Source organism: Hirundo rustica, chromosome Z (assembly GCF_015227805.2).
Source record: "Hirundo rustica isolate bHirRus1 chromosome Z, bHirRus1.pri.v3, whole genome shotgun sequence".
Lineage (NCBI taxonomy): Eukaryota > Metazoa > Chordata > Aves > Passeriformes > Hirundinidae > Hirundo > Hirundo rustica.
In genome coordinates, this window is record NC_053488.1 from 16,814,170 (window position 1) to 16,958,348 (window position 144,179).

The 144,179-nt window shown below is 39.0% G+C and overlaps 3 protein-coding genes across 3 annotated transcripts; 2 read left to right on the forward strand and 1 right to left on the reverse strand.

Annotated features, from left to right (window-relative positions):
* The first annotated feature begins 5,873 nt into the window (after nt 1-5,873).
* On the forward strand, nt 5,874-25,585 carry PRKAA1 (protein kinase AMP-activated catalytic subunit alpha 1). The gene is made up of 9 exons (XM_040090041.2): nt 5,874-6,073; nt 11,657-11,798; nt 13,989-14,082; nt 15,762-15,906; nt 17,565-17,652; nt 18,523-18,747; nt 21,873-22,359; nt 22,735-22,861; nt 24,780-25,585. The coding sequence occupies exons 1-9, from the start codon at nt 5,941-5,943 to the stop codon at nt 25,022-25,024; spliced, it is 1,686 nt and encodes a 561-aa protein (XP_039945975.1). The 5' UTR covers nt 5,874-5,940; the 3' UTR covers nt 25,025-25,585.
* A 3,224-nt stretch (nt 25,586-28,809) lies between these two features.
* On the forward strand, nt 28,810-80,201 carry TTC33 (tetratricopeptide repeat domain 33). Its single transcript, XM_040090886.1, has 5 exons — nt 28,810-28,885; nt 29,043-29,271; nt 60,887-60,968; nt 68,144-68,275; nt 76,901-80,201. Exons 2-5 carry the CDS (start codon nt 29,051-29,053, stop codon nt 77,249-77,251), a joined length of 786 nt encoding a protein of 261 aa, XP_039946820.1. The 5' UTR covers nt 28,810-28,885; nt 29,043-29,050; the 3' UTR covers nt 77,252-80,201.
* Nucleotides 80,202-84,995: 4,794 nt separating this feature from the next.
* Nucleotides 84,996-94,058, reverse strand: PTGER4 (prostaglandin E receptor 4). Its single transcript, XM_040090304.1, has 2 exons — nt 93,177-94,058; nt 84,996-85,800 (listed from the first exon to the last, which is right to left on the reverse strand). Exons 1-2 carry the CDS (start codon nt 94,005-94,007, stop codon nt 85,207-85,209), a joined length of 1,425 nt encoding a protein of 474 aa, XP_039946238.1. The 5' UTR covers nt 94,008-94,058; the 3' UTR covers nt 84,996-85,206.
* Nucleotides 94,059-144,179: the final 50,121 nt, after the last annotated feature.

Sequence of the window (144,179 nt, forward strand, 5' to 3'; positions counted from 1 at the left end):
TTGCTGCTCTTGTGTAGCATTTAACAAATAGACTACTGGCTCTAGATTCAACTGGTCCATTTGAGAAAGTCAGAATGTAAGTGGTAGTGATGCTCTTAAAATACACTCTGCACAGTACTGGCTGTGTATTGCCAGGACTAAGGAGTGCCCCCTGGAATGTGGTTTTTGGTGATTGGGCAACACTTAGATGTAAGGAGGAAATAATTGTAAATGTGTCCTCTGAGAACAAACTCAAGACCATTATAAAAACAGGTCAGCAGGGTTCTAAGGAAGGGCTTTTTGAGTGATTGTACAGTTGGATGGTGTTAATGGCATGTATTCTGGCTATGGGTGGGAGTGAAAGCCTCTGCTTGCCAAGTCAGGTGATCTTTCTCTAGCATGGGATTTTGCTCTAAGCAGTCCGTTTGACGTGCAGTCGTGATAAAACATTGTAAGGCCAAGTGCTTGCTGCTGTTACCTATTAGCTTCTCATGAATTCTGCTCCTGAAAAATGAACATTTGCATAAAAAGCAACACACCGTGGTAACAATGATTGAAACTTCCTGTGACTTGGAGTAACTGAAACCATTTATTTCAAGGAGAATTTTACTTGCAGCAAGAATGAATTTTATGGACAAGAATTAAATTCTTGGTGAGGGGCAGGAAATCAGGTTTTTTTGTGGTGTTTTTTGGGGTTTTTTTTTTTGTCCTGTTCAGAAAGGATTCTGTACTTCATGTGTCAGTTATATTTGCACTGTACAGGAAATAGATTTTGATGCACTTCTGTTCTTTGGTACTGTGTTAAACATTGACAGGCTGCTTTGCTGGTTGCTTAGTGTATAATCTTTTTTTGAGATCTTGTTAAACATTTTAACTCAAGGGTTATCAATTGAACCTCTGCATAATGCTCACTGTATACTTTATGTATACAGAAGTATTGCCATAGCCAGTGTATAATGTATAATTTTTGCATCCTTCAGACTGATAGATGGTGTAGTCCAAATTACATCAGAAATTACATTTCCTATTGTTCAGTGTACAAGTCTCACTTTTTAGAAGTGTATCAGATGAAGGTGTCTTAAAGGCAGGGAGATGTTCAAGTGACTACAGTGGTGAAAGTTTGATTGCCTTTGGTAAAAGATCCTTGTATGGTGATGTAATTACGTCCCCAAATGCCTCCCCCTGCCCCCTCACCAAAACTGCCCTTGAACTTACCAGAAACACTGTCCTAACCGAGGAGAATGACATGAGATAGTAAGTCATCCCCTCATAGCCTAGGAATTTACTTGCCTGAAACAGCCTGGCAGGAACAATATGGTTTTCCAGTTATTACTGCCTTGGATTGCAGCCAAGATGGAAGCTGGTTGAGGACTGAAGACAGTCATCTTGCAACCCTATAAGCAGTGGTCCTAAGTGAGGACCTTTGAGCTCCCTGACACAACAACAGGCTGTATGAGCATCTCCCTGCAGGAGAGTTCAGCAATTCTTAGCTTGAAGGAGCTAGTCAAGGGGACCGACTGCCCTCAGAGCAGAACAAAGTTGGCAGATCTTGAAATGTGCATTCCACAGGGAGCAAGAGCTCTCAATCCCCATCTGTAAGAAATCAGGAAAGGAAAGCCAACAGCATGGCTGAGTCAAGACCTGCTCACCAAACTGAAGGGCAGTAAGGAAATGCACAGAAGCAGGAAGAGATATCCTAGAAAGAGCATAGGGACATTGCTCAGTGGTGACAGGATAGGGCTGGGAAGGCCAAGGTGAGACTAAAGGTGAACCTGGCAAGGGATGCAAAGAAGAAGAGGAAGGGCTTCTGTAGGCATGTGAGCCATAAGGGAAAGTCAAAGTGTAACTTCCCCCATCAGTGTTATAGTAGGATTGAGTGCACCCTCAGAGAATTTGCAGGAGGCACATATCTGAGTGGTGAGGTTGACATGTTCAAGGGGACAGGATGCCATGCAGGACATGGACAAGATCAAGCGGGCTCGTGTGAATTTCAAGATGCTCAGCAAGGCCGAGTGCAAGGTCCTGTACTCATATTAAGGCAAATCCCAACCGAGAGATAAAGGGATTGAGAGATTCTCTGTGAAGAAGGATTGACAGTAATTCTCAGCTTCTCTTCCGAGATTCAGGTGGTTTTAGGGTCTTTTGGCCTTCTGCAAAGCCCTGAGCCAGACGCAAAAGATGGAGTCTTCAGGTTCTGATTTTCAAGTTTGCATGCTCTGTTTATTGTTTCTTATCTTACAATTTTCTCAGTGCCCAACTAAGATCTGTGCAGCTGCTCAGGCATCTGACAACTCCTCCTCACTGGGCTGTGGTGTTATCGTTTATACTAATGGTTACGTGTTCTTTATTAATCATTATTTGCCAATACCTATCACTTATACTAAACAGGTCATCCCTACTTTGACCCAATCTCCTTAAACTACTTTGTGCCACCATCACTACAGAAAATGGAGTGAAGCAAGAAGAAAGAAGCAGCAAGAGACAACACTCAAAATCCTCCATCTTGCTCCCATCCACTTCCATACTAAAAACCCAAACCCACTGTTTTTCACCCTGTGATAAGCTAAACTACTATCTTTCACACTCTTGTGGCTTGCAATCCATCTTGCAGTGCAGGAAGCCTTTCCCATGGACTGGGATCAAAGCCAGTGTCCTTCTGGGCTCTGTGCCAGGGTCCCAGACCCCCCTGTCCAGGTCCCAGACCTTCCAGGGTAGCCAAAGGAATGCCCTGGACTGCAACAGGTAATGGTGCTTGAAAAGCTGGATATGAGCCACCAATGTGCACTTGCAGCCCAGAAACCAGAAAGCCAACCACATCCAGAGCAAGGTGGCCAGCAGGTCAAGCGAGGTGATTCTACCTCTCTATCCTCCTGTCTACAGAGAGACTTCACCCCAGAGCACTGCATTCAGCTCGGGGGTTCCCAGAATGGGAAACCAGATGTGGTTCTGTTGGACCGAGCCCTGATAAGGGCCACAAAGAAGATTCAGGGGGCCGCAGCACCTCTCCTATGAACCCAGAGAGTTGGAATTGTCCAGGCTGGAGAACAGAAGGCTCCAGGAAGCCATTCAATGCTTGTAGGAGACTTGGAAGTAAATGGGGACCTATTAGTAGGGCCTGCAGTTTTAGGACAAGGAGTAATGGTTTTAAACTAGAGGAGAGTTGATTCAGGCTATGTAGAAAGAAGAAGTCTTTTTCTATGAGGCTGCTGAGACATTGGAACAGGTTGCCCAGAAAAACTATAGTACTCCCAATCCCTGGGAATGTTTCAGGAGAGATTGGCCTGAGCTCTGAGCAAACTGGTCTAGTTGAAGATGTTCTGGTGATGCAGGGCAAGCTGGATTAGAGGATCTTTACACTTGCCTTCCAACCAAAACTATTCTGTGATTCTGTGATTTCTGCACTGTCTTCAACTTGGAAGCTAGAAACAGCAGAAGAGATACATTTTGTTGTCATGATCAGGGTAACAGCTTGAGTTAAAGCCAAGAATAGCTTGTAATACTTTGGTATTAAGACAACTAATGAGCTCTCAGACATACCAAATAATTTTTCCCTTTTCAGATAGCTATGGCTTAATCAATGCTTTTTTTTCCCCCCCATTGTGATGGTCAACTCATAATTTCCTCCTCATACCACAAAGAATGTTTCCGAAAGATAAAAGTAATGCTTTTTGCGTCACAAAAGATTACTTGCCTATTTTTCTTTTCCTGATGTTAAATTGCTATCCAATCCCACCCTGAAATTTGATAGCCTGACAATAAATACTTCTCCCCAGAATCCCATATCATTAACTATGCTAGTTTGTATATTCTGATTTGTGTGTGTGTTTCCTACTTGTGATGCACAAGATTTCTATTGCCAAAGATCTAACACTAGGGCAAATATTTTTTATAATTACACTTCAAGCATGAAAAACGAGGCCCACTCCTCAAAATTTTAAGAGTTTAATAAGGAATAGTAAGGGACAGATCAATTGAGCAAAAGTAACAGCGCTGGATGTGTGGCAGCAGCCAGGGGAACATCCAATTCTTTAGCTAACAGTCCTTTATACTGTTGTATTTACATTACTTCCCCAAATGACTTTGCACATTTCTTGGAGTCTGTTTACCACATCTCTGCCTCAGGTTTCAACAGTCCACAGCTACAGTCTCCAAGGGTCCGTCAGGGGGACAGTCCTGGGTGTGGTCTTCTGATGCGACTTTAGATTTGGTATTCTTTTATGGTATCTTGTTCTCTGCCTGGATTATTTTATATATTTTCCAAGAGCAGTCATCTTGTGATATATCTTTTGCAAGCATTCTTACATCTTGTAATCTTGCTTCATGCACAATTTTAGTTATACTGCTCACAAAAGCAATTACAATTTGCATTATATCTACAAAAGCAGTTTCAATTTATAATAATTTGCAAAAGCAAATACATAACACTGAAAGCAAACTGTTAAATAGCAGATTGCAACAAAAACTTGTACAACTCCATTGTAAGGTAGTGTAATGTTACTACTGTAGTATAGCAGGATGCTCTAGAGTGGGGTATAACCACTAAAATTTTGTCTTGTTGGCAAAAGTTATCAGAGGTGTATGGAGGAGGGGTGTCATGCTGTTTTTGGTGTTGAAGAATGCTAAGAGCAGCCTGACTCAACTATTCAAAGCATTAAACATCCTGAGGATGTGAAAAACAATTGTTTCCTGCCAGAAATTTGCACTGATGAGGATGTGGCAAAGTTCCTGAGAAAGGAACTCACAAATGACAATGCTAATAACTGAAGTAAAGCTGCTGTGCTAAAAGCTGCTGAGCTGACACAGATGACCTAGAAACACCTGGCTGACAATCACTTTATATATGAGCTTTATGTACTATAAGAGCTCAGTCACACTTTTAAATGGACACACTTCTGACACATCTCTTCCCTTTCCAGAGTGAGTGTATGAAGATTTCTCCCCTGAGTGGGAACAACCCTCAAGGTTACTTCCCTATGAAATTTTTTATGCCATTACCATAGAGGAATTTCTTAAAATATACAATTTTTGCATAGACCAGAATTTCTGTTTTCCAACTGTTAAATTAATGACTATAACATAAGTAACATTGAAGGCTCTCTGAATTGGACTTAGGACCATTACTAGAGTAAAATTGTCCATTTCTTGTGGTCTGATGTATTTATCTAACTGCAAACACATTCGGGGACTGTATGTAGGGTAGGCAAGAGAAACCATTTTGGATTGAGTCATTCACTTAATCTGGAGTACTAGGGAAAGGAAGTGAGGGAATGGGAGTTGCCGATAACCTTCCTCTTCAATTGATGATACTTCATTTGAAAATACCCACCCAACAGTCCCACTTTCTCCGGGTTTGTGTATTTCTTCCAACATGGAGTTGGAATGCGATTAAAAAAAAAAAAAAATCCAGTTACAGTCGACAATAAAATAAGTATGGTCTTCGGTATATAGAAAATACAAAATGCATGGAATGGAAGGCAGTTTAGTGGCCTAAATGCAGGGTGAATGAGAGGCGTGAGTGGCTTGCAAGGCAAGCCAGAGGGCAGGATACGTGATCAAGGTATACGTAAAGTTAAAGAGACTCCTACTTTTCTTCGTATTCCCGTATCACAGAGTCTGGATGTGGGAAGAGGAACTGAGGAGAACACATGGATTTAATTTACATGGTTATTGGAAATACAGACTTCGGAGGTCTGGTCTATGAGTGCAGCCTCCCCGCAAGACTGCCGCCCCGAACAAGCAGCCCCATTCGCGCCGCCATCTCGCAGCTCTGCAGCCCGGCAGGACCCGTTCTCCCCCGGGCGCCAGTGGGCCGGGCCGGCCTCCCCCGGGCGCCGCAATGGTTCGTCCTACGGCAGGGCTGGAGGGCGGTCAGCGCGCCGTTCGCTTCCGGGTTCGGGTGCGGGCGGGCGCTCTGTGGTTGCTCCTCCCCGCCGGCGCTCTGGCCCGGGCCGGGCGGGAGCTATGCGCAGGCTCGGACCTTGCCTCAAGATGGCGGCAGTGGCGGATAAACAGAAGCATGAGCACGGGCGGGTGAAGATCGGGCACTACATCTTGGGGGATACGTTGGGCGTCGGCACCTTCGGGAAAGTCAAGGGTGAGTGGCGGGAACGGGGCTGCGGGGCGTTCGGGGGCTCGTCAGCGGGGCCCCGGCGCCGTGAGCGCCGCTCGGTGCGGGGCTTGCACGGGCTGAGTTGCCGGGGTGGGACTTGAGCGGTCCCGCGGCGGGAAGCAGCGGCTGGGGCAGAAGCAGCTTCCTCATCTGTGCTTGCGGAAGTAACCGCTGGGAGCTGAATGCTGCGTTTGTTTAGGAAAACTCTTGAGCACGTAACGAAAGTAGGGAGTCTAAATTCTCGAGCTTCTTATATTGCAGTTTGATGATCGGGTACAAACTCTCCATGCCCTTGTAAGGAAGGCAAGATTTCTCTCTTCAGAGAAATACGCCTAGAAAGGTGGGTCTGGGATTGTTGGATTAGTTGGTAACACAGCTGATGTGCAGATGCGGAAAAAACTTCATGTTTAATCTGCTCGATCAGTGGTTAACAAAGTGGTTTTTTCAGCTCAGATTTAAAAAAAAATATATAGTGTAGGGCTACAGATCCTATACTGCTTATTTGAAGGCTGGTAAAAATAGGGTAGAAGTTAAACTTCCCCATGGTGCTGTTCGCCATAGATGGCAGGATTGTGAATTAGTTTACACTGTTCCTGCTATGTTGTTGTCAGAACTTCAAATATTGGGGCAAGCAAATAAAAAACATCGTTTCTCAAATGAGTAGAGCTAGGCTTAGGCTGTATTCCTCATAAGATTTTTGTTTGTTTGTTTGTTTTGTTAATTTAGCAGGTGCATAAAAAACACATATTTTTTTCCCCCAGTGTAGATAATCCATTGTATGTGTTCTGCACAATCTCTTTTAACTATTGACATGTTCTGAAAAAAATACTAATGTCTAGAAAATAGGATGATATTTTGCTCTAGGAAAGCAGTAAAAAATATTTTGAGAGCAGACCCCTTCGAGTCTCTTTTTCAAAGGAAGCTTAGAAAAGGACAGCCCCAGCCATTTGGGAGAAGTGACCTCCACATATGGCCGCTGGGGTACCATTCTTTTCTGTGGTAACTTAGTACTTCCTTGAGGAGGCGGGGCGGGGTGGGGTGGGGGGGAAGTAATGCAGCAGGCTAGCATTGAGTTCTCTTTCCTCATGGAGGGACTGCATAGTTGAGGGATGGGGTCAAAGATGTGATTGTTTTGTGTTTTTTTTTTTTTTTTTACCCAGCATGCCACAGAAGACTAAGGTTGGCATACCATCAATGTTCTAGTATGATCCTAAATTTAGGAGAGCACTGTTGCACTACTGCTTTTCTTGTCCCTATATGATTGTTACTATGTTACTTTTTTCTTGTTTCAGCTGTGCTTAATAAAGAACCTTTTATCTATGAAGCACTGGTTTTCCTCCTGAGCACACATTTTCTTCATTTAATACCAGAGCTCTAGTTGTTTTCCTGTTTTCATAATTTACTTCTCTGGTGATACGGTTTCATCAACTGACATAAAGTGAAAAACATGTGTTCATTTCTTAAAATTCATTAGGATTTACACTGAGCTCACGTAATGTAGGGGGTCCGGCATATGGCTTTTTAAAAGTAAATGTTTTATTCTAATAGTGGTGGCAGCCTGAAAAAATCAAACTGGAAAATCAGTGCTTTATTTGATAATTGTGAAAGGTTTCCTGCTGTTGCTGTCAGATGAATTCACACTGCTGGTAGTTGTCACTGGTGTGATTTTGTCCGGATAATAATTTTCACCTGGCTGTACCATTCTGAATTAATTCTGAGTGACTTGCTTTACATGACTGTGCCTCAGATGGGCAGTTGCAGAGATGGCTGTTCTTAACCCCCATCTAGGCAAAGCAAAAATGCCACTAGAATGAAAAGCTGAGGTGGAAGAATACTGAATCTAAGCCAGTTATATTAGACACATTAATATTCGGGCTTCACTGGGATTCAGTGTAAAACACCTATCCCTATTTTTGTCAACTGTTTTTTAAGCACTGCTGATGTCTTGTTATCTGCTGAAGCTAGTTGCTTTTATTTCCAGATAGTTTTGTTTTAAAGTTATCTTTCATAAAAGAAAGAGTACTTGGGCTTCCTGTGGTCCATACTGAGAACATGAAGGATATTACTTAAGGCTCTAAATATACAATAATTGTTCCAGCTCTCTAGATCTAGGTTATCAACAGTGTTCTGTATAGACTGCAAACCAAGTGGTCTCGGTCAAGGCAGCAGTCACAGACCTTGAAATGAGCACTGCAGATCAGTATGGTATCTAATGTTGCACAACAAGATGGCTTCGCACAGCATGAGCTATTGTTCTTTAGGGATTTTTTCCCATGTTAGTGAAAAGGTTTGTTTAGCACATATTCTTAAAGACTGCTTCCCTCTGAGCTTTGGATTGGCTTTTTGGCCCGCTGTGAATTTTTTCATTAAACGCAATATAGCCTTCAGAATTTTTTTCCTCCGAAAACTTAATGACTTATACCTGTGTTTCATGAGTATGTTGTATTTTGTCTGCATGGCCTCATAATCAGTTTTTTTCCAATTGAAGAACTGTTGAACAACATAGAGACTCTTCTACCTGCACTTCAACAATTAAAAATAAGTTGCTGCTGCTTTGAGACTCTGTCACTGTCATGAAAATCTTGGTGATGTGCAAAGCCACAGTGAAGCCTGAAGACAATTCTCAGAAAAAAAAAGTATATATAAGAATATACTAGGTCTGTTAAAGGATTTTTTTTTCCAGAGATTGTTTTGAAGGACTAATAGCTAGTTGAGGATTAGAGTGTGTACCTGCCTTTTATAGGTAAAACTTCCATCAAGTGGTAATGCAGAGTGGCTTTCAGGAAGGTAACACTGGCTGCTTGTGTTTCTACATGATGTTATCATCTGGGGTGACACTTTCACTTCTGTCCTAATGTTGAATTCAGAAGTGTCAGCAGTCTGTTACCAGCTAGTACCTACTGTTTTACTGGTAACAGATACCTTGAACTGTATCCAGGAAACTTGTATCTTAAAAGGCTAGATTTGTTATAATTTCAAATTGCATTAAAGGACGGCAAACATTTCTGAAGAAAATAGAGGTTGAGTTTGAATTGTCTTAAGCAAGAGAATAGGCTTTTTGGGATCTTTCTGCACTGGCACCTAACCACAGTATGTTTTCATCGCCATAATTTATTCAGAGCTGGTAGAGTTGAAGAAGCAGAAAATCTTGTTTTCTCCCAGTTACTGAATAAAATAAAGGCTTGAGGCTTACAGCCTTGAAGGCTGTGACAGCTAGAATTGGTTTCAGTCAACTGCAAATGTTACTGTTTAATTACTTTGAAAGAAAAAAATTGTCTTGAAAGCTCTTTTCTTATGTGCCTTGCATATTGAACACAGATTGTAGCTAATGAATTACTTTCTAATGTTTTTCTGAGTGCTAATGGCATTCTACTCTAAGAGCGACAAATCAGAAATGAAATAAAGCAGCTTAAAAATGACATTTTATGACCCAGTGCATATTATCAGAACTGTATATTTATATTCTAAGCTGTGGACTTGGTCAAATATGTTTGTTACTTACTGTATTAAACACCTTCTTGAATGTACTTTGTACAGCAAAAGAAGATGCAGATTCATGTGTTTGACCAAAAGATTTTTGCTTGGTTTCTAACAAGTTGTTTCTTACTAACAAAAACAAATGTTACATTTTAACTTACAGATTAAATTGGCTTTTTTTTAAAAAAAAAAAATTTACTTTTTTTTTTTTTTCCCCCAAATACTCCTGGACTACATGTGTTCCCATTATGGATGAGTAAAGACTTTACAATTAAAATAGTTGCTTTTCTAATTTTTATAATTTTTTGATTCTTTACTCCTGAGGGTTTGAACATAGGTGATATAACTTGTTTGGTCCCTTTAAAACTTCAGTCACACTTGAAGAAAATAAAGGGAATGTGATTACTTTAATTGTAGGTCTGGTTCATAGCAAATAATTCTCATGAATTTCTAGGCACTCACCTGTCACTGCTTTGTGGTCTCTAGAACTTGCTGTGGATTTAAGCATTGTCCTGCATTCCTCAGTCCTGCAAACACACCTGCCCAGAACTTTTTTTATTGTGGCCATTGTTAGGTAATGGCCCCTCTGAATCAGGGGATATCTTTTCATCCTACTCAGAGCTCTTCTGTTTTTTCAGGTACATATGTCAATGCAGCTTAGAGATGGTTCCGGGTCTTGGTTTAGTTCTCTACGGGAATTCAGACTGCTTAATTTTATAGGTGGCTGTCTTCTTATAAGAATAAGCTTGCAGATGCTTATCATTATCTTTGGTCTCTGTCCTAAGAACTTCTCACTTGCATTGGGTTTTAGCTCGATATAGAGGCAGAAGGCAGCAGGAAGGTCTTTTGTGGTGGAATAAGATTTACAGATTGATGGGTGTTGGTTTATTCTATCCAGATTGTCTGTTGAACACAGAAAGATTTTTGTGGATTACTTCTGTTTAATCACAGCTTCCCATGGTAATATTTAAACAAAACTTTATTTAAATTCTTAAATTAGGGTAGGCACTCGAATGAGTATTGTATTTAGCACAGTTGTGTTACAAATGTCTATTCACATAGACAAGGATGAGCCATGTGGGTGTTTGAGGAATCTGGTTTATCTTTGGAAGGTAGGAATCAGGGTGGCAAATGAGTGGTATTATTATAATCACTGCATGTGGCAGTCAGCAGTCATGCAGATGGGGAAGCCTTCTAGTAAAAGAAATACTTAGCTTCTTGGTGTTCCATCTGTGACTGTATTTTGGGTATGAGAAAAATATTGTGATGGACTTTGCTCTGACTATGCCAAATAGCATTTGCAAAGTTAAGGACTTTAAGAGAGGTAACTGGCTGTAAAATAGTTTACACTTTTTAGATCCTCTGTTTAAAGAACAGTGAAACTGTCCTTAGTTTCTTTTCCACTTCTAGGAATGCATTAGGTTGCACGTTTGCATTGTTTTTCATTGTTTCTGTTCTGGGTTTTTTTGTGCATTTCTCTTCGCATTTGCCACTTATTTAAACAGAATAAAGTTCTAATGTTACCTGCACAGACTGTGGAGCTGTCAGACTGCTCCAAGGACAGACATTTTTATTAGTAAATCGATGAGGTACTTACACTGGTAATTCAGAGCAATTGCTAAAGCAGGCTTCTTGAGGGAGCGATAGGAGAGTGTTCCTTGCAGATGAAATAAAAGAGATACAGGAAAACATGTTTGAGTGGGTTGCTAAGTGAAAAAACTTGGCATGACTTACACAGGGAGAGGAAAATGCTCTCTCTAATGAGCAAGGATGGCAGGGTTTGGGCATATGCTTTTCTTTTTTCTTTTTTTTTTTTTTTTTAACCAATATTGCAAAAAATGTTATGCTGCAAGACTTCTGCCAGTTAGGTTTAAGGAATTTCTTACTTATATGCATCTTCTAATGATAGAATTGAGGGAGAAATTGGAGTAGGCCTGAAGAAATTCCATGCCCTCTGGTTTTCAACCTCCCCAAAGATAATGGGAATATGTGGAATGCTAGTGTCTTAACTTTGATACATTCAAACAGGAGAAATAATGTCTTAACTGGGCAATTGAAAACCTTGACTAAATACTTCCTTGTTTCTTGCAGTTGGAAAACATGAGTTAACTGGGCATAAAGTCGCCGTGAAGATCCTGAATCGACAGAAGATTCGCAGCCTTGATGTTGTAGGCAAAATCCGCAGGGAGATTCAGAACCTCAAACTCTTCAGGCATCCTCATATAATTAAGCTGTAAGTTTGCTTACTGTAATCAAACTTACTTAGGCAGCAATCTCTTTTTGCTCTCACTGATCTAAAATACATTTAAAGGGCAATACTGCAAACAGTATCTTGTCAGAAAAGTAACTAGCTTCAAAATATGCAACTGTGCCCTCCGTAATGTGTTTTCACAAAGCTGATTGTTCCTGCAGGCTGGAGAGTTTCTATTAGATCTTTGCCTAGACATTCTTTGTACAGGTGTATGAAAGGTAATGTCATGACAGGTATTTCTGGTATCAGTCATCTCTAAGTTTAGTGGCTACTTAATTTTTCTTTTTCTGTTTATATTGGAATTTTTTTTTTTTTTTTTTTTTTTTTTTTTTTTTTTTTTTTTTTTTTTGCTGCTTGGAAAATGAGAATTAAGTGTAAAGAGTAAAGAACAAGAGTCGGGTCAAGTAAAGGTCTTTTCTATAGTGAGTTATTGTATCTTTTCAAAGTGTTTTTAGTCATGTGCTCATCAGTGATACATGTTTTTTAAATGTAGGTGTTGCTCTGCAAGATTTTTTCTGAATTAAGGATGTACGGTTTGATAAATGTGATTGCTGTTTCAGAAATGTTCAGTGTAGCAGCTACCCTTTGTCTAATGTGGTATTTAAAATGTGCCTGATTACATCTCTTAGTTGATCAACAGTTCATCAGTGGATTTCAGAGTACAACTGTGTCCCAGAGTAGACCACTCATGTCTCACCTGTGGTAATAAATTATAAGTAACATTGATTTTCTTCTGACTCTAATTTCCTGTTAAGATAATCTGCACTTCCAGAGTGTGCATGACTTCCGCTGTCTTAGTCATGATGTGGGTGGGTTTATATTGTTCACAATCTTGTCTAAAGTTTTCGGAAGACCATTGAGATGATTTGTCAGCAAAATTTCTAGTGTTTTCAGTTAATCTGTGAATAAGTCCAAAGGGCATACCTGTAGCCAGAACAGAATAGGAAGTGTCAGTGTACCAAGCGACATACCAGGATGAGTAAGCAGTGTGTGCTTGTGGTGTTGCTAAACTGAAGACAGTTTAGCAGATTTCAGATGACAGTTTCTTAGGTATTCACAGGGAGAAGTTGCTCTTTTGTATGTGGAATGCTGTAAAGGGAGCAAATTAAGGAATTTTTAGGTAAGGATATGGAGAAAAAATCAAAATCTCTTAAATTGTGATTTTTGTCCTTTAACTTGTTATTTCAAAGTTTCAAAGCTAGGGTTTTTAAAATTTAATTGAAGTAGAATGATAAAAATATCATAACCAGAGATCAATCATCTTAAATACTAATATTCATAATTATTTAGAGGAATTTTGTCCTAGTCTGGAAGTACACTTTTTCATTTATGGCAAATGAATTTTTTTGCATGTTTATGTCAAAAAGTGTGTCTTTTTCAACACTGGGAAAATAATTTTGAAGTCCTTTTTCACTGCATTGAGTTGTTGATGAGGCAGCACTGTAAACAATCTTACGGAAATCAGTTGTACTGATGCCTGAGGAAGGCTGACCTGAAACACAGACTGGACAGAGCTAGAGAATAAAGTAGGTATTTATTGAAAGGCCTCTAGGATACACCTTGGACAGGACAGGAGCCTGACCAGGGTTATACCCAGGGTGGTCTTAAAATGGTCACAAAATGGCTGGCCAGTCATGAGGTCTTACATTTTTGTAAGTCTGGTCCATTTGCATATTGGGGTTTAATTGTCCAATTACAGCTTCAGGTTGTGAGGTCCCATCCTTCTTGTTCCTCCCTTCATTCTACCATTGTTTATGCTTTTGGGTCTGAAAGTTGTCCTTGGTCTTCAACAGGAAAAGACTTTATTTTGTCTACCTACTCTGTGAAGAGAGCTTACTGACACTTAGTATGAGGCTCAGAACTACGCCCCTAGGCACAGAATCTGAAAAACGTGAAAGTTAAAACTTAAGGCATCATTACCTCTGAAAGAATAAGGACTGATATTCCTGATAGGGATTACAAATTTCCTGCTAGTCTTTGCAATGGTGGCATTGCACAGTGAAAGGAGGGTAAAAAACTTATGAAAAATATTGTAATTCCAATAGCTGTAGATTGATTGATAACTATTTTAAAGTGTATTTTTTATCTGATTATTTATACAACTTCAGTTTTAACTGTATGTAACTAGTGTTTTACTGAGTGTGTAGACTAATAGGTATTTTTTCTTATCAGGTACCAGGTCATCAGTACACCCACTGACATTTTCATGGTGATGGAATATGTTTCAGGAGGAGAACTGTTTGATTATATCTGTAAAAATGGAAGGGTAAGAAGTAGTCTGGCTCTGCAAATCAGCGACTTGCGTTCTGTTATTGCATTTGCAACATTCGCTATGTCACCCTACACTGAGGGATCGGACTTTTGAGTATCTTTGTCAGAATGATACAACTAAAAGTCTACTTTTCTCAAAAAAAAAGCTATGGTTAGTGTAGCACAGGATTTATGATTAGAGTGTCACAGGATTTCTATGAGCAGAAGGAATGTACTATAATTTATAAGTAATGTAGTACAGAATTTTTACACAACCTAACTTGGGATATCTATTCACCTAGACCCTCTGTAGGTGTGGTGAAATCTTAATACATATTTTACTGTAGCCATATAACAATCACAATCTACCCTTGAAAATCACAGGGACAAACACAAGTCACTCAGTCCTCAGAAGAAGCAGAGGATGGTGGAGGTGTCTGTGGCCACCAAGGAGTCATGGGTTTCATTCCCATTTAGGATTCATAACTGTTTGATATTGAAGACACGGCTCTGGCCGCTGTTGCAGTTCCATATGCCATGACAGAGTCATCCATGGCTCTGTGCCTGGAAACTAAAGGCTGGTAAGGAAGCAGATAATCAGCCTGGCACCGAGGAATCTTGAGGCTGGCAGGAAGGGGAAGAGGAAAACTGGTGCGTCTGTTTGCTTCACAGGACCTCCAGGGCCTGATAGTGAGGCAGAGGACATGAACACTTGACCTGGATGGTCACAGAATGCCTGCTTGCCTCATAAAGTGGCATTAATTAAGCTAACCACATTATCAGGGGCTGGGAGAAAGGGGTACTGGTTACACCTTGTTAAATGTGGGTGTGTTTTCTTGTATTCAGTTTTCATTTTGCTGCTATCAATTAAAATATATTTTATGACTGTGGGTTTTTTTTTTTCTGAAAGTACAGATGGTTATATGTTAACACATTTCAAATCTTTTTGTGTGAGTTTGTCATAGCATTCTTCCTTTCTACTAATCTGTTAATTTACAATGACTGGGTATAAACCAAGTGAATATGTTCAGTTGGAATAGCTGAAAACTGTTTCTTTAGTAAATCTCATGATTGGAAAGCTACCATTGTGCCCTTATTAGTGTCTTTTGCTCTTAGAACGGGTTGTATGAATGATTTGAAGTAACTTTTTACAGACTACTTAGAATATATAGGACACTTCAGTTGCTGCGGCAAACTGGTGTGGATTACAGGTCTTTGTAGGAAATGCCCGCCTAAGTCTGCTGTTTGGGGCCAGCTGCTGATAGCATAAATAGCATCTGAAATTTATAATTTCTGTGCTGCATTTCAGCACCTTTTGCCAGCTTAAATCTTGCGCTGTGCTTAAACATCAAAGTTGATAATTCAAGTTAGACAAAGTTAAATGTTTGAGTGCTAATGTTTCTAGTTAGTATGTAATATTTGCCAAACCCAATTTCAAAAGTGTGATCAAGAACTTTCAGTGACTTTCTAAGTGTGTATGTTTTGTTTTAGTCACTTTAGAGCTGTGATACAAACAAAATGATGTAAGATAGGAAGCCGCTTATTACAAGTTCTGATAATCTGCTGTATAAAGTATCAAATGATAAGTAGAATTGATAAGTTTAGGTTGTGGGAAAGTTTCCTCTGGCTAGTAAAAATGAAAACCAAGTTAACTTCCGCTGTCTCTTAATTATTTAAAATCTTTGTCTGTTTTAGCTTGATGAGAAGGAAAGCAGACGTCTGTTTCAGCAAATCCTTTCTGGTGTGGATTACTGTCACAGGCACATGGTAGTACATAGAGATCTGAAGCCTGAAAATGTGCTTCTTGATGCACACATGAATGCCAAGATAGCTGACTTTGGTAAGTAGTGCTTTATTTTTCTATCGGATCACGCTTCTGGTGTTAGATCCTGTTAGTAGTAATAGGAAATATTAAATAAAGTATGTATACTATAATATCCTGGTGTTGGGCTACAACAGAAGAACATGAAGAAAATAGATGTAAAGCAAAATAATGTTTTTGCGCATTTATTGAACTTGTTTTCCTCTCAAGCTTTCTTGCTTTTTTTTGAGGTATTTTCTGCGACTGGCTGAAATTGTGAACTGATTTGTTTGGTTCCCCTTATTATTTTCTTTCATTTAAAATGCTAGGCTGACTTAGTTTCTGATCCTTCTTCTTCAAAACTCCCTCCGTCTGTTTAACCATCCATAAAATGTAGATGCTTAGCTCTCTTGGAAGAACAGTGCAGGGGCAATTAATCATCTTTAAGAAGCTACAGTGCTATAGAAAAATACACTAGTCCTCCTGATGTGTTTCTGCCAGCTGTTCATAACACAGCTGCAGAGAAGCCTTGAAGCTAGTTCTTGGAATCATCTGAGTCAGGAAATCTCACCACATATGCATAGTAAGGTATCCATGGTATCCACACTGCTGTGACATGACAGATCTGTTGCAGACATATTGGATAATACCTGCTTATGTAAGTCTCCAGTGAAAGGTGTTGGGTAATGCTGAGTATTCTAAGTGTGTTTTAAAAGTATGGTGTTCAGCTGTGTGGGCCCTGGGAATCATATTGGCTTCTCATGTGAAGAAAATTATTTGGGTGAAATGGCTCACATGGTGAAGAAATGAAGTCCAGTAAATTACAAATATATCTTTCTATAACTTAGTGTCAGCAAAACTGTAGCACTCAGTTAATCACGAGTGGTGTATTAAACAAGAGTTTAATGAAAGCTTTTGTATGTTATGATATGAAGGCTAGCCAAGCTGTACTCTTTCCTCTCTGCATTCTCTGCTGAACCATAAAAAGGCCTAAGTCCTTCCTGGAGACTGAGTTCTTTGGCTTACGGTAGTCTTGATCATGCCTCACTGAGGAAACTAGAACAAATTTTCTACAGCTGTTAGACTGAGGGCTGGTGAATGCAGGCCTAGTTCTAAAGCATGCTTCTGTTGCTTACAGAGTACCTGAAAAGCAAACTACTAAACTGCAGTGATGCAGGAACCAGGTGTGTAGTGTAGGAGTGTGAATTCTGGTAAAGTCATGTTTACTCCTCTGTTCCTTTGTTCTGTGTAATCTCTAACAGTATTTTAGGGAGTTCTGTGCTAGAATTTCCCACTTTGGCATTTTAGAAGCAAATTGGGGTTTTAGTACTTTATTGTTAATGACCAAAATCCTATCTTGATGTACTGCTTCATCTCCCTTACAGCAACTTTCTTCTCTGTCATGCCTGTGTCATCCACATTTAACTGTTCTAATCTAGGAATGAATATGTTCTCAAGTATCTCTAGGTTGTGGGCAGTAATGGATTGATGTTACTCAGATTTCTGGTAAAATATATGGAGGATTGTGTGGCATGCTCATATAAAAATTCCATAATTCCCAACAATGTTATTTCTTAACTGGAATAAATTTGTTAATTTTCTAATTTGAATCACTAGTGGTTTGTTCTAGGTGGTGTATGCAGTGTGAAATAATTTTGCTCCCTGAATTTTTAGTAGTTACTCTTATACACTTTCAGGTCTATCAAATATGATGTCAGATGGAGAATTTTTAAGAACAAGCTGTGGTTCCCCTAACTATGCTGCACCAGAAGTAATTTCTGGAAGGTAGTTTCTTTTATATTGGATACATGTATGCATGTACTTCAGTCATGTTGCTGCTTGATTCTAAAGGGTAGAAAACTAGTTCAGTTGACAAGCTTGATGCTGAGAAACTGAGGGCTGTTAGTTGTATTGATAATTTTTTAAATCTTTAAAGCCAGCTGTGAACTAGCTTTGAATAGAGGTGATGTCTAATGCCCCAAATGCATTGTGTATGCTCTGCTTGAATTGCTTTAAAAGTCTTACCTACAGCTCAGATCTTGGAAGCTGATACGCAGAGTTTCAGCCAGAGTCTGCTGTGAAGTTGAGTAGCAGTGAAATACCTCCTGCAGAGTAGATACTCAGTCTGGAAGTAACTTCCCTTTTTGCAAACTATGATTGTCAAATCTGCTTACAGCTACCTCCCCTAATATTGCCCCTTGTTAATTGGAGGCCAGGTGTCTTTTACTCTGGCAGTGGCACAGAATACGTGACACGTTCTGCTATATGGACTTGTCTTAAACTTTTCAGCCACAGTTTGGGGGATAGCTGTCTTAGCACAGATTCCTCTAAAACATTGATAACAATATATAACGTGGGCTTTCTTAGTAGTAAGTAGATGCATGTTTTTTTCAGTTTGCCATTGTGTGAGATTGCACTGTGGATTACTGTTACGCTTTAGAGAGGAAGAACTGTACTTGTGCCCTGTTATATATTAGAAAGGGCAGAGTACTGAAGTTCAAGGGAGGCATGGCATAGAACTGAAATGGTGTAGTGCTTGCAAAATCAGTTGTCCCAAGTTCACATGCTTTTAATTACTGTGATACAATGGGAAAATAAGAGAAAACATATTTAAATGTATTAAACACAAATCACTAATAGTTATTTTTTTCACAGGTTATATGCAGGTCCAGAAGTAGATATTTGGAGCAGTGGGGTTATTCTCTATGCTTTGTTATGTGGAACGCTTCCATTTGATGATGATCATGTGCCAACCCTTTTTAAGAAGATATGTGATGGTATCTTTTATACCCCTCAGTACCTGAATCCATCTGTAATTAGTCTTTTGAAGCACATGCTGCAAGTGGATCCAATGAAGAGAGCAACAATCAGAGACATTAGGTAAAACACTTGCTGATGTCTGATCACACAATGCTGGAATTACAATAGTGCAAATATGCAGAACAAAGAAGTTATTCATACAGCTTGTCCATGTTTTCTAGACTGAGATGAAAAATGCAGCTTCTGATGGCTTGGTTTTAGCTCTGATAGTGCTGATCTCCAGTGGACAGTGAAGTATCTATTTGAAATCATAGTAAAACAAATTATTTATATGTGGAAATTATGAGACACTTTAGCTTTGACTGCCATAGCAAAGCTGTTTACTTGCATAATGGTTTGAAAAAATTACGCTATATAGACTTCTCTGTGGGAAGAAAATTGTCTTTGCTGTTAGGAACCAGTGCTCTCTACTGTAAATGTCTGAGGAAGCTCTTTAATCTTTAACTACTGCTTTTATTTGTATTTCTTCAGGCTCTGAAAAGTCATTTGTTAAGACTTTGAATATTCTGCATGTAAGGAAATGATTTCTAGCTTCAGAGCACTGGTGTAAATTTGTGTGTGAATGGTAATTACTTCACTGAGTACTGATAAGTTAAAGTTTGTAAGTAGAGAGAGGCTTCATGGGCTCCAGATTCCAAGAGATGATTCTGGAGAAGTTAATTGTATTGACAGATGTGCACTGGTTCAAATTTTAAAAAAGGTAGCTGAGAGAAATGTACTTTATGCAGCAGCTTAATTTTCTTCACAAGGAGCTCTAAGGAAAGAATGGTGCTGTACTACCATAATGAAAATGCTGCTCCTTTTAGAGTTGTAAGTTTGGAAATCAGCAGTGTTCATTTTCTCAGTGGAACAAAAAATGTGGCACACTTACCCCTCACTACTTTATTACAATGGGAAGTACTTACTTGCAGAGATGAAAGCACTGTGAGAACTAAGTGCTGTGAAAGTTGTGTGGTTGGGAACTTATCTCACCTCTATTGTGTTAAATAGTGTGTAGAAAAGAAGTGATGTGAAACAGATGTTGAAAACGTTGGTTACAGAACACAGATGGAATTTGAATCTGAACAGCTCTGTCCTATTATCCATGTGACATGTCACCTCACAGATTAAAGGACAAACTGAGTTTAATTGCATGCCTTAGTTCTTCTAGGGTTTGTATGTATGTGCATGCAGGGGGAAAGGACTGGTGCCATGAACAGTAACAATATTCATCTGGGTTCAGTCACCCCCAGCTATGGCTGAGCCTTTGTTGTGGCATTTTTCTGCTTCCTAATTGATCTGCTCAACACATTTGTGCTGAGGTACAGTGTTCTTAGGATCACTGAGTTCTCACACTGAGTAGAGCTTAATGCACTGTGCTGGTTTGGGTTTGAATAGAGTTGAATTTTTCCACAGTAACTGTTTTGAATTTGTACGGAAAATAGTCTTGATAACAGGTGGATATTGTAGTTACTGGAGAGCAGGACTTGCACAGAGCCAACATCATTTCTGCTTCTTACACTGTCCCAACAGAGCAGGATGGGGATGCAGAAGGACTTGTGAGGAGACACTGCTGGAGCATTGTCTTACCCCAGCTGACCACAGGCATATTCCATACTGTATGGGGTCATACCCTGCAGTAGAAATAAGATGAAGGCTGATGGGGCTTGTCTGCTGGTCATCAGACATTTTGTGATGAGCAGTTGTTTTTATCTGCATTACTTGTCTTTCTTGGGTTTCCTTGTTACCTCTCTTGTGTTTTTGGACTTATTTTTTCCTTAGAATTTTTTGAAAAGAAATTTCTAATTATTGAACTGTTTATTTCTCAACCCTCAAGTTTTTTGCACTTCTACTCTTCCGACTCTGCCTCTCATCCCGCTGGAGAGGACAAAGCAAGTAGCTGTGTGGTGCTTGGTTGCTGGCTGGGGTTAAACCATAGCAGTCCTGTTTGACACCCAGCGTGAGGCTTGAAGGTGTTGAGATAATAACAGATTTGAGCAGAACATATTGGATAAGATAATTAAAAATGGTTAATTATAATGGTTATTGGTCAAAGTATTGATTTGTCTGTTCTCAATATTGATTTATGTAATCTCTTCCATGTTACTTTTTTTGAACATGTTGAAGATTTGGGTTGATTTTTGTTTTTTTTTTTCTATTTGCTGTGCTCTGTAGTGCTTAGTGACTTTTTTTAAATTAGAACATTGGCCTTGAGCTTAATCTGCTATTTAGGCTCTGTACTGAAGCTGTTACTGTCCATTGGGTACCATCTCAGGGAGACAATTAACAATTACACATCTTTGTCCAAGGGTTTTTTCTGTGGAGCAAATCACATTTGCTTCACTACATTCTTTTGTGATGTTTTCTCCCTCATTACCATAATTTCAGTATCTTGAACATCCTTGGGCAGTCCAAATATTTCTTAGGAGCATAATTTAGGCTTTTTGGAAAATTAACAAGCTACTTTGAAACATTTCCTAGGCCTCACAGCAGTATGGTTACAGGTCCTAAGGCACATGGGAGAAAATGTGCAGGTAGGACATGACAGAAATGGCATTTCATCATGAAGTGATAGAATGTTTGAAAGAAAGATGCTGTTAAAAGGAGGCCTGGCTTATAACACCGTGCTGCGACCTGGCCTGTTCCTATTGAACACTGCTCAATACTAATCAGCACCCTCAAGGAGAAGAGGGGTCTGGGTCTGAAAACTTATCAAAAGGCATTTTGGCTAAGTCAAACTCAGCTTTCAACTATATCAGTTGCTCCTATAACTAAAAACAAACAACCAAAGCAAAAGTAACCTCGTTTGGTCAGGAGTGAAGAAGCTTCTAGGAGGGAATAGGAGAGGGAATTAGAAGGATCAGCCCTCTGCAACAGAACAGTCACAAGAACAGAAGGAGGAAGGGACTGAAATAATAAATGAGAAAGTAACCACCTGATTCCTATCCTGAAGCAATTTGTGAGATAGCAAAAACATTTTCTTTCAGTTTCCTGCAAAATCTCTAATTAAATATTGTGCAGGCAGTAATTACTTTATGTTCTGTTTTATTGTCTGTGCTACAAGTACAGACTGGCAACCATTCGTCTTTCTTCTAGAACAGACTAAAGTTAATTTTATATTTAAAGGAATTTGCCGGTAAAAATGTTTTCTTTACTTACATATACTCAGATTTTATTTTTTTTTTTTTTTTAATGTTTAAATCTAGGGAACATGAGTGGTTCAAACAGGATCTTCCAAAATACTTGTTTCCTGAAGATCCATCATATAGCTCTACCATGATTGATGATGAAGCCTTAAAAGAAGTGTGTGAGAAGTTCGAATGCACTGAAGAGGAAGTGCTAAGCTGTCTGTACAGCCGAAATCATCAGGACCCTCTAGCAGTTGCTTATCACCTCATTATAGATAACAGAAGAATAATGAACGAGGCCAAAGACTTCTACTTGGCGACAAGTCCACCGGATTCTTTTCTGGATGATCACCACCTGTCTCGCCCTCATCCTGAACGAGTGCCATTCTTAGTAGCTGAAGCACCACGTCCTCGCCACACCCTGGATGAGCTGAATCCACAGAAGTCAAAACACCAGGGTGTAAGACGGGCAAAATGGCATTTGGGAATACGGAGTCAGAGTCGACCAAATGATATCATGGCTGAAGTTTGTCGAGCAATTAAACAACTGGATTATGAATGGAAGGTAACAATGTAGAGGACCTTTACAGCAAACAGCAATACATTTTGGGTTGAGCTGGGTAGTTACATAGCCTAGACATCTGAAACTGTTTCCATGTTCTGTCATTAATCTCATGTGCCTGTGCTGTCTGTGTTTGCTGTGCCAGAAGGGTTTTGGGGGTGGATGGTACATGCTGACAGGAAAAAAGTTGTGCGAAAGTTTTCTCTTGGGCCTGTGGGAATATATTTCTCTTGTCTATAAAAGCTCCCAACAACCCTCAAATCCAACAGGTAATGAAATCTGAAATCACTTGATAAATACTAGTGAGTTGAAAGGACAGAAACAATATGCAGTGGTTTTCAAGCAGTGGTTATCTGACTCAAATCTCTTTCATACTAGGTTGTAAATCCATATTACCTGCGTGTTCGGAGGAAGAATCCGGTAACAAGTGCATATTCCAAAATGAGTCTTCAGCTGTATCAGGTGGACAGCAGAACATACCTACTGGACTTCCGTAGTATTGATGGTATGTGAAGAATTACTTAGTTGAGTTGTATGGGGAAACATTCTACTTGCAAACGTGTCTTTATATACTTATTTAGAAGTGAAGTAAGTGTTGCCCTTTTTTATTTTAAACCAATCTAACCTATGTGTTTCCTTATTCCTTCCTGGACTAGTATTCCTGTGATATGTGCTTAGCTGCTGTATCCCTTTAATAATTGTTTTCTTGCTATATGAGCTCCATTTTATGTCTGCATCAGAACTAATACCAGTAGTGCAAAAGGGGACAGGAATGTTGGAGGTGAGATTGGGACCAACTTAAACTGCCTTTGGAGCCTCACCCCAAATTTAAACATTAATTTAGATCTGAAGTAAGCATGTGAACAGTGTTTTCTAGTGAAGATAAAGCATGACATCTAGGCATTTAAATTTGACTGGGACTGTACCTCGCATACTGGGTCTGACTGAGATGGAGTTAATTTTCTTCCAAACAGTCTACATGGTGCTGTCTTGGATGTGTGACTAAAGCAGTATTGATAGCACACAAGTGTTGCTGAGCAGCACTGGCATAGTATCCAGCTTTTCTTTTTCCACACTGTAGTGTTGGGAAGAGAGCAGCAGTTCTGCAGAGCTGAGCCAGATTGAACAAAGGGATGTTCAGTGCCATATTATGCCTAGCATAGAAAGGGGTTTTGTTGAAGGAAACCTTGAGACTGGTTGGGCATCAGTCTGCTTTGGAGATAGTGAGTGGTTACCTTTGCATGACTTCCCCCCGCCCCCGCCATGTATTTCTACCCATGATTTTTCTCACTTTTGCCCTTCCAGTTTCCTTCCCCTTTGCAAGGCAAAGTTAACCCACCCGTTCTACTAGTAGCTAAAATTTGAGGTAGGAATTCTATGCTTACAGGAACTAAAATCTTGAAAGCATTTAGTTTAACGCGCAGAAAATATATTTTATGGAGTGACAGTAACACAGGATACAGAGTCTGGTTAGATTAAGTGAACAGAGGAGCTAATAGAGACTGAACACAATGCTTGTTTATGGGCATAGTAGACTAAAGGAAAATTACCTACAGCCATTGGTGTAGATGACATGGAAAACATTGCATGGAAAAAAGGCATATTTTCTTTTGGATTGCTTAGAGATGTGCGGCTGGAGGAGGGCAACCTGCTACAATCTTGGTTTCCCCTTTTGAGGAAATACAACTCGAGGGCACAGATTTGTTATATCTCTTCCAATAGTTAAACTGATTTGACATTCCTTCTCTCTGCCGTGGTTAACTGTTCTCTGTTCCTCTTAACAATTTGTAAATTAAAGTAACTTTGTATGAACAGGAGAGATGCCTTTTCACTCGTTTCTCCTGAAATAATTTTTCAGGAGCAAGCTTAGAGCCAAGTTAATGTTCAGTATTTAGAATAAGAATAGAGATACTTCAGCAGAACACTACTATTAAGGTGAAACTATTTTTTCCTCATACTAAAGTGAAGCATAAGTTGCTGTAGCCTGAACTTACAGCATTCTATGGTGAAAAACTTTCAAAAGAGAAAAATAAATGAATGCAGATGCTAACAAGTATAATGTGCTAATGAATTATCATAAAATACAAATATTAAAAATGTATAAATACCCCAAAGATAACAAAAATAGAATAAAAATATAGAAGGTGATAGGAAAAAAATCTACAAACTGCTATTGAACTTAATCTTATGATGCTGACCTATTTTTGTTTTGAGTAACCTAAATTAGCATAAGAACATTTGCTGTTGTGCTATGTATACAAGCTTTTATTTTATATCAAATACAGTTAGAAAAAGCTGTTTATTGATTAATCAAGATTTTAAAAGACAAAATCTAGAAGTGTGAGAAGGGGAAGATACTTGCTCTTCCTAGAACTGATTTGATACTGATACCAAATTTTCCTCTTCTCTTCTCCTGTTCTCAGATGAAATTACTGAAGCGAAGTCTGGGACTGCAACTCCACAGAGATCAGGTTCTGTGAGCAACTACAGATCTTGTCAAAAAGATTCAGATGCTGATGCTCAAGGAAAATCTGCAGATACATCCCTTACCTCATCAGTGAACTCTTCGCTTGACTCGTCCACAGCTGATGTAACTCCAAGACCAGGGAGTCATACGATAGAGTTTTTTGAGATGTGTGCAAATCTTATTAAAATTCTTGCACAGTAATTTTGAAGATGGGCTTATTTCTTTTACAGCAATAAGCATGTCTAAATCATAGTCAGATGCTTCCAATTATAATCAAGTGAAATTAACTAAGGCGCTGAAAAAGCTAGCCACAAAATGCAATTTGCACGGGGATTAAAATTATTATGAGCAGTTAACATATATTATTTTGAAGCTGGAGTGAATTCTGATTGCCTGCTGTCCAATAACATAACACAGGTACAGGAAATAACATGCCCTTTGGATAGTGTTTGTAATGTTTTACCTTGAGTCCAAAATAGGCTGCCTATAACATTTCAGCTAGATGGACCTCCTTGGTTTTCGCTGGTTATGCATATATCTGAAGCACTGTAAGTTAACATACACATACTAGTTCAGTGATCTCAGTATGACTTGTTGGTCACCCTCCACAATTGTGACTCAGAACTTTCAGCATCTCTTAACGTTAATGTGTTAAAACTGCTATGTTTCTTCCCCCTTATTTGACAGAAAATAATAAAGAATGCTTTGATGCGTTACAATGTACTACCTTTTTCAAAAAGTGTTATTAAATGCATGCAAATCCAGCCAGCTGGAAATGTGTGTAGGTACTCTGTAATGAGCTGAGGGTGAAAATTCTTTGGACAGTGAGTAGCATGACTGAGTCCATAACAGTGGCAGAAGACTTCATGCTTAGAAGGTGTGGCATCCCATGGGCTATACCAAAATGTTTCTTTGTGGAGAAACTGTGAGGAAGCTCCTCATCTGTGCATGTTTTCCTAATGTGGTAGCAGCACACCAGCTCCCCACTGCTACTGTAGGCCGAGAATCCTTTTCCTTAGGAACATGTCCCTATAGATAAGAGCAGAGCTTGAGGGCTGTTTTCATGCTATTCCAGAATCTGACATTTACAGGTTTTTAACATATATATTAATACTTTGATACATCTCGTTATGACGTTAACTCAGCATACACTATTCAGTATGAAGTGAAAACTACATACATAGGTTTCAAGTTTTTCCCAGGCGACCTTTATAGAAAACTTTGTTATTTAATGTAACTAAATTAAGCAGTCTTAAGTTTTCAGCTGAGGATTGAAAACTGATCATAACAGCTTGAGTACTGGAGCTTTTAACAGTAGATTGCAGTTACCCATAATAAAAGTCCTTCTGCATTTATATAGCGTTTCAGGAAAAAAAATGAACTTCATATGTTCAAATCACAGGTAATACTTGCATGAAGACTTTTATTCTCTTTAGACTGGATACAATTAGCCATGGTTCCATTTTCATCTGGCACTTAGTAGACATAAACAGTCATAAAATACTTAGTTTTGCATTCAAGACTTAACGCTTGCTTGAAAATAAAATTATACATAGTTTCAAAGGTTCCTCCCCCAGGAGGAGGCTGGAACTCGAGGCATTACTTTGAACAGTGAGGCCTGAATTCTTCACATGGATGACAATTCTTGCGAATATCTGAGATTTTATTCATGGGAAAGTGCTGGCTACATCCTGGCCAGCTGGCTGCAGCCCAGAAATTGACATGCATAGAATCTGAAGAAACAAGGCTGCTTTAAAGCCCCTGAACTGCTGTAACTGTTCTGAACTGGGTGATTGTGAAGTCTGTCTAATAGGTGGGTATAAGTTACAACTTCATTTCTTTATCCTCATCTGTCACAGACAGTCCCTGTAGGGACATTGGCTGTATCACTGTACCATAAAATGGAAGATTTTCCAAAGTGGAAGTTGGTATCAGAAGTTGAAACCCAAAACTTTAAGATGCTAATGTGAGGGACCAGCTGCAAAAAAGTCCTGTCTTTAGTCTTGTAAAAATTGGTTCTGATGTACTGAATAAATCAATGTGTTCGTTTTTGTTACCCTTTATTTTGGAATTATTAAGTATTGCACTTGTATAACACTATGAATGCACAGGTTTTTAAATTGTACTAATTCCTCATCTAGAATTGGTTTGGGATCACCTGCATCTATTAAGATATTTATAAATACTATCTGCTCCTTGTAACGCTGACAAGACTTGTAAGATGTAAAGATGCAAAATAGTTCTTAATTTTATATACCTTTTCGGCCCTCTTATGCTTTAAGACAGCCCTGGTTTGTCCTTAGTTTTGGTATAAGGAGGTTAAAGCAAGTTTCTGTCAGAAGTGTACAATATATGTAGTTGTAAATAAAAGTACATTTTTATGGTAGATCAGTTTTGATGGCCAAAGGTTTTCTGATTGATTTGAGATTTTTATAGGGAGGGGTAGAAAGGGACACTAACCACTGAGTTGAACCCAGTTGCCTATTGTGTGACTTTCCTATGCTTTGTAGATCTTGCTGTTGAAATTGCTTTCTTCACATATTCCTACTGATGTTGCAGACCTTTAGCCTTGCACTAGAAGCTGCCAATAGGCTGAGAAGTTAAACTTCACTAAGAGAGCTGCCAGAGTTGTAAGGCAGCGTATGCAGATACACAAACTGGTAAAATGTGTTACTCTGTGTTCCCAAGCTTACTCCTGTTGGAGTACAATGAGGTACCTTGTCTTTAAATTGTAATTTTTTCAGTAACATGGCTGAACCTGGGCTGTCCACATGTAATATAATTCACTACGTAATGGATAAAAATTCATCTTGGTGGTGCAATATGAAGAAAAAACCCCCTTCATGTTTGTCTTGATATGAGTGTTTAAATACAAACTTTGAGCTAAATTGTATTTTACCAGTTGATTACCATTGTAAGATATGAAGTTCTGTTCTTTAACAAAGATGTGCCTACTTCCTGTTAATTTCTTTTGACGAAGCTGAATGGCAAGATTGCTTGTTTCTAACTGTGTAACTTTTTAAACTTTCAAAACTAAAAACTAATTAAACATGAAATACTGAACCATCTTGATTGAAACTGTGTGCTTGCTGTTTTCTAGTGTTATATGTAAGGGGACAAGAACTGTTACACATGTTTTAAAAACAACAGAAGCTATTACAATTATAGAAAAAGCAGCAAAATGACAAAAATGACTGCGGGTTTCCCAGCTGGACAGGCTGGTGCACCAGCTGTGTTCACCTGATCCGACTGACTTTTCCCCTCGATGTGAACGTGCTGCAGAAAAGGAATTTGAGACGGAACAAACTCTGACCACATCTTTTGTACCCATGTGGTGATGCGTCTCATCTCTTACCTTCACTCATCTTTTCCTTTGCACCACCGATGGGGCTTTTCTCTTGGTAATGGTCTCTACAAGTAGGGAGCAGTTTTAAACCCTGCCTGCCTGCCTTCTCTTTTGTTGAGTCTTTTGGTTTGGTTTGGGTGGTGGGTGTTTTTTTTGGTTTTTTTTTTTTTTTTTTTTTTTTTTTCTCTTCTCCCTGCTCTTGTTGTTTTGGTGTTTCGTTTTTGTTTCTTGCGTCTTTTAGTTGTGGGGAGTTTTTCCCGTTTAGAGGAAAAACCCATCCTTGTGAGCCTCGGTCACTTCTTACGGGACCTCCCGGCCGGAGCCGCCTCTCCGTGGCGGGCGGCTGCTCTGCCAGGGCGCAGTCGCTACACGCGGGGGACATTCCCGGCGTCCCGCACCTGCCCCTCCCCGTGTGACACTCGAGCACCACGGGCGGTGGCACTGCCAGGGCCGGGTGTTTTGTCCTCTCCGCCCTTGCTCCCGCTGTTCGCCGCTGCCTCACTCCGCACAGTACCGGGGGGGGGCCCGCAACCAGCCGGCCCTGCCTCCCGACGCCCGGCCGAACTACGCCTCCCGGCTGGCCCTGTCGCCACCGCCCTCGCTCCTTCCGGCTCCAGCCCGGTTCCTGCGGGGCCGCCCCGCCTTTCCGCTTCCTGCCGCGGGCCGAGGCTGAACCGGCGCTTCCAGCTGGGAGGGGTGGCCTGCGACAGCCCTAGGTACCGCCGCGGGCGTCAGGGCTGTGCGTGCCTCGGCGGCCGCGTTTTGTGCGGGGGAGTGCCGCTCTGTATTAATACTTTAGCTTCGGGATGAGTGAGGCCTGATTTTCCTGCTGTGTACTTAATTACCTAACTACTTAAAATGCATTCTTCCTAGTTCTCCAGATGGCTTCTTTTGGGTGGAAGAGAAAGATTGGTGAGAAAGTCTCAAAAGCTACTTCTCAGCAGTTCGAAGCAGAAGCTGCGGATGACAAGGATCTGGGTGACGATGATGATGCTAACTGGGTGCTTGCAGCTAAGAGAAGAAAGGAAATTCTCTTAGAAGATTGTGTAAGGAAAAGTAAGGAGCTCAAGGATGAAGGTGCAAATTTGGCTGAAAATATGAGGTAATAATGTTGTCTTACTCTTTCCCTTGACTGAAAAGCTGCTACATGGTATTTTAATCCCTTCTCTAAACACTAGTAATTTGCTAGTATCTGCATTGGTAGTTTTCATAACTTGAAAAGCGATAATTTCTTCTGCCTTTACTGTCTGGTGGTAAGTAAGTTTTTGCCTTTGGTGGTGTTGTCAGCTGTGAAACAAAGTATATATTCCATCTTATATTTTCACGTTCTCATAACAACAACAACAAAGATTATAGAAGTCAAGAGATGGAAAACTGGATCTGAAAGCTGAAAGGGTAAATAGGATGCAGCGTGATAAGCCATACCATAAGAAATTCTTTAGCCACTCTTAAAAATGTGTCTTTTTTCCCTTACTGAGAGTAAGCCTCATTGCTTGTGCACAGTGCCCAGGCAAATACTGTCAAGCAGCGAATGCCTTGTTAATCTGTCTAGTGCTTTAGTCAGGTACAGAGAGCTGTTGCAAGTGCCTCCTGAGTATTGGGAGTTTGGCAGTTCTGGAAAGATAATGCAAAAGTGGTTCCATTGTCTTCTTATACTTCAAGTAGGAAATCCTTTTGGAGTATAGTTGTGTTGGAAGAGGGAGAGGTGGACTATAAATTGTATATTAATGACATAATTTGGCCAGATCTTCACTGAAGGGGAAGAAGCAGTTCTGAGAGTAGTCCCCTTAAAATCTTCAAAATTCTTTGACATAGGAATTTTTATCCTTTCTTTACTTTTAAGAGCATCTTAGCTTTATTGTCCCAGATCAGAGGTATTATTTTCTTGGTAGAAATATTACCAAGATGTCAGTAGGTGTTCCTGTGCTGTTAAACTTTTTGCCTTAAGAAATGTCATGCTAAAAAAGGGTTCCCTGGAAAATGTGGAAGAGAGAACAACTTTGAAGTTTAAAGCAGGCAAGTTTATATATCATAATAAGCATATTGTGTGCATGGTTGGGTCTGATTTTAAAAAAATGTAATGAATAAATACAAATTCTCTTTGAGAAAAGGCCTACTTTCAAATATTTAGATACAATTCCCTCTTCTAGCTGGTCACTGAAATAGTGACACAGTTCAGTGAGTGACTTCAGTTGATTCGTGTTCCTGAGGCCTGTAATTTCTGAATAAAATTTTGAAGCCTTTTAAGGTTGAGTTCAAATTAAAACTGAGTTAAACTTAATAAGTTTTAAGCATCCTGCCATTGTATTAATCATTAGATTTAATGCAGTAGTTGCATAAGTGGGTTACGTTAATATTAATAGTTGAAAACAGAGAATGCGCAGATTTATATTCAGTTAACATCTCTGTTTTCAACACCAGAAATAAATCAAAGATTGGTCTACAGAAAGGTAGGTATATCCATTCTGTCCTTTTAGGAATATAGAGATTGCTAAATATTTTTATCTAATATTGTATCGCTAAACCATCCCATACTTACATATATTAAACAGATTTTTTTTTCTGTTTTCTGTTATAATATGCTTTCCTTGTATTTTGCTTTGGAGGTTATATATTTTTTCTCTATGTTATTTTTTCATTTTTTAATGTATTTTTTAAAATGCAGTAAGTGTCTTGAACAGTGGCAAATGTTTCGTTGTTGGTGTGGCTTCGGGCAGGGACATAGTGAACAGCAGATAATTTTTGATGCTTTTAATATCTTCACTTGGTCTTACAAACTGAGTTGTCCATTACCTGTCGGTTGGAAAACAATACATAAGCTCCACCATAAGTAGCAAAGTATTTTTTGTGAATTTAGGGAGAACTCTTTCTCATCAGAAGTGCTTAAAAGAACTACTGAGAAACTCTGAATGGCTTACAACAGGTACGTTAAAGGTAACATTCAAATCTGAGGTTCAACGGAAGTTCTCACTTGACCTTATAGTTTCCATCAGTTATTCCAGCACACTGTGCAGTTCAGGCAGTGATGGTGATATGGTGCTGTTGGAGTACATAATTTTCAGACAGATTTTCTCTTAAAAAAAAAAAAATCACATAGTTTTCACTCTCTCTGCAAAGTGGTTGCTGTGGTTGTTTTAAGGCCTGTGTGGTCTATTTCTTGAATATATATTTGTTCATCATAAGCAGACTCATATAAATAATAAAATACTTAAGGTGAATTGCTTCCTGAAATATCAATGTGGGAACAGTTAAAGAAAGATCTGAGTTGGATTGTGTAGTATTCTAGATGAAAAGCAAAGATCTAGTGCTAGAAAGTAACAAAGGCTGGTTCTTGGTTGATGTTACTTGTGGAGTGAAGGAGATCCTATAAGAAAAACTCAAGAAGATGGAGGGGGGCTAAATAAAAGAAAGAATGGGAAATAATAAATTCAGCTTAATTTCTTAGGGTAGAGAGACTCTGAGGTAATGTGCATGGCAGAAATTAATATGATGAATTTTATAAGCAGGCCCACTAAGCTAAAATAGTCATTACCATGTTTATGCTTTATTAGTGTACTTAGCTTATACTTTTGGTGATGGTGTTACAAACCCCACCACGGTGTTTGTTAGTCTCTGTGTGCACTGTAAGTCTGTGTGGATGAATGAGACCTCACTGTTTGTTTGGTGTTTGTAAGGTGGGGTCTCAGTGCATCTCTAGGGGAGCGAATAATGAATGAGCTGCTCAGGCAACAGAATTTATGTAGCCTGTGTTATTTGCTTGTTGTCAAAGTTGGGAATGGTGTGGTGAGATTGTTTGGGAGGTGGTGGCCCTCTGTGGATTTTCAGCTTTTGTGGAACTGTTTGAGGGGTATTTGTACCTCCTGTAATGTTTAATGAGCCTGATAAGCCAACACAGACACACAGAAGAAGAACAGTGATGAAGATGTCAGTTTCTGATCCATAATTTGCGGGGGTTTTTTTGTGGGCTTGGGAAGAAAGATTAGGAGTCTACCAGAAAAAGGTGTTAAACTAAGTTGATTGTCACAGTGTTAACTGTGAAAATCACTGTTAAGGAGACTCTGACATTGAGATTTGATAAGTAGGCAGTGTTGAAGATGGCTTGTAAATGGGTGATCTTGTCAGAGCAGAGAAAAGGCAGATGTATGTAAGAAGTATCACATTTGTATGCTATTTTGATGTGTGAGAAGGAGCAGTAAAACAAATATGTACCAACATACCTACAGTCTTTTGGGAGCAGGCACGTGGTGCTATTCTTTGGGCTGTCATGTGCAGGGCAAGGAGGTAGCCTTTGATGATCCCTGTGGATTGTGTCCAAGCAGGATACCACAGGGTATTCTGTGATTTCTGTGGACAGAGTGTTGTCTATTGATGAAAAGTATGGGGAATGTTCTCAAGGAGAATTTTTTCTGCTTCTGGGAAGCTTAAAATACAGGTGGATTATCCGTCTTGAGACACCAAGTATGGATGAGCCCACCTACACTGCAGTTAAAAAAAAAAGACAACTGAAAGCAAAGCCTAAACGCAGCAACCCCAGCCCATTTTTTTTTTTTTTGTGTTGATAGTCCTATACTGTTTTAAATCCAGCATAAATTCCCACATTCAGTGTTAGTATTTTGAGCACACAGTTTGCCATTACAGTATTATTTGACTGGGAGGAAGGTAAGCCTTGGGCTCTGGCCACGCAGTTAGAAATGGTTGAGGTGCAGGTAAACAGTGGAGTATAGTTTCCTTAAATACATGGCATGTGAGTGCTAAAAGGAGGAAGAAAAACTGTCAGACTTGTGTCCTCAATATAACTGAATTTCCTGTCCATGCAGAAGCTCTGCAGTCATCCCTGTGCTTGTTTTCAAACCTTCAACTTCTTTAGCTGCCCAGTAAGTGGCGATAGAGCTCTTCTCAATGTGCACTGAAGAGGTACAGGATTTCTGTTGGAAGTAGAGGCTGGCAGGTTTAAATTCTCAATGATCTGCATTTATTTTTTTTCAGTTTTGCCAGATACAAGTTAATACTGCTTTCGCTGATGATGTTTATTGCACTAAAAAAGAGTAAAAATTTCCATCCTGATTGGGAAGATCATTTTTTCAACTGGAACACTCCTACATTAGAGGTTCCCCTGTATTAAAAAAAAAATTCTTTCACTTTGTCACTTGGTGTCTAGATTAGACTGATTAATAATATTTTACTTTTTATTTCCCTTAGCTTTTGCAATAGCAAATTAAACAAGGACATGTCAAAGCGTGGTGACTAGACCAGGTAGCAGGCCAATTTTCACGAAACTTTGCTTTTCTAGAGAGATTAATTTTTTAGAGTTGTTTAATTTTCTAATCTATTGAAAAGAACTGAACTTTTCAGAGGGGTCATTTTTTCCACATTTTAGCAGTTGAGACTTTTTTCTCTGATGTGAATTGCCAGCATGAGTCCCAGATATGTAGTTTGTGATTCTTTAGCTATATACGCTGTAATTGGGTTTGTTTTCTCACTAGACATTGTAGGTTGTCAGATGAGGCACACATCTTTAAAAAATATGCTCAGTGTAGTGGTAAGTCAAGCATTTACTGAAAAAATACTTCCATCAGGTGGAGCAGATTTTAACAGTTGTGTTTATTCCATTTACCCATGTGTTTTAGGTTTAGGTTATGTTTAATACTTGATTAAAAATGAGTTCTGAAAGTAATAAAACTGTTTTCAGATTGTATTGCTAATACATTTTGATGCAACTAAAATGTCAAAAGATAGACATAATTGTGTTGAAATTGCTTTTCAAGTATCAGTCAATAAAACTGATATTAGTTACATAATACAGTGTTAATAAAGAGGTTTCCCAGAAGATCCCGGCAGCTGTCTTTGGCAAAAACATTTCTTCAGTTTAATCAGCTGAGTTGTGTTGTAGAGTAGCCTAGAAAAAATAGGGTGTGTTAGAGAGAAGAGGAATCCAGTTGGGAGCAGGTGGCATTTGTTTCAGGTTTTCTCCCCTAAACTCAAGAGCAGTTCTTTCCGATGAAGAGGAAATCATGAAGAAGTGAGTAAGAGTCCTGTGTGGATATATAGGAAGCTTCTGACAAAATCCAGATGTAAAATGGAAATTTACAAGAGTGAAGGAGTTGTGTGAGCCAGTCAGACCATAGAGACTCTGGGTATGGAAGGGCAGGGATGAAGTTAGGAAAGCCAGAGCCCATATGGAGTTGAATCTGAGAAGGGATGTGAAGGGCAGCTAGAAGAAGGGCTTGTACAGGTACATCAGCAACAACAGAAAAACAAGGAAAAATATGGGTCTTCTGTTGAATCAGGTGGAGAATCTAGTGATGAAAGATGCAGAACAGGTACTCGCTGTCTCTTTGCTTTGGTTTTTACTGGTAGGTGTTGCCTTCAGGAACCCCAGGTCCAACTGACCAGAGGGAAAGTCTGGCTCAAGGAAGACTTATCCTTTGTGAGTCAGACTGAAATGTTTACATAAACCTGATGAACCTGATGTATAGAAGTTCATGGTACCTGATGATGTCTGTCCCAGAGTGCTGCAGGAGCTGGCTGATGTCATCAAAAGAATCTTTAACTTTACTTGAAAGGTTTTGACAGCAGGGCATGGTTTATGAGAGCTCACAGACTGATGGTGTGGATTTTCCATCCTTGTTGATAACGCTGGACAGGAGCCTGAGCAATCTCCTTTAGCTGACCCTGCTTTGAGCAGCTGGTTCGACAAGATGATCTCTAGAGTTTCATTCCAATCTGGCCTTTTTGTAAGTATATCCCATTAAAACTCCAGGTACATTTAGAATACAGAAGGTAGTTCCTGTGACTTTTTAAATTTTGATTCAGTAGTACAGGTATCTTTGGTGAAATACTTTGGGTGCAGAAACAAACCTGCTCTGCCTTTTTACCATCTCTGCTAACTGATCTCTTTTAAAGCAAAGATGTTTTTTAAAAGTTACAAGGATCGAGTCAGTAGATAATCTGCGAGTATGACTTTTTGGTGTCTGGCTCCAAGAATAAAGTCTAGAAGTTCTGTTAGGCTGCTGGTATAGTATTGTGGCAATGGTGGCTCTTTTCTGTGAGTAATCTGAAGGCCCTACACGGTTTGGATTTTTATGATGAAGTGTAGGAGAAATTGATGGAAAATGTTTATAATGAAACATGTAATGTGCAGTACATATTCATGCCTGCTGTTTGTTGCAGGCTGCAAAAAACTGTTTAGTATCAGTTTGGATGTAATTTGCATACATTATACATATAATTAGCTATTATATATAATGCTTATGTCCTTCAGAGTGAATTACCAATACCAGTGTTCTGCAAACAAAATGGAAAGTTTTAGTATCAGTAATTATTTGATTAGCATGAGAGTTTTCTTGGCTCACTCATGCAAAAAATACAGAGAACATAAGCAGATTTCACACTGTAACCAAAATTACACAGTGTAAATAGGGGCTTTATTAAAACTGTCATGAGTTCTAGTCAAAGTACCTGATCACTTTTAAAAGTTTTTCAGTGTTTAGCATTACTGTCTATTTTGTGTCTCTATAAAACTTCCTGTTACACTTTCTTGGGGAATGCTCTGCACATCCTGCGCTCACTGAGGAAGGAGACAGAGGGTGTGTAAGCTGCAACTCCTGGGTGCAGAGCACATGAGCTGAAACAGAAAAGACTGAACAGGTATGGACTTCATACCTTTGTTTTTTGGAGAAAGCATGTTACTGCTTCTCCCTGATTAGTCAGAACATATGGATTGTTTTTCAGGCCTCATAACCATTCTACAGAATTTAAAAAGGGCGGAGAGTATTTTGCAGTATTTAAAACCCCCCTGTAAGCTGTTGTGTGAAGTAACACATTAGTTTTTTTCTTGGTGATGCATCTAGCTGGCTCTTTTTATTGAGAAGTTAGTTCTTTGCAGACTGCTTAAGTAGTTATTCGTGTTTAAGTTGTAATTTATCTTTAGCTATTTTCTTTTCATTCTGGGAAACATTATTTTCCAACAGCTGGTTATTATTTGGCAAAGCAGGAGGTCAGTTATGAAATTGTTATTAATTTAGTGCAGATTTTTCTGAGAGTGAGTGCGAGAATTGTAGATTATTTAAGCTGTACCCAGAGTTTGAATAGTTTTGAGTGTATATTTTTGTTGGAATTGTTGTTCCTTGAGGTTATTGAAATGTGACACCATATGAGCCATATGTATTTGAATGTGTGCATATTTCTATATGTATGTATTCGTAAATAGAAGCAGAAGGAGGATCCATACGCCATCTGTAGACTGTGGAACCATTTATATATGACCTTTATATATATTATATATAAAAATATATATATAATATACATATTTTTTTATATATATGTTTTTATATTTATATTTTTCTTCAGAGAAAGCATAATTTAATTAGTGCCTCTTTATCATCATGTATAATTTAGGCAATTATTGTTGTCAGCCAAGAATCAGTATTCATTCAAGGTCTCTTGGGAGTGTGAGGAGAAAGAGGTATAGCCTGTGAGGTGACTGCAGTCCTCCTGTTAACACCTCAGGTTAGGTATCTAAACTTGGGTGACGGAGTGAGAGGAATTGGGTCTAGTAATGCTTTTTCGGAGGTGAAGGAAGGGTGGTTTGTGTTACCTGCCTTTATGTCTAGAGGGTCTCTTCCTTCTGTGCATTAAATATAATTTACAAAATTGTATATGTATGTCCTATGCAGTGGGGTTTTTTTAAATAAACTCTTTGAAAATATGTCTGTTTACTTGACATCTCCCCTCAAATTTAAATATGTAGAGAATATTACTGGAACCAAAGAAGCATTTAAAAAAATGATTGTTTCATCAGTATGTATTAATTTTTAAATGTATATGTTAATATCTCTATCTATAGTATTCATGCCTTTTTTCCTATCCTTTTTCTATATATGAAGTTACTGGAAACTAATGAATACTTGCCTCAGATTTTTATAGGCAAGGATATATAGGATATAATCAGTAGTTTCTAAATTTTTCATTACAACATTGCTCCTCTTGTTTTTTGTCCCATTCCTGGCACGCTTTCCAGACAACTTTTGTTTATGACCTAGTGGGACAGTTGCATCTAATCCCAGAACACCTCTGTGGTACTTCTTAACGATATAACATAGTGGATTGCAAAGAAATAACATAAAAATAGAAATATTGAGATCACATGACTTTTATTTTCATTAGTCATTACGGTAATATTTTGCATTTAATTTTTATCACTATCGTAGCTGTGCTTGAAAAATTAAAATATGTGAAGGCACATGGGCTGGCATGATTCTATACATTGTAAAGTATACAAAGTTGGAGTAATTAATTCTACCATTTTTTACTTAATTTTTCTGGCAGTCTGATTTTCCTTGAATCCGGTGTGTATATGCCACCAGTCTTTTGAGATATTTTCCCACCTGAACATTCACAACCTTCTGCTGCATATGAGGGACCATGAGTATATGTAGCAGAGTGCTAGTGGTGCATTTTTTTTTCTTCTCACAAGTTCTGTGTTGAGGTGAAGTGCTTCAGTGTGAATTTCTCTCACTGTTGGCTTGATTTCTGAAACTGTCCTCATTCCTCTTCTGTTCCTTGTTACTGTGATAAACTGCCTGAGATATAGAAAGTCTTTTAAAATAGGTGACATGGTGGCAGTATTGCCAGCACTACTGCCATCCTGCAAAAACCAAGTTCTTCTAGCAGATCTGTATTTGTGGATGACAACTAGAGGTTCATGTGAATTCTTGGATGCAAGAATTTAGGTTAAAGAACATGCTTGAGCTTAGAGATTTTGCCTGTTACTTCAGTTAAGAATTCTAATGGTGCAGCTTTTAAATGTAGGCAATTCTGTTATTTATATGCCTAGTATAATACAATTTAGCAAAACCTAGTAATTTACATTAATAATCTTAAGTTCTTCTCTGTAAAACCCCCAGTTTTTATAGAGAAATACAAACTGGGGCCTTTTCCCATGTCCTTTGTAGGATCCCTTGTGTTAATGATACTGTGTATTACAACATGGATACTGTAAAATGTGATCATATATATTTTTTTTTTAAGTGACAGTTTTGTTTTGCTTTTTTGTCCAGATCTCGTGTTAAATACATCTAGTTCCTTTTACTTGAATAATGAAACCTTTGTATTTAGAAATATTTTTTTTTCATAATATTATTTCTCTTCATAGGGGAAGCATCAGGGAAAAATATTAGGTGGTTTCCTAATTTAATAACTTTGGTCATTTGCTCTTTAAGTCTAGTTATTGTTGCTGACAAAGATAATATCCTCCTCCACTGTTGTTGTTTTAACTGTCTCTGTCATTCATGGAATTTAATTTTGAAATAGTAATTTAGTGTCCCTTGCTTAATCCTTTCTGAACATGATGTGTACCTGTTGTCTTTATCCTCCAAAATTAAAATGTCCTAATTTTAAGGGATTGTAATTGCCCATTTGGTTCAGTGTTTTCCTGCAGAAGCAGGATATAGCAGTGTACTTTGTTAGAAGGTTTTGGTTCCTATATATGTGTCAGCTTGCCTGCTAGTTCCCTAAATGGTTCTCTAAATCCATATCTTGTGGCATATTGTGAAAGTATCCTTAAACTGAAAAGGATGCTTGGCAGTAAAGACTTAGAATAAAAACTCTGTCTAAACATCTTGTTCAGCCAAGCCTTTTGAAGGGTTAACCCAGACAGCAAATGGGGAAGTTTGAAAGTGGTGCATTCTCAGTTTACATTGTAGAAATATTTGATATTGTAGGACTGATGCTTGTTATTGAGTTGACTTTATAACATTAACTACTACCACAAGAGTAACTGCTTGGAAGGGTCCTGTTTAGTAACATGTGGTCATCAAATTTATATGAACTTAATTTATTGTGTATCTTGACTTCCTCTATTGGTTTTTGTCCCACTGATTTATTTATGTGGCAGTTAACAATGCATTAATTTTGTAGACATTTGTTAAATTGTGTCAGGGCTGAGTTAACTGAAAGCAAGGGCTGGTGTGTGTATTCTCCCTACCTATTTTTGTTTGGAAGTACCTGGTCAAAGATTGCAGTTCTGTCAATGGGTAAACTGATTTGAGTTGGGGGTTAGTGTGACTCGCTTCTGCTGCCCTTTAATTTCCACTGCTTTGCCATGGTCCTGGTTTTTTTGTTTTTACCCTGGGGGAAGCCAACTCAAAGTGCGAGTTAGTCACAGCGCTGCAGAGGAAGCCTGGCTGGAAAATAGGCTCTTTCTGGTTGCTGCTTCTGATCTGGTTCACAAATGTTTTTGACAAAATAGCCAGAAAAATGGGAGTGAGTGGCCAAACAACAGGGGAAGAGGAGAGAAGTTAATTCATTTATGCTATATTGTTGTCTAGTTGTTGCCTGTGTTATGCTACTGTATTGCCAGCATATAAAATTTGAAATGGTTATCTGTGAATTTGTTTACACTTATAGTTGTTTCAAACTTTTAAAATAATCATCTCTTTTCAAATGAGTCTTATTGTCTCACTTACATTGCTAGACTGTAAACAAACTACTTCTAATTAGTTCATAGGGACTTTACTAGCAGTTATTTTCTCCATTTTTAGCAGTACGAACTAAAGTACGCTTTTTTTTGATGGGGGGTGGGTGCAGGGAGAGTCTTAACACAACAAAAAATGTTAAAATATGTTGACAAATACTTTTGGTAAATCATCTGACCCATATGAAATGGGTGATAGACATTGTACATTTTTCTTGGTTAGGGTCTTTTGGGTGACCAGTACATATGTCCTGGACTCAAGGATAAGACTCAGTATTTACAGTATCATTCTCAATTTTGTGCTGTTGTGTTTAAATATAAATGAAATTCAGATGTTTTAGACAGGAACCATATGAATGCTATCCAGTACACTCGTACCATATAGTGAAAGTGATAATACAAGCCACCTCTCTTTCTTTTTGTGCCTTTTGAAAAACAGTCACAGAAATTTTATTTTTATGAAGAAGTTTGATATTTTGCATTCAGTTAAACCTGTTAGGCTGCCATTCTTAGTGTGAATTGGATATATTTTCATGCTAGTCTCTGGAGTTTTACTAGCTCTAGCAACTAAAAGACAAATATTAAAGCAATGTTTTGTCTTTGACCTCTCAGCTGGTAATAGAAATCCAGTGTAGTAGGCCATGCATGGCTTAAGCTTTTTGTCTTCTACAAAAGTTAGGAAATTACATTTAAACAAAATGCAGTTCATAGGAGTGGTGTTTCTTTCAGCTACAGTCTTTGGATAAGAGATCTTGGCAGTGAATAATGCATTGTATTCAGCTGGCTCCACCGTCCTATTTTTACTGTTGAAAATAGGAGACACCTGTTAAATATGTTGAATAGCATAAACTTACTGAAAGGAGTCGGGAGCCTGGACTTCTCTGTAGTAAGCTGTATTTGTCTGGAAGATTTGATACAAACACTTCTTTTCCTGGGAATTGGCTCTTGTGACGATAAATTCACCCTCAGTGAATTTGGATGTTGACATAGATGTTTTTGTATTGGTTTTGTTCTAAGCTGTGAGTGAAAGTCATTTGTTCGTCAGAAGGTTAACCTTTCCTGGTGTTGTTCACATAATTTATTTTCCTGGACATATTTGAAGTACTGTATATTTTAAAATAGATTTGTCATTCAGTTATGTATTTCAGCTTCCAATCCTCAAGGAACATTTCTGATTTGAATTTGATTAATATTTGTTTACTGAGACCTCAGAAAGGACTTAAATAGGGGCTTGATAAAGAAAAGGTGTACATAAAGCATTCTAGGGGGTAGGATCACATGCTGAGATTGAAATGAAAATTTTCCAGTCCAGAAAATAAACCTTGTTTTATTCAGCCCCTGTTATATCATCCTTCTGTTACTGTCAGATTAGAATGTCTTTTTGCAGAACTCTGAGTATGAAGATGATAGGATGCTGTTTGCTAAAAGGCATTTTTAAATAATGCATTGCGTTTCCTTAGTATCACAATTGCTGTTTTGTTTGGCAAAGTAATTCTCCAGTGTAGTTCCAGTGTAACACTCTCCAGTGTTACAATGGAGAATTGCACTGGGAAGCTGCCTGGTGTTTTAAAACAAACAGTTGGACAGGTCCAGCAGTTTGTAATAACCTTGATTAGGCTGTTGATTCACTTCAAGGAGCAAAAGCTTTTATGCTGGTGCAAAGCAGGGACGAGAAGGTAAACTGAGGTAGGTGAAGAGAATGCAGAACAACATTTAAGGACTTACCAGAAAGTTGCAGAGTCACTGGAAGATGCTTAGCTATCTTGGTTTGAAAGACAGGTATCTGCTAGGGAGGGGTGGGGCCTCTCTAGGAATGTGGAATTCCAATCCCCTCCCTCTAAGTTATTATAATTCAGAAGATTAAAAAGGCTTTTCAGGCAGAGCTATGGGGAAAGGAATATCAGTTCTTTATTAGTAAGTATAACAAGGCAAACAAACAACAGCAACTGCAGTGTTAATAATAAACAGAACCAGGAACCTCGAGGGGCTTTGTTTCACAAAGACTGGGGCAGTCTGATCCCTTGGGATTCTGAGAGCACCAAGCTGGAATGGTGGAAACTCCCCAGCTGGTGACTGGAATGGCAGGATGTCCCCGGCAGGCAGGAGGAATGTCCTGGCAAAGTGAGCAGTGCTGGAGAAGCCACGACTCCCGGGCAGGGCTGGCCCAGCTCCAGCAGGGCAGGCAAAGGGGCTCAGAATTCCTGGGCACGTGAGCAGACGATGGTAGATTTCCCAGGACCAGACTTTCTGTTGATAGTGGGCTCCTCCCACAGCAAGCAGCAGCCTGGCTGTCCTCTCTGATGCTGAGAGCAAGAAGGAGCCCCCAGCTCCCCCAGCCCTGTCTATTGAGGTTCGTTGCTCTCTGGGTCAAATATTGGCTAGCTCCAGACCCCGGTGCGTTACCCCAATAATGGACTTAAGGTAAAAGACAGAGGCGCTCTTTTTCTTCCTCAGGACCACAGTCCCACAGGTTTATTGTAGAACTCCCAGTCCAGGAGAAAAAGAAAGAGGAGGAAATTTTTTTCAAGGGGATTTTTAAACCTGAGGGGGAGAGAGGCAGGGAGAAGAACCACAACCAATGGGAAACAACTTGGGGGGGGGCGGGGGGGGGAATAGGGAGGGACCAACCAGAGGATACCAACACCAAAACTTAGAGGGGGTATAGAACATACCATGTACAAAATATATCAAAACTATTTTTGTGTGCAAATATGATAAACCAACCAGTGCAATCTAATAACAGAAATTAACTATTTAGTGCACTACAACATCTCACCCTATTTTTGTTAGAATAAAGTTAAAAGAAAGGCATTGGGCCTATTTTGATCCAGAATATGAATTTGTCCACCACTTGTGATTTGCGGGCAAGTTAGTCTGCTCTTGGTCCTCAAATTCTCCATGGTTGACTTCTAAGGTAGTAGGGATAAAACTGTTAAGGGCTTTTAAAATTAAATGATGTAGAACTCTGAATGCTAACACAATTAAAAACAAAACAACAAAAAGTAACAGAATTGTTTTAACTATTGAAGTCCACCACCCCGAGAGTCCCCAGCATTTGAACAGTCTGCTGAACTTCAAATTCTTCAGAATGCTTCAAATTCTTGGCACTTGTGTCCGTGCAGTAGCAGGAGGAAGTCTATGGCTGCCGATTTTGGAGTGTGGCCTGCCTGGTAATTTCCTCATCCTCTAGGATGGAGCTGATGGTGGTGGATGTCAAGTTTGCCTGTTTGACTACCCGACACTCTAGTTGGCCCAATTCACCTAGAGCTTTGGCTGCTGCAACCCATGAAAGGAAGAGAGACACAGCAGTTCTTTTTGACTTGGCCCAGTGAAAAATTTCTGAATTACAGTTTGGGTCCAAATTGTTAATGCTTTGCTTATGAATTTTGTTGGCCAGATTGTTTTCTCAAATCCATTTGCCAATCAAGGTTTTGTTGGGTGCCAACAGGGACAATTGCCTGATGGTACGTGGCCCTCCTAAAATCCGGGATGGGATTCCTGCCCATGCTTGATCTCCACAAATTAGGAACAGACTCCTGGGGAGGCTTTTGGGATGTGAATGGGATGGATTGTCTGCTGTAACACGGTTTAGAATATTATACCACCCTTTGGCAGTGAACTCTTCTTGATATTGCAGTATGTTGTGAAAGGCTTTAGTATTAGACAGTGGGGTAAAGATAAAGTGAACGCAATATGGTGCTGGAGAGGAACCTAACAGCTCTAATTCTTGGGGTTCGTGAGCTGCTCTGGGCAGCTTTGGTAGGCACTCTTCTAAGGGATTCCTAATCATTACAGCTCGCCGATGACGGACTTTATTTGGATATGTGTTGTGCGATTTGGGACTTGTGTTACGTATACTTGTGTCAAAACTGACTGGATACTCTCCAGCTTACAGGGGAATCCTACCAGGCAGGGTAGGGTCTCTTAGGGTCTCATGCTGCTGCAGTGGACAGGCATATATTTTCTTGTTGGAGTGTCTGTGCCAGAATTACCCAGATGTTTTGGCGTGGTTGAGGGACAATCCACACAGCAGGCAGACTGCTCAGCATGAACAGGATGATAACTTGGACAGGGCTCATCGTGAGGTTGAGTGGGAGGTAGGGGTTTTTTTCTCTTAAAGGAAAAACAAATATGTTTAAAGCATATTAAAAGTCAAAGATCTGCTGGAATTAACTAGATCTTAGGCAGAGTTTTCTCCCTTTTTCCAGCAGTGTCTTCTTTTTGAAGCAACAGCTGCTTTCTTCTCAGTGTCTTTTGCTGGTGATGGATATTTGGGGACAAAAGGTTTTACCCACTTCTGGGCTGTCCAGCGTGGGCCTGAAGGGGTGGATACACATGCGTAGCAATGTCCCCAGGTCACAAGCTCATAGGGACCTTTGATCCCCCAGGTTTCTGGTTCCCGAATTAGAACTGGTGGATGCTGTGAAAACTTAAACTGACTACTGCTGTTAAAGTGACATACCACCCGAGGACTCAAATTTTCAAATGATCAATTCAAAAAATTGATTATGAACAGGGCTTTGCTGAGTTTTTGTTGTGGTGACATCCCCACTGTGGAACTGCTCTGCCTAGCCAGGACCTGTTTGAGTGTCTGGTGGGCACGCTCAACCACAGATTGACCTGTGGGGGAGTGGGGGATGCCTGTTGTATGCTCCACTCCCCATTGCTGGACAAACTCTAGGAATTGCTTGCTTTTGTATGCTGGGTCGTTGTCAGTTTTAATTTTCCTAGGGATCCCCAGTACTGAAAAGGCTTACACAAGATGCCATTTGGCCTGTGCAGCCATTTCCCCTGTGTGAGCAGAGGCATAAACCGCATTTAAGGAAGTGTCAATGCTTACATGCACATATTTAAGGCGACTGAAACTGGGAATGTGTGTGATGTCTGTCTGCCACCCTTCACAGCTCTCAAGCCCTTGGGGGTTAACCCCCATACCTAGTGATGGCATGGCTTGGACCTGGCAATTAGGGCAGGTGGCCACGATGGCTCGAGCCTGACCCTGTGTTAGCTGGAACTGACGCATCAGGCCGGCACATTTTGATGGTATTGCTGGTGGCTTAGCTTTGCCTGCTGAAAAACATCTAGAAGGAGTGCCATTTCTGCTGGGGCTGCAAGGGAATCTGCCTTGTGATTACCTTCTGAGATCTTGCCTGGCAAATTGGTATGGGACCTTATGTGCATCACTTAAAATGGTCGCTCTCGATGCGAAACTAAATAAATTAGTTTTGAGACCAGCTTGAAGAGAAATGTCTTTGAGAAGTGCCTGCTCTGCCCTGGATACTACTCCTGCCACGTAGGCTGAATCGGTGACCAAATTAATTGGCTCTGAGAATTTCTCAAAGGCTCTCATGAGTGCGGCCAGTTCAGCGACTTGGGGCAATCTCTCCACAAACTCCACATCAGCTTCCCAATGCTGAGTTTGGGGATTCCTCCAAGTCATCACCGACTTGTGGGACACTCCGAATGCATCAGTGAACACTGTGAGAGCTTTGAGCGGCCTACGACTCCTTTTCTCACGAGGAATGAGGTGGAACTCCTCATTGGATAATTTGTGTGACGAGGCATGCACTGATATTTGTCCACTGTAGCTGTCCAGGGATAACTGGAGGTTGGCATTCCCCTGGAGCAGACACTCAAACATCTCTTTGGTCAGCCTCTCAGGAGAGTTCCTTCCCTCCCTAGAAAGCTTGACCAAGAGGTGAATACACACAAAGTCACAACCAGCCAGCTCATGCAGTCTCAACCTGGCTTTTTGGATTAGATTTTTGGATTAGGCTCTTGTGGCCTTGTGATGTTCTTGGATCGTTGGTGGGAGAGAAAAACCCACTCTGTTATTAAGAGCAAATCTCTATGCCCTTCGATCCATTGGAATGTCAAACCATGCAAATGTGGCAACTTTCCCAAAACAAAGAATTTGAAAGGCAGCTTGGGCTGATAACAGTGAGCCTGCCTCTCGGTCAAAGCTTTTTTTGTGCTTTTTTGATTGTGGTTTTTGCCTCTGGGGTCAGTTCTCTGGGAGAGATCAGCTCTCTCTCCCCCCTCAATAAATTGTTGAGGGGATCTAGGTCCTTGTTGGTGAGACCTAGCCAGGGCCTGACCTAGTTCAAAGACCCTCACAAGGAGTGGAGATCTGCTAGGGTTTTGGGATCACTCTTGATTTCCAATTTTTATGGAACAGCGGTCCACACAGTGATCTCCAAGCCCAGGTACTTCCAAGGTGGCATCCTTTGAACTTTGTCTTCCTGCAGTTGGAATCCAGCAGAGGTTAAAACTTTAATCACTAGGTCAAGTGTGTGTTGGAGTATAGTGTCATCAGGGGCACACACAAGCACATCATCCATGTCATGGAGAATAATGGCTTCCCTTCTTTTGGCACGCACTGGGGACAGCAATGAAGCCACGTACCACTGGCAGATGGAGGGACTGCATTTCATCCCTTGAGGCAAAATCTTCCAGTGGTAGCGTTTCACTGGGGCTTCTCGATTAATGGTAGGAACTGAGAATGCAAACCATGGGGCATCTGAGTGTAGTGGAATTTGGAAGAAACAGTCCTTGATGTCTAGGACAACCAATTTCGAGGGAGCATTGTTGGGGAAGGCATCCCTGGTTGGAGTGACCCCATGTCCTCAATTACTTTGTTTATTTCCTGGAGGTTATGGAGGAGCCTCCACTTATCCTTCCCTGGCATCTTTATTACAAAGATTGAGGGATTCCAAGGACTGGTTGTCTCTTCTATGTGACCTTTGGTCAATTGCTCCTCTACAAGCTCTTCGAGTGCCTTCAGCTTTTCCTTACCGAGTGGCCACTGATTTACCCAGACTGGGGTGTCATCCAGCCACGTTAACTTTTGGGTAGGGTGCTCCACAGTGGCTGCCTTTAAAAATCCTGGGGGGTTTTAGGGATAACTAATTTGACCCCCCACTGGGACATGGTGCCTCTCCCCCACAAGGGAGCCTTATAATCGATGACAAATGGACGGACACTGGCCAATTTTCAATCTGGCCCCTCAACTTGCACAATACTTATTGAGATTTTCGCCAATTGGAGCCCTCCTATATCTTGCAGTTTGTCAGCTACAGGTTGCAATTCCCGATGTGATGGCCACATTTTTTTGGGTATAACTGTAAGATCTGATCCGGTGTCAGGTAAGCCTTCTACATGGAGATGGTCTGTCCCATGGGTCAGGTTGTATCCCATAATGGGTTTGTCCTTGCCAACCACTTCTGCCCAGTAGACATCAGGTGTTTTGTCCTCTACTGGGACTCCCGCTGGAGTGGGAATGGCCTGGGCAATGATTTGGCCAAATAGAAGGGTGGTTGAGGGTAACGTGCCAGGCGAATGAGTTTAGGCATGTTTCCCTTAATGGTAATGGGAGTGATCTCAATCTCCACAGGTGTGTGTGCTGTGTCCCCAGGAACAAAATACTCAGTCCAGTCCTGTGTGATATACCGTTAAATCTCGTTATTCCTCTGGCAAGTCCACTTCAATGACTGTCCAGTGGGCAGGTCTGAAAAGCCTCTGTAGTTCGAAGCTTAAAATGCCCAAGAGGCTATTAAGCTTTGTCAGACAAGCATTCCTTATTTTTGTCTTTTTGCTGCCCCGCACCCAGCTTCCTTTCCTCCCCCTTTTTTGTTAAGAGAGAGTCTTTTTCCACAGTGGAGCCCGCTGCATTTATGTCATGGTGCAGCATGGGCTCATCCTCTGGTCCTAGTTTTTTTGATTGTTGGTAGTTCCATCTTTCTGATTTTTTTTCTTCTTCTGCTGGCTTTGGGGACAGTCCTTGGCAAAGTGTCCAGGCTTTTTACACTGGAAGCAGATGATGTGTTGAAGTTGTCGTGGTGACCTTTTTTGCCGCTTTATTTCTGGTGTTGCAGCTGCTACAGTCTTTGGGTTGGTTGATCCAGGCTTTCCCTCTGGTGTGCTGAACAGTTCTGCTTTCTTGATACATGCTTCAATTATTTGTGGCAGTGTGGGTGAAGGGTCAATAGGCAATCCTAGGATCACTCTGCGGCAGGCTTCGTCGGCATTCCTCTGAGCCATCTCCTTAATTAATTCTGCCTGTGCCATTGGGTCTTGTACTTGTTTTTCTATTTGTGCTCGAAGCCAGTTGACAAACTGCAAGAAATTTTCTGAGGCACAGTATTTAATAATGACATAACTACCAGTTATGTCAGTTGTTGGTAATTGGTTAAAAACCTTTTCTGCAATACTACAGATTTTATCTAGAATGAATTTTGATAATACTCAAGTTTGGTCCTCAGGGTTAGCCCACTGCCCCTCACTGCATAGATGTTCATAAGTGATATCACTGCCTTCTATATCCTTTGCACCCTGGGTGCTTTGTTTAAGCTCTTCTAGGAGTCCCCTCAAAGACCTTTTCCAGGTGTTTTCCCAGAGATCCAACTCTGAGGAGATACCTCATATATTTGAGATCTGTTTGTACTAATTCAGCAGATGTTAAAGTAGCTCTCATCATACCCTTAAAGATCTCAGTATATCAGCCAAATTGTATTTGGTTCTTGCACAATTCCTTCATATCTTTTTGAGAGAAAGGCTGATAACTTCTAATTGTTTTTCTTTTACCAGTATATGTGACAGGGGCAGCTATGGGTGTTGTTTCTTTTTCTTGGTTTTGATCTTTAGGGCTTTCTGAACTGGTTCCGGTTCCATGGGAATTGTCTGGGGGCTCACCTTTTCCCCCAACCCTCTCCCCCAGCCCCACTCCCCCCTTGGGAACCCGCCGGGGTCCCGCCCCCATGGGAACCATTGGGACCATCCTGCTGCCCACCAGCCCCACCCCATCAGCCCTGGGCCCACCCCCATCCCCCCGTTGGCCCTAGCCCCGGCCCCACCCCCGTGGGAAGTGTTGGGACCATCGCCCCCCCTGCCATCCCCACCCCCATCAGCCTCGGCCCCACCCCATGGGAACTGGGTGGGGGAGCATGGGAAACAGGAAGGGGGGTGGAGCTGTCTGGAGAGGTGGAGCAACAGTGGGAACTATGATTGCAGCCTCTGGAGGCAGGGTTGCAGTATGATGTCATGCAGGGCGGGAACATGGGGGAGAGGGGGGTGGTGTTCGGGGAGAGGAAGGGGTTGTGGGACCGGAAAGTGCTGGGGAGGGGACAAGTGGGAGAAAGGGATTGTGGAAAGGAGAAGGGTAGGATGGATGGTCTGCCGCATGGCTGCCGCCATTATTAGTCCTGGCCATACGGCCGCCTCCATTTTGGGGAGAAGGGGGTATATTTTCAGGGTTAGCAAAACACAAAATTTTAGGTACATCAACTGGGAACAAGGGATACAGGGAAGGTTCTCTGTCAGCCTGTGTACAGTTGCCAGAGCCAGGGTGCTGAGAGGGAAGTGCGGGACCAGGGGAACAGTGGCTTTCTTGCCAGGTTCCCTGCATTTCTTGGGCTGCCCTGCGCATCTCTCCCAGCTCAGGGGCAGAGGAATGGAAGAAGGGGTAGGAAAAATGGTGGTGGGGGGTGGTTGTCGTAGCTGTTCTTTCATATCTTTCTTATTTAGTTCTTTACGAATTAAAAGGAACACTGGGATAAACTGAGATGCAGCTTTGTCTCTCTGTTCGATTCTGGAGGTTAATAATCCTCCCACTTTTTCCCAGGCAGAGACAGAACTTACATTCTGCTTGGTAATCTAAGGCAGATGAAAAGACAACCATCGAACAAAGCACTTCAATTTCCCCTTAGACGCTTTAACGTTCCCACCATTTAAGGTATCTAGGACTTGGGAATATATCCCTCTTTCCTGCGCAGAGAGCTTAGAACTCATTTAGATTAAAAGCAGTCTGCGTAGTTTCAATCTACCTCCCTTTGCAGCAAAACCCAAACCAAACTGAAAGCTCTAAAAACAGACTTAGGAAAGAGTTCGCAGTTTCTCCTACCCTCAGCTCTGAGGTAAGAGGAAGAAACTCCCGTGTGGGGAAACCCGCGGCTTTCAAATTTGCCACTGGCAGCTACATAGATGCTGCTGCAGCACATGGCGAATGGAGCCAGGAAACTGCAAAAACCACTGGTCCGTGCCGCCTGCACCGGTAAAAATAACACCCGCTCGCATTTGCCCGCGCCCCCCACCGTGCCTGGGAGCCGCCGCTGCCCCGCACGCCAAATCCCCACCCACGTGGGGCCTCCCTTCCCTAAAGCCAGAGTTCTGCGCTCCGCAGCCCCCACACACCCAGGGGTCACTTCGGGATCCCCAGCAAGGAGTACTCACACCCCCACTTGGGACCTCGGCTGGCTGGAACTGCTGCAAAAAGAGTCCCTTGTCCTGGAACCGATTCATCCTGGGTCTCAGCCACGCTGCCGGTCCCATCCCTCACCACTGTGCTGGGCAAAAAACGGCTGTCGCGACCAGGGTAGTCGACTTTCCAAAAGCTTGCAAAATCCACAAGTGGAAGTCCAGCTACGGTGTGGGGTCTCAAACTGAAATGGCAGGGCCACCATGTTGAATGCCACCTTCTTGGGGTTCCTCATTCTTGGGGTCAAATCTTGGCTAGCTCCAGACCCCAGTGCGTTACCCTGATAATGAACAGAAGGCAAAAGACAGAGGCGCTCTTTTTCTTCCTCAGGACCATGGTCCCACAGGTTTATTGTAGAACTCAAACTCCAGGAGGAACAGAAATAGGAGATTTTTTTTGCAGGGATTTTTAAACCTGGGGGAAGAAAGGGGCAGGAAGAGGAACCACAACCAATGGAAAACAACTTTGGGGAGGGGGTATAGGGAGAGACCAACCAGAGGACACCAACACTGGAACCTAGAGGGTGTATAGAACATATCACATGCAAAATATATCAAAACTATTTTTGTGTACAAATATGATAAACCACCCAGTGCAATCTATTAACAAAAATGAGCTATTTAGTGCACTCTAACACCTGTCCTTTTCCCTCTGCCAAAACTGGTGTGACCTTCCCCCTCTCAACTTTTGTCCACGTCTTTTGTGTTGGTCAAGCACCATCTAAGCACCAGCACTTAGTCTCTTAACAACTTATGCGGAAAAATTCTCTAAGACAAAAAAAAAAAAAAAGAGAAAAAGGAACAAACCTAACCCCCACCATTAACTTTCAGAAATATGGCAGAATTGTGGTAACTTCTGTATTGTGGGTGGAACTGAATGAACGAGATTTCAGAAATTACTTATTTTAGAAGTTGATTTCTTCTGTGGTCTTAAAAAGTGAGAAAGGAACTGCAAGCAATACTGGAAAAAAATTAGAAGTGCTGTTGGTATAAAGAATGAAAGGAATTGATACTAAAATTGTACAATAATAATTAAAATGTCCTAATTAATTTACAGAATTGCTGTAACAAAACCTAAGGAAGTTTTATGCAAATTACTGGTACTATTACATTGAGCATTGCCTAAGCATGAAAAATCTTTAACCTGGCCCTTTTTTCTGTGTAATTTATTGTGTTTTTTTTAATTTAACTGATTGTGAGAGTGTCCAGGTTACTTAGTTTTGGTCCTTGTATTCTGATAATAAATTGAGATTGAGAGAGAAAAATCATAAATATTGAGCAAAACTGGGAAAAAACCACCAACGTGAGGCAGTATATATCTATGTCTAAAGACCATTCATTGGTGTGTTAGAGTTTGTAGATAGTAGCTTTCCATAATTCAGGAAAAGGAATTGTAGAGATAGACTTTTGTTGAGTCAGACTTAATTATGTTCATCTTATCAGTGTAATCAACCTAAAGTATAAACATATAAAGAGAGAAGATAGTAAAGAGTATATGTTAAAGGTTGTATTTTTATAGAGACACGGATTTGTTCTCCAGAATTCAGGAAGCTATAGAGCTTTCGAGCTTTCCTTCCTTTTTTTTTTTTTTTTTTCCCCCAGGAGTGATCTTCCATTTTATAGATGCTTTACAGCCCTATGCATTTTCACAACAAACTCTGTCTGTTGCCCTATTTGCTGTTTTGAAAGTGTGTTGTGAATCTATTGATGGTACTGTCTTTCAGAACTCAGAATATTCTTTGTAGATGTTTCCTGCTAGGTGGAGCATAGGATTTGAATCATAAATTAAGACCACACGGGAGAATGAATTTTGCAAGTTAGAAATCAGAAGCTTGGGATATTCTGAACAAATCACTGATATTCCTATCCAGTAGTCAGTGCAGATAAAAACATCTGATACATTAATCTTCTGTTGAATGTTTAATGTTTTATTTTGCATTGCCTGCTGTACTATGGGAAGAAAAAAACTTTGAAATAGATAGTTCCTGCAGTTCTTGTTGCTGTTCTTCTGACAGGCATTGCTTTATTGTGCAAAATAACAGTGCCAGCCAAAACCATCAGTCTGAATGGTTCCTATAAGGTTGCATTTCACTAGAAACAGCATTGTAAGTGATTAATCAGCTCTGTCATGGGTCCTGAAGCACAAACATAACTCATCTGAGCCTTTACAGAACGTCTTTGTCTAGTGACACCGAAGACCACTGCTGTGCTGTAGGGAAAAGTTGTCACTCTTCTTGCTGCTTTCATGTGGATTAGTTCTTAGTTATCATGAGATTTAGAACTGCCATAGTTTCCTTAATTCTAGGTAGTGACACCCACTCTCCATACAGTTTGTATATATATTTTTTCATGTCCTTGAAGATAGATTGTTCTATTTATTACACATCTATGTTTACTTACTTCAGGAGACTTTATGGCTTTTGCTGACTAGTATGTGCATTAATACTTTATAGTCATTTGAAATCAATACTTTCTAATAGTTTCAGCCAGGTGGGAAGTTTATACCTACTGCCTACTTAACTCACTGGAACTTTAATGAAGAAATAAAACTGCCTTTCAAGTATGAAAATACAATAGAGAAGACATCTTTGTCTTTCTCTCTGTTTTTGTCTATAACTTTTGTCATTATTATTCATCAGCAAATGTTGTAAAGAGGCTGTAAATAATAGAAGGAAAGAAAATGGAACAAAATTACATTATTTAACACAGATAACAAAGGCATGTCAACTAGATGAGACAGAACTGATCAGAATACCATGTGAGCAGACTATTGCTTTTCTTGTATCATCGCTCCCAAAACGTTTTGTCATGTTAATACCTTACTGTTGAGCATCATGATTTGACAGTAAATAATTTTGAGAAAAATAGCAGAATGCTGGTATTTAAAGCCCAGCATTTGACAAATTTTTTGTTCTATTGACTTAAAGTGTTAATTTCTGTGTCAAATTTCTGAGAACTGTTAGGATCATCATGTTAAGTAAGAGGGAGCTGTCTGCTCTTGGTAGACAAATAATTAAAATGTTAAAAAGATTAAATGTCTTCACAGCAAAAGAGATTGCATCTTATCATTTTGGCCTCTGCTACTGTGTGTCTAAAGAGTTTCTGAACAAGTGATTCTCAGGACCAAAATACTGCTTCAAATGCAGTGTAATGGTTTTTTCCTTCCTGCTGCTTTCAGAGAACTGTTGAAAATATTTTGAGGAACTAAATCTTTCGATTTAAAATTTCATTTCATCAACAAAAATATGTTACTTCTCTGAGAATACTTAAAGTACTACTGCTATTGCAATGTCTGATACTTGATTTATATTAATTGGCAGCTTCTATTTAGAATACTAAAATGGTGAACTGATTTTACTGAAACAATACAATTAATTCTTCTTTGAAGCTTGCAGGTTTAGGATAGTCAGTTCGTACTGCTTAAATAATGAAAATAGCAGGTTGAGGTGTAATAAAACCTGATTTCCTTCTTGTATTTCCATGTTGCTCCTATTTGTCCCTGTTTATTTGGGCTTCCTGCAGGGCTTCACCTGTAAAATGACAATCAGTACCTGATTTTAATTACATTACATTACAAGTGTGGTATTTAACAAAGCACCCCACATGTTTGTAGATTGTTGGAAAGCAGCTTTTAGACCCTTTTAGAGGGATTCTTAGGTGTTGGCTTTTTTACCAGTATGGTCTAATCTGATACTAATGTTGAACATAAAAGCACTTGAAACTGAATTTTAACTAGGGTTATGTGAATGCAGTTTATATTTATTCTTTTTAATGTTCATAAATGAACACTAGTTATACAACATACTAAATGTTATTCTGTGTGAGAGTATTTCTCAGTGGTGTGTAATGTTGTGACAATTGCTGTTCTTAAGCACTCTAATCGAACTTTCAGTATGTGAATAATAGAGGTTGTTTCCTCTGAATCAACAAGTCTGCTGTTAGTGCTTCCTTTCTAAATAGGAAACAGGTATGTTACCTAACTTTCACCTATAGATACTGTAGAAATACAGGTACAAGGTTTACCCATCTGTAGAGAAGTTCTCAAATGCTGCATGCTATCTGGTGGATTAAGATATTTAATTGTGCATATTTACACATCTTTCTGTTCTATTTTGTAATTGACTGTTTAGTATTAATACAATGTGGGTAGAAATAGATTATTTCTTTTGTATCTTCCTGAAGGTCAAACATTTATCCATACTGCAGCTTGAAATTTTTACATGGTAAAAACCTAAATACTTCTCACTGCAGTCTGTTAATATTTCTGTAGTTAATCAGGTATGCAGTAACAGTAGTCACTTCTGATTGAAAACTTATGGTTTTCATGACAAAACTAAACCAGCAAAACCACTACTTGACTGAAAGAAGTGTAATTTCTTGAATTTCCTTTCCTCCACTCTGAAAAATGCTCTGGTGTCTGAGTTAACAGCTTGTAGCAAGAACTTGGGATATTAGGCATTCTCACTTAAAAAATACAGTACCGAGTTCTCAGGACTACTGGAAATGATTAGCAATATATTTTTAGCCCTTCTGACAATCAGCATGATGTAATCATCATTGCAGGTAAGTAAATTCCTCTCCGTTATGTAAGTTTTCTATTAAACCTGTATTTTGAGAGAAAAATATGAACTAGCAGTGCCAAGTCCAGAGAGGATCTGCAGCAAGGCCAGAAACAAAGCTGTAGAATGTCCAGTATCTAGAATTTTGCTTGTGATCGGTGTCTTTTAACTAAGATTTTTTTTTAGTAATATTCAACTTACTCATTCTGTTTCCCTGAATATAAAGGGTTTTTTAAAAGAAAAATATGTACTTTGAACTTGCTTGTTAACCAGCTATATAATTCTCTGCAGTCAGAGTTTAAGTAATGATGTAATTTTTGAAGACTAAACACAAGCGTAGGCACATGCATACATGCTTCCCAAAGCCGCCCCTAGGGACAAAGCCCTGAAACTGCACACCTTGATGGCCCGGGAATGAAAGTTGTTGTGGAAATTACTTCAAAAGATTTGATTAACACCTAGATGTTTTGCGTTTGTGTTGCAAATTTTCTTGTCAGCTTACAAATGAGTGCAGTATCTGAGTGGGGTGGACCACGAAACCGTGATTGACCAGATTGTAAAGAATGGGGTAGTCAAAGTTGTAAGTCAAAGACAGCAGAGCCTTCAGCTCACAATTCAATAGAAAATGTATTTGTGAAAGACAGGTTTGCTCGCTTCCCATTTCCTCTGTCATTTGTCGCTTTAATTATTTACTGCAATATATTCTGTTCCTGTGTCTCAGAAGAGTGATTGTGAAATAGTATTAATTTTTTTGAAACTACTTTTTCATATCATATGTGAGGAAATTAAATGTTATTCCTGTGTGAGAGAGGATGTCTGTCAAAGATGATACCAGAATCCTGATTCTGTGGCTTTTGCTTTAGGGTACTTGATTTTTTTATATGAACTTGTACATCTTTCTCCAGTATTGTATGTCATGGTTTTTCTTTGATAAAAAAGTTTTGAAACTGCACTTGCCTAATGGATACAGTTATAGAAATTAGCCATATTTACATGTGTGGCTGAATTAAAAATTAGGAAACTGGTGAGTGGAATTTACATCAAAAATTTGATCTTGCAGTTCATTGTTATGATAGATGGTATTTACTTTTGGCACATGATAATATGGTAATTCCCATCTGTTCTACTGTGGAAGCTGTTGAGAGAGAGAGAAGTCTCTTTGAAATACTTGTGTAGCTATTTAATTTTATGGTATGTTCAGCTGATATACATGTAACAGCTTTGTGTTCACTGTATAAACCAGACTTATTTTCACTTTGTGCACTACAAGTGTCAATATCCTCATTTTGAGTGGTCTAATATGTGCAAGAATAGTAACTCTGAATACATAGGGCTTGAAATTACGTACTTCAGGTATGTGCATGTTGTTTTGCCCCACTGTCAAATCAGAAGAGTTTATCTTCTCAAAGGGTAGCTGCAGGACTTTGCCTATCTCTTCTTTACTGTGGGGTATGACCCACATGTATGGTCAGGTGCTGTTGAAGAATTGCCATGCACCTCTTATGTAGCCACACCGAATTGAGACTGTTCAATTAAAACAAATTATTGAAAGGTCTAATGAATAGTAAAGCAGCTGTTTTTTCATACATAATCAGAAGGGACCTTTGACACTTTACCACAAAATAGCTTTTGTGCTGCAGTGATCATGATTCGCCAATAGTTGTCAGAATTGTCTGACAAAAAATTGAGAAGTTGTTTAGACTTCAAAAGAACATTTTAAACACATGAAGCACGATAGTAAGGTATACCAATCCTATGACTGTTACCAGGCTACATGTGCTGTGGACGTGAATTTTCTGTATGTGTTTAAGCAAACAACTTCTTGTTGATTATTTAAGAACTATTCTTCTCTAAATGCTTCTATTAAGTGCTGTACATCTCCCTCCTCATCCACGCATCAGAGGAAGTACTTTACTGTGAAAACGTAGCTGTGTTAGAGAAATCTGAAACTGTTAAACACAAAAAAGCCATGTTACATTCATTCTCCTTTTTCCTTCTTAGTTTCCTCATTCACCTCTCATTTATATCTTTTCTCCCAGAGCCTAGCCCTGCATCGTCTCCCAGCTTACAAAGGGAAGTTTATTCCTGTAATCAACTTATTCTTTAATTTTCGTTTCTCTTTTTATGTAGTCTGTGTAATTACTGACTACTGTTCTTTTCCTCTGGTTTCCAACAAATTCAGAATTTGACCCTGCACAAGGTTAAAATTGTTCTAGATGATGTTGCTCGTGGCCACAGACCGTTCATGTTCCTCCTCTGTGATAGGAATCTTTGACAATTAGGTGTTGTTATTTTAAAAAAATTGCTGTCCCTTTCTTAGCTTTGTCTGTGTTTTTCCTCATTATCATGCAACCTTTGATTCTAGGAGTATCCATCCAAGTCTAAAAGAAACCCCAGGGCTTAGGTTTTGTCATGCCTTCTCCTGAAGCTGTACTCATACACTCTTGCTTCTTTTGTGCAGATGTGTCTCGTTTTGTCTAAATTTGATACCATCTCCTCTTTTTAGTATATTTGCAGATATTTTCAGTGTCACTCTGATTATGTCCTGTCTCACTCTGTTCCTGAAGCATCAGCCTGTAGCAAGCCTGAGAGTAAAAATACAGAACTCTAAATCCTGCATGAGCTGTGGTGCTGGTTTTTACCATTTTATGTATGTGACTGAAAAATCAATCTCTGTGTAATCTGAATGTTAGGTTTTATACCAAGAAGCCTCAAACTTTTTAAAATTTGTTTTAATGATTTTATTTAAGCGTTCAAGAGATCCTGTTTTCCCAGAAGTAGTGTTAAAAAGGTGAAGTGTAAGAATGAGATGTTTGTTTCAAAAGTTCAGCAAGCTGTAGAAAAATATGCAGCTCTAGAATGCATGTAGAATGTGCATGTAGAAAAGTTTCTGCAGCTCCCAGAGGAGCATGTCTGAAGAGAGCTGTTTTAGTACTTTACGGGAGCTACGGGATTTCATGGCCTGTTAAATAAAAAAAAAATCTAAATCCATCAGGTCTTGCATCCTGAAGCCATTCCAGATGTGTTCAGTTGTCAATAATTTATTTGTTTTTACAGCTTTGTTATAAAGAAGAGAAAATGCGAATTAAATTCTGTTTGTAACTGTATGATTTTTTGTACAATATTATGTGGCTAATATCACTGCGGATAAATAAGTATACTGTATCTGTGTACTCACATAACTAGAATTCTATATTTCAGAATATTATAGTCTTATCTTAAAACTACTTTATATTACTGTTTCGGTGCTAATTTGCAATGTACATACATATAAGGATTTTAAATTTTCTGGAAATACTGTTTTGATAACCTGTTAAAAACAGGATATGTTCATTATAAGTATTCTGTGACTTTACTGCTATAAATTTTTATAGCCATTTCCAAGATCTAAAAATTAATGGATCTAGTTTTTGTCAGTTTATATTTTGCTTAAAATTGGTTTTCATTTAGCCAAGAGATAATAATACCATAAATAATGTATCACTGGTTTTTCTGATATCTTAATATCATACAATCCTAGTGAACGTGAGATTTTTCTACTCTGGCTTCTGCTTGAAGCAAGGTCAACTACAGTGAGTTGCTCAGGATGTTGTTGAGTCGAGTTTTGGATATCTCCAGTGATGGAGATATGCTTAAACAGAATTTTCTGTGCTTCAGTTTGTGCCTGTTTCTTTTTGTCCTGTCACTGGGCATGACTGAGAAGAGTCTGAGTCCGTCTTCTGAATTCCCTGCCCCATGTCCAAATTGAGTGATTTTGTACCATGGTAAGATTCCCTTGAACCTCCTCTTCTCCAGGCTGCACAGTCCTATTTTTCTTAGCCTCCCCTTATATGACAGATGCTCCAAGCCCTAAGCAGATGTCATATTTATATTGAAGCTTTCTTTTTCAAAACTACGACTCCTCACAATGATAAAGTACAGTGGTAAAACTGTACTGTTCAGCTCAAAAAAAAGATCCTGAGAAACAGTAAAATGATCTATTTAAAAGATTATTTACAGAATCACTGATTTTTTTTTTTTTAAATAAAAAATTATTTATTTTGCAATATTACCTCCATGTTAACTCTCTTCTTATTTCAGCTGAGGTTTATGGTTTTCATAAAGCATTTACTGGAAAAATGACTTTATAATCTTATCTGAGATCCCTAGGAATCTTTTTCAGTATGCTGTTCAATATTTAATATAATCTCTTACATAATTTTTTCCTTCAGAACAATGAGGTAGAACATTCTTTGATTAATGGACTACCTTTTATAAAGAATTTTTCCTAAATTTGCATTTTTAGAGTAAGCAACATGGCTCATTTTTGCTTAGTAAGGACAGTATCCTTAGTTTCTCCAGGAGCAGCAATAGGAGCTTATTTTTTTCTGAGTATTTAAAAGAATAGAACAGCTGTGTTTCATCAGACCTTCATCTAAAGGAAATATGTGCCCTGAAAACATGACTTTTTCACGGGCCTGTGGGTGTCCTGCAGACTGCAAGTTGGTAATCAGCAGTCTCCTGAGTAGGTGGAACCTTTCCTTCAGCCCTCTGCTGTTGTGTTCTTAGTCTGGCATTCTCTTGTTGCTTCACTTGGATCACACATTCTGAGGATCACAGGCAGAGTTACATAATGTACTCTGTATGTAATGTTCACTGTTCACACAGAACACACGTAGCAGCACAGTGTTTCTATGAATGTACTGCTTTTTCTCCCTTGTTCATCTTCATTCTTTTGGCAGATTGCTGACAAATTGGCAGCAAAACCCATCAGCATTTGGGGGATATTAGCTTATATTTGGTCCTTCTTTCAGAGGTAGCAGGTTCTTGCTGTGAGTTTTATCACATTCATTTTGGTGCTTTGAGCAATTATAGAAGGAAAAATGAAAGTTCCTGAAATGCAAGTTTTTGTCTTGCATCTTTTAACTTAGAGAATGCCGGTGCTGTTCCTTCCTTTCTGGTTACTGATGTTTTTACTGTAATTACTCTGTTCTCCAAAACTTTTTTGTACTAAACTTTTTTGCTGTACTCAAAATATCACACCTTTTTGCATGGCCAGCACACCATCTAACTGAGCTGAGGACCTTATTCATGTAGGCTTTATTTGCAATGCCTGTGCTAAGTCTTGAACTAAACTGTGATCTTCTTGTCCGAAAGTAGTCCCCTAAGTAAATATCATAAAGCTTCTACTGAGGCATGTAGAAAATGTAATGATGTTTTCTTTAGGGTGAACACCTGCCCATAGGGCATGAACCGAGATAAAAAAATGTGCAGCTGCTGCCTAAACTTAGAGCAAATGTGAAAATTTATTGAAACATCTTTGCTTACCGTGCAAACATCACACTTGTTAGTGTAATTTGCAAACTAATAATACTTGAACCATAGTGAGAGTTTGACTTCAGGTGCATTGCTTTTCAAGTCTGTTTTTCTTTTCTGAATGGGTTCAGAAGTTTCTGAAGTCTTTATGTGACTGCTCTGGAAAACCTGGAGCTATAATACAATCCAGTTGACTGAAAACTGGGGAAAGGAAAAATGGGGAGTAGGAGAAGATAAAAACTGTTTCATAGGAGGGGCATGTGAAAATTGCTGTAGTTTTACCTATACTGTATTAAAACTGAAGCATTTGTCTCCCAAGAGTATCTGTTTTCATACCTTTGCAGTATAATTAATATAAATACAGGTGTTTCCACACAGTTCCTTAACAAATGTGGATTTTGAAATTTCAGAGAACATGTGATAACTCCAGACTCATTAATGTTGATGAGAATCCACCTTTATTGCTGAAAGACTGCACATCTGTAGTTGCATCTTATTATTCTGTTACAGTTCTTCATTGTGGTTCAAGTTTTACCTCATTGTTCGAGACAAAAAGCTACTTTGTTCTGGTTGACTCTTCTGTTTTGTTCTTTTTCCTAGGAAAGAGCAACTTAGTGTATGCTTTCCCAAAGGGTGATTTCAGTATAGCTGTTTACTTTCAACTTCCTTCTTGTATTTGTATTCTAAAGTTGTTTATATGTCTTTAGATTCTTATATTATCTCACAGTACAGAAATGTAGGCTTTTTAGAATGAAATTTTAAATTACGACTGTATCACGGCATGTGTTGAGTTCAGAATATATTTCTTTATGCCTATCCAAGGATGATTTTGACAATGAGGGAAATTGGACACAGTCCAAGATTTCTAGTTTTAAATCATTAAACTTTGCCTCAGGTTGCCAGCATTGCTTATAAATTCACTTGAGGTCAGTTCTGTGGTAGTACTTAGCATCCATTTCATCAGAACAAAAAATACGCAGTTCCTGAAAGCAGTTCAAAATGTCTTATGGGGAAGTAGTTAGAAAAATAATTACACTAATCATACACCATGGCATTTTATTTTGAACAATGTCAGTATATAAAAAGAAATATACAGTCCCTTTAAATAAGTTAATGCTGTAATGTTGTTTTAACTACAGGTACAGAGAGGCTCTTGTCAAGTGGGATGAAGCACTTCAGTTAACTCCCGAGGACGCTACACTTTATGAGATGAAATCACAGGTAAAGCATGACAATTCTTTGCCAGTTTAGAAATTAGAAAAGAAAATATATTTGTGAACAGATACTGGTCAACATTATTTAGTTGTTGTGTGCTGGAACTACAACACAATTTAGGTAATTCATTTTTACCAACCAATAGAGTGACTTGTAACAGAAATTGGAATAATGCTGTTATCCCAGCCGAACACAATAAACATCTTTGCTGGGTTGTGAATTAGGATGCTACATTGGGGGGAAAAAATGGAAATACTTAAAAATTATATTGGAGGGATCAAGGAGAGCCTTAGTGTGATGGATTAGTGAATTTGACCATTAAAAATCCGCCTGCTCTTTCTAAATAATGGGCTTCATAATATCTACTGTCAATATTAACCACTGGTATTGTATGCAAATGATTTGCTTCAATCTGGTTTTGCATTAAGTACTACATAGATAAATCAGTCATGTAAAAGACTTTGTAATACCTAATCTAAACCTGCCCTCTTTCAGTTTGAAGCTGCTCCCCCTTGTCTTATCACTACAGGCCCTTGTAAAAAGTCCCACTTCAGCTTTCTTGTGGCTCCCATAAAAATCTTCTGGATTCTAGGAAGCAGCTCAACAGGCTCCACAGACCTGTGCCTATTTATTTTCAGCAAACAGCCTTGAAAAAATGAATTGTTTGAAGAAGAGAGGAAAAGAGAAAAAAAAATTCTGTGAATTTTTTAATGTAACTTTCTAAGTTTGCTATACTGTTTAGTTTTAAAATCTTTGTTGTTACTCTAATTCTTTTATTGTGTAAAAACCCCAATCAAGACTGTAACACCCTTGCTTCCCCAAAAGAGAAGCCAGAAAAACCCAAACTCCAACAAACCCCAAGAACCAATGCTGGTTCTTTTCCAAGGTGTGGTGGCTGCTTTTTCTGATGGCTATTACCACATTTGCTTCTCACTGTGATCTTGTCTGGTGAAATTAAGAACTTTTGTTTCTGCAAAAGAATTAATAGAATAGTCATGACTTCATTTCAGTATAGTGATAATGAAGATGCTCTTGTTTTATATAGTTGCAGAAGGTTTAGATCTTACTGAGTATTTGGTTTGAGAGATGCTTCATGGCTTAAAGGTTTTTCTTTAAATTGTTTTGGGAGAAGTGTGTTGTCTTTCCGTAAGTGTTAGTATAAATTAAAAGATCTAGCCTAGTGGGATGGCTGGGAAGGAGTTGCACAAATGGCACGAGCATGTAGCAATAGTACTCTCCTGATCCTTCTCCCAGGCTCCAGCAAGCTTTGGCTCTAGAACTTCTCTGTGTTTAGAAGTGTTTGAAAGATTTTTCTTCAACAAATTTGTTTCAGTGCTTTCTGTTCCCATGTAAATTTCTAACATCTGCAGAGCTATGCATTAAGGAATTGCAAATTCTGATTGTGCACTATTGGAAGACACAGGATAATACAATCCTGCTTTAATTAACAGCACTCCAGGTTGCTGTAAATGATGTTAACTTATGTAGCAGTTCCTTTATATGTTTAATTTATGACTTCACTAGTAAAGAAAATCTGCTAACACATGAAGATGGTATTGGTAAATTTTATTATCATAGTTTAAAGATTTAACTGTTTTGAATAAAATAGCTGTTAAAAATCTCAGGACAGTTCTGCTCAGTGGGGCAAATTACTGAACAGCTCCCTAACTGTTCTTTATTATGGTCTTACGTGAATGCAAGAATTTATGATAGGTCCCCAAAAGCATTCTATTTGATTGAAATTATACAAAAAAATAAAGTATTTTCACACTGAAAATAGCAGGAGAATTGTGTAAGCTTACCTGGATCTCAGCTATGATGCAGTGAATTATCCGAAGGAGTGCTTACTACAACAAGCTTCAATGATGCAATACCTAATACTGAGGGGTTGTTGATTACTTGGCTCCCCAGTCCCTGTATTTTAGCAAAATGGCAAAAGTGAGCTAGAGGCGTACAGGATTTCTGCTGACCAAGAGAAACTGAGAGGTAGCGGTGTGACTGATTCATCTTGTGAATTATCTGTCCTTGTCTAATGAAACAGTTGGAGAGTAATGAAAGCTGAAAAAATGAAGTAGCCCAGGCCTCTGCTTACATCATGCCTTTGCTTTCTTTCCAGAAAAAGAGAGCAGTTCTGGGCAGTAGCACCATTTCTTTTTGATTTCACTTTCTTGCATTGCGTAACACTTGTTACACTGTGAATGAGAACACAAGAAAAGTTTGTGTACAAAATACACATTTATAAAACTATGTCTTGAATCGTTTTAATAAAGCATGTAATATTTCAATTGGTAACGTCTCTTTCATACATGCAAATAATTATTGCAGATGGTTTTTTGAAGTATGACTTATGCTTACTGGAAGCTGCTTCATAGAATTTGTAATTTGATACGCTTGTACTTCTAACAGCACTGATGTGAGCTGTGGAAATCCACTTTTGCCAAAATAGAAATACGTAATTCATTCAAAAAAATATTGTAGCCAATATTTAAAAGATACTGTCTTAGAGCTGACTTTATTATTCCAGTCCGGCATACCAGCACAAATAATGCAGCTATTGCAGTGTAGCTCAGTGAAAATATTTCCGAAGAACTGTACACCAGCTTCAGCAACTTCAGCACTGGGTTATAAAAATCTCCCTGTCTTGGTACGTGTCACATACCAGAGGAGGAGATTCATGTTAGGAATTACTTTGTGCAATATGCAAAGATTCTTTATGGTCTATATTAATTTTCCATCAGTGAGAAAATGTCTATTCATGAAGTAACTGTGTTTGAGAATTAACACTGGAGGATGAAGTGGGGTTTTTGCACAGGCTTGAATATCTGTCTTACATCCTTGCATTTATTAGGATAGTCTTGTGTTGGGTTACACAGCAGATTTTCCATTCTTCTGTATTTCCTTTTTGAACAGCAAACTTAATATTTTCAATACTGCATTGTTTAATATGGAGCTCAGATAAATATGATAGTGACGCTGTTGGAATCTATATATATGTTTGTGGTAAGTTGTCAAAGGTCTGTATTTTAACAGATGTAAGACAAATGTCTTTCAGTACTTCTGAAGAGCAGAAATAGTGTTTAAAGTTTCTTGTTGTCAGAGATACTTGAAATAAGTGTATTTCCAGAAAATCACATGGGAACTGTTGAATTGCTCAATTGCTTCAAAAAACCCATAGAATTTGATGAGATTTTTTTTCTGTTGCTGTCAGCTATTTGATCCACTTAAAAACAAATTTTTATGGTTTTTGAGAGGTTGGGGGTACACTTTTCTTTGCATGCAAGGTCTGTCAGTATACACACTTGATATCACCAGCCTAAGCTGCTTCCCCATTGCAAGAATCACTGGAGAGTGAATGTTTATGCAATTTAATTTCTGCATTTTTGTTGAAAACCAAAAATCTTTCAAAAGACCCAACAACAGCAGCCTGATGTTGATTCTGGTGTTAGGTAGGTAGTATTTTAAGTATATTCAAAGGATGTATAAAGACTGCTTATAGTAGTGCAGCCACAAAGACTGCTTGACATTAAGCTGAATTTCTTAAATATTTTCTGGATTATTTTGTTACTGCTTTGAATTACAAAGATGGAGGAGCAGACTTTGACATAATCTTTGATTTTTTTTAATCTTAGCATTTAGTGACTGGATCATGTAGGGCATTATTGGATGAAGAGGGGTATCAAAGGACTTGAAACATTGTGCTGTTATATAACAAACTCTCTTGGGAGCCAGACTTGTTGCTATTCAGTGTACTCCTAAAAATTCACCTAGTTTGTATTCCTTATCTCATGGCACTTGCACCTCAGATCTCAGATAACTATGCACCTATGACAGAATTTTTAAAGTAGACAATGCAGTTTTAAAATACATATTTTTAGAAACAAGTAAATTCAAAAGTAAAACTGTCAGGTTATGTTCCTTCTAGTGATGTTTTTGGATGTTTTGTCATCAGCTGTATGAGAATTTAGTTTCCTACAATGCTGCATCCTCAATTTATATTTATTGAATAGGATCAAGATTTCAGATATGTCTCTTCTTTGTTTTTATACATGAAACCCATCATCTTCAAATTATTCCACTTCCCCATTATGGGTAAGATGAATTTATTCATCTGTATTTCGAAATGGGCTGCTGAATGGAAGAAGGAATTGGGTCAGTTTCACTGAATGTGGAATGTATCTATATATAGTAATTCAGCCTCAATCCACTGAGCTCAAAACCAGAACCTACTAAGATTCGTAACACTTCCAAAATATCGTGAGCAGAACAGGCTGGGTCACTGTACTGCCTGGATTTCTAATACTTGATCAGTCTTCTGATGAGAGCTGCTATGTTTGATTTCTAGCCACTGAGTTCTTTTAATTCTTCTAATATCTTTTTCTATGACTTTTTCTAAAGCTAGATATGTTAAACTAAGTTATTATAGGACATAGATGTTTTTTGTTTTAAAGCATGTAATAAGGATAAATTTCTTGGAAAAAAGAGAGTCCTGAAAAAACACTTACTGAACATTTTTCTAAGACATTTCCCTGCAGTCATTTTTAACACATTTATGTATGTGTGTGTGGGCAGTGAGAGCCTTGAGATGTTTTTTCTGCTTTGTAATTATTTTTCCTAATTTTTGGATTAGTTTTAAGAATGTTTTGTAATAGATTATTATCACTATACATATATATCACTATATATGCACACATGACTTTATATATACACTGTATATATATTATGAGTGTGTGTATGTGTGTGTATCTGTGTATACACGCATACTTGATGTGGCTGCACGTTGAGCACGTGACAGGCATACTGTGTGACAAAGAGGGGCTACAGCACGTGTGCCTTTTTGGCTTTGTCTTGCACATGTGGCCCTACCCCAGAAGGACTAAGCACCACTTCAAATCTGTGCACAGAAAATCTTTGTGCTAGCAGTGTTTTTTATTCCTGGCTCAGTGTGCTTTTTTGGGTATAGAATAGCTGGTTTGCTGGTTCAGTTTCCAAGCAGCATGCAGAGGTATTTTATTAAAGTGATAATGATTTACAGGTAGAAAACCCAAGACAAGGCTGCACACATTTATGTCTGCCTTTGTAGGTTCCTTTTGATGACCTCTTCACCTGAAAAAAACCCAGAGTATGCATTAATAAGTATATTAGTTATACTGATTGACAAGCGTAGTGGAGTAATTTTATTAATAATTAAAAAACTACCTGTGTTGGATAAAAATGCATATACATTCAAATGGGTGTTTTTTTGAATGTACTTTGAGAATCTAATGCCAGAGTTACTAGGAACAAAGTAATTACTACATGATCTGGAAGAGAATTTTCAAAGTAGCTGTTTATGCTAGTACATACAGTAGTCATAAGTAGATGAAAGTGGAATAATTGCCTTTATTAGTGAGGTAATAATTCAGTAAACAAACCACTAAAAATTATTAAACACTACAAAAGATTTCCTAGGCACTTACACAGATGTTTTTTAATTTGTTTGCAGTAGAAAGTATTGTTAGGAAATACTGAATACTTGGGATGCATAAAAATGTTCTTGTGTGTGTACACTTGGTTTTCTCTTATGAGAATAAATACCTTAAGACACTGATGTAGAAGATAGCTGATAGATGCAGAATACTTTTATCTTGGTAGGATTTACACCTATCCACTAGTAACAGTTTGATTAATTTCATACATCTGCTGCAGATAAGGGAAACTGCCCATACAAATGTAATTCATCTGAAAGTTTTAGAAAAACACATAACATTCATCACAGACTTTGATACAAAATGCAGTCATTGAGAACTCTTGAGCAGGAAGAAGAGGGAAGATGATATAATGCTGTAGATTGTTTTTCTAAAGACTTTCAGGTACTGCTGAATATTAAGCTACAGTCCATTGAATCGAATTAAGGTGAAGCCATAAGACGAGTCTTTAGAAAAATTTAGTCATACTAGAACAGTAGAAATATCAATCCGAAGGGTTATTCAGAAGCTATGCTTGTGATGTTTCTTGGTTTTTTTCAACCCAGGGTTGCTTTCTGTGGTAGATCTTTGCCTTCTCCTTTCCCTCCTCCTCTTTTTTTAATGTACTGCTCACCTCTATGCTGTGCATGTACTGTTTGTTAATTAGAGTAAATACTCAAGATCATGGCATTTGAATCCTTCTCTACTCCACACTCATATTTATCTTTTTAATATATCATAGAACAGTAAGGTTAAATAAATCTGTTTTGAATCTATTTGTTTCAGCAATAGTCCTAATGTGTTCTAATATTATTCATCATAGTTGTGGTTGGTTGGGATGAAAGTGGTTGCCCACACATGAGTCTAACCCTTGTGGTTGATGTTCTCATCATACTGCAGGAATGCAGTTGCCATTTGTTTATTACAGTGGTATCTATCACCACAGCATGTGGGTGTCTGAAATCATGATCTCAGAGTGATGCAGGTCTTCGGTCTTCAGGTGATGTGCCAATCTTATGGTGGTATTGGAAACATAAGGCAAGCTTTGATCCACATTGTGTATTGCTAACTGTGATTTATCGCCTTAGTTATGGAGATTCAATGCAAGAAGAATAATCCTGTGGTAACTGCTGAGTAACACAGATTTTCACATTCAGAAACCACTTTTTTCCTTAATGTAGGTGACTTCATGTCTAAGTTAGGCTCTGCAGAATGCTTGTTCTCTAAATGCAACAGTCATTGTTAAGGTCTGTTTCCATGCTGAGTTACAGGGATTGTTTCTATAATTATGTCATGTGCACTACACTGTTTCTAGTAGATTCCAGTTCTCTATAAAAAAGAATAAATACAGGCCAGGAATTTTTCAACAGTACTTGCACATTTATTATGTTTAGTTTTCCATGTGTTTCTCCTCCTGAGTATTCTCTTAGGCTTTTATAGGCTGTGAGGTTTGTTGACAAGGAGAGACACCTTCAGAAGCAGGTAATCTAATAGAGTTGCTTAAATAGTTTGGGTGAATCATCCTCTAGCATGCCTGTTTCTCTCTGTGGGGATTGAAATGAATCTGGGTGACTATCTGAAGTCAGACAACTAACTTTTAACTAAAAAAAGCTAGGTAAGATGAAACCGGTCCTTAGTTATTGAAACAGTGGTTGTTGCCTACGTAATCCCAGAAAACTTAATTTATTTTCAGTTTTGCTTATTTTTCTTCCTCCTCCTTTTCTATTTCTGATACAGGTCCTGATGTCTTTACATGAAATGTTCCCAGCTGTGCATGCAGCAGAAATGGCTATCCAGAGAAACCCACGTTCCTGGGATGCCTGGCAGACTTTGGGACGTGCCCAGCTTGGGTTAGGAGAGATAGCACTGGTAGGATAACAGAATTGATTGTGTGCGAGAAGGAAAATACAGAAATACCAAGGTTGCTCTATATCCTTATCATAACTTGAACGTAGACAAGGAAAAAGATCGTTATTATTTCTCTCCGGTGTTCCCTCTGCTTTATTGTGTTTCACAAGTGTTTCCTGTGTGGTTTTGTTGCTGGACTTGTGGAAGACCTGTCTAGCACCAAGACTTTTGTGTCATATACTGTACTTATGTGGTGGCTTTATGCAATAGAGCATTTATGCTGACATAACTGCACATACTACATTCTGTGTGTCGTACTGCTACAGTGCAGCTCACCATAGTTTAAAAATGAGGATAATGTGAAGTCCAAGGGTGAGCGGATTATACAGGCTCAGTTTTTATACATGCTTGCTGGTAAAATTCTATTGTCTTGTTTCCCCTGTGTCCTGCTTATGCAGCAAATAATGTGTGCTCATTCCTGCCTTCCTCTGGCTCCCTGACCTCAAATGGTGGCTGAGGTTGCTTCTTCATTTAATGAGAGAGCGAAAAGCTATTCTACAGTAGCTGAAGTGCATATTTTTTTTCTGGAGTATAATAGTTTTCCGCTAGTTTCGGTGAAAACACAACAGGTGAACTTTCAAATTCAGACACATTCACAGAGATCCTTTAGAGAAACAATGCATCATGACCTCTTTGATTAAAATAGACACTGGTTACAGTTTGAATAGAAGTATCTGTGTGCTGTTTTGATATAAATAATTTTGTTGGTAATTTAGAGTGTTTTTGCAAAGTTACAATGTTTGGTCTGAAAATTTTCAAGAATTGAAAAAAGATAGGGTTTTTTTGATAGAGGTTAACCATTCATGCAAAAATAATTTTTAAAATGTAGTAAGGAGCAGTGTTAAAAACCCAAACCCAACCCAAAACAAATGCAAACAATGTGAATCACCTAGGGTCATAGAATAGTTTGGGTTGGAGGGAACCTTAAAGATCATCTAAACCTATCCCTACTGTGCCATGGGCAAGGATGCCTTCCACTACGCCAGGTTGCTCAAAGCCCCATCTAGCCTAGCCCTGAACATTCCCAGAGATGGGGCATCCACAGCCTCTCTGGTCAACCTGTTCCAGCGTCTCAGCACTTTCACAATAAAGAATATCTTCCTAATATCTAAATTTCCCGCATTTCAGTTTGTACCCATTACTCTACTCCTTGTCCTGTCACTGAAGTCCCTATAGTTCCCTTTCAGAAACTGGCAGGTTGCCATGAAATCTCCATACAACCTTCTCTTCTCCAGGCTGAACAGCCCCAACTTTCTCAGCTCATCTCCATTGGTGAGGTGCTCCAGTCCTGTTAGACAAAACCTAAGACAGAAGCTATGTGTTGCAGATGTGCAGTGTGCTCCGTTTGGTGGTACAGTACCACAATATGAAGTATCTCAAATGAATCCATGTATGAGTATCTGCATTTCAGCAGTGGTGACAATCCATGGCTTTTGTGGTGCAGAACGTAAGGGTAGATGGTCTGGTCTGTCTGGATCTTTTCCTTTTAAGTGTATGAAACTGTCATTGTAAATTACGCCTGAGAATTTTAAATGCATTAGTCTCAGGAAAATTAGAGTTCTATTTCCTTCAAGGATCTTAAGTAACTGGTGCTGTTTATTCTGTAAAAAAATGCTACAGTTGCTAGAGTATCAGTTATAAATAGTAATATACATGTACTCGTTATATCCAGCAGGTTGATTCACCAGATCCTATAAGTTGTTTCTACATAGACAAATCATGAAACACCAGCAGGACTGGATATCTTGAGTACTGGGGACCTAGTGCTCTTATTATATTAATTTTATTTTAGGGTAGCACTTCAGGTACTCTTAGAGTGCATTGTTGAGCTTAATCAGAAACGGATCTGATTTTTGTATCTGAGATTAGTCGGTGATGCAAGGCAAAGCATTTTAAGTGGGAACAAGCAGAGATTTGCATCAAAGCACTTCATTCATATGAAACACTGCTCTAGGTGCTCCTGTAACTGTTAAATTGACCTTACTGTGGTGAAGAGGGAGGGTGGGGAGGTTGTCACAGGTAGTTTGCTCTCTTACTGGTTTTGATTGTTTCTGAGTAGGGAGCCTGAGGTGCAGATGCTCCTGTTGGTGTCTCCAGTGCTTTGGAACTGCATGTTCATACTTCCTTGCCTTTCTTTCTGTAAATTGAACTGCCTTCTGATAAATATGTTCTCACATACAGAAAACTAGGGGAGTTGTTCTAAAATGTGAATAATGTTCACTATTTGTTTTTGAACTAAGCGATTTTTAAGAAATCATAAGAGGTTAAGCCTGAAGGAGTTTTAAAATAAGAAATGAATTAATAGTTACTGAACTTGTGGAGTCTTCTTGACCAAATGGTTTAAGTCTTAATAATCCTTTTTCCAGTAGTCTTTCATTGCCATGATCTTCAATTTTTTCCCTGTATCCTATTTTTTACAAAGAAAAGTTAATAAAGCATAAATATCAAGGCTTTTTAGTAATTTTTTTTTGAGATTTGGGAATTACCACCCTTCTTGAAAACTGCTTCTTCTGTTTCTTTGTTTCATTTCTCCCCCAGCAACATCTGTCTTCATTACCCACATCCTGCCAAATGGTCTGTTGTGAATACTTTTATTACTTCACAATGAATGATGCATTTTTTCTCAGGGGAAAAAAAAACAATTTACTGTATTTTAATTTGAAGTTTCCCATGTCTAAAATGCTGCTTCCAAACAAATCTAAAGTATATTATAAGCTGTGTAATAATAAAATAAAGATTTACTTGGATTTCGTTCTTGTCAAACTTGCGACAAAAAGAATAAAGTAAATTAATTCCTTTTTATTTTGCTTTTATGAAAGTTGTTTCTTTTTTTTTTCCCCTGAATTTACTAAATAGGGTAATTCAACAGTAATACATAAATTTGAGCAGAGAGAACTTTATTTCTCTAAAGGCAGAAATTCCTTAAGTTCTACAAATCAATGTGCAGAGCACACTGACTAAACCTGCAATGTGAATGTAGTAGCTAGAAATATGGTCAGGTTTACAGTATTTCTCTCATTTTGTTGCAAATACTTGTTTTTACAAATTTCATTTCCTGTACTGCTGATGACATCTTAACTAGTTGACAGTTTCACACTCACAGCTTCATTAGACCAGTTCCTCCGATAAGACAGGGTGAGCCCCATGCTTTGATCAAGGAAAAAAACAAGAACAAAACAAAACAGAAAAAAAAGCAAACAAACAAACACCCCCCCCCCCCCCCCCCCCCCCCCCCCAAGTGAAGCAATATTAAAAAGAAAAACCAAAAGTAATCACAAAAAAATCAAGGACTGATTGGAAAGTACTGAGTCTCCCACCTGTGTCAGTCATCAGCTCTATTGACATGGTCATGGGCAGCCAGCTCAGGTGGCCCTGCTTGAGCAGGGGCTTGGCCCGGTGGCCTCAGAAGTCACCTCCTGGCCAGCCTCAGCCATTTTGCCATTTTGTGGTCCTTCCCTGTGACTTCAGTTTTACCCCATTCTGGGTCCCTGTCAAATCTGCAGTACTGAGGATTACGAAGTTGAGAGCGTGGATCTGTAAATAGGCGCCAGTTGTGCATGGGTTTTGTTTGATGTTTTGAAGGATGTGTTTTCCTGTATTGCTGCTAAGTAGTTAGTGCTTTAGCAGTCTTTAAGTGTGACAGAACATTTTGGCAAAAGAATCATGCCTTGACAATATGAATTCACAGATCATCCCTTTCCTTTCATCTCTCCTTAAAGAAATAGTTTTAGGTCTTTTAGATAATGATGGGAGTTTTGCACTCCCAAAGAGCGAAATGTCTGTGTTTTATTGGAAGGCAGCTAATTAACATCACTAATCTGAATCTGAAATAATTTTTCAACATGTTACAAATGTTAACATTTAGAAACATAGAGTATTTTGGTAATATAAAGGAAATTGGTGGTTGGCCTTCCATTGAAAAGAAGTATTGAAGAATTACTAAGTTAAGAGCAAACGTACCATACTTTCCTATTTAAAGTGGAGTTCTGTTATATTCTTTTCAACAGCTTTAAACAGTCCTACTCAGTTATTGAGGTAATAGCCTGTAATATAAGCTTCCCCAGGAGGGCCCTGTGTTAAGTCTTCCCTCTCCATCTACTACAGAGTAACCCCTTTTTCCCTTTTAACCACTGTTGGAAATCATAAATATATTTTGTGATAGTAATTGTTAATGCATGAAAAAATCTTCTAGTCAGAGGTGAATTTTATTTTCTGTCAAGAAAGCTGAAGGGCAAGCAAGTCTCCGAAAGTTTAAATGCCCTTTTCAGCTAAATTTCTGCCAGGGGTACTCAGTTTTTTCAAGTGATTGTGGCTGATTTAGCTGGCACATCCTGTTACCTTTGTCAGATACTCAGGACTTTTGAGGAGTGCATTTCTCGAGACATTGTCATTAAAAGCTTTAGCTAAATCAGATGCACAGGATAAGACAAGGAGGGATGTTGAAAAAAGTTTATTTGACCATTGTTTTAAAATTCCTGTAATAATTTTGGCAGTATAATTCAATAATAAAGAAGTAAACGTTTTCTCGGGTTTCCCTGATTTGCAAAGTGAAAGTACTGATAACGCTTCAGGTATATTTTCTTAGGTTAACTATGTCAGTTTCTAGGATAGGACTGATTTTTGTGGTTGTTTTTTCTGTGGTCATCCTGGATCATATCCTTGCATCTGGTAGAGCACAGTGTGAGAGGTCTGTGTGGTAGAGGCAGATTGGAGCAGTGCTTCAGCAGGATGTGCAGCAGCCTTGCAGGGGTGTGCACTGAGGTGTAAGGACAATGAGTGTGAGGAAAGAGGGCTATGAAGAAATGAGTTGGAGCAAATTGACATCTGTGAAATATGTCACTGAAGGAAAAGAAAGTACAAGAGGAGGATAAGGAGGATACAACTTCTTCAAAAAGATAAGGAAGGTGTGGAAGTGAAGATATCTCACACACATCTACCAGATGGAAACAAAGACTTTTATGCATTTGTAACTTAACCGAATCCCAATAAGCATAAGGCAAAAATAGTCGTTCACTTCTGGAAAATTACTATATTTCAAGTACTTTCTCCAGAACATGAAGCTTCAGAACCTGTGAATGAAGTGGTTTTGTAAATGTAAGAAGTGAAAAATACTGTGTTCACATCAATTTTAAGACACCAGAATTACTTTCAATAAAATTTCCAGAGAGACTTTTTTATTGAAAAGCAGAAATAATCTGAACAGGGAATTACACAGAAAAGTTCAAGATGACAGTTTAAAGTTAAAAAAACAACAACAACAAAAAAACGCCATTCAGATTATACCATAGAAACTATTAAACTAGAGTGAAAATACCTGAAAGGGTGGGATTTTTTTTCTTGTTTGAAGGAGAGGAATGTCATGAGGAGTCTTTAATATACTAAAATGTGATGCCGTATACTAATACTATGATGCTTCTGTAAAAATTACATACTTATGTTCATGGCGAGTAGTACAAAAATAAGACTCAAATTCCACTAATATATTGTCATAGAATCATAGAAAATTTTGGTTTGGAAGGGGCCTGTAAAGGTCTTCTGGTCCAACCCCCTGCAATCAGCCAGGACATCTTCAGCTAAACCAGGTTGTTGAGAGCCCTGTCCAGCCTAGCCTTAAATGTTTCCAGGGATGGGGCATTCGCCATCTCTCTGGGCAATCTGTTACACTATCTCAGTAACTTCACTGTAAATAATATCTTCCTTACATCTAGCCTGAATCTAGCCTTTTTCTGTTAAGAGTCATTACCCCTTGTTCTACCACTGCATGTCCTTGTAAAATTCCTTCTCCAGCTCTTTTGTGGGTCCTTTACAGGTACTGGGAGGCTGCTGTAAGGTGTCGCTGAGCCCTTCTCCAGGCTGAACAGCCCCAGTTCTCCCAGACTGTCCTCACAGGAGTTGTGCTCCAGCCCCCTGATCCTCTTTGTTGCCTCCTCTGGACTTGCTCCAACAGGACATGTTTGGCTCTCTGGGCTGTGAGGGCCATGGCTGGGGCACGTCCAGCTTTTCATGCATCAGCACCCCCAAGGACTATGCTGAGTGCTGAAAAAAACACAAACAAAAGAATTTCCATACTAAAGATGATTTAACACAGAAAAAGATAACTTATTTCACTGATAGACATCCTTTGAAACAGGTCAGAAAGTGTCTGCCAAGTGTAACATAAAGGCTTAATACATACTTTCGTAGCAGATACAACCACTTAAAATTCTCACCTGGCCTTTTTTGGGGTTTCCCAAAACCCAAAGTATATTGACAGTTACTAAGTCCATTGTTAGAAATTTGTAAAAAAAGTGCACTCTGATCACATTTGCCCTTCACACTTGGAGACTGTGCAAACCAGCAGAGGAGACTCTACTCATGGGACAAATGGAAGATTGTTTGCTAGAGAATACTATTTTGTGAGACAAAATGTGAGATCCTTCAAAAAATGCAGATTTTTCAAATACTGTAATTCCACAAGGAATAATGTCTTGCAGAAGGTTTTACATTGCACTTCCCTACAGAAACAAAACCAGATGCATGACTGTACTGATTTAAACTCCTGTAGTCCTTATATGCAGGATCTCTAAAATCACAGATCCTCTTTAAAATGAGGCTAGTAATACTGATTTTGTGTAGTGTCGCTGTGTTTTCCTGTAATGTGACAGGCAATTGGAGAAGGAGATTCACATCTCCATTAGGGGAAGAATTAAAAGTGGCACTGTTCTGTTCTTCTATCTCAGTAGAAATTAGTGGCTTTGGGCACTGTTCCAGTGGCAACATAAAATTTTAAATGGACCACAAGTGTGTATTTTTCAGTTTTACATTGCTGGTTTAAAATTAATCCCTCTGATCTTTCGCAGCAATAAAAATTTTACTTTAATATTTTGTTATTTATTTATAAAAATGTCAAGCACAAAAACTCTTTTCTAATAGATTTTCTAAGATGATCTTTTAATGCAGTATTGTATGAATCATCAAAGCAGCGTTGATGCTTACCAAATGTTATTTATCTTGCATGAACATAACTATATAGACAGGTTTTAATTAGGGGACCTCTTTCATGGAAAGCTTAAAAGCAGACGGTGTTTGTTTATATTTTGTTTTCAACATAAATACAAAAAAGAGCATTTAGTGTTTACTTGTTGTTCATGTGTCCCTGAAAATTAAAAGCTAACAAAGTTGAATAAAGTGACACTGTTTTACAAGAACTAAACTTCAGTTCTTCTGTTTAAAGTTCAGTATGCTCCTACACTTCAGAGCTGGCTGTGAATCAATAATCAAGCTTTCCCCTCCCCCCCCCATCTGGAATTGAAAGACTGCCTCTTACAACAGCAGTAATATTGATAGCATAGGCAGCATTTCTTAAATCTGATTTTATATCTCTTTCTTCTTAGTTCCCATCATATGGAGTCCATATGATATCTGATGGCTTATCTGTGCCATCAGAAAGACTAACTATCAGTTTCTGTCAGCGCAGAAAAAAAGTTGTGATTTTTCAAATTAATTGGCAAGCTTTAAGTATTTATAAACTACAACAGAATATGCAAACTGTGGTTTACCATATGTCTTTAAAGTTTTAATATTCAAGTTGCCAGAACTCTTCCCAAATATCATCCCAATCCATATCATCACGGTTTTCCCATCTTACAGGAAGGCTTTCTGTACATGTCATAAAAAGAGTTTGGTCACTAAGATGACCCATTTTCGTAACTGACTGTGCAGTTATAAATGTGAAATACACACATGCATCTAATACATACATGTACCTAAATTTGAGGAGGTAGGTTCAGTCGTGACCACTATTAATATAACTAAAAGACAATACAGTTGTAATTCTTAGTGTAGCTTTTTTCTAGTATTGTAGCAATCTCTACTTATTTTAGATGGTCACACTTCTTTGTTTTTAATTTCACAAGTTCCCTGTTGAGGATTTGTATTTGTGAGTATTTTCCCAGTTGAACTGAAGGAAAAGAGAAGCATCACTAACTACGCTTAATTCTACTAATATTACATTGTTTATAAGATTTTAGAAGTTCTTTCTTAGAGCAATTCTCGAAGTTTGGAGTTTATTTGGCTCCTTCTGCACATTTATTTATGTGTTTTTGCAATCACATACCTGTTACAGAAACTGCTTACCATGTGTCTAGTACTAGTGTAGTGTAGGGTCTGTATGTGAAATGACTGCTTTCTAATTTAAAGGCAGCAATACCAGTGATAGTTCAAATTCCAGTCATCCCTTTTTTTGTGTTTCTTTAAACTGTATCTGTCTGCTTTTGCCTTTACATCAGATGATGGGAGAAAAGTGGAATAGGAAACCATCCTTTTAGCTTTGTAATTACAGTGTTGTTTTTCATATATTAACTCTTTGTACCTTTGTTGCCAGGTACCTAGTTCATTCATGCATTTTTGTCCTTTAAGACCCAATTGTTTGGGGGTGAGGCTGCTATTGAACCAAGATGAGGGAGGAGTGCTCCAATAAAAACAGGAGTAAAACAGCTTTTAGCTTTGCTCAAATAATTTATGTAATTTTTTTTGTTGTTGTCAATTTTTTTGAGAAAGGTAGGCTTTAAAATGTCCCATCTTTGTTTCTTCACTGTTCTGCTATAGGCAATCCGAAGCTTCCAGGTATCCTTACACATCTTTCCGATGAACCCTGAAGTATGGAAAGAAGACCTTTCCTGGGCAAGAAAACTGCAGGTACAGCAGAAGGCCACAAAGACTGAGTCAGTACAAGCACTGGCAAAAGGAGAAGAGCTTGGGCAAGAGTCAATCCCAGACTATGACTTTGAAAGTGATGAAATCGTGGCAGTCTGTGCTGCCATTGCAGAGAAGGAGAAAGCTCTTTCAGCAGCTAAAACGATGGTGATTGTGTCTGCTTCAGGCACAGTAGAGACTGTTACCGAGCAGGACAACTGGCCTGCGACTCCTGATGAAACCCTTTTCATCAGGGCCCGGTAGCGCAGCCTCATGGGTTGTCATACCCTAAATTTTAAGAACTGCTGCTATTTATTGTATTTTGCTTGCTTTGTGTTTGGTGGTGGTGTGGTGTGTTTTTTTTTTTGTTTTTTTTTTTAATGGTAGGATGGCCTACAAAAGTTAAAGAACTGAAGTTATTTTTCAAAAAGAAAGGCAAGGGTTGATTCTAAAAATGCTTAATTCTTATGAACAAATGTAATGTTGAAATGCTTAACTGCATTCTAACAGCTGATTTCATCTTAATTTTTAAATTTATGAATTAAAAAATTCATAATTTTTCAAGTTAATGTGTACATTTTCATAGTAATTTGGAAAGTTTTATTTAAGCTGTAAAAGTGCTGTGGTTTATTCCCAGCTGACATCTCAGCCCCACAGAGCTGACTGACTCCTGGAGGAACAGGGAAGTGAATTGGAAGAGGAAAAGTGAAAAGAACTTGTGGGCTGAGATGGAGACAGCATAACAGCGAAAGCAAAAGCTGCAAATGCAAGTAAAACAAAACAAGGGATTCACCCACCAGTTCCCATGGGCAGGCAGATGTTCAGCCATCCCCAGGAAAGCAGGGCTACACATAGGACTTGAGAAAAGACTCTGAATGTCCTGCTTTCCCCTACCTCCTTCTTTCCCCAGTTCTGTGTATTGAGCTGTGGGATGGAGTATCCCTGTGCTCAGCTGGGGTCAGTTGTTCTGGCTTGTCTTTTCCCAGCTTCCTGTTCACCTCCAGTCTTCTTACTGGTGGGGTGGGATGAGGAGCAGGAAAAGGTCTTGACCTGTGCAGGCACTGCTCAGCAGTAATGAAAACAACTGTGTATTATCAACACTTGCCAGCACAAAATCAAAACCTAGTCCCCTACTTGCAACTCTGAAGAAAATTAGCTCTATCCCAGCTGAAACCAGCACAAAAAGAATATTTAAAAATTATTTTGGTCACTGTTAATTAACATCATTTTTCTTCCAGTGAAAGTGTGAACTGTTATTCTGTTATTGACACTCTTGTTTTCATTAAGATTACTTGTTCTATGAGAAAGTTTCCTGTGAAGCAGGAGTGGATTATTATTTTGTATGTCTGTGTGTGACAGATCTGATCTGTAGGCATATCAAGTAGAAACCTTTATGTTGCTTTCCTCCATGAGTGGGTTAAACATTTTCTAATTAGATGAAAGGAAATGCTTTACTAAACAAGGCCCTGAGTGCTTAGTTACAGCTAAATGTTTCACCAGAAGAAAGTTTGTACTCAAACTGGCCTTTCCTTATCTTGTGTGCTGTGCTACAGACATCACCAGAAGTAGAATGGTGGGAATAGGAAATACATATGGCTGAATGGTATTTGGGGCTTTTCTTTCCTATTGAGGTTAGTCTGATAAAGGGAGTCAATTTGCTTTTCCTAATTCTTATGTCCTGCCATTAAAAGTATCCTCTTAGGGAAAACAGCAGTTCTCCAGGACAGAACTGCTGGAGTCTCCCTTTTTATCTTTTTTGGATTTTGGATGCAGCGGTAAGTAATGAGGCATACCCTAGGAAATTTTTTTAACATTGACTTTTTTTCATGGGAAGGTTCCTCACACAGGCAGTTCAGAGAAATGGAAACAGGCTGTTTCTTTGATGTGCTCTGTGGAGCACATCAGCTATTCTCGTTTCATTGTGTTGGAGACATGGTAGAGATGATCACATCCTAACAGTACTGGAAAAAATGATCATCTGAGGAATTCCTGAAGAGTTCAGTTTGTGAACATGTATTTTTACTTGATTTTGATAAAATTTTGTATGATAATACATAGTTTTGCAGACAAGTGAAACTTCTGTTATCAGTCATCTGTGCACTTTTCAAGTCTGATTTTTAATTTCAAATTAATACATTTTAAAAGAAAATAATGTTGCTTGAGAAGTATAGTGTTTTTACAGTGGAAAATGCATTGCAGAAAAACTATTCTGAATCATACTTTCTGTTTATGTGATATCAGAATGCCTTTATTTAAGAGGATACCTACAGTTTTTTGAGAAGACTTAATTGCCTTGTTGTACTAAATTTTCATTAATTTTTGCAAGATTCTCCCTGAATGTTTTTTGTATTTGTGAATTATTAGATCTGTGCTTGCATGAACACACATTCACACAAAATCACACCTTTTACTATCTTATGAATATTCAAAATAATTAGAACTACAGTGGCCTGAATATATTAAGAAATGTAAAACATCATCATGCTACATTTTTATTTCTTCATTAAGTTCAGAAAGATTTTAAATGCTTACTGGGTAGGCACTTGATTAAGATATGGTTTGATAGTTTAAATGATTAGAGTTGAAGGATTTGCTAATCTTTCTCCTGTCAATACAATCTAGTCAGCTGTAGGAAGAGTTAGAATGAGAGTGGTTTGGACAGATTTCTACAAAGAAGAGATTTTTCTCGGGCTGGAAAAGATGTGTGAGATGCTCTAGGGTATGTTTTCATTTTGAAGGAGCTTGGCTGTATCCACCTCATCTTTTCTTTCTTTGCGCTTTGTACTTTGCGTCAGTGTTCTGTCGTTACTCATACAGGAAGGACTGCTGCCATTCTCTCAGAGGCCCGTGTTATCACAGAATCTGTTTCCACTGAAATGATTCACAAAGTTCCTATTCACTGCAGGGCCAGACTGCTGGAGGGGTGTACATCTGCACCATCAGGCTTTGCCAGGCTCGAGGGGTGATGGTTTCCATCCCGTGTACTAAATGTGTTTTCCTTCTGATTAGATTAGGTTATGAATTCTAGGTATTGTCAGAACTGTAGTGTTTTGTAGAGCAATTAAGTTCCCGGGACACCATTTTCAAACTGGGGAGAAGTCCAAATATTGATGATTTCAACATTGTTTTTTGTACAGCATGCCATGTTTTGCACGTATGTAATTTTCTGGATCGATTCTCTGGTTTGAATAAAATACTGACTTTCGCTTCTTAATGATACTTGTATATTCTTTGTGTTATAACAAAAATAAAAAAATTATTTCCCATTCCGGAGCATTCCTTATTTAATAATTGGCTTTTGTCTCTGGTGAACATGTTAATGTGTTTTAGTAAAAAAGAAAAGAAATCTTGGGGAAAAATATTTAATAAAAGGTGATGCTAAGAGTTTTTAAACCGCTCAGGGATATCCACATGAGATGGAGCAAATGGAGATGTTATCCAAAACAAGTTATTAGTGAAATACACTCCCCCTTTGACATTGAAAAATTATTTTTATTGTTCCTCATTATCATTAGTGGCAATGACTGCAGCAGCTTTCATGTGTTTGCCTTCCATATGAATCACATAAATTAAGTGCGATTAATATGTTCAGCTGTGTTAAAATGCTGAACTGTTGCATTCAAGAGGAACTCTCAAGAGCAGCAGTGGGTTAGATGCATTAATTTTGATTTAAATGCCTGCAGTTTAATGTTCAAATATATTTTTCCCTTTGAGTCCCTTCAAATCCAGTGGAAAGAAATACACAGCCTCACAGGGCCATTCTTATGTCTGGTGTTAGATAAGTATCAGAATGAGTTGAATCAGCCTCCCAAGGTGCCTAATTATTTCCCTAGACTACAAAGGAAGCTCAAGGTGACTGGCAGTTAACCTCAAAAGCCGAAGCCAGGCATGTGACTTCTACTCTAATAGATGGAGATAAGTATCTTTAAAAACCTTAAATGTACTGGGAGAGAAATAAATCCTTTTGGACAATACTATAGGATAAAAAAGGAATAAGGATCAGATAACACAACAGTGACTCTTACTTGATAATACCTTAAGATACTGGATTTTAAAAGTAGTCATGGAGAGGGATAAAAAGCAAATGGAGCAGATTACTCTGGGTTTAGAGATCAAGATCAGAGAGGTAGCATTGGCAACTTGCTTGCCCACACAAGGTAAGTTCCCTCCCAGTCCTAAAACCAAGGGAAAGGAGGCAAAATACTAGCACTGAGGTGCTATCTTAAATTTATTTTGAGTTCATAGAATTGCTATAAAATTCTAATGACTGTAGTTAGGACCTGGGGCACAGGAAAGCAGAAGGATGTGGGCTTGATATGTTGGCAGGTTGCAGGAACTATGTGTTTATTGTAGGTCACTGCCATGTTACCATGGTGCTCCCAGATGTGCTGGAATCCTTGGGCTGTGGTATGTCCAGAGAGGCTGGTTCTGGAGCAGATGGGCATGGATGGCTACCAAATTCTGCCAGGTGTGCTGCCTGGCTTTGAGGGCTGATTTCCTAAGAGCCACAAGGCTAGGAGCTGTAAGGGTTGTAATGGATAAATGATCAAAGGGAAAGATTAGATGTGGGGCTCGAGCTGACTTTGGTTTCACAAAGCGGGAGATTCACTGGGTTTCTAGGTTTGTAAAGCTGGCAGGTCTAGAAGGGGGCCTGGAATGCAAAGGACTGGTGGTATTTGGTAGCTCTAGTAGTAGGTCTGCCTTAAGTGGAACAGGTCTGCTGTTGTGTCTGGCATTAGAAATAAAACCTCAAAAGCTTCCTGACTTAGGATGTTGGCTGTGCCATTTGAAGATAGCAGATTACACTGATCCTGTTAGTGCATTGGCACAGGGTCTGTTGCACCAGTTCGGGTCAGACAGCATGGGTGTTCCCGACAGCAAGGAATGTGTGAGCCTGATTTAAAACAGCCCAAGTCCTCTGACAGTGCATCTTACACCCTAAACTGTTCATAAGGCTAACTTGATCAGAGATTGAAACTAATCTACAGATCTTCACAGAAACCACTGTCTGGTACAGATGGCTCTCATCCTGCCTGTGGTGGGTGGATCCTCCAAGCCTTGCCACAGGACAGGGGCTTAAATCGAGCTAGGGCTGGGGCTTGGGGTGTGATTGCGGGGTTGGAGGTCTAGCAGTGTCTCTGGAAGGAAAGGGTTCAGCAAAGCAGTGATCCGGGATGTGTGGACAGGACAGACTCCTGTAAGTTAGGGAGGAGGACTGCCAGTCACAGGACTAGCAGGGTGGACGTAGTTTGAGAGATACAAGTTTGGTATGAGACATTTTTGAATCAGTACGTTTTATGTGAACACAGAGGATGGGGGATGCTGAAGTGAAGGAGCGTTCTGAAGGGATATGGATCTCTGAGGTTTGGGAACAGGGGAGATACTAATGTGTGAGAAAAGAAACTTGTATATATGGAAACCACTCACAATACCTAGCAAGAAAATAACCTTTTAACCTCCATGTGGCATATTAGACTCTTCAAACATGTAACCTTATTTTAGAAAATTTAAGCTCAGGGAGGCTGAGGAATTAGTTCCGTGATGTGTCTGTGGTCAGCATTGGAGGAAGGTGCTAAACCTGAGTGGGACTGTGGGGCAGGTGAGTGAGATGTGATACTACTGTCATCTTAAAAAAAGGGCACACTTGGCCCAGTCCTGCTGCCCAACTGCTCCTGAACACTCATCTGTGTTGCAACTTAACACAACGGAAGTGCTCTGGTTTTGCCTTTGTGCACTGCCATGGAGCTGTGGCAGGCAATTGCAGTATTGCTCAGAAGACTTTGTGGGCTGCTAGAGAATCATGGAGTTCATTCCTGAGGGAGTTCATGTTGCTGATGAGTCTAGACCACTACTGTCACGAATGCTGGGGGCAGGAGGAGTTAGGTCTATTGTGTTTGCTAAGGGAAGCTACTTAAAATGGTCTGTTCTTGCTTAAAGCTCTTTCAGACCATGTGTATTTCTCATCAGCAATGATGATAAAGAGTAATAAAAGCATATTAATAATTTAAAAATAGTGAGCCCTTGCTTATTTACTCACACACTGTAGATATTTAATTCTGTGATTGCATAAAGTACCAGTAATATTGGTGGGCTGCACTGGGCCAGCTGCAAAGGTGTGGTCCCATACTGGTACATGTGGTGCTATCTGGCTTTGGCAGTCCCACCTTCCTGCTCTGCCAGGTGCTATTTCCTGTCTTGGGAAGTATGATGAGTCTGTTCTATCTGTTGGTCACTGCTAAGCAACAGACCATAGTGAGGTGGTTTAACTGCAAGGAATTCAGGCAGATCTTTATCTGCAGCTGCACAGGAGCTTGGGTAATACTGTTCTCCAGCTTAACTGGTGAAAAGTGGCTGTTGCTGCAGCAAATATTTGTAGAGATTTAACTTCACTTTCTATATGTATGAAGGCAAAGAAGCTCAAATTCTCCCCTGTTAAAGGAAAAAGTCCTTGCTCAAATAGAGAATTTTTATGGCCCTGTGTCAGTGCTCTTGGAGACCGTTTTGAAGACAGCGGCTTCTTGCTGATGGTGATCATGCCGTGGTGTTTTGGAAACTTGCAGCACAAAGTATGCTTTGGCAGTAGCAGAGTGCAAAGCATTCCAAAATGGGAGGCTTGTTAAGGCAAGGAGCTGGCACTGAATGGCAAACTCATGTAGACATCTGAGATCAAGCAGAACATTTCCATTTAATTGTGATCCCCAAAGTTGCTTTGGTCGGTACAATTGCTTTAACAGATCAACATAAGGCTCAAAATTTTCATTACAATGTAGCATTCACATGAAAACACTTTAAGCAGCATAACATGCTTTGTATTTGACAAAACATCCCCCAAATATCTGTACAGAATTATTTTGATACACAGTATTTCTGGAACAAGATCTAACCCATACAACATAAAACACAAAACTCTTTTTTTGTCAGTGGTTTAACAGCTGGTTTTGGTGATGTGTTTGTCATCAAAACTCTAGCAACAAATGCTTTTCAAGGTGTTTAAGACTGAGATACAGTTCTATACAATCTATACTTTAAATGAAGATTCTGCTTCCATGGTTTCATACATTTATTTGATGGAGTATCAGATTACACAGTCATAAAATTCTATTTACTATTTAAAGTAAAATGATAAATGTTATGAAAAAATACCTTTATAACATCAGTGATGCTTTAACTAAAGTGAATATTAAGACTATTAACCAGGAGTTGAAAGTTTCAGGCCCTGATATTGAAAGCACTTCTATATGTCCTTAACTTTACATGTAAGGAGTCTCCCTGGCAGCAGAGGGACCGCTCTGATAGGCAATGTTAAGTGTGTGCCTAAGATGTGCGGACTGGGCCAAAGTACTCAGAGAAGCGCGCGTGTGTAACACAGAAAAACATTCTCAGAACATAAATAAAATCTGATTTTTTTAGTATATACATATATCTCTTAACTGGAAGGATGTGTTTTCTTTTTCTCTCTTAAAAAGGCATATATTCCCATTTCACTCAGAAAGTGCTTATGTATTCTCAGCTTGAGAATTACCTCATCAGCTGTGAATCTAGCATGGACAACAAATCTAAGCCAAGAATGCCTTATCAGCAGGAAATACTGAGGGAAGAGAAGGCTGGCAATCATTTCTATATACCTTGTATCAATAACAAACCTTCTCATAGAGAAGAATACACTTTTAAATATTTTCAATCCTGATATATATACAGTGATAAAAATTCACATTTTCATGCTTTAGTGAGACACTTTAAAATCCTACTGCGGGCAGCTCTCAGAGTAGCTGTGTCCAGTTCCTAGCAGCTGCCTCGTATTCAGCTCTAAAGAAGCTTAAACTTGATAGCTGAGCAGCCACGGGCAAGGAGCAAAAACAATTCTACCAGACTTGGAAAGGGAAAGAAAAAAAAGAAAAAAAGCAAGTGATGGGGTCTTTCTATTTCCAGAGGCACAGTAGCTCTCCTGTGTCCCACAACAAGACAAGGCAGTTCATGTTTCCAGTCCCATCAGGCCTTTCTGTGCCATTTCTGATGGCAGGGCCCAAGTGCAACGTCTGTTCCACTCTTTAGTCCTCAGTAGTCTAAAGGAAATGTACCCATCACGCAGCCAGAGAAAAACAGCCCTTTGAAGCACAGCTGAACCCCTCTTCCCACGAATAGGCAGAACACCTATCTATTGCACCAGTTTTTCCAATGTACCAGGAAGTATCCCCAGGGTTGATGCCTTTCATGGCTCTCTATATGCACTTTTCTGACAAATTCAATGTCTCTGTGGGGAAGGTGACCTGGAGAGGGCCACTCTTGGATGCAGAGCTGGCCCCGCCACCAGAGCTGATTTCGCTCACCAGGAAGACACTCTCGGAGTCGTGTCCCTGTGAGGAGTCCGAGGTGTCGGAGCTCCGCAGTGTCCTTACGGACGTGGTGTCGGACTGCGCCGAGCCGGCGCTGGGGCCCGGGAGCAGCACGCGGCCCCCGACGCTGCTCTCGCTCAGCTCCGGAGGGTACAGCAGCGTCTGGGACGTGCTGCTGATCTCCCTCAGCTCGCGCGAGATGAAGGAGGGCGACTGACTGGACATGGCAGAGGAGGTCCTGCGCCCATCCACGCAGTTGAAGTTGCCCCCCGAGTGCTGCCTCCGAGCCCCTCCAATGCGGCAGAAGAGGCATTTGATTTTCTCGATGGCTTTGCTGAGCACAGTCTTGCGGAGGAGGATGTAGATCCACGGGTCCAAAATGGGGTTCACTGAGGCAATACGGATGGCTTGCAGGTCAGGGTTTTGCCTGACATCTTCCACCGATTCTGGCCGGTACAGCTGGTTCACGAAGACACGCACCTATCCGAGGAGGAGGAGGGAAAGGAAGACACAATTACATGACTGTATCAGGACAGAAGAGCTTATACTTCAAAGCAGAGATCTAGATTTGCAGATGTAAGCTACGACAGAAGAGCAGCCAGGCAAAGTTAGGCATCTCGGATTGGCACCCATGAATTAGTTTTTGGAAACAGCAAAAAAAAAAGTCAGATGAAAACTGTAACACCTTTATTACATGTAGAACAAGACTGACTTTTTCTCTCTCTTTTGCCTCATAATTAATCCCGAACCTCCAAATTTAAGTTGATGTCTTTAAAATTTCCCAGGAACAAAGATGTAGACCTGTATCCTGCTTCCTTGGTATACCTCAAGTCTCACACAACCTGCAAAGAGGTTAACTTACTGAGTGGGGGTGATTTCCTGCAGTAACTGACTGGGGAGACCTGACCAGTTCCTCTGGCAAAGATCTAATAATCACTTAGAAATTTACTGAAACACACACAATAATCCAAGTACACCAGACTCTGTTAGCAAGTCCTGAGTTGTCAATACCCAAGTTTAGAAATGTATTTTCCTGGCACCTGTCCTTACTGGAACTGCTTTTATAACCACAAGTGTTTGCGTGCTGCAGCATCGTTTAGAAAAACAGAAACATCAAAAAAAGAAAAGGAGGAGAAAACACCCAGAAAGACAGATTGCCAGGCTAGGAGATTTTTAACAGGCCAGCATAATGTGATTATTTCAGCACTTGGCCAGGGTACTCTGTTCTCCTATAGGAACCAGCATTTTAGTTTTACTTACAAAAATACTAATGAAGTGGTCTAGAGTTTAAGATGTTGAAGATGATGTGTGAAGTGACTACTGAATTAGTGATTCTAGTTTATCATGCATAAATTTTAAAACTGAAGGGCCCTGTCTTCTACATAGAAATGTATTCTTCAGCTTATTCTTCTAGTTTCTTCTTCATCTGGTCTCTCTCCTTGTTTAGAAGCCACTTTTGTAAATGTGCTGTAAGGCACAGTCCACAATGGCGTTAGAGGAGTTTGCTGTGTTGGTAAGTCTCAAATAGTTCTTCTCCAGTTTAGCAAGACCTAAGCAGCGGCCAGTTAGAGAAAGGCTTAGGAAAGCCACTGAAAAGTGAATAATAGGAGATTCTGTTTTCTTCAGGTTCCTTAAGGCAAGTCAAAATAGATTCCTTAACTATATTATCATCTGATACAGTAAAAATCTAGTTGCAAAATTACTAGGTTTTTGGAATCTCATCCTTGGCTTCTGGAATGAAGCAAGGCCTGCAGAGCTATGAGGTTACAGACATGGAGGCAAGCAAGCATTTAAATAAATGAGCCAAATTAGGACAGCCCTCATAAGTTTTGTTTTTTTCTTTTTACAAGTCCTGCAGGTGAAGCCATCCAAGTCTGGTAGAAAATTTTACAATTCTTGAGAAATTTTCTTGCAGGAGGGCAATGTAGTGGCATTCAGCCTTGCCAGTATTCAGAGACAGAGCGTTCGCCAAAGCTATTAGTGGTATGTCTAGAATAATGCAGAGTCCCTCTGTGGAAGCCTGTGCCTACAATCTCTCTCAAATGGTCTGTCAAACTGATGACTGACTGTTATTTCCTTTCTCAGTACTTTTCTCGAGGTTTATGAGTAACCTAGTGACCTCAAGATATGGGAAAATCTTTATAAATTCCAGATTTTAAAACTGATGATTGACTTTAAAAAAAAGCAATATAGTGATGCCACTTCTATCTGCAGTTACTTTCCTAATGATTTATAAGACTGCAGATGCCTTTCTGACTATTAATTGATCTGTTAGGCTAAACATGCCGTTCAGGTGCTTCAAAGAGTATTCCTATACATGATAGACTTATTTTTATGGCGTTTTAAAAAAAAAAAAAAGTTAAGAATCTTACCTTTAAAAAAAATATTTGGCTTAATTTTAAACTATTTTAGACATAATATTGTTTATCATTATAAATTTTATTTACAAATAACTTCATTATAATTTTACTTACAAGACGGTAATTCTATTATTTTATTTGCCATTCTGACTGTCTGTTTCGTAAACAGCTTTCCCCGTTTATGCTGCGAATCAAAGAATTCGGAAACGAGGGGTTGATAAACAAGGTGTTGCTCCCGGGCGCGCCGCTAGGTGGCGCGGCCGCCCCGCGGCGGGCGTGGCCCATACACGTGTGTGTGTGTGTGAGGTGTGCGCGCACGTACCTGTAACATGCGAGTGCTCGTATGTACGGCGGGTACATCCGTGCCACCGGTGTGCGTGTGTGTGTGTGCGCACTACCTGCGTACAAAGCGTAGATACGTATAATGTGTGATGCTGTGTGCACACGTGTCATGTGTATATATGCACAGCAGGCATGTGTATATGGGTAATGTGTATGTGCAGAAAGTGTAGGTATGTATAGCATGCGTGTGTCCATACGTATAACATGTATGTGCGTATATGTATGTGTATAATGTGTATAACAAATCCACACAACCAGAAGGCACAGTCGGAAGACAGCTGACGAAATACAACAGTTCAACTTGGAGAACTGGCTTGCCTTTTTTTTTCTTCTCCCCCCTCCCCCCCCATTAACTCAGAGCTATAGTTACACACCAGTGATTTAACAGTCGGATTGTTCTTTTGATAAGCAGCACGTGAAATTGAGGTACTTATTCCACCTCTTTCTGCTACCTGGCAGATTTTATGGAAAGACAAAAATGTCTCCCAGTGGCCACTCTGTGGCTAAAAAGGATGGGTGTAAAGGACAATTGCTAATGGTACAGGACAGCTTGTTTTATGCTACCTCTGCATGCTGTATTTCCTTTTGACAACTATGCGGCATGTGGGGGTTAACAATTCACAAAGTGGACAGAGTCAGTGAAAACTGATGGTACAAAATTGTTTCTACTTCCCAGAAGAGTCCCGTAGAAAAGCTCCCCAGAATGTCATATGCATTTATCAGTTCACATGTATTGTTGTCCTACATGAATCACAATAGGGTAAAAATTTATCTGTGTAGGAATGTAAATTCTATCCTTCTTTACTTACTGGTGAAACGACATTTAGTAAAGGATCACTTAAAGTAACAGCAAGAGATGTACCCTGTTTTGGCTACAAGTCCTCTGCTGCAGGAGGTAACACAATAAAAGATATTGCCTGTCATCTTCTAAGCAAGTGCCAAGTAAGTGAATACACTACTAAATAAATTATCTAATCTGGTGCTTGGATTTGTGCCATTTGAAATCCTAATTAAAAAAGGAAGCAATCTAGTTCAGATCTCTAAAAAGTAGGGTTTGTATATTATCTTTCAGCTGTAGAATTCAGACAACGTACCTTGAAAGTACTACCAGTTTATTTGCAATTAAGAAGTACACAGCTCTAAGGTACGTCAAGCTTACGCTCAAGACAGGCACTTGTCTGTAGGATCAGAGTCCTTGTGCTGTTTGCGCTTTTCCTCTTTACTAACCACAGATGCAAGTCATGATTTCTAATCCTATGGAGAATTGTAAAGAGACTTTTATAGTTACAGCCACACTTGTAATTGTTTCCACAGCTTCCACCTGCCCTCAAAATCTCCCCACATGCTGATATGATAAATTTAAAAAACATATGGTAATAAGCAGGAACAAGTTTTTCAGCTCCACAAGCCAATAACCTTTGCCCTTCAAGGTCTTACTGTCTGCTTGGTGACTAGTCTACTGCCAAAAAAATCATGCCTGACACCTTGCAGTTGGTTATGGCCTTGATACTAAAAAGTTGAAACTAGCCAAGCTAAAAGAAAATCCAATTTTAGATGAATTAAACATCAAGTTAGAAAATCCTGATTGTTTCATGCAATCAACAAGACGTACACCCTGAAACACTAGATTTTACTTTTCATATCACCATAATTTAACAACAATGTTCAGTGGTCAGAATGAGATAAAGATCACACACTTAAAATTTTTAAGAGTATCTGAGAGACTGCTGGAGTGAATTACAGACTTTGCATAGTGTGTGCCTATTTACTCTTGAAAGGAGCTTGGTATTTTTAGAAAGATAAAAAATTCTACTCTCTTCTTGACAAAATCTCTCCTAATGTAACTTATTCCCTATGTTTTACACTATGCAATTCTAGTTTCTAAAAAGCTCAAAATATTTTAGGAGATGATATAACCTCTGTGGAGTCAAGACAAGAGTCAGCACATAAGTTTGTGCTTTCCTTACTTAATTCTTAAACTACGGTCAGATTCATGTCTTTCACACCCCTTTCTGCACATTGAGAAGACATCAGGTTATATCAAGTTTCCTTTCACAAATATGTTTTTCATTCATCTTTTCTTTCCTTGAAATATTTGATCAGCCTTCAGTTCTGTCGAGTTCGTTCAATATTTTGCATAACCTCCCATAATTTTGTTACAGCACTTGTTACTTTAAATTCCTCATTTTATGAATAACCACTAAAACTCTAAACTACTCCATTTGTAAATCATGTGCTGAAGCATCTCATTATTAAAAACTGCTGTTATCTGTGACTCAGTTATTTCAAGTTTTGTTTAATACTTTAATATTTCAAGTACTGAAATCTTTTTTCTATCAAACCATAAGTGGATCCTGTTGGATTGTACCCATCTACTATCTTTTTATCTTGTGAAAGTCTTTGTTCTAAAATGTTAGAGGTATATGTGTCTCTTCCAGACACTGCTTTTCTTTGACTTACTTGATGGTTTATTGAGCTGAAATCATCAGTGGGAAGTCAGCTCATCAAAAGAAAACTTAAGTCACAAAGCACCCTTTGAGCCTGCTTTGTGTATCTGAATCATGCCGGCAACCACCACCTCACCACTTTTATGGTTCTTGATGAGTGCCAGGCTGACCTGTTACAGGTGAGCCTCTCACACGGCAAGGACTCCCTGAAACTCCTCCGAGTCATGAAAACGTTAAGTCTGTATATTAGTAATCTACCTGCTTCACCTAGTGTCTCTTTCTAGGGTTTTACTGTATAAAGGTGTCACTACTCTGAGTTTCCCCATTCTTAACCTCAGTGTCCGTGCATCCAGAGGGCTTAACACAGCAGCATACATGCAGTTCATCATGGGCACAAAGCAGCAAAAGTGGCTGTGGGCTTACTCCCGCAGAGGGAGGCAAGGGACTTTAAAAAGCTACTTAACAATGAAGAAATTTAACCATGCTGGACACTGTGATGTTGCGTATATATGTGGTTATTTGGGTTCATTTTCTTAGAAAAAGCTTCCTTTTATTTTTAGTCATCCATCTAAATGAAATTAGGGTCTCTTACGTCATTTTAGATCGAGAAAATACATACTGCTTTAGCTGGTGAAAGCTAAGTTATGTGAACGTTCCCAAGGTAACACTCTGCCTTTCTACAAAGCGAAATCAAGGTCTGGGAAAACTATACAACTTTATCACCTGCACCTTCACATACTTCTGCTATATGCAAGTTTTTCACTAGCTACTGTTCAAATAATAAACCTTTTGCCCCACCCAGGTTTATTAATTTCAGCTCTCAGCAATCTAGTTCACTTTCTTGTAAACCCTCCCTCTTGATTTCCGCCCCCCCCCCCCCCCCTTTTTTTTTTTATTTTGTAAGTATCATGTAAAAGACTGCCAGGTTCAAATAGATATAAACTACTTCATTTTGCATTTCACATTCAGACTTCTCAGCACACTCCTCTAGCTGCTTTGCTACGGGGCTTGGGCATTAGGGCTTGGTTTGTTTTTTGAAGCTGTTTAAGTCCATCACATCATGACACTGTATTTAATTCAGAGAATTCTTTCTCTGCATTTACCAGCATCTCTTTTGAAAATGCAATATTGTTCTGTAGTGAAGTAGCTGTTTTGATACTAGATAAATCAAATGAAGTACTGTCACCCCTCAGTACTGTCGGGGTTTTGGCCACCTGACGCAAGTCAGCTTACCCCTGCCATATCTGGAGCTGGACTGCAGGGCAGGCTGGCACAGTTCCTCTGCCTAAGCCATGTGCTCCTCCCGGGGACACCCTGTGTGCAGCTCAGGCAGCACCTCTTCACCTCCTTTGGATGTCAGGCAGTGGACACACGGCACCATGCTCGGTCATGCCTTGGCACCACACCAAGTGACGGCGCTGAAGGATGGGAGATGGCCTTTGGCAAGGGCCGGGACCCCAGCGCTGCAGCACAGTCACACTTCACTAGCTCCTGCCCGTCAGTAACGTGGCAGCCCTGGCCAGCCCTTGTCCTTACAGCTCCTCTGAGCAGGGGGACCCACTCGCTGACAGCTGAGTACAGTTCACACGCACTGCTCTAAACTTCCTTACAGTGATGCACAGCTTTGCGTCTCCAGCCGGCCAGCTGTATGACATACATTGCACCCCCTCTCTGTGACAGGGAGATCACCCTACTGACAAGAAACCTCTTTCAAAAAGTCTTTCTAAAAACACCTTCTGTCTGACAGCCACTGCTTGAGTTCCTACACTGTGTTTTGTAAGATGGCAAATAAGGCAAGCCAACTATTTGTTTAATGTCTCTGAGCCAGAGTAGGTCAGGATTTTTGACAAGCTTTATTTTGGCGGCTGGCAAACAAGAACTGAGCCCCTAGCTAGTGGATTTGGGTTTTTTTGTCTTTTCTGAAGATAAGGTGGAGGAATAGAAAAAAGTGGATCCTGTGTGTTCACTTTAATAACACTAACTGCATCCGCCTTTTCAGAAAATGAGCGAACAGTTAGTTGTTATTTGACATTTCAGCATGATCTCAAGGTCTGTGTGGGCCAGATTCCTCCAACACTTATTTCACTGAGCAATACACTGACAGGTGGTTCCACTGAGTTCACTCCTCCCACTGTCCTGGAAGGACTCCTGTGTGGGATCTACCCCAGAGGTGGTGCACGAATCCCTGAGGAGTGGAAGCCTAGCTTAGGTTTTGGTTGTGAAGAACTCTGTAGGTTGCTAGTGCCAAGTGAACACAACCCTATCTTCCTTTTGCACATCAGCAACAACGTGCCCACTTTAAAAACAGACCAAGGAGCCTGAAATGCAGGCCAGACCCAAGCCTCACTTATCACAAATGAATTTTGCAGGTGACCTTTGAAGTGCCCTTAGCAGTCAGGATTTTACTACGTGGATCCCAGTTGAACAGTGAAACAATTACTGAGATTTTTTAATCAAATAAAGGACTCTGGAACTTGGGATTAGCAGGTTTCTTTTAGTGTTAAATGTAAATCCACTCAACTTTCTCTTACCTTGTATGTATGCTTAACAGCCACTGAGTTATTGCAACAGTTTATGACACTAACTGTAGGTGCCACAAATAAGCACCTATTCCAACAGGAATCTGTTTGACAAATACAGACTAGGAGAAGACAAGACTCTGCAGTAAGGGTGATGGAACAGAAAAGGGTTGCATGATGTTACTCACCACCAGAGGAATGGAGCAGATGACCACGACCAGGGAAGTGGCAATGAGCAGAATAACCATCTGGATTTCTGCTCCAGCCATCCGACGGAAGCTCCGGCGTCTGCGAAAGTCAGATAAACGGCTGGAGGTGGTGTCTGTCCCCAAGGACGTGCGCCGCATGAACTGGCGGTGCATGCGAATAAGGGCCACGCACACCAGGATGTTGCAGATCACAGTCGCCAGGATCAGGAAGGAGCTGAAGCCCGCATACATGTAGGAATATGCTGCATGGGTGGACACGTTTGTTCGCCAGTCTATGAAACACCAAGTGTAAGGGTACTGCAAGGTAGATTTGCCGAGCCCCATGCTGGGGAGGGCGCAGAACAGCACGTTGGAAGCGTAGATGGCAAAGAGCGTGAGCCCTGCCAGCTTCTTGTCTACGTAATGGTTGTAGAAATAGGCATGGTTGATGGCCAGGTACCTCTCTATAGACATGGCACAGATAATGCTGAGGCCAGAGAGCCCAAAGAAGAGGAGGATGAAGGAGCTGTACTCACACAGTGCAGCTCCTCCTGGCCATTGATTCTGCAGGTAAGTGGCAATTGTCACTGGACTCACCAGGCAGGTCCCCAAAAGATCTGTGACTGCCAGTCCACAGACCAACGTGTAGAAAGTGGTCTCCTTCTGCTCCTTCCTGGACTTGCAGAGCACCACGATGGCTATGAGGTTGCCCACCACACCGAAGATGAACATGACAGTGGGGATCGTGGGGGGCTTCCCGCCTTCGGCCCCGCTGGCAGTCCCGTTGGCGGAGCCGTTCGCAGGTGGCATGATGGTGGGGTCGAATGACATGATACCCACGCTGCAGCCGGCGAGCTGAGAGACGGCAAGATCGGGTCCGAAAAGGAAAAGCCGAGTAAGGGAGGGAAGCGGGTTGTACAGTATTATATACTGCGAAAGTAAAAATTCAAATGCGCGAGAAGTTATTTAAAAAAAAAAAAAAAAAAAAAAAGAAAAAAAAAAAGTGTGTATCAGTCAAGAAAGAAAAAAAAAACCACAAAACCAAAAAAACCTCCTAAAATGGGGCCGAACCGGGGTGCCGTCCGTCAACCACCGACCGCAGCCGGGGGAGCCGGGGCTGCCTCTTCCTGCCGCAGCGCTCCGAGCCCAGCCCGGAGGGGGATCGGGGCGGCCCGAGCCGAGCGGAGCCGAGCGGAGCCGCCTCACCGCCTCTCGCACCGACGGCGGGGAGGGCTCAGCGAGGCGCTGCGGCGGCCGCTCCAGGTGCCCTCGGGGCGGCGTGAGAAGGTGCCGGAGCGCTGTGGCCGCGGCTCACGTCCCGCCGCCGGCCGGCCGGCGGTGCGGTGCGCTGCCGCGGAGCGGAGCGGAGCGGTGCCGAGCGCTGCTGGCCGTGCGGGGCGCGGGCGCCGTCTCCGTCCCCGCGGCACTCCCGCCGAGTTTCGCCGCGGAGGGCGGGGGCGGCCCGGGCCGCTCCGCCGCCGCTCCCCGCCCTCTCGCCCCATTGGCCGCGCCGGGCAGGGCAGGTTGCGCGGGGAGGGCGCGGGCGGGGGGCCGGGGGCGGCGGGGGCACCTGTGCGGGCGGCGCGGCCCCTGCGCCCCGCGGGCGCGGCCGGCCGGAGCGCGGGCTGCTCGCACCGCAGGACGGCGTCTGCCGCGCCGCTGGCCCCTCGCCGCCCGGGCCGCCGGGCTCCAGAGCAGGACCCGGGCCGGGGTCCCGCTCTCCGTGTGCCGGGCCCGGCCCGAGTCACACCCGCGCCCCCAGCGCCGCGCACCGCAGAGAGGGGCGCGGGCGGCGCCGGCAGCCGATGATCCGGCTGGGGGGCGGCGTGTCCCGCTGCCGAAGGGACGGTCTGCTACACCGCGTGTTTCTGGCCTCTGTTAGCGTGGGTACCGAGCACGGGAAGGGCGTGGGTGCGTTCAGGGGATGCATTTGTAAGTTTGTACCGAGAACTTGTTCGGTCTTGACTGTGAGAAGATCACGTGTGAATTGGAAATAGGGTTACGCTTGTTGGCAAAGCCCTGCGATTATAGTCAGTCCTCTCCCGGCTGATGGAAGGACAGCGGTCGCTTTGTGCAGTGCCCGTGTGCGGCTTTCACCCAAGCGGTGATGGCGGTGATGTAGTCCCTTGTCCAGAAATGTCCATACAAGACCTACAACCGCAAGTATGTCCGTGAGAGTTTCTGTGCTAGTGACCTGTGCTATCACCTCTGGTTCTGGGATAAAGCTGCACGTTGTCACGCTGGATTTCACACCTGCTGGTCTGTTGCCCCTGTACACTTGGTGACATTAATTGCTATAAAGGACACAAAATCTCTGTTCCAAAAGACAACATTTGTATCCTTAGAGGAATCTCAGACGTAAAGGCAAAATGTATTATAAAAGTCTGTTATTTGTCAGTCTTATCATCTTCCCTCTCTTTTATTTCTTTTAAGCCTGTGAAAATGATGGCTGTGGACTTGCTATCAGTAAAATAATGATAACATCATGATATACTGATGACAAAAATACTGACAGAACAAAATATACGAGGACAAGTTTGTACTGTGGGAAAGAGAACAAAGGGTTTCAGTTTTCAGTGCGGTATGGGCAGACATGAAGAAAAAAAGCTGGTTTTTATTTGATCAGCCATTTTTTAAGTGGCGTTATCTAACTGATTTGAAAACTAAAATGCAGTTTTAGAAAAAAAAAAAACCCTTGATTTTCACTTAATACATATAGGGATAAAAAAATTGTAGCCATGGTGGTGATCTGGTCTGCGCAGAGAAGACAAACAGCACTTTTCCTTACATTTTGCTGGTATCGGCTCTTTATTTTTTACAAAATATAAGAAGTCGTTCTGTCACAAGCACAGGGGTACACATGGGAGTAAAGGTTGATCAGTTACATTTGTTTATCAGAAGCAAATTAGAAGCACTTCAAAACAATTTCCAAAGTGTAGCACAAATGTTGTTTTTTGCTTATTTTTTGAACAGTTTTCTGACAGCTCCAGGGAAGCTGACCCAGGTGTAGAGCAAGCTCTGAATTCAGGAGGTGTAATTGCACATGTTTCTCAACATACACTGGGATTTTGGAGCTCTGGCATTAGAGACTATTATATGGGATTAATTTAACACATGTGCAGCAGTATTTACCAATATGGAAAAAGAACTACCTTGCTTCCCTGAAGCAGTGCCAAAGTTTTTCATGACTAAAGGCAGAGGAAATGATTTGTGTTTCTTTGTTGCTGCCTTTTTTTTCACTTCTTTTCTCATCTGCACATCCTGTCTTATGAGGCATTTTGCCCATCTCAGAACAGAGTGTGTGTCTTAAGAAGGCTCAGTCTGTAGCAGAGGGTGCCCAGCCCTTCTGTGGGTGTATGTGCATGACTGTAGGTGTGAAAGAGTGAATGCTATCTTTTGTTCTATAAAGTCTGTCTTATAATGGATACACCCGAAGAACTAATTAAAAAGTGCAGGAAAATCAATGAAGAAACTTTTTTTTTTTAAGGAAAACGGTATAAAAAGTATAGTTTTGAGTGCAAGAATGGTATGATCAGTTTTGTGAAATAGTCCTTTAATTAGAGGATAGGATAGAAATCAGTCACACAATTGTGGGATGGCTTTTGGGGATGTGAGCTTACTGTGTCTGCAGGTTGTCTAGCATTCAGAGTTATTAAAAAAATACAGTAACTTTTGGGAGTTTCCCACTGAACTACTGATTTTGATATATAGAACTCCTAGTCAAGATGAAAAGCATAATCACATGAAATCCTTAGTCTTCAGAGCAGACGCTGTGGAACTGAAGTGGAACTGAAAAAATGAAGAAATTCCACTTGTAACATGAGTTGTCATCCTCTCATAGCAGAAATGTCACACGTTGTAGCATTGAGTAACCACCAAACTACTGTTTGTGAGGAAACCACTTACATGAGAAGTCAAAGTATCGCAAATTAAAAATACAAGCTCCAAAGGGTAATCATATATGGGAAAAAAACCCCAAACCCAAAAAACCTTCAATGAATTTCAAAAATCCTAGATTAGAAAATACTAGGACAGTCAAAAAATTTAGGATTTACTCTTTATTCCCTCAGAGTAAACTTTTTCTGATGGTTTTGTTGCAGCTTTTAGAAGGTTAATTGTGACACACATGAGTCAACTACTATAGCTTGATCAGCTGAGATGTATAACTAACTGTGGTCGTATTTCTAGTTTGGTGAAAGAGTTTAATGAATTTTTTTTTTTTTTTTTTTTTTTTTTTTTTTTTTTTTTTTTTTTTTTTTTTTTTTTTTGCCTGTCTCAGATGCCACATGGTATCCCTTGTATCTCCTTTAGCTGGCTGTTGGTGCCCAAAACTTACCTGCATTGCTCAGGGGCAGCAGGCATAGAGCCAAAAAATGATGCAAAGGCCTTTCTGCTGTTTGTAATTGTGATATTAATACTGAAATGCCCATGTAGACATTTGAATTGATGGGTATTTTCTGGCAGTGCTTCTATGAGCTCCATTCCCAGATGAGTGATGTCTTCAGCAGGCAGTGGAAGTGTCTATACTGCCAATTTTGGGAACTTTGGACTGCACTTAGTGTGCTGCAGGTCTAAAAAGCATTTTGCATGTTACTGAACTCCCATTACATATTTGGAGTTCAGTAACATTCTTGATTTACTCAAGAGTTTGTCAGCCTTTCTCCTCTTGTGGAAAATTTGGCTATGGGAAAACCTTATTGCTGCTTTTTGTTTAATTTTTGCTGTCACACATTTGACACATAAAGTTTTTTCAGGAAAAAAACCAACTGTTAGAGTAAACTTTGTCTGTATGCCAAAATAAAATCATTATTAATAGACAATGGAGATAGGCTGAACCAATTGTTACATAACAGTCTTTAATTAATAATTAGAAGAGAAAAATTATGCAAGGAGTATGTTGGAAAACTGTTTCAAAGGAATTGGGGAATTCTGTAATGTCACTTAACAAAAGTAGCAGTGTAAGTAGATAATTTTTTTTATATTTTAAAACAGAATATTCTCCTGCCCTCATACTTTTGTATAAAATCATTACAGATGGGAACAATTTGCTGGGGGTTTTTTTGTTGTTGTTTTGTTTTAAGGAATTCTAGTTATTACTAGTATTACTAGCAGCATTACTAGCACTTCTGGCACATTTCCTTTGTTCTCGGCAAAATGTTGTGATGAGTGGGGGCTTTCCTAGGGCGGGGTAGTTTTTTGTGAAGTGAAAGCAGTCCTGTCCCATTCCTGCTCCTCTTGTTGCATGCCTGTCTAGGAGAGAGCTGCAAAATGCCACTGCCAGGGGACCCAGTGGTGCATGGCCGCAGGACACCTCTGCACCCCTGTGGGACACTGTCTGTAACACAGCTCTATAATTTACTCCACAGTCATGTGTTCCATATTAGTCAATCATGCTACTGAAATTTGGGTGGGTTTTTTTTTTTTTTTTGACCATTTAAACAATGCTGGTAATCTTTGTAGTACACTGGGTTTTTCCTCTGTAATAACATCCATCACTGCACTAGCAGACAATTCTGTTTTAGCAGTTTTGAAGTCCAGTAGTTGTTAAAATACTTAAAATACTTCAATTTTTCAATCTGTTTCTTTGGAACAGTGCACGTTAAAATAGCTTATCCTTCAACTGTTGCTTATACTGTCTTTTCATTTATTTATGCATTTGTTTATTCATTTTTAAGTTGGCAGCTTTTACTTGCCTTTCAGAGGCTAACAGCAGAAATGGGAAGCTCATAGAAGAGCACTGATAATTAGCTGTCAATATATTTTCTTTTTCTAAATCCCTTAAAGTACTTTTGACTATTTCAGGCATTACCTGATGTGTTACATGTAGCCAGCTAAGTCAGATCCTATGCAGAAAAAGATGTCATGGGTTAAATTCCTCTTTGCCACAAACTTTTACTCTTGCTGAAGTAAACTAGCATTTTAGAATATATGCCGGATGAATTGTGCAGATGCCTTAGAATATATTTTGTTTTAATGTTAGTAATCGGATTTTTTGTGTGTGTTTTAAACTTTCTGTGGCTGATGCCGTGTGCTGTTTCATTTTGTTGTGAGGTACAGTAGCTGACAGCTGTGGTGGAAGCAGGAACAGCCCCGCACTGCACAGGAAGCAGTTATGTGGCAGGTCCTGTTCCATTCTATCTGTTCTGCAGATTTTCCATGAGACATCATAAGGCTGAAGACTCTTTCCGAAGATCCTGGCTGTAATTCTGTGACAGTGTCTATGTGCCAGAAACTTAAACAAAGTATCATGGTTGCTACCAGGGCTTTCTCATGGTTGTTATTTTCGGAGGGTTTTGGGTTGTGTGGTAGCCTTATGTCAGGGGGTGGTATACACCCATATTCTGTGGATTTGAAGAAAGAGTCAGAGCTTTGCATTTCTGTTTGAAAGATGAAACTTTTACTGGGTGTTAAAAGCTGTGTAACAAAGTCACCTGTTATGAAATGAGTGTACCCGTGATTTTTGCTGCTGGTTTAACAGTCATGGAAGTGGCTTAACTTATGATATGGTTTTGTAGCATTCCTTTCTCTGTTGTCATACTTGGCTCCATTTTTTGTTCAACACCTCCATGTAAAATAAACTGTAGTTTCTCTGGAAAATATACTGCCTGTATAGAAATTGTGTTCTTTTCTGTTTCTATCCCGGTGAAGTGGTCCAAGAAGACGGTCAGTAATTTTGAGGTGGAAGTTGTTTTCTTCCAGGAAAGTACCGGGACCATTTTGAAAAGGGCAGAATTATTTGTAGTATGGTCTGATCCTCTGCTACTTTGCAGTGTGAGGGCTGCCTTGGGCCTATGATTTGAGGAGAAATGTAAGTTACAATCAGCTGAAAGTTTAGTAGAAGTTTCTTCTTGTACCATCTTGCCTATTGTGGGGCTGGACTTGAAAGTGTTTCCAGGTGTCAGGATGGACTAGTGGCTAGTAGTGAAATGCAATGGTTCTTTTGTTACTTGGTGAAAGACTTTTCTGAATAAATGCTAAGACTGGGCTCTTTGGGAAAGATTTTTTTCTTTTTATAAACGCTCTCTTTATAAATTGCTATTGCAATTACTCAGAAAGGGTTTGTACACTGTGTAACTACTGTATGTGATCAACTTTTGTGTGGGATGAATTATGTTACATGAAATACTGTGTTCTGAAATATTCCAGGACCACAAAAAATAATAGAAACCAACAAATTACTGGATATTATCTGTTACTCAGCAGCTTGATTCTTAGAAAAATCTACTAAAGCTCCCTGAAAAAAGGCTAATTTTGTGGGAATGATTCATGGATTAGGCGAGTCAGTTATCTTTCACCAAGGGGACACTGGCTTCAAAATCATTGGAATAAGCCCCAGCTTTAGTAAGTCTGCAGCAAGTGATGAACAGTATTTACAGCAGAATGCTTTTAAGAAAGTCCACAAGAAGTTTTCAAGGAAATGGTTTCTTGCCTGTAAATTCTCTGTTATTCCAGCAGAGGGTAGTTTATCCTCTAGGAAGCTAGGTGTGTTGAAGGAATGATTGGGAAAGGTAACTTAATGATTCCCATTTCCTCTTGTTTTAGATAGGGCAATAAAAATTAACTTCAACAGACTGACCTCATAGATTAACAAATACTAAAACATATTGTTAGGCTATGGTATGTTCTTAGGCTGGGACTGGAAAAGGCAGCCAAATTCAACAGTACTCCCATTTCTGTCCTGCTTCTAAGGGCTTCATTTGCCCTTCAAGAATTACTGCAGCTTGCTTGTGCTGAGAACAGTTCCATTATCAGCTTAAGAGCTATTTCACTTTCATTTGTCAGCTAGTGAGGTAGATACAACATGAAGCATTTTTTAATTTGAAATACATAAAATCACTCTAGTTGAAGAATGTTTGGCTTGTTTACAGTTGCTTAAAAGCCCTTTATTCTGCCACTGTACTCACTGCTGCAGCAGCTGTTGTTGAGGAGAATATATGTTTGCAGTTTGTCGTGGTAGTACCCACCTGCAGCAGCTCCCTGCTCTGCTCATTGGTAGTGGGTGTGGACTGGGGGATGCTCTTTCTATGGTCTTCCTTTCTGTGATACTTTATTTTAAATCAGTCATCAGGGAAACATCCTGAAGTAAACTTTTGTGGTTGTCAGTCCTGAGGTGCAGCAGAAACTCTTCTGACATGAGACAGTGAGTGATGGCGCTGATGACTGAATATTTGAAAGGGTAGCAGAAGAGATAGGAGGATCCACATTTGTTCAGTTGCTCTGTTTCAATTAAGTCCTCTTACTCAGAATTTGTTTCCATTCCAAGCATTCTTTCAGTTCCTCATTGATATTGGCCTTTTTGCCTGATTTCTGAAAAGAGTATACGTAATAATATTTGTCTTAGAAAGAGGTGTAAGATTATTAATACTATACTGCATATTTTAATCTTAAATTTCTGTATAATTTGTTTTTAAAAATCAAACTAGGAGCATTCCTGTAAGAAATCTGTGAATATGGTCAGTGTCAATCACGTCCATGCTTCCATGGCTAGCTTGATCTTGATGTTACTATCACTTGGAGCTTTTCCTGTGGTACACAGGACTCCTATCTCTCTCTTTCTCTCTCTCTCTCTCTCACCCTTTCCCCCCTTCCTTTCCCCTTCCTTTCCCCTTCCTTTCCCCTTCCTTTCCCCTTCCTTTCCCCTTCCTTTCCCCTTCCTTTCCCCTTCCTTTCCCCTTCCTTTCCCCTTCCTTTCCCCTTCCTTTCCCCTTCCTTTCCCCTTCCTTTCCCCTTCCTTTCCCCTTCCTTTCCCCTTCCTTTCCCCTTCCTTTCCCCTTCCTTTCCCCTTCCTTTCCCCTTCCTTTCCCCTTCCTTTCCCCTTCCTTTCCCCTTCCTTTCCCCTTCCTTTCCCCTTCCTTTCCCCTTCCTTTCCCCTTCCTTTCCCCTTCCTTTCCCCTTCCTTTCCCCTTCCTTTCCCCTTCCTTTCCCCTTCCTTTCCCCTTCCTTTCCCCTTCCTTTCCCCTTCCTTTCCCCTTCCTTTCCCCTTCCTTTCCCCTTCCTTTCCCCTTCCTGCCTTCCTCTTTTGTTTCAATCAGACAGGCCTGTAATTCACATCAAGCTGTATTCCTCTGTGTTACAGACTTTCCTTTCCTAGTTTTGAATTTGCTTTCAGAAATGACACACTATAGGTTTCTACTTATAATTTTCTATTTATTGGGTAAAAAAGCCCTAACGATATCAGGGATGAATAATGTGTCTAAATTCTTTATTTTGGAGCAATACAGGTATAACCAGTTAACTTGCTTCTATTTTTTACCTCAATATTCTACATGATCAAAGGAATATAGAAAACTTCTGCATGGATCAGGAGAAGACATAGTCTACCAATTATACAAGAAACGTAGGCAATTAATCTCTTAGTACAGGCGCTTTGGTAAGCTATTTTACTAACATGGGATGATTCCAGACCTGAATACCAATCCAAGATTGCTTTTGTCTAAACATTAGACAGACAAAAGAAGGAGGAGGAACCCAAGACAGCTTTTCCATAGTCATAGTGTCAGATTTGCTATTTGCCAGTCTATTGCAATCTCATGGACTTTGTAGCCTTTTAAAGTGGAAAAAACTTTGGAGGACACAGACTGACTTATAGTTCATTTAAAGTATTTAATTTCTACTTTATGTTGTTTCACTGGTAAGCAGTTTGCAAAGTGCTAATGCCTGGTTAATTGAGACTGTAAGCTTGTCACACAGATGTGGAAAGTCTGTGCTAGCAATTAATATATTTTAAATAAGCATAAGTAAGCTTTGAACCACTGCACTCCAAAACAACAGTTCAACATTTATTAAAAAAAAATGTATTAGCTTAGTAATATTTTTGAGATTTTGTAAGTGAATCTTCATATGTACTTCTTAAATTTATATATTTTGTCCATTATTCTGACATTTGGCTGTGGTAGATTTACAGACTGGAACAAAAATGAACTCCATTCTCTTTAGAAATGTAGATAGATAATAGTTTTAACTAATATACACATTGAATTCCTGATGCTGTTTTCTTCACCAGCTGGAAAGCCTCTCACTGTCCAAAAGGCATTCAGTATGTTTGACATTAAGGGTGGGGGAATGTTTGTGTAATTATAAATGTTAGACTTGCAAATACGCCTTCTGATTGCAACAGCCTGAACTTCCACATGTCAACAGGAATTTTAACTTCACAAGATAATCCTTGGTTTATATACCTTGGCACCTTGCTCTTTTCTATATAATTTCAGTATGTATATCACCAAACTGTAGCTGAATTTTACATGTGTGCACATGAGACATTTGGATAATGTAAGTACTCTTGACTAAACATTGGGTTGCTCCAGCTACTGTGTGCAGCTGTAACAGTTTTACTATTGCAATGAAAGCTGAAATCGCACTGCATAAGAGTAATTACCTGTGATCTTAGAGGCTTGTCATATCTTGTGCAGTGCTGCTGAGCCTGGTATTAATTCTAGGCTGTTGGTTGCTGAGGTCTGAACATTTTCAAGGAACTCTGCGTGATTCTTCCTAGTTATGTAGCACAAAAATTTCAGTGCTTTATATTGTCTCCACAGTGCTTCAGAGGTGAGTTATTTTTCATGTGGTGGGGTTATTTTTTTTCCTTTCAGCTGAAGGAATTATTAAATAACCTGATTATGGATTCAGGAAGCAGAGTGGCTGCAGTTTTCATCTGATCTGAGGAGGAAGAAAGAAAGAAGGTTGAAGCTGCAACCATGTAGTGAAGGATTGCACTTTAGAACTGTTTGCTTTAGGATAGTAAATGAAGTGTCTGTTTGTTTCCCATCCTTTCACAGATAAACTGAATTTCACATGCATAACATGTGTTGTCAAATCCTGGGAATGATCTCAGAAAAATGATAACTCAGGATATCTTAAGTATTTCTGTGGTATGAGAGACCCCTTGAGACATACTGACAAGAAAGAAAAAGGGAAAAAAATGCAAAGGAACAGTATTTCTTGTTGGATGATAAGGGCCTCCAGAGATCTCAAGGGTTTATGCCATCTCTTTTGAAATTTCTTCCTGCACATGTATCTGTGATATGCTTACTGCAGTAGTGCTTCAGCCTCACCCACCTGAGCAGGTGCAAACAGAGCAGTGTTGTGGGACAGCCTCTCTGACATGGCAGATCAAAAAGGAATGTGTGTGATGTATCACTCAGTCCGTGGACATGTATGCCATGTGGAGAGCATTCCTGCATAATGTCCTGATGCATGTTAATTAGACAAGCAAGATACTTATGTGATGTAAATCAGATCCTTTCTTGGAAATGTACCGATTCATATCACAAGCCAGAATCTAACCCGGTATGCCCAGTATGTCAGAAATAACAATCTGTTTTACAAATAATCTAAACTATTTGTTGATACATTCAGGGCGAGAGAATGTTTTATTTTAGTGATTAATCATGTTAATTTTATTAGTGTGATGAGAGAAGGATTACTATCTGTAAAGGCTGTGGAAAGATAGTAGCTTTCACGAGAACTGGTGTGGCATACAAATTGTAGGAGGATTGGTGATAAGACCATAAATGTTGGAAAAGAGGAACACAATGGGAGCACGTGGAGAAGTGGAGCTGAGGAAGACCTGTTTTGTAGGTGCACTTCTTTTTCTTGGGACTGCATTATTTATATATCCTAAAGGTTGTCTTCACTCCGTTTCGTCATGACTTTCTGTTGTATTACAGTGAATGCTCTCATTCTGGGCTGCTCACTCAACTGTCTTGTGTACACCCACAATTGTTCTGACCCCAAGCAATCACGGTATTTTCACTGGGCTTCTTGGTCTCTTCCCTAAGCTGCTGGGCACTACACTCACAGAGAACAGCACGAGCAGTTGCTGCAGCTTCAAGCTTTGCTTTACCTAGGTGCTTGGTGTTTCTGAATTTGCATCATTAATGTTAGATGATTAGGAAACCTCTAGGAAAAGTTACATGGCAAATCCCAACATGCTGAATGCAGACCTGCTTAGGAGAGATCTTGAAAACGGGGAGTACCTTAAGCAGTGTCTTTGCCTGGGACCAGTGTCCTTCAAGACAGGCTCCCTTTCCTGTAATTAGCCATATGGCCCTTTTGGTTCAAAACCTATTACTGTTCTGCTGCTTGCCTGCCACTCCCAAGGTGTGCTATGCACTACCTCAGCAATTAAAAGGCAGCAGGCTTGCATTCAGTTCCTTCCTCTGCCTCAGGGAGCTCTAATCAGCATCTCCTATCTTCCAGGAAAGTGTCCTGGCTATAAAATACTGAGGTGGGATGGTTGCAATGTCTCCTCTTGAAGGTATTTTGCTGTGCGTGGAATAATTAAATATTAATTGGGAGTGTGAAAGAAGATCAGTTTGCAGATTAGCTCACACCTCTGGGAGCAGAAAGACATGAGTTTTAGGTCCTAGCTCCAGAGAGTGTTTGTTGTTAGTCCTGCAGTCTGTCTTCAGCCTGGTTTTCTGAGGATGTCCTTGATTAGAGTGCCATAGTTAAGGGAAGCAGCAGAATGTGGAACTATCCATAAATATGAACAGAAGTGAAACTGATTAAAATTAAAATAGTACTAGAGATGTCAGCTCTCTTGAGCAATAGCAGCTGAGTGTGCTGATAGGCAGGTTTAACTAACAGGGATGATGCTGAGTGTCTAATTTTGGAACTTAAGAACCAAATCAAGCATCTAAATCCTACCTCTAGCGTACTTACACAGATCTAACCATAAATGTCAATGCATGCCAAAAAATGGAAGGTATTTTTACGGTCCCATGCAGCCTCTTGTGCTGCTATTGCTGCTTTGCTCCTTTTTGTGTTGTATGTATCTCTCAAACCTTCTCCTTGTGTCTCTTGCTTTCACAGCTTTCCATTTCCATCAAGAATCCCTCCATTCTTTTTTGCTGGATTCCACATCTAAAATTGCTTCTTCAAATACATTGTGCCTTGTATCAAAGCTGATTGTCCTACCAGTGGTTGCTGCAGGTTGTTTTTACCTTTCATCACTTCCTTATTGGAGTGCTTTTGATACCATATTAATCAACATGACTAATGTATGGTAATGATGGTATCGATGCTCTTCCTGCTCACTTTCCTTCTTACAGGAACTCAGCAATATATTTTATCTGAATTACTATCCTAGTTTTTGATGATTATTTTACTGGATAGTCATTGGTAATCATCTTTTGAGAGAATAATGGCTCACCCAGTATATTAAAAAATATATAAAGATATAAATAGTTGAAATTGTCTGTACTAATAATATTTTTATCAGTGATTTAATCTCTTCCAGTGTTTGGGGACTATGCAGTTAATAGGACTTTGTTCTATTTCCTTTATAAGTATGACATCAAGAAAATAAGGCGCTATTTCCCCCAAGTTTCATTACTGGTTCAGAAAGAACTGGGATGATAATTTATTTTCAAGATGTAATCTGATATTCTTTTAGTTATCAAGTACAAGTAAAGTAGTGCCTTCTGTTTACAAGGTTTTGATGGATGTTAAAATTAGCATTTTACTGCAAATTAATTTTTTTTAGGCAGAACCCAGTCAAGAAAGCTAAACTGGTTGTGGTAGCTTACTTTCACTGTCACAAGGTTTTGCTAATGCATAGTGTGCTTGTAAGACTCTTCCAGCAGCTAAGAGAGTGCCACATAATAGAATACTACAGAAAATTTTGTAATAAAATATGTGACATCTGTAAACTCTACTGTCTTGAAATTTTTAATACAAAAGATGATGTTGTAGACATCAATTTTTGGAGCAGTTCCTATTCAGGAAGTTAAAATGCCCAAGGCAGCTGTAGTGAAGATTTTGAAAATTTTGAGTATTTTGAAAAAGTGTGTCTGTTCTTGCAGGATCTTACTGGAAGTTCTGAGCATTGTGTTTTGTCTGGGAATGAGAAGAAAATGCATTAGAGCAGTACCTAAGTTCTTTAACAGTAACCAGAAACCTGTTTAGCTCTCTGAAATATCTAACGGTGTGGCAGATTTATGGGTATTTTAGTGGTAAGAGAACTGCAGTATCCCTTTTAGTAGACCAATGTGAACTTTTAAAAATACTATTTGTTTTATCTGAAGGACACACAGATATTAGTATCATTCCACTTTAAAGGAAATGGATCATCATGACATTTTGAGAGCACCAGTAGAGGTAATTTTTATTAATGCTTACCCACTGATTGAAAAGCACAATGCATTTTCACTCAGCCCCAGCATAAAGTATCTACGTCTTTTATCTGTGCAGAGACAGAACAAGAAGCATGTTCTTGTTTAATAATTTTGTCAAATGTTTGCACTGTTAATTTTTTTTAATCTGTATCTGTCATGGGCTTTCCCCGACATTCAGGTCGTTTTAGAGTCTTTTTGCCCTCTGCAAAGCTCTGTGCCAACCGGAAGAAAGAGACGGAGTCTTCAGGTTCTGATTTTTCAAGGTTGCAGGCTTTGTTTATTGTTTCTTATCTTACAATTTTCTCAGTGCCCAACAAAGATGTTTGCAGCTGCCTGGTCGTCTCTGCTTTGACCCAATCTCTTTAAGGTACTTTGTGCCACGTCACTGCTGAAATGGAGTGAGGGAAGAAGAAAGAAGAAGCAGGAGACAACGCCCCAAATTCTCCATCTTGCCCCCATTCACTTCAATGCTAGAAACCTAGATTCACTGTTTTTTCACCCTCTGATAAGCTAAATTACTATTTTTCACGCTCTTGTGGCCTGGAATCCTTCCTGCAGTGCAGGAAGCCTTTCCCATGGACTGAGATCAAAGCCAATGTCCCTCAGGGCTCTGGGCTGGGGTCCCAGACCCCCCTGTCCAGGTCTCTGACCCTCCAGGGCAGCCAAAGGAATGCCCTGGACTCCAACATGTATCCTGCTTTAGGCCAACTAAGTGCAAGTATGGTTTTCATTCAGTGGGATGAACTCAGTTACATTACTCAAGGTGTTTAGCCTTGCAATAGTTTCTGGCATCGTAATTCAAATTTAAATTAACTGCTTCTACACTTTTTTATTCTCCATCTCCCAAATAATTTAGTGTTAATGATGAAACCTCATTCTCTTTGTGAACTTACCAATAAAGCTGTTATGATGCTGGTCTAAGGGGAAAAAGTATGCAGATATGCTTGGAATTGCCCAATTAGTAATGTCTTTCTAATTTCCCTGTAGCAGGGAAGTAGTGAAAAGAGCTTTTGATATCCAGCCAAGAAAGTTGCATCATAAAGGTTTTAAAATGACAAATTAAATTCCATTAATTGTGACCTGTTTCTATGAAACTATTGTGATAGTTCCTAAGTCAAAACAGATTGAAATCATGCTGTGCTGTTCCTGGCTCGTGCTTTCAGAATATTTATGTTATCAGAATATTTGCTGACTGGTTAAACTGAAGGTATGTTGAAAATGTTATCAACCATTGTCACGATGAGATGCACAAATGGACATTACTTTTTTCTGCCGGCTATTTTTCACTCACATTTTTGTTCTTTTTTGATTTTGACACTTCATGGTTTTTTTCACTTAGTTCTTCACATTTGGTGTTTTGGGGTTTTTTTTTGTGTTTTTTTGTTTGTTTGTGTTTGGGTGTTTTTGGGTTTTTTTTGGTTTTTTTGGGGTTTTTTTTTGGTTTTTTTTTTGTTTTTTTGTTTGTTTGGTTTTTTTTTTTTTTTTTTTTGGTTTTTTTTTTTTTTTTCCTTCAAGCAGCTTCATTTGATTTGAACTTTCTGATTTGTTCTTTGCCTCAGAGAGACATGAACAGTATGCTGACCTCATAAAAATTAGTATTGGATAGCAACTAGCATAAACTTGTAGATAGCTCCAAGTCCTCACTCAGAGTTTTTAATTTATTTTAAAAACTGACTTTTTAAAACTCTTTTTCTTATGTTTTGTTCATTTCTATAACTCCTGAATCTGTCACTTTGGGTTATTCCTGGAAATGGTGCAGTTTGTATGGGGAGCAGAGGTGTTAAAGATAATCTGGACCATGTCTCCTGTCTTCAGATCACCAGACTTAAAGCCATTTCTGAACTCCTGTGGGGCATATGGTTTTGAGGAAGATTGCAGAGGGGCATGAAAGAGGAACTACATCCTAAATTTACATTCATTTCCTCCATGCACTTTAATTTGGCCTCCAGAAATTTGTTTAGCAGAATCCTTAGAGTCAACAGAACTCTTGAGCACTAATGAGATACAGAAAGATAAATACACTTCATAATAAATTCATGTTACTATCCACTCGGAACAAATTTTAGGGAGGCAAATGAAAATTAAATATTTATAAATAAAATGAACTGAATTGCAAAACAAATTTCAGTCTTTAAGAGGAAGGGGAAGCCTTCTGAAAGCTAAAATTGCTGTTACAGTAACTGGAAGGCTCAAATATTGCACAAGAGATTTAGCCTGACAGCAGATGAACACTTTAGGGAAATGAATAACTGAGCAGCTCTGTTTCCAGTAGAAGTAATAGACTCAGCAGATTACTTGTGGAGATTACAACCTCAGGAACGGAGAGCTGCTAAGGTGTTTAATATTTTTGCTAGTTTTAAGCCTTAATGATCTGTGTGTAAAAAGCACCCTGAGAAATGCTGCTGACAGATTTTAAAAAGAGATCTCAGACCTCAGTAAAACTTATCTTCTCAGTAGGGGTACATACCATTTCTATCTGCTTTTCAACTTGCTATTTATTCTTCAAACCTTTTTCTTTGCCACAGTGGAAGGATGCTGTCTTTTTGCTAAAATTAAACTTGCTGTTTAAGAAGAATTAACAAAGAATTTGCTTGATGTCCTGCTGAAACCTGCATACCACTGATAAGCTTTTCACTTGTAGATTACTGAATGGCAGAGCTTTGTCTTTGTAGAGATTAGATTGCAAATAAAAGACCAATATGGGGATTTTCAACCAAATAATGACCCTGTGCAGGTATTTAGAGATCAATACTTGTTGATCTGTACTGTGGGGGACAATAAAGATAATTTTTTGACATTTTGTTCAGGATGATACATTTAGAGAAATATCTGAGAGGAAACTGATTATTTGGTTTCATTTCAGACTTTCAATGATGCAGTGAAAGAAAGACACACTTTGAAATATCTCCTCTGTTAGGTAGCCTCAGTTTTGCTTTTCAAGAATGTTTCCCTGGCAAGTCCAGCATTTCCCTCTTTCTCTCTTGAGTCAGAGGACTAGTGATATCACCATTTTCTTGGTACTTTTAAGGTTCTCCCATTAGTTTATCTGTACTTTTGCTTCCGAGTAAGGATTTTTCTCCAACTTTTTTCATTTTTTTTTCTCCTGTCACAATACCTGCATTTGTCAGTGACTTCTGTGAACACTGTCTCTTGGTGTTTTCACATGTCTCTTGTGTCCCTGATTATGTGTATCTGCATTCTCTGTACACTCTAAGCCAGGAAAAATGCCCAGTGTTTTTGTTTGTTTTATCCTCTCCAAATCTGCAAATACAGGTGTGCTCCCATTGCAATACTACTTTATAATTTAAATATTTTCTATGTATAAATTGCATATAGTACCTTTTGTTTAAAGAATAAAACTGATGTTGTTTTTTCATGCAGTTAACCCTTCCTGAATGAGATTTGAGCAGAAGGCAAAAAAAAAAAAAAAAAAAAAAAAAAAAAAAAAAAAAAAAAGTGAGATTGTGATAATTTATAATGTTTTTTTTTGCTATGAATTATTTTCTGGCATTAAATAAGGAGGCGCATTCTCCCAGCAGAATTAGAGAATGTATAGTTCTAAACACTCAGCAATCGTATTTCTTGATTGAAGTATTTACTTTAAAATGCACTATAGTTAGCAAATTAAGTGTGCCACCTTGGTAATCAGGACCAGACAACATCTTGGAACAGAAGTGAAAGTGAACAAATTGACTGAGGTTGGGGTTGTTGTTCTGATTGCATAATAGTGGATGTGTGTCAGTGAGAGGGACGGAGAGAAGAACAAGGAGATCAGAGGCTCTTGGGAGAGTGTTACTGTGTGAGTGTGCTGGCAGTTTCAGGGGCTGTATTATTTTGAGCATGAGCTAACTGAGGCTAGTTCAAGTGGTAAAAAGCACAGCTGTCTAAAACAGCAGTACTGAGACCCAGAGATAGAAATAGGTTTCAGATAGATTTTTAAAGATGTATTACCAATACTTCATTTTTGGCAGATAGAGATTTCTGGAGCTGGGGAACAGACAGTGAGGCTAGAGGGCTGAAATGTTCTTATTCAGCGTGTCAGGAACCTTGTGCCAGAGTCAAACTTGGGGCACTTACAGTCTGATGGTCATCACTTTGTAAGCTCTAGGATGGAGAAGTAATTTGGTCTTTGTATTGCTAGGCTGGCTGGTGGCAATTGGTTTCAAAATGGGACTTGAACAAAGTGAACATGATGATTTCTAGGAAATCTGAAAGATTTGATGCTGTCTTCTCAAGTCTCATAAGCAGCCTGGGAATTCTTATCAAAATCATAATTTCAATGGAAATTGAAAACCCTAACATAAAGTTTTATTCTATGTACATTTATGTATCCTCATACTTAAAAAATCAGTCTTCTCTTTAATCTGAAATATAAAATATCCAATATCAAAAGATTTGAAGTATCAAATCCCAAAAGTTTTAACACAGGAATTGCAAAAATATATGTATCAGATTATATTCTATGCTTTCTGATATATAATATTTTTGTTTGTTCTAAAGATATGGAGTTATTTCCTAAAAATAATTATTTGAGACTCTCATTGTGCTTAGAAACCCTGCGGCATCAGCTTTCAGGATTCTTAACTTTATCGGGTAATACTAATGATTTTAACAAAAAGAAAAATTGTGGAACAATGCAGCAGGGATTTAGAAATTCTATGTGGGGTGCATTAAGTACTTTTTGTCTGCCGATCTCAGGTCCCATAACTTTCAATTTTGCAGAAGCAATCTAAAATCTTCTTAAACTGTTACTCAGACACTTTCTAAGTTGGACTCAGTGGCACATGAAGAAGTTTGTGACTTCAGTTTTGTGAAGGTTTTAAGATGAGCCTAGCTGGCTGCATTAATGCAATAAAGGCAAGGACAGAAGCATCTTACATTTAGAAGTTTGCTTTGATATTTGCATCTTCATTGGAAAGAAGTTTTGTGCAAACAATTGAATGGTGTGTAAATTTTTCTTCTCCACAAGCACCATGGAAAAAAAATCTCATAGCCATGCCCCAGATAGTGTAGAGAAATTTGAGATAAATAAGCAGGTTTCATTTGACTTCAGCAGTCTTACAGTGTTATCTAGGTTTCTTCTATAAAGGAAAGTCTGGAACTTCCTCCTGTTTTAAGATGCAGTTTTTTCACCATTTTAGATTAAACTGGATGCAGGCTGCTGCTCTATACTTGAAGATGTTTTTTTTCCTGTAGGCGTTTGTTGACTCACTTTGGGGTTTATGTTTCTGAAAGATTGTTGCCTGGAGTACTTTCACCTCACTTTGGAGGTTAATTTTCACCTTAATCTGTATCTTGATCTCATTGAATGGGTGCATACAAGGCCTGTAGGGAGGATGGGGCTGCTCCTTTCAGCAGCTGCCTGAGTTCAGGAGTTTGTCAGGTGCCATACAGATGTCTCTGGAGACCGTGTGGAATTATCCTCTGAGACGCTGAGAGTGCCAGTCCATCTTGTCTGACCACAGAAGGAATTTTCTTACCTTGCTGAAACATTATTCTTTATCTTAAATGGTAAAAACAAGTGTGATCAATCCCACTCCCAAAGTCAGTGATTCATAGTATTATATTACGTAAGAGAGGACTTGTGCTGGGATATGGGCAGGTTTAAGAAAACAGCATTAATTTAAAAATAAATTTCCATTACATTTTCCAAGCACTGTATTTATAGAAATCTACTAAATTTATTTATTCTATTATTTAATTCCTTTAAAAAAATCATGTTGCACAGAGAAATAATTTTATTGTGATTTAGGTTTACTTTTAGTGAAAATATGGAGAACGAGTTTGATTCTGTAATCTGCTTCCCATGTGAATAACACCATGAAATGAACAACTAGAAAATTGGTGTAAAAATTTGGAGTGAGCCCATGACCTTTAAATTATTAATGTTGAATCCAGTGCCTTCAGCATTAATATATTTCAGTTTAAGTGGAAAGTAGTTCAGGAATCTGTCTCCTGTTTTTCCTTTAGTCTCTTTGTGTTTCATATTGTGTTTCATATTTTGGTTTAATTTTTCAGGTAAGTATTTTTCTCTAGCAACTTTCAGAAGACAGTGAAATATGTGAAGAAAATAGATGGAAAAGCTGTGGACTTGTTTACCGCAGTGTGTTTTTCCAAGAATGCTTTGTGAATATTAATCTTTTTTTTCAATGGAAAAAATACTTTCTTAGTCATTGTGGGAAGGTGACAGTGCTTCAGTCACTGTAAATAAAGCAGAATTCTCTTACAGTATTCTCTTTCAATAAACCCCAGTGTTTTTTTGTACAGTAAGAATTATAAAGACATTACTCATTAATCATAATCTGGAACTGAGCTTCAGCTTTAGCTTTCGAATCTGTTCCAAGGAATAGAAAAAGAAAAGACTAGAGAATTTTTTGTATGGACATGTCCTCTAGCCGTATATATATATTTTTTTTTTACCATGGAGGTAAACTCTCTTTATGTGCTTTGGCTCTTGTTTTGAACTGCTGATTTTGGAGAAACAAAATAAAGGAAAAAAAAGAGGCGTACAGAAGCGAGCTTTTGACCTGAAGACAGCTACTACAGAGCTTCCAATTTTCATGGTATTAAAGAACAAAGAGACTTCACTGAAGCACTGGGTAATAAAATGAAATAATGGAAAATGTGTCTATAAGATTAAAATAGTTGTAGTGATACAATACTGTGAGGACTTTGCTAAAGCACAAAGGGTTGATGTATTCTTAATTTTTGTTGCCAATATCCTCTGTTGTTAAACACAACTCAACAGAACATTAACTCGGAATCAAAAGAGAGCATTCTTAATGTCTGTCCTGTACATGATAATGCTGATTCAAACCTTTCTTGTCCAAATCATTTGTAAACTTACTTTGGCCTGTGAAAATCACATGTTCAGCAACCTGTCTACAAGACCTGAATTCTGTTCATCTTGCTCATTATCAACTGGTGTAAATTCTTTGGATCAACTTGCCATTGTCATTAAACTGAATTACTTCATGCATGCAAAATGACATTGATTTAAATGGAATTAAATGTGTGGGACTGTTCTGTGGAAGAAAGATGGAATTTTCTTAGCTGTTTCTTTGATATTAGATCTGTCTGCCTTTTTCTATGCTTTTTAAGAAGGCAAGTTCATTAAATTCCAGAGCATATCACTGCTTGTGTGTTTCATTTGTATGCGTGGTCAGTGTAAAGTGTACAAATATATGTATGGTCACTCTGTGTAAAGACAGTTGTTCCACAACTAACATTTTCATCTCAAGATGCAAAACCACAGACACCTAAGGTGATGTTTTCGGGCTGTATATCTATGAAGCGAAAACTTCATTTTCAACGTCTTAGCTTTTGAAACTTTGTTTGTCTGTGATGTGTTAGCAGCCTCTGCCTTTGATACTTTTCTATGTCTGATGACAGGTAAAAGTACCTTTACAAAAATTTGTTTGAAAGCTTAGTTTTACTGAAGTCAACATCAGCTACAGCTGTTAACTGCAGCGGGACTAAGAATTTGACATCAGCAACTTCTTGGAAGAGAACTCCCACTTAGAACGAAACCATCTTGAAGTTCTTCTTCAGGATGAATTTTACTAAGGATTGACACCAAAGCTTAAGTGCAATATAAAGACAACAGTTTAATCTGGCTCAGGACATGAACATTCCAGAGACATATTTCATCCCCTTTAAGCTGTATGGCCAGAGTCTTGGTCTTCTATAAACTTCTCTTGTTTATAAACCATTCTATCACATGGTAAGTATGGAAAATACTGCATAGAAGAAAATATTTTTTGTTGTTGCTTTAGATATAAACTACTGACATTCACCTTTGGCTTAAACTGTGTGGATAATTTTCTTGATTGCCTTTGATGGGCTCAGTTAGAATTAGGGTGTTGGTCATTGATCTCCTATACTGGGAAAATACCATTCATCATTACTTTGTAATTAGTGCTTACATTACTAATGATTTTAGAAATACAAAAGTGTGCAAATCATTGAACATATCTGTATCTAGGAGGCCTCATTTTTCATTTTTAAGATGGTATTTTGGAACAACATGATTTTATTTGATAATTGTTTCACTCGACAGCTGAGTTGCTTTAAATTTTCCTCTGCTGATGGCTTGAACTGCAGATGTGTATTCCCATACTCAAAAAGTTAGATCTACACAATAAAGGAGGAGTTAGTTTAAGTCAAATAATATGAATGTGTTTTGATGGTCCCCGTTATTTGTACAACTGCTTTTTGTTATCATTACTTCATTGGTTGTTCATTTTGGATAACTCCAACAAAAAGAAGGTTGACAAATAAATCCTGTACAATCATCAGGTATACAAACTGACACTTGACTCAAACTTGATGTTTGTTCCATCCTTTTATCCAAAATATTTCTTGGGGGGGGGGTGGGGGGGAAGTCTACATTTGATTTAACAAACACAGCTGGTGTTTCCATCCTTGAAGTCACTTGAGTTGCTTATTATCTTGATGTTAGTACCAATGGGTTCTACTAATTTGAAGCACTGGAAATACATCTGACTTCTTTCCACCACTTCTTCACCTTCATTTATACACCAAAGTGTTAGATCATACAATTTCTATAATTCTACATTTTAGAAATTGCACTATAGCCTTGGATCTTCCCTCTGGACCTTTCACCGTCAGTATAAAGTCTTTGCATCAATCTTCTTGCATATGTAGTTGAATTTCATCATTCACTGAGGGAGTTGTGATCCTGGAAATGGAAAGCAAAATACAGAGGCACCAGGCTAATTAATTTCTAGAATAGGATTTTTTTTTTTTCATGCTCGTTATTTGGAAAGGATAAAATAACATCAGAAGGTTTTTGGTTTTTAATTAATGACTGGCAGAAAGGTGGACTAAGTATATTTATGGCTGTGAAAACCTATATTATGATGTAAGAAGAAAAATCCCTGCTGTTTAGAGAACATACCTAAGACCTGAAAATATTAAAGAGCCGTGGATTTTTCATACAGAAAAGGGATTGCTTTTAAATATCAGCAACTAAGTTATCCCAAATAGCAGAATCTCATACAGGAAGTGAATTAAAAATCTCTCTTACAATATGGAGATGTGTGGTCATCCTGGAGTGAGTAGATTTCCTGTGGTCTTTTAGACACTAACTGCAATAAAATAAGCACTTAAATTTTCTGTTTATGAAATTAAAGCACATGCAGTTGTATTTCTATGAGTAAGATTTATGGTTAAATGTAATAAAAAGTTCAGGCCAGACTGAGTCACAGCATTATTCCCTACAGGAGCCACTGCAATCAGTGGGCAGTACTGTCATCAGTGGGGCTGTTGAATCTCTGGAAGGGTTGTACAGATGGGCTTTGCAGATGGGTTGGAGTTTGTTCAGGGGGAGTATGTCAACATTAATGTCTGATAAAATTAAACTGCTCCAGTTACGGGGTTGTAGGGTTATGTGAAAGTGAAGTTAAAATTTACTCAGGCTTGGTGTGCTCATCTGTCCATGTCAGGAATGCTGTGTGTGTATCACCAGTTTCATCACAGTCTATTCAGTATAGTCTTTACCTGTGCAGCACAATATCCATTCCAACAGTATCAAAACTGGAACAGGTTTCTGCATGATCTTTTCCCCTTTTTCCTAGATCAGCTCAGGCCTTCTCATTTGTGCAGTAGATCAGAGTGATCTATTGTTGCATTGGGATAGTTTAAATAGTGTGGGTAGCTCCTGACCATCAATATTAAGCATTCACCAATATGAATCCATACCACCTGTGTACAGAAGGGCAAACTAAACAATCTGGTATGTGATATTAAAATTTTCATATAGTTATGGAATGGGTCTGTTTAAGTCCTTTAGGTTCCCAATGTCATCATGTGAGAATGAACAATATTTGCTATTTTCAGGAAGGTACTGTAACATCACGTGTAATCTAGGTTGAATCTCCTTAAAAGAGAGCTCCGTGGTTTGCATTGATGTTTTTGGGTCAGGACTATGCCCCGAGCTATCAGAATGTGGTTCCCCCTGCACTGGGCAAGTGTAAAGTGGTGTAAATGTTGAACTCATGCCACACAGACCTCCAGGATCTGGGTTGGTTAACGTTGCTTATGCCTCACTGTGTCCACTTTTACAGGGGACACACTCATACAAAGCTTAAAGGAGGATTGGAACTAGAAATAAGACAGACAGGAGCTCTGCCTCCTAAATAGCTACCCATCTTTTTAATATAATGTTAGAGTGGGCAGTTTAGTATTTTACAGCCTTTGCTACACTAAATAATACAAAAAAACTGTGAAAAGTAACATGGAGAACTGAAGCAAATAATATGTATTAAATATGTAATAAGTATGGGTATTTGAATTAAGAAGAATAAAAACACTTGCACGATCCCAAAAAAATAAGTATTGTTCCTGTTACATTTTATAGCGAATCTACTGTTGATTTATTTGGGTCAGGAATTTACCTTGAAACAGAAATTGAGGTGGAGAGAGAAGTTAATTGGCAGTAGCTGTACTTGTCATCAGTGAAAGTGCAAATGGATTTTCTAACGCACGCTATTATTTGAATATATGGTATGCTGTGGTTGCACACTGTGTGCCATATGCCTCACCCTTTCATGTTACACCCCCTCATTTTTAATGACTCGTTCTGTATATTAAATGTGGAAACTGTTCCAAGAGTGAGACTGGCACATTCTTTACACAGCTGAATTGACACGTCTGAAGCTGCCTCTGGCTACTGTTTGTAGACTGCCTTGCCTTTCTTTCATGGAGAATATGTTTTGCCTAATTTTAGTCATGCAAACTCTTCAGCGTGATGTTGTCATAAGTCCTTGCGCAGTAGAAGGCAGCAGTCTGCCTCCTTGGCCATATATGGCTTTTGTGTTGTTGCCATATGCCTGCTCTGACATTACCTGAGTGTCACGTGCATTTAATTTTGTGTGAACTAAGCGTATTAGGGGGAAGGAGAAGGTTTCCTGCAAGAGAAAAAATGATCTCTCTACTTGGGACTTACGTAATGAAAGTAATGAAAAATAGCAATGAAGTCAGGAAAAATAACTATAATTAATTCCATTTGATGTTTCCCCCCACTGTAAAGAACAAAATACCTCCATAATTTTAAAATTAACACAGCTCAGACACTGGTAGTCAGGGGCAGCGTTCCATGAGCTGCTTTGTGCCAGAAAGCAGCACCAGAACATCAGATGGCATCAGGGCTGGGCCTTCTCTGCTGCTGTGTCACCAGAGCAGCCACCCCTGTGCCCTGGCCCGGGACACCTGCCCCTCTCCCAGGCAGATCCTGGATAGGGATGGGGAGTGGGCTCTGTCTAACATCTAGTTCCATGTTGTGCCCTCTCTGTTTTGCAGGCAGAAGCAGTTCAGTAGTAGAGACCTGAAGAATTCGTTGCCAGGTGGCCTCAGTGTCAAAAAATTGTCCTGGACAGTTTTGCTTCGCTTATATATATATTTATATATCAAAATATGCATATATAAACAAACCAAAAATTACACATATATATAAAACAAAAACCTTAGTTCTATAAAGAGGAGATTTGCAAATCCTATGCAATCAGCAATTTATTTTGAATATCAGTGGGCCCTGAAATTGTAACTTCTGTTAGTGTCTCTGAAAGTTGTGTTAAAATTTTTAGTCACTCAGGCACACGCTTTGAAACACAAATTAGTTTACTAAGTGTCTTTCTGGAGTCTCAAACTACCATCACTCTTTGAGTCACTTTTTGGATGGAGTTTTCATTTTCCCATCTGTTTTTAGAATGTCAATTCAGCTTTAAAACTTAAGTATGCTTTTTCTGAAGCCTATGCCAGCACACCTTTGCTGTCATGCATAGTTGCGCCTTTTAAAGAAAGTGTAATTTATTAGGTTTTCACATTTAAATAAGTTAGTTGATGCTATAGAGGCCTACAGTTTGTCTTTTTTACCCAAGTTTTACCTTTGCTAGTTGCATATTCACGTCTCTGTCTTAGTGAAGCCACTTTTTTTCTGTATTTTTAGATTTTATAGTTGTGCTCAAAGCATCCTTGTACCTTCATTTATTCAAGCAATCATTCCTGTAGTTCTCAAATTCAGCTTTGATGGTGGATTTTGACAACCTCTTTTAAAATGCTTTTCACTATTAATTTCCATTTCCTATCGGCTTCTGTCTTAGCCTTCTCCATTGCTAATGTACATCACTCCCTTTCTCTCACAGATGTAGGGAAAGGACCAGAGTAAAAACAGTTTTGTTGTTGGTTTATTTCAGCAGGTTGCAGTAAACTCTGTCCATCACCAGTTAGCTGAGGAAGTATGAGAAATTGTTTGTAAAACAAAGGATGATCTCCCTCCTAGGTTTGGCTTACTCCTTAATTTGTTAGTCCTAATTGGTTTACTGTTCCATCCTTTTTTTTTTTTTTTTTTTTTTTTTTTTTTTTTTTTAAACACTGATAATGCTTAATTTTTTTGTTAAATTGCTTTGTAATGTATAGCAAAAACGGCAGACTATAAGTACTTGGCATTATGTTTATGCTTCATATATATTAATTATGTGTTAGAAGTGAAGTATCTCCTGTTTGTGCTTGAGTTTCTAATGTTTTCATGTCAATTAATGACCTTGTTCTTGGGTCATGAGTCAGGGAAAAAGAAAAACTTTATTTGCTTTCTCCATACTTCATCACAGTGCACATTTGTCATTGTTGTCCTTTCAGAAGATAATATTTTGTTATCCTTTCTGATTATTGTATGTGAGGTGTCCAGCCCTTTGATCATTTACACTGCTTTTCTCTGAACCTTGCCTAGTCCTACAATATCCTTTCTGAGACTGGGTAATCAGAAGCACGTACAGCATTCCAGGTGAGACTCCACCACTGATTTATATCATGGCATTACAATACTTTCTGCATTATTCACCATCCTATGTCTTATCCTTCAAAACATCATGTCTGCTTTTTTTACCACAGCTCAGCACTGAGCTGAGGTCTTAATGAGTTTTCTACAGTGATACCAGACTATTTTCAAAAGTTCATACAGTTAATTTAGGATGATGAAAGTACACTCTTCCTTTTTTCTTCTGTCCAATGTGGGTTATTTTGTATGTACTAGCATTGAGTTTCATTTGCCACTTTGGCGATTACTTTGGTTTCTCTTGTAAACTTCTCACAGTCCTGTCTGAACTTGACCACCCTAAATAACTTTGAAGCACCTGCAGTTTTCCTTGTTTACTACTCAGCCTTTGTCCCATTTTTGTTTCAGTTATACTTGAAGAGAAACAAACACCTTGATTTTATACTGGTCAACTTACTTTTTCAGTAAAGCAAACTGAGCATTCACCATTGCTGCTTTTTTGTGTGTGTGTATTAGCCAATTTCAATTAAAAAAATTCTTCACAGCTTGCATTTTTAATAGACTCTAATTACATTTTGAAAGGGATTTTTTAAAATCTGATTTTTTTAGAATGTTTTATTAAGGTACACACCAACTTGTGTTCTGTGCATGGTGATTTGCAACACATGAACTCCTGGCTTCTCAGAGTGCTGCTGCATAGATCTACTTCTCTAATTTTCAGCTCTCTGTCATATTTTTCCATGGTGAGAAGAACAGTAGTCTCATGTTCTTGCAAGTTAGTAGCTGGGTAAGTGAATGTCATAGGAGACAGGGAAAAGCATGGTTCAAAATGTATCTTTTGTATTGTTTCACCCATTTTCACCCATTTTTTTTATGATCTCTGATGATGCCTCTCAAACCATTTGTCTCAGATCTTAACACGTTCTTGCCCTTACAAAATTTTCCTGAACTTTTCCAGACTTTCCTGTACTTTCCTAATGATTGTTCCAGAAATTTAAACAAATGCCTGTCCATCAAGACACAGGGGACAGATTATTCCCTCAGTTTTTTTGTGTTATCACAGTATCTGTAGTCTGCTTTTAGATTTCACCTTCACTCTTTTCTTCCTTAGAGTAATCATTCTCAATATTTTTTTCAGAGTTCATGAACTCTGCATTTCTAATTATTATTGTTCTATGCAGTATTATTTTCAGATCATGCACAACTTCTGTGCAGTGCAGTTCTACAGACTGGACACAGCTGGCACTTTTCCAAAGCTGAGCAGAGCCAGAGAAGGCAGTCATGTAAAGTTTATCTCAGGAAGGCAGTTTCAAGCACTGGAAAGCAAAAACATTGAGAGTGTCGAAGAAAAGCCCCAAACCTACAGTTTGTTCCACTGCTTCTTCTAGGGGAAGGTTCCATTAATGTTCCCAGATACCTGTCATCAGCTGATATCTCTGAATCTCACTTTGTCTACTCAGACATTGCTATCAGGGAAGTACATATCCTGGGAGAGAAAGCATGATTAGCTTCAGCAAGTTTGGCTTTGTTTATTTTCGTCTGGCATTTTATATTTTGTTGAGCATCCCAGATGATATTTTCACTGTAGAAGTACTACTGCTGCATCATTCCACATAATGTCAAATACTCTATGAGATACCTTAGTTAAATATCTTGTGGTGGTTTTTTTGGTTGTTGTTGTGGGTTTTTTGTTTGTTTGTTTGTTGGTTTTTTTAAGAGCTTTCAAGTATGAGATTATGAAAAAGTAAAAGAATTTTTGTCTTATTAGTGGGATGATTCTTGGTCTTCCTTTTTTGGGAGGGAATGAGAAGGCTCATGCCTTCTCTGGTGTAAATTATTTGCTTAAACTTTTCCAACTTTTTCATAAGTAACTAGATGACAGTTTTGACACCTCTTCTTTCTTTCTTTCTTTCTTTTCTTTTTTTTTTTTTTTTTTTTTTTTTTGTATAGTAATGCAAGAAATATGTGGAAAATATAACAATTGCTTTACAGATCCCACATAATTGAGTTTGCCTTTGAAGAGAGGTTGGCAAATTGTGGTGGAGAAAGCTGTTTTTATGTAGTATGGATCAGATAGAAGAGGATTAGGGTGTAATGTATTTTAGGCTTTATAACTTTAAATAAAAGTCAGAATTTGAGGAACCCTTGGAAAGTCACTGTATTTATGTGAATCAAACAAGACAGAATATTCTTAATATTCAGGTGGGCACTCTGCAGATGTGAATACTCTGCTGTGTCTGGAGTACCTTGTGTTTTACATCAGAGAAAAGAGGTAAGACATAGAGGCAGGGTTTGTGGAATGATGTTTTGTAGAATGGAGCCCACAGGAAAACAAAATAAATGAGGCAAGGAGTGAACACTGCTCTGATCCTGAGTGATGGGCCACTGTGTACATTGTTTATCTGACTAAAGGTGTATTGAGTTCTGCAGATGAAAACCAGCTGTTGCCTGGCCAAAGCTGTCAGTGGGCTTACTCAGTAAGGGTAAGCTACATGTAGCTTTACTGAACCTTTTATTTTTTCTGTTTCTCCCACAGCTTCTTTTAAATTTGTTTTGTTTTGTTTATTTTTCTTTGAAATTAGCTAAATAGAACTGAACAGTGTCTTGTAGGTGCATGTGCAACACTGCTTCCTGAAAGGACTTTTTAATATTACTTTGAAAATTCTTGCTGAATAATTGCCTTTTGGGACATTATTACGCACATATTACAGCATTCTTAACTAATGATCATCAGTGAATGACAACTAATTGAGAAGTAAAAAATGTTCAGATTGGGCCATCTTTGCTTTGAATGACACAGTCCTGTCTTTTATTTGTTGCTCTCCATTTGCCTAGCCTTGTAAAGATCCTCTGATAATCTCACAGCATTAAATCTTGATTATCTACAACAAGTTTGTGTCACCTTCAGATTTTGTTGTTGCATTGCTTCTTGCCTTTCTTGAATGAATCATTTTAGTATGGAATATTGAATGTCCCACCTTCAATTTACTAATGTATTTTTCTTTTGTATGTATTTTCTTTCAGATTTCATTCTGTACCATGCCAGTCAGACACCCAATCTGTGTGAAAGCTTTTTCTGATGACCCATATTAATATTTTCTTAAATATTTACTTACAGAATTAGTATTTTGCTGCCATTCAGATATTGACAAGGATTTTAGGATCATCAGGCATTAATGAGCCTGGGCTCTAAAGCTTTACCGACTGATTTTCAGGGTTTCTTGTGAGGACGGTGAGACGGAGGTATCCTTGTTGAAGTCTTAGGTATGAGAGCAATTCACCCAACCAGAATTAAGTAGTTCTGTTGCTGATAACCACATAACTGTGGGGCTGAGCTTGCAATGTAATGTATGTGTGGAAAGCTATGTAAACCTCAAATGACCAGCTAGCACATTGCAATTTCCTACCCCAGGTAGTGTTCTATTTCTTCCCAAGCCAGCTAGTGTTTATACATAAGGTGTAATAAGTCTTTTAAATGCAGTCTAAATACTTCAAGATTTTTGATAGTACCATTGGAGGATTTCCATTAGGACAGTATGAGCACATTTATCTTTCTATTTTTAAACTCCATAGTTATTTTTGGGAAGTCTGTATTGCAGTTGTGCCCTCTGTTCTTGTAGAATATGCATACACTTGACCTGGTAACCTCTGATTTCCTGCATTTCAGCTGCAACTGACATGCACATATCTCTGCTCACAAACTGGATATGAAATGTCTAAGAACTTTATTGCATCCAGAGTTCTCTTATTATAGGATGTACAATGTAGGTTGAGCGTTCTTTGCACATGTTGCACAGTACATATTTGTTCATTATGATAAGCTGCCTATAAACCCATCTGTATTAACATTTACCATCTGTTTTGCTTCTTGCATAGTCAGATGATGTGGCTGTCTGAGAATCAGTGAATTATTCTGCCTGGCAGTTTTATCATCGTTGGTTTTGTTTGCATAAGTCTCCCCTCCTATTTCTAAACATATCTTGCTAGTCCTGTTAACCGTAAAATTGATTTTTATCACCTATCAGCTCTTACTAAATATGCATAGATACTGTTTCAAATACAAAATTCTCCCACTTTTCAGCAGTCTGAACATCTGTGGAATTTGAATGTCTACATTTATTTCTCACCCTTAGGACAATATTTTCTGAAAGGAGACATTAATGCTTAAGGAACTTAGCACTTGGCAGGTACAGAGGTGATTACTGTAATTAGGAAAGGAGAGCCCAGTACATAATGCACAGGTAAGCAGAGTCAGAAGTAACTGCTCAGCACTGGGTTTGTTTGTGTGACCATGTCCCAACAGCAGGCATTTTGCAGAGCTCTGAGATTTTGATGGTTCTGTGCCAGCTGACCACTGCTGAAGACGTCCCAAGGTATTCAGCATTAGCTTCTAGGAAGAAACACTCACTTGTGGAGACTGCTGCTCTTCCTCTTCTTCCCTTTCCTACAACTAATTTTCAGCGTCTACCCTTGTCAGGCTGTGGGCTCCAGACCCACCCTGTGTGTAAGAGCCCTCTGCAATTAAGACATGCTGGGCCAAGGTAGTTTAAGCTACATCTGAGGATTTTACCTAGGATGTCATTTGTGTAACAATGCCTGTGATTACCAGCTCGGTATGAGTTAGGCTGTTGCCTGAAGAGCTCTGAGCCAGCACCACCCTGCTCCCAGCTCTGGAGGTGGCTTATGTGGAAGTATTTCTGCTATATCTGCAAGGCACTGTTTTGTCTGTATTAACACACTTTTTGACCTCTCCGCTAACTTTGCTTTTAATGTCTGGCTCAATTTATGCTTTCCAGCCTTAATTGCTATCTGTTTCACTCCCTCTCTTGGGAAAGGTTATTCTTTCGAGTCTGTGAATGTGTGGAAAAGAGTTTATGATGTCATGTGTAAGAGCTATTTCATTCTGTTTGGGCAAAATCAATGCAGCTTGTTAGCATTTTTTAATCAACGTATTTCAAGATAGATCTTACTGCAAATGCATAAGACAAGTAAGCCATAAAGCTGAGATGTAAGGCACAAGAGCAAAATCAAATACAAAATCCATGTTGTTGCAAAAGTATTCAGTGATAAAAAATGTCCATTCCATCCATTCCAAAAATGTTTGAGCAATTTCAGCTGCATGTCTTTTGCCATGATGGGTTCCATCACGACAGCAAATGTAAATATCCTTGGGTTTTTTTGGTTTATGGTGAGTATAACTTACACAAATTCTACCCATGGACCTATTCATTTTCCATCTCACTATTTTTCTCATGTGTCATCAGTCTGACTGGATACTTTTGTTTTATTCTCATGAAGCCAGATGTCCACATTTGCAGATGAATTTGGAAATGTGAGGCAGAAGTTATTTCTTAGAGAAATGGGGCCATCTGCTCCATAGTGGAGTAACAAATTCTGGGGTTGAGGATGAGCCTGCAGTTCAGGAAAAAAAACCAAAAAACAAACAACAACAACAACAAAACAAACAAACAAACCCAACAAAAACAAACAACAACAACACCAACACCCCCCCAAACCAAACCAAACCAAACCAAACCAAAACCCATTCTCAGGCAGGAAGATTAATCCTTCTTCCTTAGGGAAAAATAAAAATCCCACTTATTGATATCTGTGCTGGCATCTGTTGAGATGCTAAACTGCTCATCATGATGTGATGACCAATAAATACAAGTGACTGAAACTGCCAGGTTCATATCCTTTGTCTCTGAGACCTAAACTAGATTTACAGCTAGTGCAACCTGAATATTCAGAAATAAAGCTTATGTAAAACTGATTTTGAAGGAATGGGAGAAAAATGACAGAAGCTTGCTGTCACACACCTCATGCAAATGGTGTTTCTCCAGAATGCTGATAGACTTCTGATAAATCCAACAGATATTTCTGAGCTCCACAGTGATTTTCTTCTGCATGGCAAATGACAGTGAACCTATTGAGGAATTTAACTTCTCATCTCATTCCTTAAGCAGGCATCACTCATATTTAAATACATATATAATTAGTATCTCTCTGGATTCTGTAGGTAGGCTTTATCTTGCCAGTGTCATTCCTGTTTGGTTCTATCTGTACTGAAACAAGGAAAACCAGGGAGCTGATGACATTAAAGTGGGTCATGTCTGGTGTACAGTTTAGCTGTGTAACTATGTCTGATTTGATTTGAAGAAATAGAAATATTTTGATCACATGCCAGAAATATGAGATAAACTTGTCTAATTAATAAAAAGATTAAAAGACAAATAATGAGGCACAAAGCTCATAAGTACAGAAACCCACACAGCCCCAGCATCCACCTACACTGGAGTGTGTAGGAGGCCTCACAGATGTTTCTTTATCAGAATCACATCGTTGTTTTCCACACTGAAAGCAAACTCAGATCTTAAGAGGGTGTAGCTGTCTGAAGTCTGAAGAAATATAGTAAATCTCTTCTTATATCTACCAATGTCTACATGAATTTATTTTAATCATTTCAGTAACTGTGCTTCTATACAGGCAAGACTAAAAGGTTGAAATTTAAAATTTTTGCAGCAGTGTGAAGTTCCACTTGAGCTCAGCAATGAGGATAACTGATTTAAACAGCACTTGGCAATAACAGCTTTCTGGATAAAGAAAACAAGGAATATTTTTTTTAAATCATCAATCCTTCAGGTTTTCAGCCTCCAGGTGCTGCATGACAAAATCGTGTGAACTTATTTGATTTTCATTCATCATAATTTCTCTGTTTTTTTTTAAAGATTAATTTCTTCTGTTGTATTTAAAATTAGGTTGTATTTATTTTTAGAAGGAAATGCAATTTCTCTGCGTGTAGTGTGATAATTATGGATATCAGTGCTCTAAAGTTATTGTCATTAGTTGTCCATAGAGATAACCGTAGAATAATATTCTAATTTCTAATATTCTAATAACCATATCCATAATCATAGAATAATATTCTAATTTCCTTTTTAAAGTACAGTGAATTGGTCCTTTTATATACTCTCATTTGCTGTGAGCAGCAAATATTTTAATATTTTAATATTTTGTTCACAACAGAGTATTTACAGAGCAAAACTGTTTTTTTCATGGCAAGTAGGAAAACTCTATGTCATTGTGACATTGATAGTACAGCATATGGCAAAGACTCATCATTCAGGCTAAGCCCAGTTGTTAAACAAATGGAAAGTTAAATGCACACATAAACTTTGGTCCGGTTCTGCAAACATGCATTGCTAAAGTACGGCTTACGCTGAGTCTTGATTACTAAGTTCAGTGTATTAGGATATGGATTCCTAAGTTAAGTAGGGGAGTTTTCCAGTGTTGCATTAGGAAGCTCACAGGCCAGGTTTCTTACTCTTGTGAAGTGCTGCTGCTATCAAGGAGTTTTGCAACCTACATGCATTGACTCCCACAGATGATCGATACAGGAACTCTTTGTTTAGGCATCTGGTTTCCCAGAGGCTTATAATTTCTATTTCTATTTTTGGATAAAGTCTGGACAAGCAGAATCATAAATTCACATCTCCTAAATAAAGGACTGATGGTGGTGGTGTTTTTTTTGTTTGCTTGTTTGTTTGTTTGATTGTTTGGGGGGGTTGTTTGGTATTACCTATCCTTATTTTTAACAATAGTTTGGTGTTGTTCCAGTGGAGTCAGCAGAAGACCTCTCTCTGACTTTAACAGAAGAAAGGTTCTGTTTTTATTAAGTGAATTTAATGTAAAATCCTTGTAAAGTCAAAGAGGACCATCTTAGTTTTTCTTTGAAGTTTACTGGAGTTAAAATATAACACTTAACAACTCTAACAATTGAGACTCTTCCTGCAGCATAAATTCATGCCTGTCCTGGGTTCTGTCAGTATAGTTTGTAGAGGTATTAACTTGACTGTAAGAAGTCCTACAGTGGTCTTCATCAATGCTGGTTCTTGGGTGGGAAGGACATCAGAGGAAAGGATTTTATTAAGAGTGCCAAACTATATTTAACTGGGCAAGCAAAGGTGTACATTTTTACAAAGTAATTTTTGTGTCTTTTAAAAACATTTTCTTTTTGTAATTTTGGCCAGACTTTTTTTTTTTTTTTTTTTTTTTTTTTTTTTTTTTTTTTTTTTTTTTTTTTTTGTGGTGAGTCACAGGAGGCCCATGTAATTGTGGCTTTCTCTTATATTAATGTGTTAGGTGGTTACTGCAGAGACTCAGCTGGTTAAGAGAATAGTTTGACCATCTACAAGTGTGATCAACTTACTCTGTAATTGCTGGTGGACTAAAACATTCACAGGACTATTCTGTCTGGGTAGCTCTGATAGCTCTAATTAGAGCTCAGTGTGATTAGACATATTTGGTTATCAATCTATGGAAGGTAGGGAGGGCTGCAGTGGAATGCATAGTAAAACAAATCACGAATCTGGAGGAAATAGAATATATCAGTTCCACTGCGTGAAAAACTATTAATGGATTCATATTTCAGTATTTTCAGCCTTCTTTATTTCCAAAAGAGGTGTTTTGTTTTGTTTTGTTTTGTTTTTAAGAGGCTGTTTTTACTATAGTTCTTAAAATTACAAAGAAAATAGTCTTAAGAACTGCTACAATGAGATCCACAGAATGATTTGGATTGAAAGGGACCTTAAAGATCATCTAGTTCCAACTCTCTGCTATTGACATGGAACCTTCCACTAGACCGGGTTACTTAAAGCCCCATCCAGGCTGGCCTAGTTACATAATCAGGGCTTACTGAGGTGTTTCGGGGTGGGGGAAGTCTGGTGAAAGTACCAGCTGGTTCTGTTGGGTTTTTTTCTGATACTATAAATACTTTGTTTCTTCTGTAACCAAAATATGTTTCTCACATACAGTGTCACTTCATAGCAGATTTTACCACAAATTTCAGTATTTTGCTGCTTAGCAGTTTATGTGCATAACACTGTAAACACATTTGATCAAAATGAGAGTAACCTTAGAATTACTAACTTGGAGCTGCTGGGAATTGGTATTGTCTCAATACTGTTTTTTATTACTTATTTTTTGAAAGGTGATATAAGCATTCTAAAATTAGAGAAGACAAAAACAAGTATCAGTTAAAATAATATCAGCTTCTGTAAGTGGCAACTCTTTTTTTCTCAACAGTGGATTTTGATAAGAAAGTCGCTGTTCTGAAATATTAATCAAGAATATTATTCTAGTGTTGGTGAAGAGCTGTTCTAAATCCTTTTGACAGGACTATGCAAAATGTGCTATGTAAATTTTCTGCACATGACATCAACAAATTGTTCAGCACGTGTAGAACACTTGTTTATTATAATAGAAGAGCAGGTGCCTCTGGAGGCTAAAAACTGCGAGGTGGATACCTTTTCAGAGTTGTGCAGCCACAAGGTATAAATGAAGAGATGTATAACTGAATATTTGTTAAGCAAATACATAGATAACCACTTTGTTTTTAACAAATATGGTGTCAGTAATCTTGCTTAGCATACTGTGAAAAAATAGCATGTATAGAAAATGCTTAGAATAAACTTTGCCAGGTATTCATTCAACAAAGTCCTTAAAAGGTGTGGTGTAGTGATGTTTTGAAAACTGTTAAGGAGTACTATTAAGGGTCTTATTTCAATACTTACTCAGAGTTTCGGTTGTTAGCTCTTGTGTGAGTCAGTCCAGGCAGATGTCTAAATACTTGCTTGCATGGACCTTGCTGGGACTGCTCAGGTGCTTTAAGTTATTCCTGTATTATTAAAATGATCTAGATGAAAATCTAACCCCTGAGCTCTAAGCTGTTAGCTGAAGCCTTAGGGCTCTAGGGCTGAGACTTGGAAGCTCATGTTTGTTAATGAATATCATTCCATTAGCCTTTTTGGGAATGCATAATAACCTTGCCACCTGGGCAAAGCTTGTGCATTGGCCAAACAATCAATTCCTGTAGTGTCTAGATGCACAGGACTCCATGAAGCCTGGTAAAGAGAGTCCTTCAGGAAACCATCTGGACACTAAGAACTCTGCAGTAACCCTCACTTTCCTATCGCATGACCGTAATCTTAATTTTCATTTTAAATTAGAAATAATCTAATACTTTCTCAATTACAAAGTGAAAAGATACCTGCCACAGTGGTGTGTTCTGCAAGTATCATCTCTTAGAGCAGATCTGCCTTTATGCATGCTGTTCTATCAGTGACCCATTCTTTTTCTCTTCTTCATTTATTCCTCTTACTTCCCAGCACATTCTGAGGTCTGTATGGAGTTGAACTGACTCCTGCGTAACCATGTGCCCAATGCTCCTTATGCAGGTGGGTAGTAATTTCCCCACTGCTGTTATATTCTGCAAGCTTCTTGCAATTATGTGTGTAGTGTCCTTTTTCCCTAAAGCTCACTTCTAGGGTGGGCTTCCAAAAGAAGGAGCCAATCTGATAACCAGGTATTTGGTACAGTTAAATCAAGTTATCGAGAACATAAAGCCGAGTAGGATTTCAATCTTCTGCCCTCCAGCCCTTCAAGGGTGAAGAAAAGACAATGTAATTTGAAGTAAATCTCAGTTTTGTATAACTCTCATAAAGGGCTTTCCCTTTTACTATATCTGGAGTATTTTGAAAATCTGCATTATAAGGATAAAGAACATCTGAGAGGCAATGCCAGGACTGTCTGTCTACAAAGACAGTGAGAGACTTATTTAATTGAGTGCTTTGTTTCAGTACCTCAGATCACAGGTCACAGAAATGTGGTTGAAACTCTCTAAGTCTCTAGTCACACTTTGTGCTCCAAGGAAGATATCAACATTAGGTCAGCAAAGGCTTTCTCTAGCCAGGTCTGAAAACCTGCAAGGATGTAGAATTCTGCATCTTCTTTCAGTTGCCTGTTCTTGTGCTGCTCTGCTGGCATACATGTAGGGCCTTTTTAGAGCAAGTAAAATTCACAGCTGTAATTAGTCTGTACCAAGTCCAAAAATATTTCTCAAAACAGTGAACAGGTACAATAAATTAATAAATATTTTAATCTGACATAAGGCAATGATAGTACTTCAGGAAGTGGAATACATTGAGAGTGGTACTACATGACAGTGGGAAAGGTTGCTGGATAATGAGTAAGGCCTTCCCATTATCAATTTCAGTTCATGTTTACATTTTGACAAATTGTTAGGAAACTATTTCCATGAAATGTTCTTTGCTTCATAACTGGCAATATCAAACTGAGATTTCTTAAATAAGTTGAGTGGTGGGTGAAAGGTGCATGTCAAAGGTGTAAAAGATCTTCGGTACTGGAAGAAAAGATTCTTTATTTCCCCTGTGCCAATATCAGCATCTATTACAAGTATGAAAAAGTTCAAATATAAACACAAAACCCCAGATTTTGCCGGCCCTTTCAAAAGAGAAATGCCACAGCAGAAATCATAGATCCTGAAACATTTTGTGAATTCATATAATTTTGTGAAAAGACACACGTGTTTCTCTATGTAGGTCCCTGGAAAAAAAATTGTATCCTATAGGAATGTGTATCTTCCTCTGACCTTGACAAACTTGATTATAAACAAGGAATACAATTTGTAACATGAAAAATGTTGTTCCTTTATGTATATTCATTTGCAATGGGTCGCTGTCTTCTTGTATTTTGTTCTTAAATATGTTATAATTCACAGTTATCTGAATTCAGGACAAAAATCTTTCACTGAAAAAATTGTGAACCTCTTCTAGGTAGCATTTGGTGCCTCAGAGAGAAAATGGAGTAAAGTGCTTTAAAAAAACATTTGAAAGACTATAAGCATTAGAACCCAAAACCTAGAAGCTTTGGGTTTGGTGGGGGTTTTTTTTGGTGGTTTTTTTTTTTTTTTTTTTTTTTTTTTTTTTTTTTTTTTTTTGGTGGTGGTGGTGTAGCAGTCACTGTGCCCTCTGCATTTTGTTCCTGTGAGAAATGTCAACTGTGTCCTACAATTCATCAAGGAGATATCCATGTGTTTTTCCTCCTTGTGAAGGAACAGGGTCTTTCTGACTGGCTGAGTAGCTGCATCTGTAGGGCTATCCCTGCTGCACTCCTTCTTATTGTTATTATTCAAGATTATTGGCTACAGTTTCTGTAACTGATTATCTTTAAGGATGTGATCCAGCCTTCATTGAAGCCAAGGGAGAAACGTGACTGGCTGAGAGGATTTATTGCTGTAAAAGAACTATACGAGTGCATGTGCTTCCAAGGGTAAAACCTACTTGAGTCTACCTTGAGGGTGGCATTTTAAGGCCTTAGTTTAAATTCCTTATAGTGCATCTGAGCAGACTGCATGCTTCAGATAAATGTGGCGAACATTTGTGCTGTTAAAACGGGGCTATAATCCACCATAAAAAGCACAGTCTTTAATATTTAAAAGTGAAAAAATCAGCATTTCAGTCCATCACCCTGAAGGTGTGTGTCTGTGTTGCCACATTAGACTGTGTTATTTGTTGAGGAAAGTAAAATTACATCAGGAAGCTAGAAAAACTCATGGAGTTTGCAGTTGTATGGTAGCACAATTTAAGCTTTCAAGATGTATAAAAACAATTCCATGGTTAGTCATTTATCATTGGATTGAAAAGTGTTTTATATATGCTTTGTATTACAGAAGTTAGTGTTCCTTTTGCCTTCCAGGGGCTTGATGTTCACCTAATGCTGTTTCCACATGAATATTTTTAATCAGAAAGAAAATCTGCCAAAACAACTGAGGCTGAATCAGTCCCAGCAGTATCATCTTCAGGAGCTGTGTGAACCTAGGTGTCTTGACTTTTCAGAAGCATCATGTTTATTTTTCTATTAAAGGGGTATCACTGTGTTTAAATTAAAATCTATCCCTTTGTTAAGTAAAAGACATACGTGAAATTTTCACTGTCTTCGTTATCATTGTGAAAGGTATTCTGTCATAAGGCATATTTATTCAAAATCACTGTCTTGCACAGTGGTTCCCTCCACCTTAGTAGCTGGTTAATGTCTTTAAATAGGCTCTTGTTAAAATGCTGAAATACAAAAGTGTAATCCAAGTATAATAATAATGGTCTGTACAGATGAACACACTTAAAACCACTTCATTCTTTAAACTTACCTCCCTAGTATCGTCTTTCATGGAGAATTTCCTATACAATGATGCAGTTGACAGAAGTCTAAATTCAGTGGGTAGCACAAATGTCACTAACTAAAGCTTTATGCAGTAGCTACCTTAATGTAAATTCTGGACCAAGGCAGAAAAGGCCATGTCCCTTTGTATTTTTTTTTTTTTTGGTGCTTGCATACAGATTAAAAAGGTAATTAGAATACAGCGGTGTTTCCCTAACTGCCAGATGGTACCATGACACTTCACTTGCAATAGCTTTAAATAAGAAAGAAGTAGAAAGAACTTTTTTTTTTTTCTTGGCTCTATGACTTGAGAGAACTAACTACCTTAGAAGTTTGAACTGGTGGGAGAGCAGCATTGTAAGACGAGAGAAAGAGAGAGTGAAAGCCAAGCCACAAATAACTGCAACATTGTGATCCCTTAAGCCCCACAGTTAAGAAAGGAAAGAAAAAAAATCTCCTCATTGAGAATTCAGGGCGGGCAGGGGAAATAAAATGGGTGAACCGCAAGATGGAAAACTGGTTCCAGACTATGATGTTCTAGTGACGCAAGCTGAGAAAGGTGCTGCGGCGCAACTGCGCTCTCCTGAGACCCGGCAAGAGTCACTCCTATAGGAGAGAAACCACATGAAGACAGTGAGTAAGGGAAATTTTAACTGTAAAGTAGACTGGAAGAGACTGAAAATCCAAACTGTTTTCATAAAACAATTCCGTGTCTGAGTGGAAAACAATGAGCCCTTAGCCACAAGTGAAATGACGATAGAGCACGTACTGGGCGTTCTGCTCAACAGTTGAGAAAGTAAATGAAAAGCAGTGGAGGGGAAAAGATAACTAATCCTGTAAAAATTTTTGCTTGAGTGTTCTGAAAGCAGAATGTTGTTAGGGAAGATTTAGTGAATAGGTCCACAATGGGCATGGGTAAATGGAAGACAGGAGTTTTCTCATAATGAAGAATGGATCAATTCCTGGATCAAGTTCCATTTCAGGTTATTATAGACGTATCAAAAGTGGTCTGAAACCAGATGTACCAGATCCTCTGTCACCCATTATGAAGCCCTAATCTCTACTAAGTGATTTGTAGATAATCCAAAGAAGCAAAATTTTTATTTTCTTGATCAAGAGACTTTCCTTGTTTTAGTTAAACAGCCTGAATCATGGTGACTGGTAAGAGATGTGGGAGCCATTTTTTCCCCTTTTGTCTTCATAGAAGATTTTTCCCATAAAGTTGAAAACGATTCTTGAACAGGATGACTGTAGAGGGTGTGATAAGTCATCCTGTTTACAGATGCCAGCATTAGCTCAGTTGGCATTGCCACTATGCTAATAATGCTCCAGGTTGTGGGTTTGATCCCCATAGACTTGATGATCCTTGTGGCTCCCTTCCAATTCCGCATTTTCTGTAATTCTGTAATAAGGAATTTACCATGTATTTTCTCTGAACAGGATGGGGAATTGAAGAATCTCTGGACTAGTCTCCCAAACTGTCTGTTCTGAGATTATAACCTCTAATCCATATAAATGAAGCATTTGTTAAAACCTATATGTGTTCCTTTTTTGAAAAGCACTACATTTTAACTTCTCTCTTTCTCTCTCACTTTTTTTTTTTTTTTTTTTTTTTTTTTTTTTTTTTTTTTTAAATCCTTTCTTGATTACCTGAGACCTCCCTTTAGGTTCTGAAGGCTGGAACTCACAAGAGGAAGTAAAATTATTACATTCTTGGTGCAGATTTGCTTCCTTCCCTGAGATGGAAAACTTACACTGACTAGGTGTGGGTAAAATGAATATTTTCATGCATACATCCTACAATGTTTGATCACTTCTATGACTACTTAGTCATAGTACCATAGAACAATTTGTGCTTAATACTAAACATTTGCATAAGTTCTTGGAACTAGGTTAGGGTGCATATGAGGAACAAACTGAATCTGAAGCAAAAAGAAATGTTGGGAAGACTGAGTTCTAAAATTTGCTATGTTGCTAATGAAAGGTGAATTTTAACGAACATAGTTGACATTGATGATATTTTACTCAAATCTAGGTAAAAAAATCCTGTAAAAAGCCTTTATTTCCAGAACTTTTCCATATGTAGGCATGGAGAAACAGGCAGGCACTTTTAAATAAACTGGTAGACAGTTTTCATTGATCATTTTCTTTACAAGTGCATGGTGGACATAGTGCTTCCAGTTTCTGATTGGTCCTGTTTTGGTGATATATTCCCAAATTTTTTACCTGTACAATTCCTTCATGTGAGCAAGTGATTTCCTCTTACCCTCCCAAATAACCTTGGAATGAAGTAACCAAGTAGGTGCTTACCTCATTCTGCAGTTTGCTGTCCCCTTCATCCCATTGCTGCAGTGGAGGAGCTGTGTGCTCTCTCCCCTTATCAGAAAACAATGAATACTGCATACACTGGAGACTGGGGGTTGATATCTGAGGATCACTGGCATCTTAATCTTAAAAAGACCCGACCCTATAATTCCTTCTTGATTGGTGAACTAATTTCAAACAGGGTGAATAGAACTGCAGCCTCTTTTTATATCTGAGCAGGGAAATAAAACAATTATTTCTGCTGTTATCTTCACATTAAGAAGCACTTTGGAAGTCTTATGGCTGTATCAGCATATGTCTAAGTGTCAGATTTATTCCTCCTTGGTACCAGACAGACAAAGGTCCAAATCCTGGGCCACGCCTCTGTCAAAGCTGTGGTGTTATACGTACTCTCTGTGGACAAACACATCTCTGCAGAGGAACTCTCAAACTTCTTTCTCCCTTTTTGACAATTTCATAGCCTTTACTATTCCTCCATGTAATCCCAGTCTCTGCTTGGAAGAGACTGGAGTCTCCTATTGGGAAATCCCCATGTTTCAAGGAGAGATAATCTGATCATGGCAGGTGAAAGACGAATGTCGGTATCTTATTAGGAGGATTTCACACAGCAACACATAGTAAACAAATGGGAGAGATCAAAAGTCACAACCTAAGCTGGAGTCCATTCCCATATCATTCATGCTCTTTTAAAGCTCTTTTAAAGTAGGTACTTTGACTACAGGTTCAATCCTAAAGTTCGATTCACAGGTGAGTGGACACAATTCATTAGTGGGATAAAATGCATGGTCAGCTAAAGGAATGACACTTCAACTAAATTTAATTTGTGTGATATGTCACAATAGGTCATACTGGGCCTAATAAGAAGATCAAACCTATTTATTTGTGTCAGTGCTTTGCTGGATTTTAATACTCTGGTCTTCCAAAAATTAAACTTCAAAATATTTAACTAATGATACTGAAAGCCAAAGTTGAGATTGCAAGTACAGAAGGATGAAGTCAATCTATGTCAATAAACAGCAGTTATGGGGGATTACTAGGGAATGTATATATATATATATAATTTTCACTTAGCCCTAGTGAGATTGCATCTGGAGTGCTGTGTCCAGTTCTGGGCTCCTCAGAGTGAGGGGGACATGAAACTCCTGGAGCAGGTCCAGCAGAGAGCTATGAAGTTGATCAAAGAAGAGAAGCATCTCTCTTAAGAGAAAAGACTGCGGGAGCTGGGCCTGTTCAGTTTCAGGAAGAGACACTGAGAGGGGACCCCATCAATGTCTGTCAGTGTCTGCAGGGAGGGGTCAGAGGAGGGACCAGGCTCTGCTCAATGGTGCTGAGCAACAGGACAAGAGACAACGGGGCAGTGAGTGGTGCACAGGACGTTCCACCTGAACATGGGGAAGAAATTCTTTAATGTGCACTGGCAGGCACTGGAACAGATTGCCTAGTGAGGCTGTGGGGTCTCCCTCACTAGAGCTATCCCATTTGTTTGGATGCAATCCTGTGCCATGTGCTCTGGGATGGCCCTGCTTGAGCAGGGGTACTGGACCACATGACCCAGAGTGGGCCCTTCCAACCTCACCCATCCTGTGATCCTGTGGCTTGTTCCTTGTTTGGTTACCAGTTATATTTCATAGTTAGTTAGTTATTGCAAGCTTTATCAACAGCAGGTTTTGTGTTAGGGACAGGTGTCCTTAGGAATGGAACAGAGAGATTCAGAGATGAGAGATTATTGATATAATGCCAAGTAAAAGATATTTATCCCTGTAAAATATATGAATTATTCATAATGTAATTAAAGTGCTTAAAGCTAAATGAAGTTCATCTCATGTTCATTCAGTATGTGATATGATTTTTTTTTTTTAACGGAGTAAATGAATTTATTTAAATCAATAGTTAACACACTATGCAAAGAAATAGAATCAATAATTTCATCATTTTAATTGCAATTAAGTTTTTTATGTTAATGTATTTACTTTGACTTACTTATCTTGGTAAAGGTAATAAGAGCCTTTTTTTTTCGAACCATTAATTTACATTTTTCTCAGCTGAAAGGAATGGAAAAGAAAATATATGGCAGAAATAGATACCAGGGAAATGTATGGAAAATTTAAATCACTTGACATTGTATCTGTTTATTATTCTGTACTCTGTCAGCCACAGACCACCCAAGGACACTTTGCTTATAGGAAATTCAAAAACAGATGATATGTGCTGGAGTAGAATCTTAAGTGAGATTCATCACCCTTGAAGCGGCAGCCACAGAGAGTGAGAAATAATAACTAGTAATTAATTTCAAAACCTAACAGACCAAACAAGTCTACACAGTAAATTTGAGAAGTAGCTATTAAAATTGTTCTTGGAAGAATATAGGAAGGAAATTCTTTCATTCCTGGTCCACAAGGAATCCAAATTCCTTGGGGTTTACAATGAAGGGCAGCCAAAGATTTTCTGTAAAAAGGAAGAAAAAGCTGTATTAAACAAGGTCTTGCCTCTGAGAATGAAATTTGTAGAACTGCATATAAAGAATGATGTATTATTTTCAGCTATATTAAGATGCTGCAAAAGTAAGAAAGCACTTAAGAATGCTATTTTATTTTATTTTATTTTATTTTATTTTATTTTATTTATTTATTTTTATTTTTATTTTGTGTGCATTTCAGTTTTATGTATTAAATTTTAATTTAATTGAATGTAATGGAAAGAATTCTGATGACCTCTCTATGCTTTGAATTAAATATAACACTTAGAAGAGAAATTTCCATTAAATGGTGTTCACTTTTTCATAGCATTAGATAGCCTGATTCACTATCAAAAGAATTACATCTTATTATTTAAGAACCTAAGAAGTTTTTTACTATGAGTAGTCATTTGCAGTTTTGTTAAATGTTTTAATGACATATAAAACTTGTCAGCACATGCCAAGTAGCCTTGCCTCATGGTTTTTAGGACGAAGTCACACATGCTGATATTGTTATGCTGTGGAGATGGCCTATGTCTTTTGATTGCCAGGATTTTCAGTTCTAAAGATCTCTTGCAACAGCTCGTGGCAGATGATTGACACACACATCTGTTCCATGCAGTGGCCTCTTGCTATTAAGCAGACACATCTCTTTATGTTGTAGAGTGCAGAGACAACATGAGAATAGGAGGCTTTCATATAGGATGGACTTCAACAAGGTGGAGTAAATGCAGGGGCCACAACTTGGCTGAAAACACCTCTTTGGTTACATAGTACAGCTAAAACTTGCCCAGTGAATGTTACTTTTCGTTACTCAAAATTCCAGACAGAACTATACAATTTCCTATCCATCCATCCATCCATCCATCCATCCATCCATCCATCCATCCATCCATCCATCCATCCATCCATCCAAAGATATACAAATATACCTGTTTATGTAACAAGTTCTGAAAATTTTCAGAAGTGTAGAAGTGAAGAAGAAATACTACTAGAGATTATAACTATCAGACTGCAAATTATATTGACAAATTCAGGGCTTTAAATTCCAGTGGGACTGAAAGGATGAACAGCCATATCTAGTTGAAGATGTCATTGCAGGGGAGCTGGACTAGATGGTCTTTAAAGGTCTCTTCCAACTCAATCTATGATTCTACAATTCTATGAGTTTTATGATTCTGTGATTCTAATGAAAATCAAATTGTTCAGCCAGTTCTTGAAGTAGACTGAAAGAATATCTGGAAATTAGGTTGTTATTCAATCTCTCACAACTCAGACAAGCTTCAGGCACTGTAAATGATTTTCATGTCAGTCTTTATTTTCTTAATCAATGAATTTTTTACCCACGGTAAGAAAAACTTGAATGAGAATAGCAAAGCCTCATTCTTCCAGAACCCTATGGTTATAATTCATATTACTCCTTCATTTTTCCTCTTTCTGTACACCTAGAGAAAAATTATCATGACCTTGGGCTTTTCCTTCTGTCAGTGAGATCTCCCCAGACCACTAAAAAAACCTTGCCTAGGTTTGTGAGTGTTACTTAGGCTTCAATTTTATTTAGCATCATCTCACTTTTTCCACTATATTGTTTTCAAAAATAAGTTCACTGAGGATTTCTTTGGCTGAAGTTTAATTCCATCTGTTCTGCTGGTCAGCTTCTAGATTCTTAATGCCAATTCACAAGAATTGTTCCTCAAGTATTTTAAGTAATTCCGTCACAAATGTAGTTTCTATTAATGAGTTAACATTTAAAATCAAATAATAACTGTAGTTGCTTTAAAAGATGATGCCTGTTTCACAGGAATGTGAGAATAAATATTATGCTTTGTGTGTTCTTATTTCTCAGACTCCTCTAGTAATTAAAAAAAAAAAAAAAAAATAGGTGTTTTTCTTTTCAAGATCATACTTGTCAGAAACCAGTTTGGAAAATCAAGTGCCCTTATTTCTGTATCCTATATCCTTAAGCACTGTCTGTCTGTATTTCGGCATGGCAGCCTTGTTGTGCCGCAGCTCCACTTACGATGTTTCATTGGCTGAGAATGTAGAACATGTGGTTTTGGCTGGAATCATTCCTGAGCTAGCTGAGACACTGTTGCATAAAACGCCAGGGGTATTTTTCTGCTGCATCATCCACTGACCTCAGAGGCAGGAGTAGTGAACCAGTTCTCCCATACAAATGGTAATGCTTGTGTTATGGTTTGGCTTGGCTGGAAAACTCGTTGGGCACATCACAATCTTGTCCCAGCATAACAAACCATAAAATGTAACAAGAGACTTGGATAACCTCTAGCCAATGTGTGTGAATGCTTTTTTCCCTAAAGAAACAACTTGAATTGTGCTTTACACATCATTACCACTGTTCCTGAACTGAAGTTGATTCACAATCCACTGTAGTGAGTTTTAGGACTCTGCTTTACTGATGGGTCAAGCATGAGAACGTCCTCATTGAATTGGAAAAGCTAACAGTGCTCTAGTTCCTGATCTGCACTAGGGATGAGAAGGGCAGATTTTAAATCTGGTTGCCATGTATTGTTGAACTGGCCATTTTATTTGTCCTCTCCTACCTACTTAATTTTCTTTTTCATTTTCCTAATACAGGAAAAGAACTGACATAAATAATATTAAGAATTATTTTTCATATTATTTCTTACAGTGGGTCGTTTCCATCTACATCTGCTTCCTTTATTTGTCATGTTATTGATTTATGAGTTGAAAATTCAATAAAAATATTTTTTAATCACCATTGAAATTCTTCTATAGTCTCCAGTGCACTCTGAAATACTTCTGAATGCTGCATAACTCCTTGTCATTTATCATATGGTAGAGAGCATTAGGTAATTTTACTGTCTGCTCAAAAGATTTTAAAATAACATTTAATCTCATTTGTTACTTATTAAATCATGATAATGTCTACCCTGCACAGGTAATAATAACATGAAATAATTTATTAAGTAAATAATAACCATCCTACCAGCAAATAAAATTCTAGAAAATATGTCTGTATATTGTTTAATATTTATGTGCCCAGGTTTGCATCCAAGTTCACTTGCAAGTTCAATCCTTGCTTTTAGGCAAAAAAAGTGGTGCGTAGTGTCAATATGTGGTTGAAATGAGTAAGTTAGTGGTTCCATAGATGTGTGTAAGAACACTAAAGTGTAAGAACTGCTCTCTAACAATAACTTGCATGAAGCAACTCAGACAGTAACAGCATAGGAAAGTGAATCCTTTCAGGGTTGTTCAGAGGAACTGTTTAATTTATGGGCATACATGTGGATCATATGACCATGCACTTGTTTAACACCTGAATTCCACACTGAGCTATTTAAAAATTGTTCCATTAGCAACGGATTCTGGCATTTGACCTAGTCCTATCAGCACTGGAGACTTACCAGAAAAGTAATTATTAACTTATATTAAACAGAATTACCAGCAAGCTGAGTCTCCCTCAAGAGTGACACAAAAGAGAAAGCAGTTTAAACTGCAGAAGACACCTTTGAGTAAACTCAGAAAAGGCAAGAAATAGGGAATCTGTCCCTGTTGGGAAATAATTTGAAGAAGAATATATTTGAAGGAGTAATGATTTTCCCAGCCAAAGTCTGGGCCACACAGTCAGCCAAAGAACAATGAATCAATATGAGCAACGTATCATGCTCTGGAGAGCATAAGGATAGAAACTCTCAAAAATTATGTCAACCAGGATTTTGACATTGAAATCACTATTTGGCACAGACTTAACTTTAAGTCTGTGAGTCAGTCCACTGAATGTTATTAGAATTAGACAGATTCTGCAGAAAACTGGTCAAAACCATTTATTTTCCTATTTATTAAGCCTGTTTTACATGCCCCCTTATTTAAAATGCAAGAACTTTCTGATCGATTGTGGCTAAGAGACATGCATTTTTTGTTATACGGTGTCTTTCTGCAGCCCCATATAATATGTACATCCTTATGCTTATATAACATATCTAGGAGATATGTAACATACATATATCAACAGTGTATATGCATGTTAATTTTTCTTCCCCTGAAAATTAAATATAAAATCTTTATGTTTTCAAGTTGCGTTAAACGAAAACTTCTCTGTCATGCCAACTCTGTTCTCTGTAAGTGCGGCTTGTGCCTCAGAATCCTTTGTGGACTCCTACTGCCTGCAGAGACTCTACTCTTGTATTGTTCATAAGCCGTAAATGCTTTGTCACTCTAGCAAGTCTTCTGTAGGGAAAAGTGACTTTATTAAATTAATTTCTAAACGGAACATGTTAGTGAGCTGCCAGTATAGCTCTCACAATCCATTAGGGATTATTTTTAATTTTAGTTTTGTTATTGATCCTGTTGAACCTGCTGTATCAGACTGAGATATTCTGCTGTATGCAGCAGGTACTGCTATCGAGTGCAGTACCTGAGTCACTGCTTTGCTTGTCTCAGCTGGAAGATGTTCTTTGTGTATCTCCTAATGACTGTCCCTGCTGACTCATTTGATTCAATCTTTTGAAAAGATCAGGGTTGCTCTCTACCGTTTGTAAATCAGACCACGTTGGGCTGAGGTCTGTACTCGCTAGCTTTGTAAACAAATGATGTTGGGCTCAGACTGTTTTCTGCTCTTAAAGCCAGTTCTACATCTTTAAATATGGGATACAATGATTATTTCCTATTAGGTTTACCTGCAAATAAGTTTTGTGTGTCTGTGTCTAAAGCTGATCTTTCTGGTCTTTGCTGGAGAAATGCCCAAGAAGCAGGACAGAGGACAAGTAAAATTGCTTCACTTGAGGAAAATGCTGTGAAACACATCAAGATGCAGAAAGGGAGTTAGCTGCAGTACGTGCCTTAAAACTCATGACTGGTCAGAACTGAAGATCCAGCTTATGCTGTGAGAGAACAACCGATTGAATTCTCTCAGAGAGAGAGAGCCCAGTAAACATGTAACCATGCTACAGAAAATTCCTAAGACTACAGAGTAAGATAAGTATACACAGAAGTACAGAATAAACTCTGGGATGAGTTTATGATGGAGTGCCATCTGCGAAGCAGCAAGGTTCTCTGAAGAGGAGTTCTTTATTGTAGCTGATCCTTATGTCTGCAGTTTTGAAAATAATACCTTCCTGTGGAAGAATAAATAAAGCTAAACATTGAGACTCCAGCTTCCTTTATTATCCCTCAAATTGTCACTGATTCAAAGGATAACTCAAAGCATTCTGTAACTTTTTTTTTTTTCTCCATGGTTTTGGCAGCTTTAAACTGTTGCTGAAGCTCTCCATCTGTTAAATGTCTGGAAGACCATGTAGATATTACACATAACTAGGGCAGTCACTTCCCTTTGTGTCTGATCCAGCAACCCAGTATGATTTGTGCAATCTAGAATGGCAAGAATTAACATGACACATCTGAGGAAACGTGAGACCAACTTCACAGATAATAAAACAAGACAGTTCATCAAATAAAAACATCTGCAAATTTTATTTTTCTTGTCTTTGATTAAGCATGACACAGACTAAGAGTGAGAAGCTTGTAAAGTCTAGACGGTGCCAGATCTTATAAAGATGCTCAGTATGGGTACCAAGATGTCAGTAGCGCCTTTCAGCTACTCATTTTTGCTTGTGGAAGGACCAGGCCAACTGCAGCATTTGCCACTTCCTTCCTCTCTTGAGAAGTGGATGATGGGCTGAGGGATCTGTGGGTGAAGGCCATGAACTACAGCACCAAAGCTGCACCTTTTCCACTGAGAGAAGCAATAATGGTAACCCTCTACTCAAAGTTCAAGGGGACTGTTTCCCAACCAACTCTTATTCCTGGGACCTTCCAACCCAGACTGTAATGTAAAGCAGCATAAAGTCAGACTCTGAGATACTGGAATAAAGGGATCTCCTTTTCGCTAATATTTTTTTTTTCCTTGATAGAAACAGGAAGCATTTCATATGTGGTCTGTGCGTGACAGAGATGCTCTCTCCTGCAGACCAGCCATTAAGTGGTTATTGAGGTAAGATGGCATCATGCTGGGCTTCAGAGAAGTGTGCTACAGTCTGGCTTCACACTGGTGCTTTAGGATAATGGCTTTTGTGAAAAACTGTTAAAGCAGTTTGGATGAGGCTGCAAGTAATGCTTCTGCTTAGCGTGGGACATGCTATAACTTTTTCTTCTGCTGAAAAAGACAAACCCAGAGTTCTTACCCCTCAGCAGGGTGTGAGAACATTTCTGCTCACCCAGAGCCCATCAAAAATCAAGATTCAGAGACCAACAGGATTTCTTGTTTTGTAGCCAAGTATCACTTCACTACAAAGAAAGAGAAATAACTTGAATTT

Bases quoted from the DNA above. Each gene is read 5' to 3' on its own strand.
- PRKAA1 (XM_040090041.2), top strand. From the start codon at position 5,941: ATGCGCAGGCTCGGACCTTGCCTCAAGATGGCGGCAGTGGCGGATAAA. The intron at 6,074-11,656 runs GTGAGTGGCGGG...TGTTTCTTGCAG, and splicing joins CACCTTCGGGAAAGTCAAGG to TTGGAAAACATGAGTTAACT. The intron at 11,799-13,988 runs GTAAGTTTGCTT...TTTTCTTATCAG, and splicing joins CATCCTCATATAATTAAGCT to GTACCAGGTCATCAGTACAC.
- TTC33 (XM_040090886.1), top strand. From the start codon at position 29,051: ATGGCTTCTTTTGGGTGGAAGAGAAAGATTGGTGAGAAAGTCTCAAAA. The intron at 29,272-60,886 runs GTAATAATGTTG...TTTTAACTACAG, and splicing joins AATTTGGCTGAAAATATGAG to GTACAGAGAGGCTCTTGTCA. The intron at 60,969-68,143 runs GTAAAGCATGAC...TTTCTGATACAG, and splicing joins TTTATGAGATGAAATCACAG to GTCCTGATGTCTTTACATGA.
- PTGER4 (XM_040090304.1), bottom strand. From the start codon at position 94,007: ATGTCATTCGACCCCACCATCATGCCACCTGCGAACGGCTCCGCCAAC. The intron at 85,801-93,176 runs GTGAGTAACATC...CTCCTCGGATAG, and splicing joins TCTGCTCCATTCCTCTGGTG to GTGCGTGTCTTCGTGAACCA.